The 144,179-nt window shown below is 46.1% G+C and overlaps 1 protein-coding gene across 5 annotated transcripts; it reads right to left on the minus strand.

Moving 5' to 3' along the window:
* Positions 1 to 15,356: 15,356 nt before the first annotated feature.
* crebrf (creb3 regulatory factor) lies at positions 15,357 to 108,023 on the minus strand. 5 transcript variants are annotated; one of them, XM_072512089.1, is made up of 9 exons: positions 107,869 to 108,023; positions 83,706 to 83,895; positions 71,066 to 71,191; positions 69,320 to 70,382; positions 60,959 to 61,156; positions 57,841 to 58,030; positions 35,290 to 35,363; positions 27,244 to 27,366; positions 15,357 to 19,650 (listed from the first exon to the last, which is right to left on the minus strand). In XM_072512089.1, the coding sequence occupies exons 2-9, from the start codon at positions 83,712 to 83,714 to the stop codon at positions 19,535 to 19,537; spliced, it is 1,899 nt and encodes a 632-aa protein (XP_072368190.1). In that variant the 5' UTR covers positions 83,715 to 83,895; positions 107,869 to 108,023; the 3' UTR covers positions 15,357 to 19,534. The 5 variants fall into 5 exon arrangements, 4 of the variants coding, with proteins under 4 accessions (XP_072368190.1, XP_072368188.1, XP_072368189.1 ...); XM_072512087.1 differs by having other exon boundaries at positions 107,806 to 107,997; XM_072512088.1 differs by lacking the exon at positions 107,869 to 108,023 and adding an exon at positions 107,369 to 107,604.
* Positions 108,024 to 144,179: the final 36,156 nt, after the last annotated feature.

The raw sequence follows: 144,179 nt of genomic DNA on the forward strand, positions 1-144,179 counted from the left end.
TTTCGGGGGGTTTCCAAAAATACCCATGTCTGGAACTTGCTTTAGCCAGTGCGTCGGCTTTTACATTTCCGGCGCGGGGGGGGGGGGGGGGGGGGGGGGAGGAACGATGGTGGCTGCGGACTTTTATGATCCCAAAAGTCCTGTTCTGGGCTTTTTCTAAAATATGGCGGAGTAATGGGGCTGAGGGGAGGGGTTTCCCATCTGCAGAAACAAATCCTCTTGCTTCCCACAGGGGCAGAAATTCCGTGAGGCTGTTACAGACATAGAGGCTGTCCGAGTATATGTCTGCTGGGCTGGGGAAGGAATCTGGGTGCTCAACTATGTATGCAATGGCCGCAAGCTCTGCTGCCTGCGCGCCTAAGTGTCCAGGTAATTTCAACGATATTTCCTCGAGGGCGCGTCCCTGCGCGTCCTCGACATAGATCCCACAACCTGTTATGCGCTTCCCATCTAAGACTGTGGAAGATCCATCCACATAAATCTTAATGGGCTCACACGTGTCTGTGTGCGGGGGGCTCTGAGATGAAGTTCCTATCTTTCTGGGGGGTGTTTTAGCAATAAAGGGGCCTGTATTGTGGTGTGGAGAGATAATCTCACATTCATAGGGGGTTCCGGAGTACTGTAAATTGTCGGCTAAGTAGGTGTGTGTCTTTGTCCTTTTAACAGTGATGTCCCATCCCTGCAAGAGAAGGGTCCATCTGGCTGCTCTTATTTGGCTTACTGTACCGTCCTGGAGTCGCCCGTCCAGTAAAAATTGGGTGGGGGGTGTGTTCAGTCAGAATTGTGATGGGGTTCAGTCCGATAATATATGAAAAGTACTGGACTGCCCAGAAAACTGTGAGCAGGTGCCTCTCACAGGCTGAAAATCCCTGCTCCACAGCATCTAAAAGTCGGGAGGCGTAAGCCATGGGTCTTAACTGGTCGTGGCGTTCCTGGAGGAGCACGGCTGAAAGGGTACGGTCTGTGGTCGCTACCTCTATGGCGTAAGGGGAAAGCGGGTCTGGAACTTGTAGTGCGGGGGCTGCTGTGAGTGCCTGTTTTAAAGAGTCCACAGCATTCGTATGCTGCGGAAGCCATTCCCAGGGGGCTCCTTTCATTAGGAGGTCTGAGAGGGGTGCTGCCTTGCTGGCGAAACCGTCAATGTGGTTTCGGCAGTAGCCAACCAGACCTAAAAATGACCGGAGGGCTGAAACGTTCTGGGGAAGGGGCAATTTAGCGATCGAGTCAATTCTTTTATGCTCGATCTCGCGTTTACCGTGCGTGATAATTGTTCCCAAATATACCACTTTTTCTTCCAAAATCTGGGCCTTTTTGGGGTTGACTTTACAACCAATTGAATGTAAGTTCCAGGAGTTCGGACAGAAGCTCAATGTGCTCTTCCTTGGTGTCTGTCTGTAGTAGTAGATCGTCTACGTACTGGACCAGACATTCGGGGCGAGAAAATTTTGCAAATCCATTTGCCAGCTGTCGGTGGAAATTGGAGGGGGAGTTGTGGAATCCTTGTGGCAGGCATGTCCACGTGTACTGCTGTGCTTTAAAGGTGAAGGCAAATTTGTACTGGCACGCCTTTGCCAATGGAATGGACCTACGGCGCTAATTTTGTTCATATATTCGCCTATGTTGAGCGTTGCGGGGGCTCTTGCGGATTTCGCCATCTTCCAGCCACACTGGTTGACTGGATCGAATGATAAGTTGTGGGAATTGATGAAATCAATTCCCAGAATGTGTTCTGCTGTGTGGGGCAGGGCTACTAAAACCACGGGGTGTTTGGTGGTGATGGTTCCGATTTGAATGGGTACAGGGGCTGTGATGTGTCCCTGCTGTGAGTGGCCTGTAAAGCCGCTGAGGGTGATAGTGGCTGTAGTGGGCCACGTGTCTTTTTGAAATAGGGTGGAGGAATTTATGGTGGTGCGGGACCCTCCTGTGTCCCAAAGAAATTCGATAGGTTGTCCCCGAATTTTCACTGCAACTACGGGTCGTCCTGACCTATCCCAAAGGGTGTCGCAGACCCAACTGGGGGAGCCCGTACACCGTCAGTCCATTCCGGTCAAGTCCGTCTGATCCGAACGGGCGCTAACGCTATGGCTGGGCTGTCTTTTTCTTAATCAGAGTGCCTGTCTGTTGGGCTCTCTGTGGCTTTATAGGGGCATTGCACTCTTTTGCGAAATGTCCCAACTGTCCGCAGTTGTAACACTCTAGTGACTTGGGTGGGGGGGCTGTTCTTTCCCTCATTCACCCATGCGGGGTTGTGATGTGTTGCTTTTACTGCCTGCATATCTGCGGCGGCTTGCTTTTCTTCGGTGTTTTTAACTGTGGGTTTACTCTGAACAGATTGCTCCCAAACGCGGGACAATCTTTTAACTACCCACTTCTCGTTATGGGCCTCCTCTGAGGGATCATAACTAGTACAGGCTTTCTGTCCTGCATCTGTGGCATGGGAGATAAGGGTGCCGGTTCATTTGGCCATGTTGTCTGGGGACAAATGGGCACGGTCTACGTCTCCAAAGACTGCTGCGAAGTGAATCCACAGGCGTCCAGCGAACGCTGTGGGGTGCTCAGATTTTTCTGCCTACATTTATTGAGGCCATCTACGGGGTCACCCTGGTTATACCCGATCGCATCCAGGATCGCGGTATGCATTTTTGCAAGGGTGCCTCCTCCTACATTCTGTGGGTCGGGAAGGGCTGCTGCTACCGACGGACGGATCTAAACTTAAAACCATGAGCTTTACATGCTCTCTCTCATCCAGGCCGTACATGTTCGCCTGATGTCTAACTGTGGCAAAGAAATGGTGGGGGTCTGAGGCGGGGAGGAACGGTGTGATCTTCTCGCACGCGTCCCGTAGTTGGGTCACTGTTAAGGGAGTGGAATATAGATATTCCGCATCGTCCGATGTGGCTGTGCAGTGGGTGGTTACAGGGTTCATTGGAGCCTGAACTATCTGCTGTGTGGGGGGTTGGGGTGCTTTTCTCTTTTGGGGCTTTCCCTGCGCACATGTTGCCTGAACATATCTCTGCGCTGTTTCGTGTAACTCTTCCCAATCAGGGCCGTCTTCCTGGTCTAACTTTTCCCAAAAAGTTTCCTGAAAACCTTTCTGAACAGAAAGCAGTGATTGCAGCTCTGCACTCTGCTTCCGGCACTTTGCATGATCTATGGTGCTCTGTCTTTGTTCTGTGGTGGCAGCATGGAGTGCTCTCAAGGCTGCCTTGAGATCACTACACTATTTCTGTCGCATCTCTACCTGTTTTTCTGTCTCTTTTCTTACCAGAACTGCACGTTGTGTGTCCCGATAGGCCTTTTCATACTGTGACTGGAAACTGCTTAAATGCGCCAGACAAGACTGGTGACCCCGTTTGGCGTCAGCCACCTCTTCATCCTTTGCTGCCAATTTCCTCCTTAATTCTAAATTTTCTTTTTCAACTTCGCTTACATCGACTTTACTCATCCGATGTATGCCCTCAACCTCTTTGCGGAGCGTCTTGACGACCTCCTCTGTGCCTCGCAATTGTGCCAAACAGGACACGATTGTCATTGGCTTGCGAGCTTTTCCCAAGCTCTTTTTGTGTATCTCGCTCAGGTTCTCCCACCAAGTATGCCCTATACTTCCGGGAACTGATTCCTTATTATCGCAGAAATCATTCCACAGGGGCCATCCTTTGCCCTTGAGATATCTCCGGATTTCCTCCTCCCAAATGGGACACTGTCCCACTCTACTGCTGCTGGTCGCTGCGACCGCAAATTCCTCAGGGTTCATGAGGCGCTGCATTGCCTGCATGGCCAGCTCTCCTGTCCGACTGCTTCTTTTAAATTTGGAACAGGGGGCTAAGGCGGTGTTGTAGATGCGGGTACAACTTTCGCTATTTTCCGAAAATACAGACTTCCGACAGTTTTGATGCAACAAAAATCTATCAGTTTTACCTTATAGTCCTGTTAGTTACGCATGCATACACACACTTCCGAATTAGGATTATTGATCAGAACTACTTGAACACTTGTGGTTTTCTGTTTCCAATTGGGTTTCTAATTCAAATTTCTTGGGTTCTCCCGGAGTGGTTTTCCACTTCTAGATCGGGTCCCGTCAGGATGTCGCCAAAATGTTGCTCATTTTAGCCTTAGTTTAATTGCTTTTGTTCTGTCACCTTTGCTCTTGAGTCGCCAGGTATCTTTCTGATACTGCCACGTGGTTCAAGTCCGAGTAATGATTAATAATCCAACACACCGCTTAGTAAGAGTTAAATCAACGCTCATTTATTATATACAGCAATTAATACTTATACATTAATTCTACTTCTAAGCTACTTCCTACAACTAACAGGCCAATACTTAACTTTGTAAATGGCCCACCAGGTCAGGGAAACGAATGGCCTTTCGTATGGGTTCTGAGCCTGCGGGATTCAAAGCTGGTACAGGTCGATAGGCAGGAGTGTCTATCTTGTAGCGATCGTTGGAGTAAGACTTACGATTCTAGCGGCTGTTGTGGAAGATCAGCAGAAGGGTCTCGAAGGGTGCGGAGATGAGAAGAAGGGTCGATTTGAACTTGGCCCCTATTCTTATAGTCCCCAGGGGCTTCCCACCTCTCGGGGCGGACCTTGTACCTGGTTCCAAGTGATTGGACTTGGTCCCAATCACTTGGTTCGATATTCTCCAATACTGGAGCGATTCCTTGATCGAGGGGTGGTCGTTTACCTCTCTTTGTGTCAGCTCCTGCTGGCGCCGAAAGGTCTGGGTCGGCTTTGTTACTAATTTGTAGCATATTGTTCCCGGGATTGCTACTTTATATGCAGATGGCTGGGGTGTTGTTATGTTGATGGCTGCAGGTATCGATTCGGTCTGGCTTCCCCAGAGGCGAATACACTGTTTTACCTGCAGCTGTCTGTTTGAGTCCTGTTGGCTGATTTTCCCATCAGCCTCTTCCGTTCGCCATTTTAAATCGGGGTTTGGCCATTCTAATCGGGAGTTAGCCATTTTAAGCGGCTACAGACCCTGCTTCCACCACCTCCTCTGGCAGCGAGTTCCAGGCACCCACTACCTTCTTGTGTAAAAAAAAACTTGCCCTGTACATCTCCTCTAAACCTTGCCCCTCGCACCTTAAACCTATGACCCCTAGTAATTGACCCCTCTACCCTGGGAAAAAGTCTCTCACTATCCACTCTGTCTATGCCCCTCATAATTTTGTAGACCTCTTATCAGGTTGCCCCTCAACCTCCTTCATTCCAGTGAGAACAAACCAAGTTTATTCAACCTCTCCTCAGAGCTAATGCCATCCATACCAGGCAACATCCTGGTAAATCTCTTGTGCACCCTCTCGAAAGCCTCCACATCCTTCTGGTAGTGGGGCGACCAGAATTGAACACTATGCTCCAAGTGTGGCCTAACTAAGGTTCTTTCCAGCTGCAACATGACTTGCCAATTTCTATACTGGACCCGCTGAAAGAACACCCTACCTAGCACCCCCCCCGCCCTATCCCCATAACCCCACCTAACCTATACATCTTTGGACTGTGGGAGGAAACCAGAGCATCCAAGGAAATGCATGCCGACACGGGGAGAAAGTGCAAACTTCACAGTCACCCAAGGCTGCAATTGAACCCAGGTTCCTGGCACTGTCAGGCAGCAGTGCTAGATTGGGCTGCCCCAAAACCACCTCTGGTAGCGGTGGGATACGAATCCTCACCCCTGCAGACACTAGAGACTTACTCCAGTGCCTTAGAACGCTTGACCGCGCTACCATCAGGCAGATCTTGAAAATTATGTTCCAAACTGGTGAAGCACCAGCCCAGGATGAGACCGCATGCATGCTACGCAATGGAAACAGCATGCTGTAGATAGAAATAGGCAATTCCACAATCAATGGATGAAAGCTCTGCAGTCCTGCCATATCCAGTCACAAGAGGAGGTGGCTCTATGAATACCCACCACCTCAACGTTGTCTGAACTTAGCATAAAAGTGCAAAAAGTCAAGGCTGAATGTTCGCAAGCATCTTCAGAGGTCCCGAGTTTATAATAATAATCTTTATTTTCACAAGTAAGCTTACATTAATACTGCAATGAATTTACTGTGAAAAGCCCCTAGTTGCCACATTCCAGCGCCTTTTCGGGTACACAGAGGGAGAATTCAGAATGTCCAAATTACCTAACAGCATGTCTTTCGGGACTTGTAGGAGAAAGCCGGAGCACCCGGAGGAAACCCACACAGACATGGAGAGAACAGGCAGACTCCACACAGACAGGAATCGAACCCGAGACCCTGAAGCTGTGAAGCAACAGTACTACCCACTGTGCTGCCCATGATCCATCTCGACCTTCTCCTGAGATCCCCAGCATCACAGATGTGAATCTCCCAATAATTTGATTAATTATTGAGAGCGGTTTGCTAGGACCTCTCAGCTCCAGATCTCATTACAACCATGGTCCAAACATGGACAAGTGCTAAATTCCAGAGGTGGCGAGTGACTGCCCTAGATATCAAGGCAACATCTGACCAAATATGACATCAAGAAGTTCCAGCACTTCCCAGATAATGAAGCACTCCATGCGCAGCAAGACCTTGATAATATTCATGCTTGTGCTGATAAGTAGCAAATAATTTGTCATATAGCACTTTTCAATCCCACAACCTGGAGAGGAAACACAGGAACCACATCAGGACACCATCACCTGCAAGTTCCCCATCCAGTCACACACCATCCTGACTTGAACCTAGTGCCATTCCTTGTCATTGGGTAGAAGACCTGAAACTCCCTAACAGAATTGTGGGTGTCCCTATACCATTCTGACTGCAATAGAGCATTATCTTCTGATGGGCAACAAATGCTGGCCCTAGTAACACTATTTGTCACATTTTGACAAATAAATAACAAAGCCTTTAAACTTACTCTATCCCCAACGTCCCAGCCAATTAGAGATCCATATTACATTACCGACTACCAATTCTAAGCATTCTTATTTTTACGAATAATCTCTTGTGCAAAATCTTATCAGGTGCCTTCTGAAAGTCCTTATGGACAACATACATAAAATTTCTTCTCTCTGCTATGTTAGAGACCTCCTTAAGAAATAAGTCAGACATGACCTACCATTTACAAATCCATTCTGTCTTGTCAACTGCTGTCAATCATGTGCAGTTCTTCCATAAACTGGATAAAACAGCATCACAGTGTCTGGCTTTCCATTCAGCTGCATTGAAAGCAGTGACGTTCCTCTACTGACTGCATCAATATGGAGTAAACTTGCCACAAATAAGTTTTATCCACAACAGACCAAGTACCTTTTAACAATGTGGTAGACTAGCAAACCATCTCTCTAGCGTGAAAATTATCTTTTCCAAGCAAGTCTCTTTCATTCAGATTGTAATTGTTTTTGGGAGTTTGTTTTTTGAAAATCTCAATTGTTCTTACTTTTTGCCTTCTACCGCTCCTTATTCCAATGCTCATTTCCCTCTCGTATTTTGCCCTCTTTTGACATTTGAATTCACTATTTTCACACTGTGTTCTAGACTTTGCATTGGAGATTAATGATTTTTTAACCTGATTTGTTGAGGACACAGTTCTTTGCTCTGTTCACACAAGTCCCAGATGGCTTTTAGAGAGTGTTACATCTTTCAGATGTCCCATTCAGAGCAACTTGCCATACAATACCCAGTCACTCAAAATCCCACCCAATACTCTTCCACCTCTGACAACTATTCCAAATGATGGACAGAACTTAAACACTAGCCATGACAAAAATAAATTTATATAAATTGCACAAATTTAAAGTTAATGCTGCATTCAAATTCCAAACTTTTCCAACATTTTTACTCACTTGCGTTTGATCCCAATAAACTAATTCATGGAGCAGCAAACATCCCACATGCTACCCACTTTTATCAAATATAAAAGTCATGATATCAATTTTTATGCCTTAGTTCTCACCTTAAAAGGATTAATGAAATAGCTAGAACATACTCAGAATATTCTTCAATTGGAAAGACATTGCCTTGAAATTGCAACATCACCCTTGTACACATTGAACAGGAAAGACACATTGTAATTTTCAATAAATGCATGATTAAATATGCCAGTATAATTTTTAAAATAAAAGCGACACCTTATAAAAGTACCAAAATAATTTTTTTTAAAAATGAACTTGTGTTTTATTGTTGGAATCCAATAAATGATTATTCTGTCAACTAATTGAGTATTCAAACCTGTAATTCAAGCAAAACATCATTAAATTGCTTTGAATTTAATACAATAACATTCAAACACGTTCCATTCTGGAGTTTAGTTACTTTATTATAATCTCTGCAAAACAATATGAAATTCAGACTGTGATTACAAGAAGCTGTAGTATCAACACCTGGCTGATACATTGCAATAAGAAAACTGTTAAAGGGGCACAATCGCTAAAACACAACACAACCTCGTTCATAAAAATCTGTTTCACCATTTTCTGTACAGTCAGCAAATGCACACAAATTAAAACCCCTTCACTAGCATAAACCTACAGAGAGGTTTAAACAAAATGCCTCCAGGTTGTCATTGGCAAACATATATAGCATCACTGGTAACTAGTTGCCAACCTTTATAAACTCCCTTAAAATCTCCCATTTCCTAGTTGCAAACGATGAATAAGAAACCCACTTCTATGAGTCTGCTTATATTATTCTTGAGCCATGTATTCAAAACTCAGAATAATTTGTGCTCCAACTTTCCATCTCTTGTGGACATGTCCCTGACCTCTGGCTGATTTAAATCCATGTTCTACCACTTGATGGCACAGTACATCTGTATAAACATACTATCTTTAACCACGTTTTTTAATGAGTACAAAATCAATTGCAATACAAGGCTCTGCCATGTATCTGCATCAATCCCATTCATACTGTACAAGTTACAAACACACTAAGACATTAAAGAATTTTCTTTTGTTACACTTATGTTTCTATGTGACTTTTAGCTGTATCCATGAATAATCATTTGAAAGTGGTAATCACTATCAGTAACCAAGACTATTCGCAATAGTTACTGACAATTTGGAGTGAGGGTCCTTTCGCCAGAAATTATCTGCATTTTGTTAATATTTAGTAAAACAATAAGCAGTGAATTCTGGATTGCTCAAAAGGAACTATTCCATACACTAACGATAATAGAGTTAATGTACATGTGCTGGAAAGTCTCTCGTGCTGTGGACGGTTTAATCAACTGGAAGAAAGTTAACGTGGAATGAAAAAGAGGGGGATGCTTAGACGGTTTCCATCTAAAATGAAAAACTACCAATATTGTATTTATCAAAAATGATTAACAGGCACATTTATTGACTCGGAGATTGGGCACTGATAATACTTTTAGCCAATATATTTTTGCAGGGAGAGTAGGCATTGGTATTCCACTAAAATACATAAAACAAAGCACGCAGCATTTTGTACAGTACTTAGAGCAATACGGAGACAAAATGTGCTCCCTTCTGCTAAATCAGAAATACAAGAAATGTGCTTTTATTTCAATGCGATGTAAAATTGTTGCTTGGTGGGACTACCGGTTGCGGCTATGTGGAGCTAAGCCACACGATTCGGCAGCTCCCGCTATCACGGACTTTCGGGCTCTTTAGAGGAGCCCCAACGGAAATTTTTTTGAAGACGACCCATGGGGAAGGGAAGAGTGAGGTCCCCCTTAACTTTTATGGACCGGACCAGAAGTGAAACGGCCAAAAAAGCAGCATTGGAGCAGCGGGAGAAACGAGGGAAGAAAAGCAAAATGGCGGCGGCCGGGGACAAAGCGGAGTGTGGGCCGGAGCTGCAGGAGTTCATCCAGCGCTGCTTCGAGGAGCTGCGGAAGGAGATGCTGGCGCCTATGTTGTCGGCGATTGAAGGACTAGGGATGACCCAGAAGGCCCACGAGGTAAAGATCCAGGAGGTGCAGAAAAGAGTCAGTGAGAATGAGGACGAGATCTTGGGCCTGGCGGTGAGAGTGGAGGAGCACGAGGCGCTGCACAAGAGGTGGGCGGGAAGATTCGAAGACCTGGAGAACAGGTCGAGGAGTAAGAACCTGCGGATCCTGGGTCTCCCTGAAGGAATGGAGGGGCCGATGCCGGGGCATACGCGAGCACGATACTCGAGGCGATGATGGGCGCGGAGGCCCCTTCGAGGCCGCTGGAGCTGGATGGGGCACACCGAGTGCTGGCGAGGAGGCCCATGGCAAACGAGCCGCCAAGGGCGATGGTGGTGAGATTTCACCGTTTCACGGACAGAGAGAGGGTCCTGAAATGGGCCACGAAGGAGCGGAGCAGCAAGTGGGACAATGCGGAGATCCAAATATACCCAGACTGGAGCACGGAGGTTGCAAAGAGGAGAGCGGGCCAAAGCGGTGTTGCACCGGAAAGGAGTGAGATTTGGAATGCAGCAGCCAGCGCGACTGTGGGTCACACACAAGGATCAGCACCATTATTTTGAAATGCTTGAAGCGTGGACCTTTATTCAAACCGAAAAGTTGGGACTCAAACTGAGGGTTTGTGAGGGGGGGGGGGGTGTTTGATGTCCGATGGTTGTTGTATATAGGGGGTCAATCACGAGCAGGAAATGTTACATGGGCTGGGGGAGAGACAAGGCCGCGACAGGAGCTGCGCCAGAGGGGGCGGGGTAGGCTTAGGAAAGAGCGGTTTTTTTCCCGCGCTAGGGAAGAAAGGCGGGAGGGGGAATGGAGGAACGCACACTGATTGGGAGATTCCCACACGGGGAGGTCAATGGGACGGCGGGGGAAGCCGGGGTCAGCAGGTGTCAGCTGACTTCCGGGAGTGACATGGGGGGAGCAAAAAAGCTAGACACGGGTCTAGCGGGGGGGAGGGGAGGGGGGGGGAGGAAAAGGGTTGCTGCTGCACTGGCTGAAGGGGAATGGGACACAGAAGAGGTGGTCGGGGATCTCCCGGCTGGGGGACTGGAGAATGAGGGCGGTACGGACACGGGACTGGCCTAGAAAAAGGAGATGGCTAGTTGGCGGGGGGGGGTTGCCCCTCCAATCCGGCTGATAACGTGGAACGGGAGGGGCCTGAACGGGCCAGGGAAGAGGGCCCGAGTGTTCGCGCACTTAAAGGGACTGAAGGCAGACGTGGTCATGCTCCAAGAGACACATCTGAAGGTGGCGGACCAGGTCAGGTTAAGAAAGGGATGGGTAGGACAGGTATTCCATTTGGGGTTGGACGCGAAGAATAGAGGGGTGGCAAAATTGGTGGGGAAGCGGGTGTCATTTGAGGCCAAGAATATTGTAGTGGATAACGGAGGGCGATATGTGATGGTGAGCGTCAAGTTGCAGGGGACGTGGGTGGTGTTGGTAAATGTATACGCCCCGAACTGGGATGATGCCGGATTCATGAAGCGCATGTTGGGGCGCATTCCGGACCTGGACGTAGGAGGCCTGATAATGGGTGGGGACTTCAATACAGTGTTGGACCCAGCACTGGACCGCTTCAGATCGAGGACTGGAAAGAGGCCAGCGGCGGCCAGGGTGCTTAGGGGGTTTATGGATCAGATGGGGGGAGTGGACCCGTGGAGGTTTGCCAGGCCGCAGGCCAGGGGATTTTCTTTTTTCGCCCACGTGCACAAAGCCTTCTCCCGGATAGATTTTTTTTAGTTCTGGGCAGGGCGCTCATCCCGAAAGTGGAGGGAACGGAGTATTCGGCCATAGCCGTTTCGGATCACGCCCCGCACTGGGTGGAACTGGAGCTGGGAGAGGAGAGGGACCAACGTCCGCTGTGGCGGCTGGATGTGGGACTGCTGGCAGATGAGGTGGTGTGTGGAAAGGTGAGGGGGTGCATCGAAAGGTACTTGGAGGCAAACGACAACGGGGAGGTGCGGGTGGGGGTGGTATGGGAGGCGCTGAAGGCGGTGATCAGGGGAGAGCTAATCTCCATCAGGGCTCATAGGGAGAAGACGGAGGGCATGGAAAGGGAGAGGTTAGTGGGGGAGATTTTAAGAGTGGACAGGAGATACGCAGAGGCCCCTGAGGAGGGATTACTTGGGGAAAGACGACGTCTCCAGACGGAGTTTGATCTGTTGACCACAGGGAAGGCAGAGGCACAGTGAAGGAAGGAGCAGGGGGCGACCTACGAGTATGGGGAGAAGGCGAGTCGGATGCTGGCACACCAGCTCCGTAAGAGGATGGCAGCGAGGGAAATAGGGGGAGTCAAGGATGGAAGGGGAGCCACGGTGCGGAGTGAGACGAAAATAAACGAGGCATTCAAGGCCTTCTATGAGGAGCTGTACAGATCCCAGCCCCCAGCGGGGGAAGAGGGGATGAGACGATTCCTAGACCAACTGAGATTCCTGAGAGTGGAGGAGCAAGAGGTTGCTGGTTTGGGGGCACCAATTGGGTTGGAGGAGCTGAGCAAGGGTTTGGGGAGCATGCAGGCGGGGAAGGCCCCGGGACCGGACGGGTTCCCGGTGGAGTTCTACAGGAAGTACGTAGACCTGTTGGCACCGCTACTAGTGAGGGCCTTTAATGAGGCAAGGGAGGAAGGGACCCTGCCGCCGACAATGTCGGAGGCGACGATTTCTTTGATCCTAAAGCGGGACAAGAACCCACTGCAATGTGGATCGTACAGGCCGATCTCGCTCCTCAACGTGGATGCTAAGTTGCTGGCAAAAGTGCTGGCTACGAGGATCGAGGACTATGTCCCGGGGGTGATTCACGAGGACAGACGGGATTTGTAAAGGGCAGGCAATTAAACATCAATGTGAGGCGGCTCTTAAACGTGATAATGATGCCATCGGAGGAGGGAAAGGCGGAGATAGTGGCAGCTATGGACGCGGAGGCCTTTGACCGAGTAGAGTGGGAGTACATCTGGGAAGTGCTGCGTAGGTTTGGGTTCGGGGGAGGGTTTATTAGTTGGGTTAAGCTCCTTTACAGAGCCCCGGTGGCGAGTGTGGTGACGAACCGGCGGAGGTCAGAGTACTTTCGGCTGTACCGAGGGACGAGGCAGGGGTGCCCCCTGTCCCCACTTTTGTTTGCATTGGCGATCGAACCCTTGGCCATGTCATTGAGGGAGTCTAGGAAATGGAGGGTGGTGATCCGAGGGGGAGAAGAGCATCGGGTGTCGCTTTATGCGGATGACCTGTTGCTCTATGTGGCGGATCCACTGGAGGGGATGGTGGAGGTCATGCAGACTCTAAGGGAGTTTGGGGATTTTTCGGGCTATAAGCTCAATGTAGGGAAGAGTGAGCTTTTTGTAGTACAGGCAGGGGACCAAGAAAGGGGGATAGGGGATCTACTGCTGAGGAGGGCGGAGGGGAGCTTTCGGTAACTGGGGATCCAGATAGCCAGGAGTTGGGGGGCCCTACATAAACTGACGAGGTTGGTGGAGCAGATGGAGGACTTCAAAAGATGGGACATGTTACCGCTCTCGCTAGCGGGTAGAGTGCAGTCGGTCATAATGGTGGTCCTTCCGAGGTTTCTTTTTGTGTTTGTGCCTTCCCATCGTGATCACCAAGGCCTTTTTTAAGAGAGTAGGTAGGAGTATTATGGGTTTGTGTGGGTGAACAGGACCCCGAGGGTAAGGAGAGGGTTTCTGGAACGCAGTAGGGACCGAGGAGGGTTGGCGCTGCCGAACCTAGGGAGCTACTACTGGGCAGCAAATGTGGCGATGATCCGCAAGTGGGTGATGGAGGGGGAGGGGGCGGCATGGAAGAGGGTGGAGATGGCGTCCTGTAAAGGAACGAGCCTGGGGGCGTTGGTGACGGCACCACTGCCGCTCTCGCCGTCAAAGTATACTCCGAGCCCAGTGGTGGCGGCAACGCTAAGGATCTGGGGCCAGTGGAGGTGACACAGGGTGAAATGGGAGCTTCGGTGTGGTCCCCGATCAGGGGTAACCACCGGTTTGTCCCGGGGAGGATGGACGGGGGGGGGGGGGGTTTCAGAGCTGGCATCGGGCGGGGATTAGAAGAATGGGGGACCTGTTCATTGATGGGACGTTTGCAAGCCTATGGCACTAGAGGAGAAGTTTGAGATACCCACGGAAAATGCTTTTAGATATATGCAGGTGAGGGCGTTTGTGGGGCGGCAGGTGAGGGAGTTCCCGTTGCTCCCGGCACGGAAATTCAAGACAGGGTGATCTCGGGTGTATGGGTCGAGGAAGGCAAGGTGTCGGCAATATACCAGGAGATGAGAGGAGAAAGCACTGGTAGAGGAGCTGAAGGGTAAATGGGAGGAGGAGCTGGGGGAGGAGATTGAGGAGGGCTTATGGGCTGATGCCCTAGGTAGGGTTAATTACTCCTCCTCGTGTACCAGGCTCAGCCTGATACAATTTAAGGTGGTTCACAGAGCGCACTTGACGGGGGTGAGGTTGAGTAGGTTCTTTGGGGAAGAGGACAGATGTGGAAGATGCTCAGGGAATCCGGCGAACCATGTCCATATGTTTTGGGCATGCCCGGCACTGGAGGGGTTCTGGAGAGGAGTGGCGGGAGCAATATCTCAGGTGGTGAAAGTCCGGGTCAAGCCAAGCTGGGGGCTAGCAATATTTGGAGTAGTGGACGAGCTGGGAGTGCAGGTGGCGAAAGAGGCCGGTATTCTGGCCTTTGCGTCCCTAGTAGCCCGGCGAAGGATCTTGCTAATGTGGAAGGAGGCAAAGCCCCCCCAGCGTGGAGGCCTGGATAAACGACATGGCTGGGTTCATTAAGCTGGAGAGGATAAAGTTTGCCTTGAGAGGGTCTGCGCAGGGGTTCTACAGGCGGTGGCAACCGTTCCTAGACTATCTCGTGGAGCATTAGAGGAAGGCCGTCAGCAGCAGCAGCAACCCGGGGGGTGACGTCCTGTGAGAGGGGGGGGGCTTGCCTGGGGGGTGGTTGAGCAAGAGAACACATGAAGGATTTGGGAAACTGGCACGTACGGGAGAGAGCCAGTGTACAAAGCTATGTAACATATCGTTTTACCATGTATATATCTTGCTATGTGCGATTTCTTGCTATTTTGTTACGAGGGGGGGGGGGGGGGGTTATTGTTTGTAAGGGTGAAAAATTGTGTTTAAAAACTTTAATATATTTTTTTAAAAAATTGTTGCTTGGTGAAATGACAATCATAACCTCTTTGAATAAGTGCAGGTGTCAAACACACCTATTTAAAGCAAAAATAGGATAGGATCTCCTCCATGGAAAAATACTTGGGTAAAATTATACCGTACATGCTATTATTAAAATGTATGCAAATTCATACAACTTCTAAGTACAACACAGACCCACACAAAGTTTTCACTGAGATATAACTGGAGTAAACAGTGAACATATCCAAATATTGAATTGAAGTTATTTTCTTTAAAAGGCAATAACCACTTTACAAATAATTTTTCACCAAGTCTTGCTTTCTTCAGTATGCAGAGAAGAGCGTTAAAGATTTATTTAATACATACATTTATTTTTAAACTTATTGGGTCCCATAAATGACTGAATACACAAAGTAAGATCCAGGATTGTTTTGGTACAAATACAACATTCTACATGACAAGTTTTTAATTAACTCATTCTCTGGATATTAACAATGATGCCATACACAACATCCGTTATCCAATCTCTCAGAAAGACTCCACATGGTTGTGTTGCAGAGATGGAGAGGGTAAAAGTAGGAATGAAATCAAATAGTATGACTGCAGTAAATTTGTCAACAGCTCAAGAGCTTTAATTTTCTTATCTCAAGATTAATTGTAATACCAATTCAAAGAAAGCAGACAGAAGTTCAAAATGTCTTGTAAAGTGAGCACTTATTTCATGTAATTTGAGGATGGAAGAAGACTGCATAGATGGTCAGGATTTCAAATGAATAGTAATGCCAGTATTAGTGCCACTAGCAAATATACATTGTGTGTCAAACACAATTTTTCTTAAAGTACATAAGTATATCTATTTTGGAAACAACAGACCTGTCAACTTTAAGTGTTAGTTCATGCTGAATTTATGGTAGAGCTTTAATTTTAAGCTACATAGAAAACAACCTTTAACCATTTTGTAGCACTTAAAACTCAAACTTGCATAACTGACAAAAATGCACTGTGAATTTGGACAGATTTCAATGAAAATGTCAAATAATAAAAGCGATTTGGAGAGAATAAATTTAGCATTACTTTTTTTTTTTTTTAGGAGAGATTTATGAACACAGATCCTTTCAGAAATAAAACTAGAATCAGAACTGAACTTGCTTGAAGAATGGTACAATTAATTACTCAAGACACTTGTGAAAATGTAAAGTTTGTCATTTATTACACTTTTATTTTAATATAAACCAAACACTCAGTAATTTTTTGCCATTTCTTATGGATGTTTATAGGCTTGTCAAATTTACAATAGACAGGAAAGGTGCTAAAATCTGAATAAGTTGGCCAATATTAGGAATGTTATTTTTCACAACAAAATCTCCGGTTTAATTATGAAATCATAGAATCACCACAGTGCAGATGGAGGCCATTCAGCCCATGAAGTCTGCACCGACCCTCTGAAAGAGCACCCTACCTCAGCCCAATCCCCTACCCTATCCCCGTAACCCCATCTAACCGTTGGACACTGAGGGGCAATTTGGCATGGCCAATCCACCTAACCTGCATATCTTTGGACTGTAGAAGGAAATCGGAGCACCCGGAGGAAACCCACAAAGACACAGGAAGAATGTGCAAACTCCACACAGACAATTACCCCACACAGACAATCACCCAAGGTCAGAATCAAACCCAGGTCCCTGGCATTGTGAGGCAGCAGGGCTAACCACTGTGTCACCCATATTGGAAAGGATCAGTAATGAATAAGCTTGGGTGCAATCACAATTAAATGTATAGTACTGCATGAAGAATATACCTGCAGAGTACTGATAATTTGGATTATCTATATTTAATTAAAAGGTACCATTCACAAAGCTGAGTGATACTGGCAAATATTGCAAAGTTTCAAACTTGTTCGCTATTCTAATCTAATATAGCACCTCATTGATCGTCAGTAGTTTCCAACAAAATTGAATCTCACACCATTCTGCAAGCGCTTGATCTAAAATAGTACATGGCATCAATTTACATTCGAGGATCCTTTTTATTAAGGCATAAACATTCCTGTCACTTCTTGAACTTTTCATGCATTGTTTCTGGGTTTGTACTTTCTGAATGGATCATCTTAACTTAGATTACGCATTTTCGCCACACATTTTAAAATCTGATTGAGACCTACATTTTTTCAATACACAAAAATAAATCTTAAAAGAAAAAGGTCATCTTTTTGATTTATCCAAATTGGTGGTTTTGGGTAAAGTAGCGAGTCTAGGTAAGAGCTGCATTGTAAAAATTTTTGCGATTGTGCCAGAAAATTATTACTGTTGAACAAAGGTCTGAAAATAGAACTAGACATATTCAAACTTAAAAAACATAGCTTTCCAGTGCTACAAAGTACTTTCTGACAGGAGACAGTTTTACAGATCTGTTGTTGGCAAAGATAAATCAATCATTCCAAGAATACTTAACATGCTCAGTATGTCAAAATTCCAAATAGAACATTATACATTTCTCTTTTTATAAGGTTATTTTATATATTAGCATACATCAAAATATTTCATGAAAAAAGCAAGATATTACTGGCATCAAATTACAACCATTTCTAGGCTATTTAATGCCACAGAGTCCCCTGGTAAAATGTAAAGCTGCACAGCTTGCTTTCATCTTGTTACTCAAGAGTGACTATACATTTTACTAACAGGTATAAATCAAGTATCACTGTAGCATTCTTACAGGTCAGGAGTAGCAGCAAATGGCAGGAATACAAACGCAATGGTGACAAAGTGCAATTCTAATATCCATAAAATAAAGTGTTATCAATTAAAGAGCTCTTTCCTTTATTTACAGAGAAACAAGATCAAACTGCACTTCTACAGTAGTATATAGGATGGACACTAGACACTGACATCCAACAATATCACTCAGCTATCAGCAATTCACTATTAATGAAGTCATTAATATGTGACATCCAACAATATCACTCAGCTATCAGCAATTCACTATTAATGAAGTCATTAATATGTGAGGCATTTTCAAATCTATATCCTAACCAAAGTGATATAACCTTTCAATCCAGTTAAAACTAAGAAATATACAAAATAAAAGCTAAAACCTATGTTGGTCTATTTATAATGTCCTAATTGAAAAGCTACACCAATTGAGCAAATAAGATCAACAGAATTCAGATATTTACCTTTTACAATATCTATTTTGGTTACCTAATTGAGAATACAAAAATATATAGCTTTAGAAGTACCTTTTTTTTTTACATCCTATCAAGTAACATGGAGAAATCTGACATGCACATTACTACATTAAATGCAAACGGTGGCAACTTAGGAATTTTAGTACTGGTAGGCAATATACATTTATACAATTGTACAAATAGTTAAAATTTAATTTTGGTTATTTGCCTTCATTTCAAGAGTGTACCACATGCGTGCTTTTTTTTCTTTTTTAATGTAACAATTGCAAGCCACTATATTACACTGAAATGTTAAGACAAAACTACATATAAATTACATTCTTTTGCTATGCATCTACATCTGCAGAAGACAAGAGCCAATAAACTCTCAATATCTGATTTTCTAGAAGCTTAACAATAGAGTAATAGGATCAAAATCTATAAAGTGTACTTGCATCCTCTTTCTCTGGATATTTGGACCCACACAACATATTTCACAGTTCGAGTAAAACCCTAACCCCAACCCTGACTACATTCAATTTTGTATCAGTGTAAGCTGTGCAAAACCTTACTTCACTGGCATTATGCCATATAGTTGCATTTGTCTTTGGTACAAAATAGTGTGCAAATATTCTGAAAAGTACCGAAACCCATGTTTCAATAACCATCGTTATACAATACAGACTCTGTGGCATATATCTACATTGTTGAAATATTCCTATATACATTCATAATGGTTTAAACAGCCAAAGAGTGAAAATAAACAAATACTTTTTTAAATCCATAAAATTTACCCACTGTACATCCATTACACCTTTACTTTCATTTTAAATACAAGGCACAAAGAATATTACTCCTTTCTCAATCTCAAACTCGCGCAATGTCAGGAAAAGGCCATGTAATTTACTATATGAACTATTTAACGCAAACTGATACAAGAATATATAGTATATACAAAAGGGATATATTGTAATGGTATTAATGGAAAAAATCAGCAACAGCTGTGAACGTTAAAAATAACTACAAAAACTTAATTATTTGATTTCTTGATTCAACCACTGCATCCATGTTTCTATGGAAACTTAACATAAGTTTCTACCAACATCTTAGAACACATCAATCCCTAGGTCATTTTACAGGTAAGTGAAATTTACCTCATAGTACCTGAGCACATTCAACCATACTTATCTCAATGAGCTTTCCTTTTATAGAACTCTAATGTCAGCATGAGTTTTCGCTCTTTTTAAAGCAGGTCTAACACAACTAACAAAATGCTACTTGCTATAATGAATCGAACGTTTATCACAGAAATGGCAAACATGTAACTATAGGATGAAGTTGTTTCTGACAGAAGGTGGCACTTTACACTTTTGATGTAGGTACTCGAAGACCTTCAAGACCACCTGTTGGGTCTCCTTCCCCGGTTTTTTCCAACACTTGATTGACAAAGTCAGATGTTTGTCCAGCTACTGTTGTCCCTATCAAAAAGGGAAAAATAAAACATTTTGCTACTTATTAAAAATCAAAAAATTTATGATCTTAACTATTACCTTCATTACTTTTACTACTGCACGTAAATATAGGCCCTTAGAATATGAGACTGGGGAAATAATAATGGGGAACTAGGAAATGGCAGAGGAGTTAAATAGCAATGCTAACCAATATGCCTTGTGCCATCCCAACTATAGGCTCAGTTAGATTAACATGTCATTGGGGAGGCTTCCGGTTGCGGCGATGATCAGCTAAGCCGCACGTTTCGGCGGCTCCAGCTCGAATGGACCTTCGGGCTCTTTTAAGAGCCCCAACGGGGAATTTTTTCGGGACGAAACCCGGTGTGGGGTGAGGCAACAGGGAGTCCCCCCAACGAAAAAGAAAAATATCGGCACCGGCGGCCAGATCGCGAAGAATCCTCGAGGACAGGGGCAGAAAGAAAAAGGAGCAAGATGGCGGCGGAGGGAGCCCAGGCGACATGGGGGCCGGACCAAGACGAATTTTTGAGACAGTGTGTGGAGCTGCTTAAGAAGGAGGTGCTGGCCCCGATGCTACAAGCAATTGAGGGGCTTAAGGAGACACAAAAGACCCAGGAGATGGAGCTCCGCGTGGTGGAGCAGAAGGTGACGGATAAGGAGGACGAGATCCTGGGCCTGGCGGCCAAAACGCAGACGCACGAGGCGCTCCACAAAAAGTGCATTGAAAGGATTGAAGTCCTAGAAAACAGATCACGGAGAAAGAACCTTCGGATCCTGGGTCTCCCCGAGGGAGTGGAAGGAGCGGACGGCAGGGCTTACGTGAGCACGATGCTACGCTCGCTAATGGGAGCTGAGGCCCCTTCGGGCCCCTTGGAAGTGGAAGGGGCCCATCGGGTCCCTGCGAGGAGACCAAAGGCGGGATAACCACCTAGGGCGACGATCGTGCGATTTCATCGCTTCAATGACAGAGAGGTGGTTCTGAGATGGGCCAATAAGGTACGAAGTAGTAGATGGGAGAATGCGGTGGTACGGGTGTACCAGGATTGGAGTGCGGAGGTGGCAAGAAGGAGGGCGAGTTTTAATCGAGCCAAGGAGGTGCTACACAAGGTGAAGTTCGGGATGTTGCAGCCGGCGCGGCTGTGGGTCACGCACCAGGAGAGGCATCACTACTTCGAAACGGCGGAAGAAGCATGGACCTTAATTAAAAACGAGAAACTGGATCAGAACTGAGGGACTGATGTTGATGGGGAAACGACAATGCTGCTGTATATAGAGATGTAAATGGGGGAGGGGGGGACACCGAGAAATGTGGGCGCCGGTGGGGGGGAAGAGACATAGGCGGGGGATGGGGAATGGGAGTGGGGCGGCAGAGGGAGCTGCGCCACAAGGGGCGGGATGGCTCTAGAGAACACGGGGCTTATTGTTCTTGTTCCCGCGCCAGAAAGATGATGGCGGGAAGATAGGCGCAAGGTAGATGGGAGTTCCCCACACGGGGGGGTCAAGGAGAGAGCGGGAGAAGCCGGGGTCAGTTGAAGTCAGCTGACTTTCGGAAGCAATATGGGGGGAGTAATCATGCTAGATGGGGATCTAGCGGGGGGGGGGGGGGGGGGGAAAGAGAGGACAACTGGGTTGCTGCTGCAGAGATCGAAGAGGAACTGGTAAAAGAAAAGGTGGTCGGGGCGGGAATGCGCCGCCTGGGGAACGGGTGGGTGCGCGGAACCGGGATGTGGGACTGGCCTAGAGAGGGTGATGGCTAGTCGACAGGGGAGGGGGGCAGGCAGCCCCCCAGTTCGGCTGATCACGTGGAACGTGAGAGGCCTAAATGGACCGATTAAAAGGGCCCGAGTGTTCGCGCACTTGAAAGGACTGAGGGCAGATGTGGCCATGCTTCAGGAGAAGCACCTGAAGGTGGCGGTCCAAGTTAGGTTAAGGAAAGGATGGGTGGGACAGGTGTTCCACTCAGGGCTGGATGCAAAGAACAGAGGGGTGGCCATACTGGTGGGGAAACGGGTGTCATTCGAAGCTAGGAACATTGTAGCAGACAGCGGAGGCAGATATGTGATGGTGAGTGGCAGACTGCAGGGAATGGAGGTCGTGTTGGTTAACGTATATGCCCCGAATTGGGATGATGCGGGATTTATGAAGCGGATGCTGGGACGTATCCCGGACCTGGAGGTAGGAAACCTGATAATGGGGGGGGGACTTCAACACAGTGTTGGACCCAGGGTTAGATAGATCTAGATCTAGGACTGGAAGAAGGCCGGCAGCGGCCAAGGTGCTTAGGGGGTTTATGGACCAAATGGGGGGAGTGGATCCGTGGCGATTTGTTAGGCCGATGGCCAAAGAGTTCTCCTTCTTCTCCCATGTTCACAAGGTGTACTCCCGGATAGATTTTTTTGTTTTGGGAAGGTCACTGATCTCGAGGGTGGAAGGAACAGAGTACTCAGCCATAGCTGTTTCAGATCATGCCCCACACTGGGTGGACCTGGAACTAGGAGAGGAGAGGGAGCAGCGTTCACTCTGGCGACTAGATGTGGGATTACTGGCGGATGAGGGAGTCTGCGGAAGGGTGCGGGGTTGTATCGAAAGGTACCTGGAGGCCAATGACGACGGGGAGGTCCGAGTGGGAGTAGTATGGGAAGCACTAAAGGCGGTGGTCAGAGGAGAGCTGATCTCCATCAGGGCCCATAAGAGGAAAATAGAGGCCAAGGAAAGGGAAAGACTACTGGGGGAGATTTTGAGGGTAGATAAAGTATATGCGGAGGCCCCGGATGAAGGACTATACAGGGAGAGGCGACGACTCCAGACGGAGTTCGACCTGTTGACCACAGGGAGGGCGGAGGCACAGTGGAGGAAGGCACAGGGGATGAGATATGAATATGGGGAAAAGGCGAGTCGCCTGTTGGCCCATCAGTTGCGAAAGAGGACAGCGGCGAGGGAGATCGGGGGAATTAGGGATGAAATGGGAGCTACGGTGCGGAGAGCAGGGAAGATAAATGAGGTGTTTAAGACCTTTTACGAGAGACTATATAGGTCCCAACCCCCGGAGGGAAAAGAGGAGATGCGGCAGTTTTTGGACCAATTAAGGTTGCCGAGGGTGGAGGAGCAGGAGGTGGAAGGCCTGGGGGCACCAATTGGGGTGGACGAGGTTACCAAGGGGCTGGGGAACATTCAGGCAGGGAAGGCCCCGGGACCAGATGGGTTCCCGGTGGAATTTTATAGAAAATACGTGGACCTGCTGGCCCCGCTGTTGGTGAGGACTTTTAACGAGGCCAGGGAAGGGGGACTCTACCCCCGACAATGTCGGAGGCGACGATATCGCTAATTTTGAAGCGGGATAAAGATCCGCTGCAGTGCGGGTCCTATAGGCCTATCTCACTGCTAAATGTGGACGCCAAGTTGCTAGCAAAGGTGCTGGCAACGAGGATAGAGGATTGTGTCCCGGGGGTGGTGCACGAAGACCAGACAGGGTTCGTAAAGGGGAGACAACTAAATGTCAACGTGCGACGGCTATGAGGGGTGATAATGATACCCCCAGCAGAGGGGGAGGCAGAGATAGTGGCGGCAATGGATGCAGAGAAGGCATTTGATAGGGTGGAGTGGGAGTATCTATGGGAGGTGCTGAGGAGGTTCGGGTTCGGGGACGGGTTTGGCCACAGGTCAGCAAAGGTCGTAGTATTTTCGACTACACAGGGGAACAAGTCAGGGATGCCCGTTGTCCCCATTACTGTTCGCGCTGGCAATTGAACCACTGGCCATAGCGCTTAGAGACTCCAGAAAATGGAGAGGGGTGATTAGAGGGGGAGAGGAACACTGAGTGTCACTCTACGCGGATGACCTACTGCTGTATGTGACGGACCCAGTGGGGGGGGATGACAGAGGTCATGCAGATATTGAGGGAGTTTGGAGATTTCTCCGGATATAGGCTTAACATGGGAAAGAGTGAGCTTTTTGTGATACACCCTGGGGACCAGAGTAGAGGGATAGATGGCCTACCGCTAAGGAGAGTGGAAAGAAACTTCCGATACCTGGGGATTCAGATAGCCAGGAGTTGGGGAACCTTACACAGACTCAATCTGACACGGCTGGTGGAACAAATGGAAGAGGATTTCAAAAGGTGGGACATGCAGCCGCTGTCACTGGCGGGCAGAGTGCAGGCAATTAAGATGATGGTCCTCTCGAGGTTCCTATTTGTGTTCCAATGTCTCCCTATACTGATCACTAAGGCCTTCTTTAAAAAAATAGATAGGAGCATCACGAGTTTCGTGTGGGCAGGGAAGGCCCCGAGGGTAAGGAGGGGGTTCCTACAACGTAGCAGAGACAGAGGGGGACTGGCGTTGCCGAATTTGAGCGACTACTACTGGGCCGCCAACGTGGCGATGATTCGTAAATGGATGATAGAGGGAGAGGGAGCGGCGTGGAAAAGGTTGGAGATGAAGTCCTGCAAAGGGACAAGTTTAAAAGCGCTGGTGACGGCGCCACTACCGCTCTCCCCAAAAAAATTTACCACAAACCCAGTGGTGGCGGCAACATTAAGTATCTGGGGGCAATGGAGGCGACAGAGGGGTGTGCTGGGAGCCTCGGTGTGGTCCCCGATCAGGAACAACCATAGGTTTGCCCCAGGGAAGCTAGACGGAGGATTCCAGAGCTGGCACCGGGTAGGAATCAGGAGAGTGGGAGATTTATTTATAGACGGGACATTTGCGAGCTTGGGAGCGCTTGAGGAAAAGTATGAGCTGCCCCGGGGAAATTTCTTTAGATATATGCAGGTGAGAGCGTTCACAAAACAACTGGTGAGGGAATTTCTGCTGCTCCCGACACAAGGGATCCAGGACAGGGTGCTTTCGGGGGTGTGGGTCGGGGAGGGCAAAGTGTCAGAGATATACCGGGAGATGAGAGAAGAGGGGGAGGAGTTGGTGGGCGAACTGAAGGGAAAATGGAAAGAAGAGCTCGGGGAGGAGATTGAGGAGGGTTTGTGGGCTGATGCCCTAAGCAGGGTAAATTCCTCTTCCTCGTGTGCCAGGCTTAGCCTGATCCAATTTAAGGAGCTGCATAGAGCACACATAACAGGAGCAAGGCTGAGCAGGTTCTTTGGAGTGGAGGACAAGTGTGGGAGGTGCGGGGGAAGCCCGGCGAACCACACACATATGTTTTGGTTGTGTCCAGCACTGGAGGGGTATTGGAGGGGAGTGACCTCGAAGGTGGTGAAGGTCCGGGTCAAGCCAGGCTGGGGGTTAGCTATATTTGGAGTAGCGGATGAGCCGGGAGTGCAGGAGGCGAAAGAGGCCGATGTCGTGGCCTTTGCGTCCCTACTAGCCCAGCATAGGATTTTACTCATGTGGAAGGAAGCGAAACCCCCTGGACTGGAGGCCTGGATAAACGATATGGCGGGGTTCGTAAAACGAGAGCAGATGAAGTTTGCGCTGAGAGGATCGGCTCAAGGGTTCACCAGACGGTGGCAACCGTTCCTCGACTACCTAGCGGAACGTTAGAGGGAAGATAGATCGCCAGCAGCAGCAACCCAGGGGGAGGGGGGGAGGGGGTAAATTGTTTGGGTTTTTGGAGGGGGAGAGGGGGCGGGGGGGAGTATTACTTAGTGTTATTTGGTTAGTTTACCATGTTAGTTAAACAATGTTATATCGCAGCTATCATGTTACCTTTTTTTGTTGTTGTTTGATTTGTAAGGGAAAAAAATTGTGTTTGAAAACTTTAATAAAATATATATTTTTTAAAAACATGTCATTGGGGAAATATTAACAGTCCATTATAACGGATGTAATCACAGAGCCGTTAGAAATGCAGAGTATAATTAAGTAGAGTCAGAATGTTTTCCTGTCATGAAGGAGAAATCATGTCTGACAAATTTATTATTTCTTTGATGTGGTAACGAGCAGGATAGATAAAAGGAAACCAGTAGATGTAATATACTTGGATTTCCAAAAAGTATTTGATAAGAAACTGCACAAAAGGCTACTTAATAAGATAAATGCTCATGGTGTTGGGGGTAGGATTGTCATGTGAGAGTACCTTTAAGAAATGGATGTTTAAGCAATGTACCTTTAAGAAATGGAGCTGATCATATTACTGAAGTGATGACAGAGGGTGGGGGGAGCAGAGTTCACTTCTGCTTTTTTGAGTTTCAGTTTGAGAAGGCAGCTGGGAGTGTCTGTGTGTTTTGCTGAGAGCTGCAGGAAGAAACACAGAGCTGGTCTGTTGATTTCTGAAATCCAAAGATTATAAATATATTGAATGTAACCTGGTGTGTTCTTATTTTTGAAGGTTTGAAGTCTTTTGGATGTTTAAAGGAACAGTTTGAAGGATTATTTAGTGTTGTAGTCTTTTGGGGTTATCTTTGAAGTAATGGGTGTTAAGATATTCAATGTTTGTTTTTAAAAGGTTAACCTGAGTTCATAGAATAAACATTGTTTTGTTTTAAAAACCATTTGTCCATCTCTGCTGTATCACACCTGAAGAGTACGCCGTGTGCTTCCCACACCACAATCTATTCAAAGTTGTGGGTCAGTTGAACTCCATGAAACACTTTGGGGTTCTGTAAACCCGGACCCATAACAGTATATTTTCATGGATAAAGGATTGGCTAAACCGACATAGGGAATAATTTTCTCACCGCTTCGCCCTGGCACCGATCCAGTAACCCCACACAACCTTTTTGGACATTAAGTGCAATTTAGCATGTCCAATCCACCTAGCCTGCACATCTTTGGACAGTGGGAGGAAACTGGAGCACCCGGGGGAAACCCACACAGACACGGAGAGAAAGTGAAAACTCCACGCCGACAGTCACCCGAGGCCGGAATTGAACCTGGGGCCCTGGAATTGTGAGGCAGCAGTGCGAACCGTGCCGTGGTTTAGAACACCGTGGAGTTTAGAAAAATGAGAGCTATAGAATTCTCAGGAGGCTTGACAGGTTAGATGCTGAGAGGTTGTTTCCCTTGTGGGAGAGTCTCGGACCAGAGGGCATAATCTCAGGGTAAGGGATTACCCATTTAAGGCAGAGATGAGGAGGAATCTGTGGAATTCTTTACCACAGATAGCTGTGGAGGCTGGATAGTTAAGATCGAGGCTGACATAGACAAGATTTGTAATCAGCAAAAGAATTAAGGGTTATGGAGTAAAGCGGGAAAGTGGAGTTGAGGATTATCATATCAGATCAGCCATGATCTCACTGAATGGTGGAGCAGACTCAATAGGTCGAATGGTTTATGATTTTATGTGATTTCCCCTTCTTGAAGGTTCTTAAAGGTTCTTAAAGGTAGGTTAGATGGCTTTTGTTTCGGTGCAACATCGTGGGCCGAAGGGCCTCTACTGCGCTGTGTCGTTCTATGTTCTAAATAATGATTTATGTATATTAAGTCTTTGGCACAACAGATAAATATTGTTACACTTAATTTACTGCTGTTTCCATTTAGGTTAATATTTCAGAAATACATATATGGTTCATTTAAAACAAATTTGGTGAATCATTCTAGTAGAGTACCTCATCAAAGTAATTTTGTTTTTATAGTCTTGAGGTAAACTACTGTGAGGAAATTGGGGGTGTTTAAGCAAAGAATGCTCAGTAAATAGAATGTAATTTCTTACCAAGTGTTTCATTGAAGAGATTTTCAAGTTTTTCTAACATGCTGTTGCGTCCTTTTCCACTCTGACTCTGTACTCTATTTACTATTTCCTGTTTTATTGAATTAATCACATAAAGCAGATGATCTGCAACGGACAACATATTATGAAAATTAGAAAATTCCAATGTAGATAAAAAAATAATACAACAAGCCTTAAACATCTGCTGCTCTGTCGTTCATTAATAGATACAGAAAAAGGACTTCCGGTGGCGGCTATGGAGGAGTAAGTCGCACATTTGGTGGCTCCCGCTCTGGTCAATCTTTTGGACCTTTCCCCCATTTTTCTACCGGACTTGAATTGTAAAACGGATGTTAGTGGCGATTGTTTGCTGAATTCTCACTTTGGTGCATGGAGAGAAGGACTAGAAGTGTTCGTAAGGGCAGAAACAAAAAGATAAGAGAAGGCTTGGGCTGTAGCTGCTACAGAAGACAGCATGGCAGAGGTTCAGACCTCTGGCTTGTCGACCCAGCAGTCTATGGAGCAGCTGATGCAAATCATTTAGGAAGGCTTTGCTATGCAGAAACGGGACTGCTTGGACCCGATAAAAGAGTCGTTTGAGCGGTTGGAGCATAGATTGGATGCCCAGGATCGGGCGATCCAGAAGGTGGAGAAGGCGCTGGCTGAGCAGGAGGAACATCAGACTGTGGTGGAGCTGGAGGTGGGGATGCTGAGGGACCAGCAGAAGAAGCTCTTGGAGAAGGTGGAGGACCTGGAAAATAGGTCCCACCGGCAGAACCTAAGAATCGTCGGGCTCCCGGAGGGGTCCGAAGGAACGGACGCTGGGGCATACATCGCAGACATGTTTGTGAAGCTGCTGGGGGATGGGGCATTATCCTGGCCCTTGGAGGTGGCTAGGGCTCACAGAGCACTCGCTAAGAAGCCTCGAATGGGCTCCATGGAGGTTTGGGCAGCTGAGGGTGAAGGAGTTCTCCTTCTACTCACACGTGCATAAAGTGTATTCCCGGATTGATTTCTTTATTTTGAGTAGGGCCTTGCTGGCTGGGGCGGTGGACACGGGGTACTCGGCGATTACACTCTCGGACCATGCTCCGCACTGGGTTGACCTGCAGGTTAGTAATGAAATGAAATGAAAATCGCTTATTGTCACAAGTAGGCTTCAAATGAAGTTACTGTGAAAAGCCCCTAGTCGCCACATTCCGGCGCTTGTTCGGGGAGGCTGTAACGGGAATTGAACCGTGCTGCTGGCCTGCCTTGGTCTGCTTTCAAAGCCAACGATTTAGCCCTGTGCTAAGATAGTAACCAGTACCCGCACTGGAGGTTGGATGTGGGACTTTTGGCGGATGAAGGGGTGTGCGAGTGGCTGAGGAAATGTATTCAGAGATACCTGAGGGCAATGACACGGGGGAAATTTCAGCAGCGGTGGTGTGGGAAGCACTGAAGGCGAGAGCTGATCTCGATCTGGGCCCATAGGGTGAAGGTGGACAGGGCAGAGACGGACCGATTGGTAAAGGAGATACTACAGATTGATAGGTGTGCGGAGACCCCAGAGGCAGGGCTTTTAAGGGAACGGCGGAGGTTACAGGCGGAGTTTAGCTTGCTGACCACAGGGAGGGCGATGGAGCAGCTGAGAAAGGAGAGGGGGCGATCTATGAACATGGAGAGAAGGCCAGCAGAATGCTTGCACAGCAGCTTAGGAAAAGAGTGGCAGCTAGGGAGATAGGGAAAATAAAGGACGGAGATGGGAACCTGGTTGGTGATTCAGTAGGGGTGAATAATGCATTTAGGGATTTCTACAGCAGGCTGTACAGGTCGGAACGCCCTACGGGGCCGGAGGGGATGAGGCACTTAATGGATGGGCTGAATTTCCCAAAGGTGGACGGGGAGTGGGTAGAAGGACTGGGGGCCCAATCGGGCTGGAAGAGTTAGCGGAGAGCTTGAAGGCCATGCAGGCGGGTAAGGCGCCAGGTCCGGATGGGTACCCAGGGGAGTTTTATAAAACGTTCTCAGGGATATTGGGGCCAGTGTTGTTGAGGATGTTCAATGAGGCAAGGGAAAGAGGGGTGTTGCCCCCGACGATGCCACAGGCAACAATTTCGCTGATTCTTAAGCGGGTCACAGGGTTTCGCTCTATGTGGATGACCTGCTTCTGTACGTTTCGGACCCAATAGAGGGGATGGAAGCAATCATGAGGACTCTAGGGGAATTTGGCCGGTTTTCGGTGTATTAAGCTTAATATGGGAAAGAGTGAGATGTTTGTGGTCCAGGCGAGGGGACAGGAGAGGCGACTGGGAGAGCTGCCATTTAGGTTAGTAGAGGGAAGCTTTAGGTACCTAGGTATCCAAGTGGCGCGGGAATGGGACCGGCTGCATAAATTGAATCTGGTGGTCCAAATGAAGGATGGATTTTGGAGATGGGACACGCTTCCGTCGTCTCTGGCTGGGTGGGTGCAAACGGTGAAGATGACGGTCCTCCCGAGATTCCTATTTGTATTTCAGTGTCTCCCCATCTTTATTCCATGGTCCATTTTTAAGTGGGTCAACAGAGTGATCACGGGCTTCGTCTGGGCGGGCAAGACCCCGCGAGCAAGGAAGGTAATGATTGAGCGGAGTCAGGGAGAGGGCGGGCTGACGCTGCCAAATTTTAACAACCATTACTGGGCGGCTAATATAGCCATGATCAGGTAGTGGGTGGTGGGGGAAGGGTCGGCATGGGTGCATAAGGAGGCGGCTTCATGCAAGGGCACCAGTTTGGGGGCGTTGGTAATTGCGCCTCTGCCATCCCCGCCGGCACGGTACTCCACCAGTCCAGTGGTGGTGACAGCCTTGAGAGTTTGGGGCCAGTGGAGGCAGCATGTGGGAGCATTGGTCTGGGCCCCAATCTGTGATAATCACCGGTTTGCCCCGGGGAGAATGGACGGGGGGGGGGGGGTTCCGGTTATGGCGGAGAGCGGGGATTGAGAGGATGAGGGATATGTTCATAGAGGGGAGCTTTCCGAGTATGAGGGCTTTGGAGGAAAAGTTTGGGTTGACGGGGGGAAACAAATTCAGGTATCTATCTGCAGGTGCGGGACTTTCTTCATATACAGGTATCAACCTTCCTGCTCCTACCGCTAAGGGGGATTCAGGACAGGGTAGTTTCCAGAGGGTGGTGAGGAGAAGGGAGCGTCTCGGACATTTATAAGGAGCTTATGGGGTCGGAGGAGACGCAAACTGAGGAGCTGAAGCTCAATTGGGAGGAGGAGCTGGGAGGTGAGATAGAGGATGGTCTATGGGCAGACGCGTTGAGTCGAGTCAACACGTCCGCAACATGTGCCAGGCTCAGCCTGATACAATTTAAGGTTGTTCACCGGGCTCACATGACAGTGGCCCGGATGAGCAGATTCTTTGGTGTGGAGGACAGGTGCGCAAAATGTGCGAGAGGACCGGCGAACCATGTCCACATGTTCTGGACATGTCCGAAGCTTAGGGGATTTTGGTGGGGGTTTGCGGCCGTCATGTCCACGGTGTTAAAAACAAGGGTGGCACTGAGTCCAGAGTTGGCGATTTTCGGGGTGTCAGAGGACCCAGGAATCCAGGAGGAGAAAGAAGAAGCCTTTGCTTCCCTGGTAGCCCAGAGACGGATACAATTAGCATGGAGGGACTCAAAGCCCGTGAAGTCGGAGACCTGGCTATCGGACATGGCTAGCTTTCTCTGTCTGGAGAAAATCAAGTTCGCCTTGATCGGGTCACTGTTAGGGTTCACCCGGAGGAGGCAACCGTTCGTCAACTTCTTTGCGGGAAATTAATCGTCAGCAGGCCGGGCGGGGGAGGGGGTTGTTTATATTAGAGTAGGCGGTCGATAAGGGTGGGACCTGTACGAGAGGTAAACGGCTTTTGCACTATGTTTATGGTTTCATGTATATTGTTTATTTTGTTGTTATTGTACAAAAAATGTTTATTAAAACATAATAGATACATAAAAAACATGGCAAATTAGTAAATTTTACCACAAAAACAAGTGTACAGAAATACAAACAATTTTGTAGATTGACAAAATTCAGTAATGTTTGTTCTTTTAGAGTCTCCACCCAAAGCATTTTGAAGCCAGTGCTGACAACATTTTCAATGATGGGAAGAAAAACAAAAATGCATTCACATCTCAATTACCAATACCTTTAATCAATTTATATAGTTAACCTTTCAATTATAAATTGTTTCTAGCTGTAATAATTTAGGTATTACTACAGAACTGGTCAAGATGTAATGTTCTATGTTCTATGACATTTTATCAATTTATTGCTTCTTTTGCTTATCAAGGACAGTCATTGGAATAAGTTTTTGGGATATTTCAAAGGCGTGGTACAGACCTTTGTCAACACTATAGTCCAATCTTATTTATTGTTAGGATGATCGTGAAGTGGGGCGGGGGAGAAAGAGAAGGGGAGGCGGGGCAGTTTTATGGGATGTGCATTATTACGCATTATTGCACTGATACCTGTGTTTGCAGAAGAATGGGTGCAATCATATCCATGGTTTTTTTGAAGTTGCCAGAATAAAGTTAAATAACTTTACAGGTGATTACACCTCCTCAGAAAATTTGGAACACCTATTTTAACACATCATTTGATAAAACATCCTTGGGAGAGAACAGGGCAAAGTTGCAGGAGTGAACTGAATTATGGTCTTTGCATTTGAAAATGTAACATATACTTCCTAGAAACATCTGCTTTCGGAGGATTGAACCTGTCAAAAGAAGCTATGCCAAGATAAAACACAGCTTGAACAAATAGTTCAAACAAGATTTACAATGGATCTCAAACTCGTTGTACTCTGCACTATTATAGCATTTTGTTTTCCCTCCAGGGCTATATCCATCTATTCTTTTAGTGGAGACAGAAAGTGCTGGCCAGCAGGTCTGGCATCATCTGTGGAAAAAGGAACAGAGTTAACACTGATTCCATATGACTTCTTCGGGAAGCTCCAAAGAAGTCATACGGACTCAAAATGTTAACCGTTTCTCTCTCCACAGATGTTGCCAGGCCTGCTGAGTTTATCCAGCATTTTCTATTTTTGTTTCAAATTTCCAGCATCTGCAATATTTTGCTTTAACTTTTAAGTTGAACCAGGCGAGATTCTGCAACATCTCCACAAATGGCCTGTGACTAAATTAACGACTTGTTTGGAGCTTGAGCAGAGGGAAACATCTGTAACAACTAAAGAACATACTAGTTCCATCAACTACCTCAACACTGAGCAATCATTCTATAGAATTAGCGCAAAGCCCCACAACAATTGCAGATCCTTTTCTCTCCAGAGAAGGAGCATTGTTGGCTACTCTGCCATTAAAAAAAATGATTTGACATGTTATATTGCTCCAAACATCTCAGAATCTATAAATATACAATGAACTATTAATACATACTGGTGAATCTTCTTTGGCCTTACAAACAGTTAGTTTGGGCTAACAGTATGCTTTCGCCTTTTTAGTTATATCAAGTTGAGAGGTTACAGAGTCAAATTTGGTGCACATTAAAAACAAGCAATACAGTTACTGTTACAACATACCAAACTAATTTCAGTGGACTGGGTAAATGGTACAACCAACTTAAGGATGTTAATCAATTATAGAATTATCCAGCCAAAAAGTGTGCATGATGGAATTAATTTTTTTTTTTTTTAAATACATAGGATGGGACTTCCAGTGACGACCATGGAGTGAGTGGTCACACATTTGGTGGGTCCAGGTCGAGGTGGAATTTCTTGGTTCTTTCCCACCCGATTTAGGGGGTGTTTGCTGGTGTGAGGTGCATGAGGACTGAGGAGGTGAAGTACTGCATCGGTGGGGCCAGTTTATGGCTTACCAGACGAGGAGTGTTACAAGTAAGAGGCAGCAGCCCGGATGAGAGCTTATTCGAGGTGTGACACAGGAAAAGATGGCAGGGGTTGCTGGGGCGTCATTGCCCGCCCAGTGGTTTACTGAGCAACTTGTGGAATTTTTCAACACAAAGTTTCAGCAGCAGAGGCAGGAGGCCTCAGAGGACCTGGCAATGGTGGTGGGACCGCTTAAGGCGACTATCCAGAGAGTGGAGCAGAAAGCGATGCAGGGTCTGACACTCCAGAAGGTGGAGGAGTCAATGGCAGAGCATGAAGACCAGCTGGCCTCACTGAAGGCAGGGATGGCGCATGTGGGGGAGAACCATAAGAGGTTGAGGGAGAAGGTGAAGGACCTAGAGCACTGTCCCAGGAGGCAGAATCTCCGAATCATGGGGCTGCCTGAGGGGATCGAGGGAACGCAGGCTGCAAGTATGTGACGTGTATGCTGGAGAAGTTGGTGAGGGAGGGGGTCTTTGACCATCCCCTCTGAGGTGGATCGGGTGCACAGGTTGCTGGGGAGGAGGCGGAAGGCAGTGGAGCCGCAGAGGACGATGGTGGTGTGGCTGCATCATTTTCTTGATAAGGAGAGATATTGAAGTGGACAAAGCAAACTAAAAAGTGAACCTGGGAAGGAAATGTGCTGAGGATCTAAAAGGTGCGGAGTTGGCGAAGCGGCGGGCCAGTTATAATGGGATCAAGGCTGCCCTCTACAAGGGGTGAAGCTTGGTGTGTTGTATCCTGCTCGTCTGCAGGTCACACGCCAGAATCAAGAGTTATATTTTGATACTCCGGAGGAGGCAAATTAATTTATGCGAGACCATGGACTGGGAGGCGTGTGAGGGCACTGAACTTTGGAGGTGCTAAAGTGTGGAATGTGGGTTTACATGATGGACGGATTGCTGTATTTAATGAATATGGGTGCGGAGTGGGTGAGTGTGTTTTCTTGGTTTTAAAAAAAATGTGTTTGGGGGATTTGCGAGTGAAGGGCAGTTGTGGGGAAGGGGGATAGACGGAGGCCTCGAGTGTAGCCATCTTGCTAGCTGGCTGGCTAGTTAATGGGAGTGAAATGGGGGTTTACCTGTGGAAAGTGTGGGGGATGGGTGGTTGGGTTTTCTTTTTCTTTAGTTTATGGGGGGTGGGATGTTGTTGTGGCGCAGTTGGTTAAGAGGAAATGGTGGCGGACATCTTCGGGAGGGCCAGAAGGTGAGCAAGGTGGACCTGGGAGATCTGACAAACAAGGGGTTATGGCTGATTGCCAGGGGGGTGGGGGTGGTTTGGCAACAGCGAGGGATTTGTTGAGGTTTATGTAGAGGCTGAGGGCAAAGGATTTTCGTATTTCTTGCACATGCACCGGGTATACTACTGGACTGATTTTATTTGTTTAGACAAAGAATTGTTGGAAGGAGTGGTTGGATTGGAGTATTCACCGGTTGTGGTCTCTGACCACATGCTACCCTGGGTGGATATTTGGGTGGTGGAGGCTCAAGAGGCCGCAGTGGAAGTTGGATATGTGGTTACTGGCGGACAAGGGGGTCTGAGAGGCCGAGGGTGGGTATCCAAAATAATGTGGAGCTGAATAATAATGTCTCAACACTGTGGGAAGCGCTGAAAGTTGTGCTAAGAGGGGAATTTATACCGATTCGGGCGCACAGAGAGAGAGTAGAGCGGACTGAGGTTGGTGGAGGACATTCTGAGGGTGGACTAAAGATATTTGGTAGCTCCTGAGAAGACATTACTAAAGGAGGTAGAGGCTCCAGATGGAGTTTGGGATGGTGTCCACTGGAAAGTCGATGGGACAATTACGTAGAGCCAGAGGGTGGTTTATGAGTGTGGGGAGAAAGCGAGTAGGATGCTTGGGCATCAGTTAAGGAATCAGAGAGAGGGGGGCTGGAAGGGTGGGATGAGAGGGGCACGGGTGGTATTGGAGCCGGAGAGGTGCATGCGGTTTCTGAGGCTTATCGGAGGTTGTATAACTCAGAGCCACCTGTGGGGGATGAAGTGATGAGGCGGTTTTTGGATGGGTCGGAGTTCCCGAGGGTTGAGGAGGCGGAGGTGCAAGGATTGGGTAGTGTCACTGGCTAAATCATGAGTTGTTTTTCTCTCTCTCTACAGATGCTGCTGGATCTGTTAAGTATTTCCAGCATTTATTTTGTTTTATTGTGAAACAAAACAATGTACAAAGCTATTATCTTACCATATTCAGTGTTGAGACCCCATAGCTTGACTTTATTAGCCTCATATTGAGCCTTTTTCTTGAGACGGCATGCCCTGCAGATAAAAGTATACAATCAGGAGACACTTCGATCACAAATGGTTATTACTAGAAATTAAGTTTGTTATTTGGGAAATTAAGGTGAACGATATCAGTCATAACAAATGAAACCGATTTCCATTTTGAGCATTTTCAAAGACAGCTTTGAGTACTCCAAATTCAGGTATAGCCAGCTAATCAAAGACAGCATTTAAATTGCCAGGAGTAAATACAGCCATTAACATTTTATACATATATTAAACTGTACTAAAATATATATAGATATTTTTGTCAATGGAAAAATCAGTCAAGTTCTTCCTATTGCTGTACCAGGCCTGCCTTGTTGGAATGTCAACATGAGAAGCTCACTCTGCACAGACGTTAATCTATAATTTAATTCTTCTCCATTCCTTGTAATGTGCTACTCAGAGCTAGGCAATTAGTTCACTATTTCTTCCATATATAACCCTGACTTGAATGGACTAGCAAGCTACATTGCACATGAAGCTGCCAATAGCAAGTTTCCTTTTGGAGAGATTTGAATAATAATGTATTTAAATCTCAATCCAATGCATGCAAATCAATAGAGATCTATAAAAATGAAGAATTTTCTTGCTGAATGTTCAATGGCTTAAAAGAATAAATAGCAATAGCTTATAAGCCAGACGCTTGCCAGGTTTGATTCCCAGTCTAAGCGAAGTTAACTGATCTCATCCACAGCAGGCCTTTACAGCCAACATGGATTTGTAATGGGTTGTGGATTTCCAATTAAACTATTTTTGTTTTGAGCAGTAACCAAAGATGGAAACAAAAGAATATCTATGGATATGGGTTATCCAGAAGACAGTCAATAAAGTTCCACCACTATGTAAGCTAAAATTAAAGCACACAGGCATGAAGGCAAATCATTGACCTGGTTAGGAAATTGGTTAGGAGATAGTAGGCAGAGAATAGGCATAATAGCTATGTACTCGAATTGGAAGGAAGTGGCTGTGGCGGCCCACGAGGATCGGTTTTGAGCCCTCAACTATTCTCTAAATTTGGTAATGACTTAGATAATGCAATGGAGAGCCATATATCCAGCTTTCCTAATGAAACAAAGATTGGTGCCAAAGCAAGTTGTGTAGGTGGAAACATAAAATTACAAGTAACATGGATAGGCTAAAGGAATCAGGAAAACTGTGGTGGATGGATTTTAGTGAAAGCCAATTGTGATGTTATCACTTTTGGACCAAAAGTGCTCGTCTCAGTTGGCGCACAGCCTTCCTGGTAGATAGTCGGTCAAAGCTCGCCTGTAGTTCCTTCCTCTTTTCCAGCTTCTCTGGGTCCCCATCTTCTGCATAACTCCTAGCTACCTCCAACATCTCATCTATTACCCTCTGCCGCTCCAACCTCTCCTCTTTGTCCATGCTGGCCTTAAACAAAATCACCTCACCACCGCCTTTAGAGCCTCCCAAACAACTGCCTTCGACACCTCACCTGCACAGTTGAAACCTACATAATTCCTCAATTTTGTCACAGAACCCTTGGTTCCCCCAAAAGTCCCACATCTAATTTCCACCCCGGCCTCTGCGCTACGCCCTTCTCCAGTACCATATCCACCCAATGCGGAGCATGATCTGACACTGCAATTGCCGAGTATTCCGACCTCTTAGCCCCAGCCAGCAAAGCCTTCCCCACCACGAAAAAGTCGATCCGTGAGTATACCTTATGGCTTATGGACTGCTGAGAAAAACGAGTACTCCTGTTCCCTCGGGTGCAGAAACCTCCACAGGCCCACCCCTCCCATTTCCACCATTAGCCCATCCAACGCCTTTGCCCCCCCCTGATGGGACCAGCGAGCGCGGCCATGACCTGTCCAACCTTGGCTCCTGCACCAAGTCCCAGTCCCCCCCCCACTATCAGTTTGTGTGTGTCCAAGTCGGGGATGGCCCTAAACACCTTCTTTGCAAATCCCACATCGTCACAATTGGGACCCGTATACACTTAACAGTACCACTAACCTCACCTCCAGCGCCCCTGTTACAATCCCATATCTACCCCACTGATCTGCCACCACCTTCTCCATCTGGAAACGTACTCTTTTGCTGACCATTACCGCTATCCCTGGAGCCCTTCCGTCAAATTCGGAGTGAAACACCTGACTAACCAAGCCCTTTTAAAGTCTCACCTGGTCCTGCACCCTCAAGTGAGTCTCCTGCAGCATTACTACATCGGCTTTCAAACTTTTATGATGCGCAAGCACCCTTGACCTCTTGACCGGACCTCCTAACCCCTCACGTTCCACGTAACTATCCTAACTGGGGGTCTCTCACCAACCCCCCCCACCCTTCTTATCCACCGTCATCATACTACCAGGGCCTGCCCCATGAGCCCGCCCCCATCCATTATTAACATCGAACCCCTCCCCCCCTCTCCCAAACCCCCCCCCCCATATTTCCTCTCGAAAAAACATCTCCTAGCATCAATCTCCCCCCGCCCCCCCCCCCCACCTTTGCTCGCCTTGCAGGCCCATCGAAACCTACTAACCGGGCTCCAATGGCCGCAGCCCTCCTCTCACCTCACCTCCGTTCACTAGCCGACTTTAGTCAGCTAGCGCGGGTGGCTCCCCCCGCCAAGTTATACCGTCCACTCCCACCCAGTCCCAGAGAAACAAAAACAACAATCCAACCCATACAATTCACGAAAATAAGATATGACCGTTACAACACAGAATACCAATCAACTCAACCAATAACTTGAACTCTGTAACAATGTGGAGAGAAGTAAATTACAATACACGTCAGTAAAAATGTTATAGCATTTTTTTTTAATAAACAATTTATAGAGGTATTTTTGGTATTATAACAACAAAATAAACAATGTACATGAAACCATAAACATAGTGCAAAAGCCGTCTCCCTCCCACCTATATTAACCCCCTACTCCAAGCTAAACTAACCCTCTCCCTCCCCCCACCCCCCCGTTCTGCTGACGATTAATTTTCTGCGAAGAAGTCGACGAACGGTTGCCACCTCTGGGCGAACCATAACTGTGACCCTCTCAAAGCAAACTTGATTTTCTCCAAACAAAGAAAGCTAGCCATGTCCGATAGCCAGGTTTCCGACTTCGGGGGCTTTGAGTCCCTCCAAGCTCATAGTATCCGTCTCCGGGCTACCAGGGAAGCAAAGGCCAGAATGCCTGCCCCTCTTTCTCCTCCTGGATTCCCGGGTCTTCCGACACCCCGAAAATCGCCACCTCTGGACTCAGTGCCACCCTTGTTTTTAACACCGTGGACATGACATCCGCAAACCCCTGCCAAAATCCCCTAAGCTTCGGGCATGTCCAGAATACGTGGACATGGTTCACTGGTCCTCCCGCACATTTTGCACACCTGTCTTCCATCCCAAAGAATCTGCTCATCAGGGCCACTGCCATGTGAGCACGGTGAACGACCTTAAATTGTATCAGGCTGAGCCTGGCACATGTTGCGGACGCGTTGACTCGACTCAACGCGTCCGCCCATAGACCATCCTGTCTCTCCTCCCAGCTCCTCCTCCCACTTGCGTTTCAGCTCCACAGTCTGCGTCTCCTCTGACCCCATAAGTTCCTTGTAAATGTCAGAGACGCTCCCTCCTCCTACCCACCCTCTGGAAACTATCCTGTCCTGAATCCCCCTCAGCGGTAGGAGCGGGAAGGTTGCCGCCTGTTTACGTAGGAAGCCCCGCACCGCAGATATCTGAATTTGTTTCCCCTCGACAACCCAAACGTCTCCTCCAGCACCGTCGTACTCGGAAAGCTCCCCTCTATAAACATATCCCCCATCCTCTCAATCCCTGCTCTCCGCCATATCTGGAATCCCCCATACATATTTTCCTGGGCAAACTGGTGATTATTAAAGATTGGGGACCAGACCAATGCTCCCTCTGCTCCCACAAGTCTCCTCCATTGCCCCCAGACTCTCAGGGCCGCCACCACCACGGGGTTGGTGGAGTACCATGCTGGGGGGAACAGCAGAGGCGCAGTTCCCTACACCCCCAGACTGATGCCCTTGCATGAAGCAGCCTCCACACGATCCCATGCCAACCCCTCCCCCACCACCCACATCCTGATCATGGCTATATTCGCTGCCCAGTATTAGTTACTAAAATTTGGCAGCGCCAGCCGCCCTCTCCCCGACTCCGCTCAAGCATTAACTTCCTTCCTCGCGGGGTCTTGCCCGCCCAAACAAAGCCAGTGATCACTTTGTGGACTCGTTTAAAAAAGGACTGCGGAATAAAGATGGGGAGACATTGAAACACGAACAGGAATTTCGGGAGGACCGTCATCTTCACCGTCTGCACCCTCCCAGCCAGTGACAACGGAAGCGCGTCACATCTCCGAAAATAGTCCTTCATTTGGTCTACTAGTAGGCCAGATTTAATTTAGGCAGCCGGTCCCATTCCCACGCCACTTGAATGCCGAGGTACCTAAAGCTTCCTCCTACTAATCTAAACGGCAGCTTCCCCAATTGCCTCTCCTGTACCACAAATATCTCACTTTTCCCCATATTTAGCTTAGACCCCGAAAACCTGCCAAATTCCCCTTGAATCCTCATGATTTCTTCTATCCCCTCTATTGGGTCCGATACATACAGAAGCAGGTCGTCTGCATATAGCGAGACTCTGTGCTCCCAACGCCCCCCCCCCCCCCCCCAACCCAGCCCAGCCCCTTGAGGCTCTCAGAGCAATTGCCAACGGCTCCATAGCTAGTGTGAACAACAGTGGGGAGAGGGGGCATCCCTGTCTCGTCCCTCCGGTGCAGTCTAAAATAGTCCAATGTTGTCCTATACGTCCATACGCTTGCCACAGGAGCCTGATACAGCAACCTGATCCAGTCAATAAATCCTAACCAGTCAATAAATCCTAATCGCCCAAATCCTAACCGTCCCAGTACCTCCCACAGATAATCCCATTCTACCCGATGAAAAGCCTTTTCTGCATCCACTGCGATCACTACCTCCACCTCCCTACCTTCTGGGGGCATCATGATCACGTTTAACAACGTTCTTACATTGGCCACCAACTGCCTACCCTTAACAAACCCAGTCTGGTCTTCCCCAATAACGTTCGGAACGCAATCCTCAATCCTGGAGAACAAAATTTGGCATCCACATTCAACAGAGATATTGGCCTGTAGGACCCACACAGCTCCGGGTTCTTGTCCCGCTTCAGAATCAGCGAAATAGTGGCCTGTGACATCGTCGGGGGCAGCACCCCTCTTTCCCTTGCCTCATTGAACATCCTCATCAACACCAGCCCCAATATCGCAAAGAACCTTTTACAAAACGCCACTGGGTACCCGTCCGGCCCCGGGGCTTTACCCGACTGCAGACCATCAGACCCTCCACTATCTCTTCCAACCCGATCGGGGCCCCCAGCCCTTCTACCAGCTCCCCGTCAATCTTTGGGAAATTCAGCCGCCCCAAGAAGTGCCTCATCCCCTCCGGCCCCGTAGGGGGTTCCGACCTATACAGCCCACTGTAGAAATCCCTAAACGGCTTATTCACCCCTGCTGAATCTCCAACCAGGTTCCCATCTCCATCATTTACTTTCCCCATCTCCCTGGTTGCCTCCCTCTTTCTAAGCTGCTGTGCAGCATTCTGCTGGCCTTCTCTCCATACGCATAGATCGCCCCCCTCGCCTTTCTCAGCTGCTCCACCGCCCTCCCTGTGGTTAGCAAGCTGAACTCCGCCTGTAGCCTCCACCGTTCCCTTAAAAGCCCTGCCTCTGGGGTCTCCGCATACCTCCTATTAATCTGTAGTATCTCCTTTACCGGTCGGTCCGTCTCTGCCCTGTCCACCTTCTCCCTATGGACCCGTATTGAGATCAGCTCCCCTCTGACCACCGCCTTCAGTGCTTCCCAGACCACCGCTGCTGAAATTCCCCCCGTGCCTTTGACCTGCAGGTAGTTCTGAATAAATTTCCTCAACCGCTCACACCCCCCTTCGTCAGCCAAAAGTCCCACATCTAACCTTCAGTGCGGGCGCTGGTTACTGTCTTTACTAACCTGCGGGTCAACCCAGTGCGGAGCATTGTCTGAGATTGTGATCGCCGAGTACCCAGTGTCCACCACCCCTGCCAGTAAGGACCTGCTCAAAATAAAGAAATCAATCCGGGAGTACACTTTATGCACGTGTGAGTAGAAGAAGAACTCCTTCACCCTCGGCTGCCCAAATCTCCATGGATCCACCCCCCCCCCCCCCCACCCCCATCTGTTCCATGAACCCTTTTAGTTCCTTTCCCATTGCTGGCACCCAACTCGTTTTCGAGCTTGACCGGTCCAAGCCAGGGTCAATAACTGTGTTGAAATCCCCTCCCATGACCAACCTGTGCGAGTCCAGGTCCGGTATCTTCCCCGGCATCCTCTTTATAAACTCCACACCATCCCAATAAGGTGCATACACATTTACTAATACCACCTGCAGCCCCTCCAGCTTCCCACTGACCATAATGTACCAACCTCCCACATCCAAGAGTATTCTACCCGCCTCAAACACCACCCGCTTATTGATCAGGATCCCGACCCCTCTAGTCTTTGAATCTAGTCCCAAGTGAAAGACCTGACTGACCGAGCCTTTCCTCAATCTAATCTGGTCAGTTACTCTAAGGTGCATCTCCTGCAACAGTACCACGTCCACCTTCAGATCCCTGAGATGCGCGAATACACATGCCATCTTGGCCGGCCCATTTATCCCATGAACATTCCAGGTGATCAACCTAGTTGGGGGGCTCATTGCCGCCCCCCGCCGCCGATCAGCCATCACCTTTTTTGGACCCGCCTCCAGCCCATGCTCCGTGCCTTCACCAGCCCACCCCCAGGCAGCCTCCGCCCCCAACCTCCACTCTGTCACTTAGCCCAAGTCCCTCCCTCGTCAGCAGAACATTTACCCCCCCCCCCCCATCCCTCCCAGTAACAACCCTCTGTAACCCAACCCCGTTAACAAACCGAACATATGCACCCACCCCACTGCGCTTCCGTGAGCTAGCCCGCCCAGCTAGCATGGTGGCCCCCATCCCTGGTGCCGGATAGTCTCCCACCTATTGTCGTTCCCCCCCCCCCCCATTCAAACATACTCTGACATCAAACAATCCCCACACAATTGCCCGACAGAAAAACACCAAATTCTAAACAAGCACACTTCCGTCCCCCAACAGCGCAAATGAAAACCTTAACTCACTCATCTCTGCCGCTGGTCCCAAATCAATGCAAAAGGCATTACAAACAGCTTCCACAAAACAAAAAAAAACGAGAAACTTTTTTTTTAAAAACTGATAAACAAAGAAAAATAACATGAACATTGCGGCAAAGTTCAAAAGTTATCAGTCCACCACCAGTCCTTTCCTTTTTGCGAATTCCAGCGTGTCCTCAGGCGACTCAAAATAAAAGTGCTGTTCCTCGTGCGTGACCCAAAGACGGGTTGGATACAACATTCCGGACTTCCCCTTTTTCTTAAAAAGGATCGACCTAATCTGGTTGAAGCCTGCTCTTCTCCTGGCCACCTCCACACTCAGGTCTTGGTAAGCCCGCAGGATACTGTTGTCCCACTTACAGCTCAGTGTCTGCTTGGCCCATTGTAGAATACGCTCCTTATCCAAGTACCTGTGGAATCTCACCATCATTGCCCTTGGGGGGGGTCTCCCATTCGCGGTTTCCTCGCGAGTGCTCTGTGAGCCCTGTCAACCTCCAAGGGCCAGGAAAATGCCCCATCTCCCAGCAGCTTCTCAAACATCTCTGCGATGTATGCCCCAGTGTCCGCTCCTTTGGACCCCTCTGGGAGCCCAATGATTCTCAAGTGCTGCCGGCAGGACCTTATCTCTGGTCCTCCACCTTCTCCAGGAGCTTCTTCTGCTGGTCCCTCAGCATCCCCACCTCCAACTCCACCGCAGTTTGATGTTCCTCCTGCTCAGCCAGTGCCTTCTCTACCTTCTGGATCGCACGATCTTGGCTTTCCAATCTAAGCTCCAGCCACTCAATAGACTCTTTTAATCGGGTCCAAGCATCCCCGTTTCTGCTTAGCAAAGCCTTCCTGAATAACTTGCATCAGCTGCTCTGTTGACCGCTGGGTCGACAAACCAGAGGTCCGGTCCTCGCCATGCTGTCTCCTGTTACAGCTCCAGCCCAAGCCTTCTCTGTCTTTCTGTTTCTGCCTTAATGAGCACTTCTAGTCCTTCTCTCCCTGCACCTATATGGGAATTCAGTACACAATTGCCTCTGTCATCAGTTTTACAATTCAAGTCCGGTAGAAAATCAGGGGAAAAGGTCCAAAAGTCCGACCCGAGCAGAAGCCACCAAATGTGCGACTTACTCCTTTATAGCCGCCACCGGAAGTCCCCCAAGTTATAGCATTTATACATTTTCCAGCTCCCTAATCACAGTCCACAATCTCTCTTCCAGCTCTGCTCATCACGTCTGTCCCAAGCCTTCTGCCTTCATGAACGCCTCAGCAGCCTGCGCTGTCTCGAAGTAAAAGCCTTTGGCATCATACATTACCCTCAGGTTCACCAGGTATACCATACCAAATCGCACCCCCTTTTTGTACAGTGCTGCCTTCACTCGCCCGAACGCCGCTCGTCTTTTTGCCAACTCCACCGTCAAGCCCTGGTAGATCCGAACTCCAGCACCATCCCACTGCACCTCGCGCTTCTGCTTCGCCCAGCTTAACACTTTCTCCTTCATGCAGTACTTATGGAAGCAGATAATTACTGCTCTTGGTGGCTCATTCACTTTGGGCTTCAGCTTTAATGACCGATGAGCTCGGTCCAGCTCGCACCGGGAGGGGTTCTCCCCCTCCCCCATCAGCTCCGCCAACTTCTTAACAAAGTACTCTGTTGGCCTTGGGCCCTCGGTCCCTTCGTGCAAGCCCGCAATTCTCAGATTGTGCCACCTCGAGCGGTTCTCCAAGTCCTCAAGCTTTGCTCGTAGTCCTCTGTTGACCTCCACCACCCTCCGCAGCTCGTCCCCATCGAGGTGAACTGGTCGCTGTGCTGCGACACGGCCTCCTCCACCTTCTCGCCATGCTCTCTCACCTCGGCCGATGTCTTTGCCACAGCTACCCTCACCGGGGCGATTGCCTCCTCCACCAATGACTTCAATGTGACGGCCATCTCCTTCCTCAAAGCCTCCATGTGCCTCGCAAAGTGCTTTTCCAGCTCCATCGCCATCATCTCGGTCATCTTCACCACCGTAAGTAGTGCAGCCCCACCATGCGGTCCGGCATCTGCCATCTTGTCAGCACTTTTGCTGGTCCGCTCATTCAACGGCGATCCCGCGCTTCCTCCCTTCTTCGACGCTGCTTTTCGCATCCTTTAACGACTTATTATTTTTCCTTTTTATTTCCGCCCTTCATCAATCTTTCTTTTTTTATTATAGAAAAACAAAAATTTCTTCCTTCAAAAAAAGAAGAAAAAAAAAACTTTCACCAAGTTTCTTTAAAACTTTTTTTTCTTTTTTGTATTCCTCCAGAATTTCCCTGGGACCGGACTTCAGCCTTCCAACATTCTAAGCGGGAGCCAACCGATGTGGGACATCTCACCTACATTGCGCCCTGGCTTCGGGCCTGCCGCCTCGACCTCCGTTTGGCTCCGCCGCCGCTGCTCCGACCTCCGCCCACGCTGGGCGTTACGCCTCAGCACCAGCCGCCCAACACCCGCGTGGGGTTCCTCGCCGGTTTTCAAACCGGCCTCGCTTGATGCCCGGGACGGCCCCAAAGGCTGACAATAATCCGGGGGGGGGGGGGGGGGGGGGGGAGAATCGGGGAAACCCCCGAAAGCAAATAGTGGCCACCAGTGGGAGCTCCACTCGATGTGGCCGACCCGTTGCAAATGCCACCGGAAGTCCATTGGTATATAGAGTTGTGTGGTGATTTGGATAGAGTAAAATAATAGGTAGTGACAGAGTATTTAACAGTAAAAGTGCTCCAGTGGATAGTCAAATCATGGAAAATGGTAAAGAGCTAAAATTAATAGCGCATTATCTCAATGCATGAAGCACTCTCAACAAGACAGACAAAGAGAGGGACTTCCGGGTGCGGCGATGACCAGCTAAGTCGCACGTTTCGCAGCTCCCGGTGGAACGGACTTTTGGGCTCTTAATAGGAGCCCCAGCGGCAATTTTAACAGCTAAAAACACTGTGCGGTAAACCAGAAGGGAATCCCCCCGGACACGGATGGAAAAAGGAGAGGAAAGCGGCCGGATTGCGGAGGATCCTCTAGAGCAGCGGCAAGGAAGGCAAGCTCAAAGCAAGCTGGCGTCGGAAGGTGGCCGTTTGGTATGGGGCCTGGACCAACAAGAGTTCCTGTGGCGCTGTGTGGAAGAACTGAAAAAGGAGATGAAGAAGGAGCTGCTAGCCCCGATATTACAGGCGATTGAAGGGCTAAAGGAGGAGCAAAAGACCCAGGAGCAGGAGCTTCAGGTCGTGAAGGCAAAGGCCGCTGAAAATGAAGACAAAATACAGGGCCTGGTGGTGAAGACAGAGATGCACGAGGCACAACACAAAAGGTGTGTGGAAAGGCTGGAGGTGCTGGAGAATAATTCGAGGAGGAAGAATTTAAGGATTCTAGGTCTACCCGAAGGCGCAGAAGGGGCGGACGTCGGGGCATATGTGAGCACGATGCTGCACTCGTTAATGGGATCGGAGGCCCCGACGGGCCCTTTGGAGGTGGAGGGAGCTTATCGAGTTATGGCGCGAAGACCGAGGGCTGGAGAAATACCTCGAGCCATAGTGGTGAGGTTTCTCCGCTATAATGACAGAGAGATGGTCCTCAGATGGGTGAAGAAAACGCGGAGCAGTAGGTGGGAGAACGCGGTGATCCGCGTATACCAAGATTGGAGTGCGGAGGTGGCAAGAAGGAGGGCACGTTTTAATCGGGCTAAGGCGGTGCTTCACAAAAGGTCAAATTCGGAATGTTGCAGCCGGCAAGATTGTGGGTCACACACCAAGGGAAGCACCACTACTTTGAGATGGCAGAAGAGGCGTGGACATTTATTGTGGACGAGAAGCTGGAATAGGCGGGCAAGAAAAAGAACGTTTGGGACAAAGTGATGGGGTGATTATGTGGGGCATGGGGGGGGGGAAAAGGGGGAGGGGATGATTTTTCAAGTTGTTAATCTTGCGACCCTGTAACTTTTCTCTCTTCCCCATGTTGTGGGGGGGGGGGGGGGGGAAAGGGAGGATGAGGAACTGTGGGCGCCGGTCATTAGGGGTGGGGCCAAGTGGGAAACGCGGGCTTTGTTCCCGCGCTATGGTAATTATGGCGGGAACAGGGAAGCAGGAAGGAGGGGGCCTCGCACAGTGGGGGCCGAGGTCACGGGGGGAAGCCGAGGTCAGCCAGAGTTTGCTGACTTCTGGGAGCAACATGGGGGGTGCAACTACGCTAGAAAGGGATCTAGCGGAGGGGGGGGGGTTAACTGGGTTGCTGCTGCTGGGGAAAAGGGGGAGCTGGTACGGGGTGGGGTGGTCGAGGTGGGAGGGCGCCGTCGGGGGGATATACGGGTACGTGGGAACCGGGTGAGGAGCTGGATTAAAAAAGGGGATGGCTAGTCGACAAGGGGGGGGGGGGGGGGGTAAAGAGCCCCCCAACCCGGCTGATCACGTGGAACGTGAGAGGGCTGAACGGGCCGATTAAAAGGGCACGGGTACTCACATACCTAAAGAAATTAAAGGCAGATGTGGTTATGTTGCAGGAGACGTATTTGAAACTGACAGACCAGGTCAGACTACGCAAAGGATGGGTGGGGCAGGTGTTTCATTCGGGTTTAGATGCAAAGAACAGGGGGAGGCTATTTTAGTGGGGAAACGGGTACTGTTTGAGGCAAAGACCATAGTGGCGGATAGTGGGGGCAGATACATGATGGTGAGTGGCAGATTGCAAGGGGAGGGGGTGGTTCTAGTGAACGTATATGCCCCGAACTGGGATGATGCAAATTTTATGAGGCGTATGTTGGGACATATCCCGGACCTGGAGGCGGGAAAGTTGGTAATGGGGGGAGACTTTCATACGGTGCTGGACCCAGGGCTGGACAGATCGAGGTCCAGGACCGGGAGGAGGCCGGCTGCAGCTAGGGTGCTCAAGGACTTCATGGAGCAGATGGGAGTAGACCCCTGGAGATTTAGTAGGCCTAGGAGTAAGGAGTTCTCGTTTTTCTCCTATGTCCACAAAGTATACTCACGGATAGACTTTTTTGTTTTGGGAAGGGCATTGATCCCGAAGGTGACAGGGACGGAGTATACGGCCATAGCTATCTCGGACCACGCTCCACATTGGGTGGACCTGGAGGTAGGAGAGGAAAAAGAACAGCACCCACTCTGGAGAATGGATATGGGATTATTGGCGGATGAGGGGGTATGTTTAAGGGTGAGAGGGTGTATTGAAAGGTACTTGGAGCTTAATGACAATGGGGAGGTTCAGGTGGGAGTGGTCTGGGAGGCGTTGAAGGCAGTGGTTAGAGGGGAACTGATATCCATCAGGGCACATAAGGAAAGCAGGAGGGTAGGGAAAGGGAGCGGTTGCTGAAAGAACTTTTGAGGGTGGGCAGGCAATATGCGGAGGCACTGGAGGAGGGACTGTACAGGGAAAGACAAAGGCTACACGTAGAATTTGACCTGTTGACCACGGGTAATGCAGAGGCACAATAGAGGAGGGCACAGGGTGTACAGTACGAATATGGAGAGAAGGCGAGCCGGTTGCTGGCCCACCAACTGAGGAAGAGGGGAGCAGCGAGGGAGATAGGGGGGGTGAGAGATGAGGAGGGAGAGATGGAGCGGGGAGAGTGAATGGGGTGTGCAAGGCATTCTATGAAAGGTTATACAAAGCTCAGCCCCAGGAAGGGAAGGAGAGAATGATGTGCTTTCTGGATCAGCTGGAATTCCCTAAGGTGGAGGAGCAGGAGAGGGCGGGACTGGGAGCAGATTGAGATGGAGGAGGTAGTGAAAGGGATTGGGAGCATGCAGGCGGGGAAGGCCCCGGGACCAGACGGATTCCCAGTGGAATTTTATAGGAAGTATATGGACTTGCTGGCCCCACTTTTGACGAGAACCTTTCATGAGGCTAGGGAAAGGGGGCAGCTGCCCCCGACTATGTCAGAGGCAACGATATCGCTCCTTTTAAAGAAGGAAAAAGACCCGCTGCAATGCGGGTCCTACAGGCCCATTTCCCTTTTAAACGTAGATGCTAAGATTCTGGCCAAGGTGATGGCGACGAGGATAGCGGACTGTGCCCCGGGGGCGGTCCACGAGGACCAAACCGGGTTCGTGAAGGGGAGACAGCTGAACACGAACATACGGAGGTTGCTAGGGGTAATGATGATGCCCCCGCCAGAGGGGGAGGCGGAGATAGTGGTGGCGATGGATGCCGAGAAAGCATTCGACAGAGTGGAGTGGGATTATCTGTGGGAGGTGCTGAGGAGATTTGGCTTTGGAGATGGGTATATCGGATGGGTACAGGTGCTGTATAGGGCCCCGGTGGCGAGTGTGGTCACGAATAGACAGAGGTCTGATTATTTCCGTCTTCACAGAGGGACGAGGCAGGGGTGCCCCCTGTCTCCGCTACTGTTTGCATTGGCGATTGAGTCCCTGGCCATAGCACTGAGGGGTTCCAGGAAGTGGAGGGGAGTGCTTAGGGGAGGAGAAGAACACCGGGTATCTTTGTATGCAGATGATTTGTTGTTGTATGTTGCGGACCCGGTGGAGGGGATGCCAGAGATAATGCGGATACTTAGGGAGTTTGGGGATTTATCGGGGTACAAATTGAACATGGGGAAAAGTGAGTTGTTTGTGGTGCATCCGGGGGAGCAGAGCAGGGGAATAGATGATTTACCGCTGAGGAAGGTAACAAGAGATTTCCGGTACTTAGGGATTCAGATAGCCAGGAATTGGGGAACCTTACACCAGCTTAATTTAACACGATTGGTGGAACAGATGGAGGAGGATTTCAAGAGATGGGACATGGTGTCCCTGTCACTGGCAGGTAGGGTGCAGGCGGTTAAAACGGTGGTCCTAGCGAGATTCCTCTTTGTGTTTCAGTGCCTCCCGGTGATGGTCACGAAGGCTTTTTTTAAGAGAATTGAGAAAGGTGTTATGAGTTTTGTGTGGGCCGGGAAGACCCCGAGAGTGAGGAGGGGGTTCCTGCAGCGTAGTAGGGATAGGAGGGGGCTGGCACTACCGAGCCTAAGCGATTATTACTGGGCCGCCAATATCTCAATGGTGTGTAAGTGGATGGGAGAAGGGGAGGGAGCGGCGTGGAAGAGATTGGAGATGGCGCCCTGCAAGGGGACCAGCCTACAAGCAATGGTGACGGCACCGTATTTCACCGAAGAAATACACCACAAGCCCAGTGGTGGTGGCAACACTAAAAATTTGGGGGCAGTGGAGATGGCATAGGGGAAAGACGGGCGCCTCGGTGCAGTCCCCGATAAGAAATAACCATAGGTTTGTTCCGGGGAGAATGAATGGGGGATTTGGAGCATGGCAAAGAGCTGGGGTAGTACAACTGTGAGATCTGTTCCTAGATGGGACGTTTGCGAGTCTGGGAGCGCTGACGGAAAAATATGGGTTGCCCCAAGGGAATGCATTTCGGTATATGCAACTGAGGGCTTTTGCGAGGCAACAGGTGAGGGAATTCCCGCAGCTTCCGATGCAGGAGGTGCAGGATAGAGTGATCTCAGAGACATGGGTGGGGGATGGTAGGGTGTCGGATATATACAGGGAAATGAGGGGCGAGGGGGAGATCACGATAGATGAGCTGAAAGGGAAATGGGAAGAAGAGCTGGGGGAAGAGATCGAAGAGGGGCTGTGGGCTGATGCCCTACGTAGGGTAAACTCGTCGTCCTCATGTGCCAGGCTAAGCTTGATACAATTCAAGGTTCTACACAGGGCGCATATGACTGGAGAACGGCTCAGTAAATTTTTCGGGGTAGAGGATAGGTGTGGGAGATGCTCGAGAAGCCCAGCGAATCACACCCACATGTTCTGGTCATGTCCGGCACTGCAGGGGTTCTGGGTGGGGGTGGCGAAGGTGCTTTCGAAGGTGGTGGGGGTCCGGGTCGAGCCAAGCTGGGGGTTAGCTATATTCGGGGTTGCAGAAGAGCCGGGAGTGCAGGAGGACAGAGAGGCTGATGTTTTGGCCTTTGCGTCCCTAGTAGCCGGCGCAGGATATTGCTTATGTGGAAGGAAGCCAAACCCCCGGGCGTGGAGACCTGGATAAATGACATGGTAGGGTTTATAAAGCTAGAACGGATTAAGTTCGTATTAAGGGGTTCGGCTCAAGGGTTCACCAGGCGGTGGCAACCGTTCGTTAACTACCTCACAGAACGATAGAGGGAATGGAAAGAAAGAAGGCTACAGCAGCAACCCAGGGGGGTGGGGGGGGGGGGGGGGGGGGGGGGGGGGGGAAGGACCCGGGCGGGCTCTCAGGGATGTCACTGTATATGTATAGGTATTTGTATTAGGTAATGTATATTGGACTGTTGGATTGTACTTTTGGAGAGTAACTATTTTTGATAAGGCAGTTGCCATTTAGTTTTTTGTTTATATATTATTTATTTATTTGTTTAAAACTGGCCACTGTTATTTATATTGCTACATTGTTGTTAAAAAGAAAAACTTTGTACTGTTATGTTTGGCCAAAACATTTTGAATAAAATATATATTTTTTAAAAAACAAGACAGACAAAGTAATGGACCAATTAGAGATAAGATGGGTTTGATCTAATAGGGGATGCTGAAATGTATTTGCAGGGTGACCAAAGCTGTGATTCAATATCCCATACTGCTTGATGTATTAAAAAAAAAATTGAAAAGGCGTAGCAATAATCATAAATAGTGGTAAAGTGGCAATACTGCGGAAGGATCTTGGCTCAGAAGATCACAAATGATCATAGAATTATTGCATGATTAGTGCTGGGGACACCTTTCTTTCAAATCTAAATCAATGATTTTGATGCAGGGACCAACAATATAAAGCTAGCTGTGTAAGTAAAATGTGAAGACAACACAAGAAATCTGTAAGGGGATTATAGACAGATTAAGTGAGTGGGCCATAAGATAGTAGGCTGTGTATTGGCAGTCATTCACTGTCGTTGGAAGAATAGAAAAAAAAATGTTTTAAACGGTAAGAAAATGTTATTCAGGGGACTTAGGAGTCCTTATGCACAAAACACAAATTTAAAAAAAAATTTAATTAAGGAGCAATTTAGCATGGCCAATCCACCTACCTTGCACATCTTTGGGTTTTGGGGGTAAGACCCAAGCAGACGCGGGGAGAATGTGCAAACTCCACACAGACAGTGACCCGGGGCCAGGATAGAACCCAGGTCCTCGGCGCTGTGAGGCAGCAGTGCTAACCTCTGCGCCACCATGCGGCCCGTTCAAACACAATTAGCATGCAGGTACTGCAAATATTAGGAAGCCAAATGGTGTGTTGGCCTTTATTGCAAGGGGGTTGAGGTACAAAATTAAGGAAATCCTGCTGAATTGTACTGGGCTTTGGTGAGGCCACATACAAGTGTAGTATATGGTTTTGATTTCTGTACCTAAGGAAGGATATACTGGCCATATGACATGATGCAACAAAGATTCATAATGATGATTCCTGATGAGAAGATTGTCCATGAGAACAGATTGAGCAGAATGATCATGTACTCTCAGAATGTGAGGTGATCCCATTGAAACACGAGTCTTTTCGAGGGCTTGACAGGATACAAGAGTTGGGACTGTTGTCCTTGGTTGGAGTCTAGAACTCGGAGGGATGTTAAGATTAAAGGGGTTGACTATTTAGGATTGATGGGCCGAATGTCCTCCTTCTGTACTGGAGGAATTCTATGATTCTATGGAGGAAATTTCCAGGGTTGTGAATTTTTGGAATTCTCTACCCCAGACTTGACTGGTTAGTCATTGAATATATTTTTGAAAGGGAATCAAGGGATATGGGAATTGGGAGAAAAACTGGAGGTCAAAGATCAGTCCAGACCCTTCTGAATTGCAAAGCAGGTTCAAGGGGTTATATGGTCTACTTCTGCTTTTATTTCTTATCTTGTGCATCTTATTAGTCAGGAAATAAAAAATACTAATTTTTATTTCTTTAAAACAGTGCCTTGCGGTCTTTTACATCCACCCAATTGGACAGATCAGGCCTTGGTTTAATGCCTTATCTAGCACCTACAAGAGTGGAACACTCCTTCAGTTCTACATTATCAGCTTTGACATTTGTGTTCAAGGGTTATGGAGACAAGGTGGTTGGGTGGATTCTGATACAGTCATGGTTTCAATGAATGGCGGGGCAGGCTTGAGCGGCTAATTGGCCTACACTTGTTCTCAAATTTGTCTCAATTGTGATTTCAGTTGGTAGAGGCTCACCTCTGAGCCACAAGGTTCCAGATTCAAGTCCCACACAGGGTTTAAAAAAAAAAAAAATCAAGTTTGACATTGTGATGTAGAACTGAGGGAGCGTTACACGTGCTGCCTTTTGGATTAAACCAAGGCCCATCTATCAGCTTGGGAATGCAAAAGATCGCATGGCACTGCTTAAAGAAGAGCAGGGGAGTATTCACAGTTGCTTTGGCCAATTTTTATCTTTCAATCATTAACATTTTTTTTTAAGAATACCCAATTCATTTTTCCAAGGGGCAATTTAGCCTGCCCAATCCACCTACCCTGCACATATTTTGGGTTGTGGGGGCAAAACCCACGCAAACACGGGGAGAATGTGCAAATTCCACACGGACAGTGACCCAGAACCGGGATTGAACCTGCGACCTCGGCGCCGTGAGGCTGCAGTTCTACCCACTGCGCCACCGTGCTGCCCTATCTTTCAAACATTATCAGATTGCCGCTTGATGGAGTTTGCTGCACGCAAAGTCTACTACATTTCCTGTGTTAAAACAATTACTACATTCAGAAGTACATCATTGTTTTAAAAATATTTTGAGATCTCCAGTTGTCATGAAAAGCCCCATGTGTTTGCTGAATAGGTAGAGGGAAATCACCATGGTTCCCATTCCTGCTTCCTATCTGGCAATCTGAATTCAAAGTATGCTTGTATGTAATCATGGACAAGAACAGAATTAGTAACAGCTGACATAATCCTTCTCTCACTTGAATAGCTTGTTGAAACTCACTGCCTAGGTTCACACAAAAAGCACGCACAAACTCTAGTACTCCAGGAAGAAGATCAATGTCCTCAGGGAGAAGAAATGAGGAGAAAATTAGAAGAAAAATAAAATGAGATCTATACTTTTTAGATGCATACTTTACATGTATTATACAGCACTGAACTGAAGTGTGGCGACAAATCAAAATGTCTAAAACAATCATAATTTTATGTTGGGTGAACGTTTATCTCCTCAATGGTTTCAACAAAGTCAGCTTCAAAATGGTTGTTCAGCCAACCAAAAGGAGCTTCTATTTTTCTATTTATTATACAGTTTAACGACGAGAACTTTTATCAATGCAAGTCAAATATAGCATGCAAACTTACAAAATGAAAGATAGTTTAAAAATACTACAGCATCAAAACTGAATCGCCTTGGTATAAAGATCATTACTCACCTTTAGAACAATGTAGTCATCATTTTCTGAAAAGGTACACTCCACATCCCAAGGGTAGGTAGCCTATTCAACTGGGGGGGAAAAAAAATAAAAAAAAAATTACAGGGCTGTGCCTCCGCTACTACTGCGTGAAGTTCACCAACACTCCTGGCAGAGAACAGAGTTAGGAACAAAGTCCTTTGACAGCAGCTTTAAATCTACAGTAGCCTTTGGCTCAAAAGGGGCTGGGTTGGGATTTTGGGGTTGCATCAGGTTATACATCATGAAGATCCCATGCTTGGACTAAGCACTTAGTTGAGATCTTAATGTGGGGAGAAGATTCAAGGAATGACTTTGCGAAAAGTTTCCTTCTACTGGGGAAAGGCAGGTAGAGATAGCTTAGGCTGAGATTTCCACGGAGTTGTGCTGAAGTCCCTCATGTCGCAATTCCAAGACATAAATGAACATCCAGGCTATCACTAGAAAAGGACCAAATCTAAAGATGAGAGGTAAATAGTTAATAGCCTAGACAGATTGCAAGTGTTAAATGTTGAAAGGTATTACAGCAATATTCTGTCGTTGACAATTTAAGTTTCTTGGAAGAAGAGTCTTCGAAAATAAGTTTTAGCCCATTTATTATTGACAAAGAAAAGCTAAAGTGGATTTACATGATGGTCATCGCAGCTTAGGCTTTGATGTACAACTATTTGAAAGACAAAATGGTGAGCCAAAGATAGCTCCGAAATGTCAAAATAGTGCAGCGGCATTCTTATGGCCCTTCATCAACATTTTGGGCAGGATGGAGGGTGCAGGAGAGTGAGGAGGCGTTGATGAGATGGTGGAGAAAGAAACAAACTTGGAGGCTTTCCTGGTCAAGTTTGATTGCCACCGACAGAACATTATGAAAGAACAATCCCTAATTTAACTGTAATCGCGATTTCTTTTTAAAACTCAAAGTTTGAGTTTAACTATTTATGCTCTCACGCTGCATGACGTGGTAAGAGCGCATTATCAACATCATGTGTAACGTCATGAAACTGTAATAAGCAAGTTGGCTTCTTGTGATTTCAATCCTCGTGTACAAAACAAGACATTTGAGTTAAGTTGCTTTCTTCAGAGAGCTCTCGAGGCAGGCCTAGCTACATGCTCTGTAAAGCAAAATGGTTGTATGACACGGAGCCAGTTCGGTATTAACCAATTTGACTCTCGATAAACTGCTCAGTCTGTCCAGCATTTTATCCAAATGCAGTAACAAAAATGAGGGTGCATTGTGCTCCAAGAAAGAAGGATGGTAAGCTGCAAAGATGCCCCCCTTCCCCATTACAGAATTATTTTAATTATATTTCAGATGTTCAGCAATCACCATTTTTTCAAAAAATCTCCAATTATAAAGCTTTAAGAGGATTATGAGAAATAATAATGATCTACGATGGGTGGGTTTTTCCCCAAAGACATCAGATTATCCATAGCTAACTGGTTAGGGATAGCTTTCAGGCGATTCTCCTTTCCGTAATAAGAAATTTGCTTTGCTATGGAGCCAGAAGCTGAAGTTCCAAGTAGAAGACACGCCCAGAATGCCAGAGATTCAGAACAGCATGGTGCTAAGCATTACTTTACGAATCACAAAAATGGAACACAGAAAGAACATGGATTGTAATTTCTCTACTGAGGTAAAGTAAAACAATAGAGTGCCAAGTTATTGGCAAGGGAAGGATTCCAAAGTAGGAAAAGTCTTCACCATCTGAGAGAATGCCTCAGTTAAATTCCAGGATTTTGTTTTGAGTGAACGTTGATAAACCTCTGGCGAAGGCGAAATGTGTACATTATCCAGAACCTGACAAATCCTACAGGTGTTAAATATTTGAAAATAAAAGTAGTTTCTGTAGCAATCCATGATGCCTTGTGGAAGAATGCATCTCAGGAGGTTGATGGTTGCACATCAGCGCGCATTTTGAATAATGGCAAATGTAGTAACACAATTTATGAAGGAACCTCTCCTGGCTTAAGGCATCACAAATAGGTTTGAGCACCTGTACTTGTGGAAAATAGGTGAGAAAAGTTGTGGAATTTATTGTTGCTTAATAATCTGTAGAGGTTTGCCTTTGGCCCCAAGTGCGTTAAAGCATCTCGTCAATTGCTGAGAGCAGGAGTTGTGTCATATCCTTTCCACTTTAGTGTCCAATTTAACATTATTATTATTGCCCTTTGAAAAGGGCAGAAAGAAACCTTTCGTTTTCCAGAAATTGTTATTAGTGAACCTGCCCCAGTCTGAAATGGATCAAGTCAGGAGATGTGATAGATTCAGGGCCCTGACATCACTAGACATGAAAAGCAATGAAACCAACTGTGACTTTTTTCTTCTTGTGAAGATTGTAGACGTGATGTATTTTACAGCTCACTGAAAACTGAAGCGTTCAAAATATTTATTTTTGCTCAATTTTCTGTACAGAATTGCCTTTGGCCCTAAAGCCAGAGTGTGGCTTTAATAACTTACCTGCTGTGTCCAGGCTTCGTGACTTACTTCTGTTTGATTTACAGAATATTTCAGTTGGTTAACAGTGCCAAACTTGGAATGTCCATGAGTCTTGAGAGCGCGCACCAGCACAAGACAACACCTTCAGCATTAGAATAGACCAACATACAGGTAAAACAAATTCCAAACTCATAGTGAAAGATAAGGCGTCCTATAACCAGCCTTCTGCAGTGACATGGGATAGCATCAGATGCATTGCCTTACGGCAACTCTCTATGGTCAATTCTTACAATGTTTTCTGCACTGATTTAAAGCAGTACAGGCTCTTTTTAGTGACTGCATGAACAGTACAAGTGTATTATACATTAATACATTTGTCATCCTACAATCCAAGTCTGGAACTGGCACACTGAGAAAATTCAGCTCGAATAATATTGGGATTAGTTTAGCTAATGACCTAGGAGTAGCATTTTTCACAGAAACTGGCAGATCCAAAATGAAGTTCCCGTTCCTCGGTTGAATGCCATTTTTCTCCTCTCCGAAGATATGTTAAAGGAGAAGATGTGTTGAATGAGAAGATCTCGGATGTAGTCAAACTGAATGATAGAACTTCTTTGATACCTTCTGTATTTTGGATGAATAATGCTGTAAACTCTTTGGTTTACCCTACTATAAAAATACAAGAGTTCACACATTGTGTGGTCAAGAAAGTATTTGATGCCGCATATATACTGCTTGGTGATGAGAGAAGAACTTTCTGTAGCTGACTCAATTTTAAATGCAGCTAAACAAGATACTTTACTAATGAAAGAAAATTCAGTATAGGCAAGAAATGTGGGTTATCAGCAGTAAAAACAAACTGTTGATTGAGAAGATTCCTTATGCGATGCAACAAACATAATGCAACGGGTGTCAATGGTGGGAGGAAAATAACTGAAGATGGATGCCTGGAGGTGCCCCTGTATTTTGCAAGGATCACAGTTACATTAAAATCTAAAGGGACAAATGTCCCTCTTATTTTCCCAGTTGGATAGGCCACCTATGTGTAACGTATGTGGAGTAGTCAATGAAGATCATACAAAAAAAAGTGAGTTTCATCTTTCAATTATGTTAGAAAAACTGTTTTTATTAACACGTCCAAAACAAATCCTTTTTCAAATATCCAACTTTCATGTAAAGAAAGGTGGGTTAATTTTGCATGTGGATAGAATGAATATGTGGTGTGCTGTATTTAAATTGCAGCATTTCACCATTTTTTGTATAGAAAGTGGTAATGGGTAGATATGGAACAGGTAATTAGAGCTTTACCCACCCTTCTATAGGATGGATAGAAATTAATTTGAGGGGACGTGGATAGATATCCATTTTTTGTTAAGATTGAAACATATTTCTTGTAATAACAAAATTTCAAAAGAATTGGTTTCAATTATTACAGGACTAACACTGTATACACAGTGCTATTTAGAATTCTCCTTATTACCTGGATGCTAGTTTGTTCTTCTCTTTTCTGGATCTTGGTCTGGCAGTTAATGGCAGTTCACTTACAGGTGTCAGATCACTAATCACCTTGTTTAGTTTTCTAAGTTCATTTCCAATCTGTAGTAGTTTTCTTGGATTTGGCGTCAAGTCTTCCACATCTGTTCTGCGAGACTTCTTCACTAAATATTTTCCTATTTTGACAAGAATACATACCATTAGTTTATTCACATTCACCATAATTCTATGAAACAAATAACATTTTGTGATTCTGTGTACGAGGAGCATGACATGAAGCTTGAAAGGAACAGGACTTTGGACCCATGGCTCTCAAAACTCTCCACCACTGGGATGCCTTATTTCACTTGTGAGTGCAAACATTTGAACAAGGAACAGGAGTAAGTCATTAGGCCCCTCGAGCCTGCTTCGCCATTTAATAAGACTACAGCTGATCCGATAGCAACCTCAAATAATCATCCTGCCTACTCCCATCACCCACCCTGCTTACCAAGGATCTATCTACCTCTGCCTTAAAAATATTCAAAGACTCTGCTTCCACCACCAATTCCAAAGACTGACAGCCTTCTGGGTGAAAACACTTCACCTCATCTAGGTGTTGAGAGAAAGACAGAGGGAGAGACCGAGAACGAGAGAGGCCGAGACCAAGACCAAGAGAGACCTTCCGAGGCATCTTGAAAGAGAGGGGGCAGGGCTCTAGCTCAATATTTAGGATCACCGGGGCAGGATTCTAGCTCAATATTTAGGATCACCGACATGGTATCAAAAAAGGACCTCCAAATATACCTGTGGGTGCAGGTTGCACGGGAGTGGGGGGGGCTTCGCAGGTACAACATTTCTAGTTTGGTGGTGAGAGTGAAAGCTGATCTGGCAAGGTGGGATGGTCTCCCTCAGTCACTGACAGGTCGGTAACAGGCGATTAAAATGAACTTGTTGCCGCGATTTCGATTTATTTTCCAATGCCTGCCGATTTTCCTGCCAAAGGCATTTTTCAGAGAGATTGAAAGAATGGTTACCTCGTTCATATGGGGGGGGGGGGGGGGGCGAGGAGAGAGAGAGAGAGAGAGAGAGAGAGAGAGAGAGAGAGAGAGAGAGGTTTGGGTCTTCCGAACCTGATGTATTATTACTGGGTGGCGAATGTGGAGAAGGTGCGGAGCTGGGTCAGAGGGGTTGATTTCCAGTGGGTCAGAATGAAGGAGATTTTATTCAGTCGGGATTGAAGGGGCTAGGAACAGCGCCGCTCCCGATGGCCCCGGGGAAATACTCAGGGAGTCGGGTAATAATAGCTTCATTGAGAATTTGGAGCAGTTTCGCCAATACTTCGGGTTGGGGGCAGGGTCAAGGCAAATGCCGATTCGGGGGAACCACAGATTTGAGACAGGGAAGTGGGATGGAAACTTTTGGAAATGGGAGAAGGGGATTAAGACACTAAAAGGTTTGTTTCTAGGGGGTCGGTTTGCAGGATTGAAGGAGATGGAAGCAAAGCATGGGCTGGAGCAGGGGGAAATGTTTAGATGCATGCAGGTTCGAGATTTTGCCAGAAAGGAGATACAGAGCTTCCCGATGGAGCCGGCCTCCAAATTGCTGGAGGAGGTGCTGACGACAGGGGGACGGGAGAAGGGGGTAGATTCGACGGTTTACAGAGCTATTTTGGAAGAGGAGAAGGCACCACTGGAAGGGATCAAAGCAAAGTGGGAGGAAGAGTTGGGAGAGGGTATGGAGGAGGGGTTCTGGTGTGAGGTGCTCCTGAGAGTGAACGTCTCCACCTCGTACGCGAGGTTGGGGCTGATACAGCTGAAGGTGGTATATAGAGCACACCTCACAAGGGCGAGGATGAGCCGATTCTTTGAAGGGGTAGAAGATGTGTGCGATCGTTGCGGGGGGGGGGGGGGGGGGGGGGGGGGGGGGGGTCACGTTCTAAAGTAGTGCACGTGAAACTGGGCCCGGGCCGTCGGGAGGCCATATTTGGGGTGCCGGACCAGCCGGGGTTGGAAACGTGTGCGGAGGCAGATGTTGTAGCCTTCGCCTCGTTGATCACCGAAGGCGGATCCTGATGGGTTGGAGAGCAGCCTCTCCACTCTGTGCCATGGCGTGGCGGGGGGACCTATTGGAATTCTTGACTCTTGAGAAGGTTAAGTTTGAACTCAGGGGAAGGATGGAGGGGTTCTACAATTCATGGGCATTATTCATTATGCACTTTCAAGAACTGGATAACATCGAACATTAGTTTGGGGGGGGGGGGGGGGGGGGGGGGGGGTTGGGGGAGGGAGACTGTGTGTTAATGGTGACTATGGGAGATGAAATGAAATGAAAATCGCTTATTGTCACAAGTAGGCGTCAAATGAAGTTACTGTGAAAAGCCCCTAGTCGCCACATTCCGGCGCCTGTTCGGGGCGGCTGTTACAGGAATTGAACCGTGCTGCTGGCCTGCCTTATAGATTTCATAGAATTTACAGTGCAGAAGGAGGCCATTCGGCCCATCGAGTCTGCACCGGCTCTTGGAAAGAGCACCCTACCCAAGGTCCACACCTCCACCCTATCCCCATAACCCAGTATCCCCACCCAACACTAAGGGAAATTTTGGACACTAAGGGCAATTTATCATGGTCAATCCACCTAACCTGCACATCTTTCGACTGTGGGAGGAAACCGGAGCACCCGGAGGAAACCCACGCACACACAGGGAGGATGTGCAGACTCCGCACAGACAGCGACCAAAGCCGGAATCGAACCTGGGACCCTGGAGCTGTGAAGCAATTGTGCTATCCACAATGCTACCATGCTGCCTTGGTCTGCTTTCAAAGCCAGTGATTTAGCCCTGTGCTAAACTCCTGATTCCTTTCAGTCATTTGTTTATGTTAACATGCGGGCTAATGTTTGGGGTTTGGTGGGAGGATGGGATCGTTGTTATTGAAATAGGGATTGACGTTATATTCATTACTTATTATTGTTTATTGTTGGTGGGTGCAAATCTGGTTGAAAATGTGAAAAGAGAATAAAAACATTTTTTGAAAAAAAGATTGCCAGAGAATGCAGTTCAAATATTGGGTTTCAAAAGTTCAGAAAGCAAAGGCTGAATTAACTTTTAACTTTCTTCAGCTTACCATGGTGTAAACCATTTTTTTGATACATATTACTGGGCAAAGTATCTCTATCCCATTCAGAAGGCTTTAACATTCGATCTTGCTTGGTTGGTGGAATCAGCTGTTCACTGTACTCCCAAAAATATCTTCTTTTGCTTCTTTTTCTGGAAACACCTGTTACTGCATCTTTCACATCTTCTGTTGTGTCATTTTCAAATCCTGTTTACAAGAAAAAAAACATAACATTGATGACATTCTGAAACTAGCACCATGCGAAAACAACATCAACGCATTGCAGACAAAGAACATAGATAAGAAGTTATTTTAGAAAGTTATTTTCATCACACTGATGAACTTAAATTCTTGACAACTAGACATTGCCTCATTAATAATAATAATCGCTCAATGAAGTTACTGTGAAATGCCCCTAGTCGCCACTTCCGGCGCCTGTTCAGGGAGACTGGTATGGGAATTGAACCCGCGCTGTTGCTTTGTTCTGCATTACAAACAAGCTATTTAGCCGAGTATGCTAAACCAGACCCTTTCCTTTGGCAGTTCTCCACCAACGCCTTTGTCATTTAACCTTTCCTGCCTTCCACCCTGTCACAGATCTTTTATGTACTTTTTCACTTGTTGAAAACCTATTTCGCTAACTTTCCCAGTTCTGATGATATGTCATCGGATCTTTTCCCCGGCTAACGGGTGGATGTATTGATCAAAAAAAGGTGAAGGAGGGGTGCAAGGAGAGAGTGTCCCACTGGTGGATAGATTTGTGGACCAGAAGTGGTCTAAAAGAAAGGAACAGTTGGAGATAGCTGGAGTTGTGCCTGCAACACAGGAGATGACGGAGACTCAGGGATCAGCCCTGCGCTCTCAATGGTTGAAATAGCAGCTGGTGGGCTTCCTGAACGATAAGTTCACCCAAAAGGAGAATTGAGGACCTGGCTAGTGTGGTGGACACGATAAATGCGGGGATTGACTGCCTGGAAATGAGCCAGGCTACCCAGAAGGTGGAGCAGACAGTGGGGAGCACGAGGAGCATTTGCCTCGAATGGAGTGATGCAGAATCATCAGTGGCGGCTGCAGGAGAAAGTGGAGGACCTGGAGAACCGGTCTCGCAGGCAAAATCTGAGGATCGTGGTGTTGCCAGAGGGTGGCGAGGGAGCAGATGCCGGCGCCTATGTGACTCAGATGTTCGAGAAGCTGTTGGGTGAGAGGACATTTGAACGATCTTTAGAAGTGGACCGGATGCACAGGGCACAGATGAGGAAACCGTAGGAGAACGAGCCGCCGAGGACGATGATGGTGCGCCTGCGCCGGTCACTGGACAAGGAGCGGATCCCGAGGTTGGCCAGGGAAAGGAGGCGCTGTTCCTGGGAGGGCAATGAGCTGAGAGTGTACCAGGACCTGGGTGCGGAGCTCAACAAGGTGAAGGTGGGACTCTTTAAGAAGGGGGTGAAATTTGGTATGCTGCACCTGTGGGTGACCTGTAAGGATCGGGAGCTGTACTTTGGAACGCCGGAGGAAGCAATGGAATTTGGCAGAGACAATAAGCTGGCAGGAGAAGGAGGACATTGAACTTTTGAGAAGAAGGAACTTTCTGTTCCTTTGGGTTTGTTTCTGTATTTTGTTTGCGACTATTGCTCTGTTTTTTCTTGGTGGGGGATGATGGGTTGCTCTTTTCTTTGTGTTGGGTGGGTGTTGTTAAGTTTGCACCGGGATAATGTTTGAGCGGGGCGGGTAGGATGCGAGGCCCCATGGGCGGGGGTTTCCAGGCTAGCTGGGCAGACTAGTTCGTGGAAACGCAGCGGGTGGGGTGGGGGGGGGGGGGGGGGGGGGGGGGGGGGGGGGGAAGTGTCTTGATGTGGATTGGGGCTGTTACTTTGTGGTGGAGGGGGAGGAAACTACTGAGAGAGGGGGTTCTTAGAACGTGGTATGGAGAGGGTTGATGATGGTGGGCGCTCGAGGAGGTGCGGGACGCGGGCTGGAAGCTGGCCCAGGAGGAGTTATGGTTGATCACTAGCGGCGGCGGTGGGTGGGTGGGTGGGCAACAGGCTAATCACATGGAATGTAAGAGGGTTGAATGGGCGGTCATGAGGGCCCGTGTGTTCGCACATTTAAAGAGTTTAAAGGCAGACATAGCTCTATTACAGGAAACACAAAAGTAGTGGATCAGACTAGGCTGAGGTAAGGATGGGTATGGTAGGTATTCCATTCAGGATTGGATTCCAAAACGAGGGGGGTGGCAATTTTATTCACAAACGGGTGGCGTTTGAAGTTGGATTCCGGATCTGGACTCGCATCGGTTGACAATGGAGGGCGGGGTAATTTTAATACGGTCTTGGATCCAAGTTTGGATCGGTGGAGCTCGAGGTCGGGGAGGATATTGGCGGTAGCGAAGGAGCCGGGGGGGGCGGGGGGGTGAACCGTGGAGGTTTGGGAGGCCGAGGGCGAGGGAATTTCCGTTCTTTTCGCATGTACACAGGGTGTACTCCCAAATTGACTTCTTCATTCTGGACAAGACCCTGTTGGTGGGGGTGGTCGACATGGTGTATTCAGTGATTGTCGGATCATGCTCCGCGTTGGGTGGACTTGCGGGTGAATAAGGGCGGGGTCCAGCGCCCGCAGTGGAGGCTAGATGTGGGGCTTTTGTCGGACGAGGAGGTTTGTGAGCGGGTGAGGGCGACCATTCGAGGGTATGTCGAGCTGAACGGCACAGGGGAGGTGTTGGCGGCCACACTGTGGGAAGCATTGAAGGCAGTGGTGAGAGGGGAGCTTATCTCGATACGGGCGCGCAGGCGGAGTGGGTGGAGATAGAAAGGTTAGTGGAGGAGATCTTGCAGGTGGCCAGGGGGTATTTGGAGGCCCTGGAGGCTGTTGAAGGAGTTTGGGTTGTTATCCACAGAGAAAGCAGTTGAGCAGCTGAGGAGGGCGAGAGTGATGGTTTATGAATATGGGTAGAAGGCTCTGGGCAGCACGGTAGCATTGTGGATAGCACAATTGCTTCACAGCTCCAGGGTCCCAGGTTCGATTCTGGCTTGGGTCACTGTCTGTGCGGAGTCTGCACAGCCTCCCATTGTGTGCGTGGGTTTCCTCCGGTTTCCTCCCACAGTCGAAAGATGTGCAGGTTAGGTGGATTGGCCATGATAAATTGCCCTTAGTGTCCAAAATTGCCCTTAGTGTTGGGTGGTTACTGGGTTATGGGGATAGGGTGGAGGTGTTGACCTTGGGTGGGGTGCTCTTTCCAAGAGCCGGTGCAGACTCGATGGGCCGAATGGCCTCCTTCTGCACTGTAAATTCTATGATAATCTAAGGCGAGCAGGATGTTGGCGCACCAATTGAGGAAGCAGGAAGCAGCGAGGGAGATCGGGAAAATGAAGGACGGGGGTACACGCGCGGTTTTAGACTGGTGGAGGTGAATGCGGTGTTTAGGGATTTTTACAGTAAGCTGTATGAGTTGGAACCCCCGGCCGGGGTGGAGGGGATGAGGCAGTTTTTGGAGGGGATGGAGGATGGAGTTCCCAAGGGTGGAAGAGGAGCTGGGTGCCCCCATCGGGCTGGTAGAAGTGGCAGAGGGACTGGAGGCGATGCAGCTGGGCAAGGCCCCAGGCCCAGATGGATATCCAGTGGAGTTTTTCATAGATTTCATAGAATTTACAGTGCAGAAGGAGTCCATTCGGCCCATCGAGTCTGCACCGGCTCTTGGAAAGAGCACCCCACCCAAGGCCAACACCTCCACCCCATCCCCACAACCCAGCAACCCCACCCAACACCAAGGGCAATTTTGGACACTAAGGGCAATTTATCATGGCCAATCCACCTAACCTGCACATCTTTGGACTGTGGGAGGAAACCGGAGCACCCGGAGGAAACCCACGCACACACGGGGAGAAAGTGCAAACTCCACACAGACAGTGACCCAAGCCGGAATCGAACCTGGGACCCTGAAGCTGTGAAGCAATTGTGCTAACCACCATGCTGCCCCAGTTCTATAAAAGGTTTTTGGGAATCCTGGGGTCCTTGTTTAACAAGGCGAGGGAGCGAGGGGTGCTCCCCCCGAAGCTATCGCAAGCCTCGATCACCCTGATTTTGAAGCAGGACAAAGATCCGGAGCAGTGTGGGTCATATAGGTCGATCTCAATGTTAATGTGGATGCAAAGCTATTGACCAAGATCTTGGCCTCAAGAATTGAGGACTACATGCCAGGGGAGGATCAGACGGGGGTTGTGAAGGAGTGGCATCTGGCAGCTAATATTAGGAGGTTATTAAATGCGATAACAGTGCCCCCTGAGGGATGGGAGGTAGAGGTGGTGGTCACAATGGATGCGGAAAAGGCCTCCGATTGGTGGAGTGAGCGTATCTGTGGGAGAGTTTGGGTTTGGGAATTGGGTTAGGTTGCTTTACCAGGCACTGGTAGCGAGCGTGTGGACGAACCGGATGAGCTCGGACTATTTTAGGCTGCACCGGGGGACGAGGCAGGGTGTCCACTCTCCCCAATGCCCTTTGCCTTGGCTATAGAGCACTTGCAATGGCGTTAAGGTGTCAAGGGACTGGCAGGTGGAAGTTCGGGGGGGGGGGGGGGGGGGTGGAACACAGGGTCTCGCTTGTTACTGTATATTTCAGACTCGTTGGGTGGTATTGTGGGGGGTGGGGGAATCATGGGGATCACAGAGGAATTTGGCTGGTTTTCGGGGGTCACTATCTGTGTGGAATCTGCACTTCTCCCAGTGTCTGCTCCAGTTTCCTCCGACTGCTCCAGTTTCCTCCCACATGTCCCGAAAAACGTGCTGTTAGGTCATTTGGACATGCTGAATTCTCTCTGTGTAACCGAACAGGCGCCGGAATGTGGCGACCAGGGGCTTTTCACAGTAACTTCATTGCAGTGTTAATGTAAGCCTACTTGTGACAATAAAGGATTATCATGATAAATTGAACATGGGGAAGAGTGAAGTCTTCCTGATCCAAGGCAAGGGGCAGAAGAGATTGGGGGAGATGCCGTTCAAGGTGGTGGTGGTGGGGGTTTTGGTACTTGGGCGTTCAGGTGGCGCTGGGGTGGGAGCAGTTGCATAAGTTAAATTTGGCTTGGTTGGTAGTTCAGATGAAGGGGGACGTTAGGAGATGGGATGCGCTCCAGTTGTCATTGGCGGGGAGGGTTCAGATAGTGAAGATGACAGTTCTCCCGAGGCTCTTGTTCGTATTTCAGAGCCTCCCAATCTTCATTCCCAAGGCGTTTTTTTTTTAGGAAGGTGAACATGGTGATTTCAGGGTTTATGTGGGCGGGTAAAGCCCCGCAGGTGAAGGTGTTGTTGCTGGAGTGGGGTCGTGAGTTTGGGGGGGGGGGGATAGAAGGGGCTGCCTCTCTCGAAATTTATAAATTACTACTGGGAGGCGAATAGAGCGATGGTCAGGAAAGGGGTAGTGGGGGAGGAGTTGGTATGGGAGCGGATGGAGGCGGCCTCATGCAAGGACACTGGTTTGGGCGGGCACTGTTAACGGCGCCTCTGCTGTTTTCGCCAGCCAAGTACTCCACAAGTCTGGTAGTGGTGGCGGTCCTGAGGGTGTGGGGACAGTGGCGACAGCACATGGGGCTGGAGAGGGCTTTGGTTTGGGTACCGATATGTGACAACCACAGGTTTGCTCCAGGGGGGCTAGATGGGGGATTTCAGGGGTGGCAGCGGGTGGGGATCGAGCGGTTTGGGGACCTGCTAGATGGGGGCTTTCCCTGCTTGGAAGAGTTGGAGGAGGAATTTGAGCTTCCCAGTCAGAATGGGTTCCGTTACTTGCAGGTGAGGGACTTTTGGTGGAGTCAGGTATCGACCTTTCGGCACCTGCCGTCTCCAGGGTCTACAGGACAAGATTGTGTTGAAAACTGGAGTAGGGGAGGGGGAGGGGAAGGTATCGGAAATATTAAGAAGCTGATGGATTGGGAGGGAGCCCCGATAGGGGAGGTGACGTGGCAGTGGGGGAAGAGTTGGTTAGGGAATTGGAGGCTGGGTTATGGGAGGGCGCCCTGAGGAGAATCAATGCAACCTCATCGTGTGCCAGGCTTGGCCTTATACACATGACTGTGGCCCAGATGAGCAAGTTTTTTTGAAGGGATGGAGGATAGGGGTGGGCGGTGTGCCCACGAATCATGTCCATATGCTTTGGGCATGTACGAGGCTTGGGGGATTCTGGCAAGGGTTTGCCGACGTCACACCGGAGGTTCTGAAAGTAAGGGTGATCCTAAGTCCAGAGGTGGCAATTTTTTGTGTCAGAAGACCTGGGAGTCCAGGGTCGAGAGAGGCCGATGTCTTGGCCTTTGCCTCCCTGGTAGCCCAGAGACGGATCTTGTTAGCATGGAGTCACTCGGAACTCCCAAAGTCAGGGGTGTGGGTTAGTGACATGGTTGGGTTCCTCAGGCTTGAGAAAATTAAGTTCGCCCTAAGGGGCTCGATGCTAGGGTTTGCCCGGAGGTGGCAGCCGTTTATTGACTTATTTGGAAAGGATTAAGCTGTCAGCAAGGGGGGGGGGGGGGGGAAGAGAGTTGGGCATGGTGGGGGTAGGTTGGTGAGGAATTGTTGTTGGGGTGTTGTTTATGTAAGCCATGTTGGCTGAGGTATTTTTCCTTGGTGTGCGGTTGTTTATTGTGTTAAAATTTATAATATGCTTCAATAAAATATATATTTTTAAAAACCTCTCTCCACAGATGCTGCATGACCCACTGAGTATTTCCAGCATATTTTGCTTTTATTTCAGATTAACAGCATCTGCAATATTTTGTTTTGTTTGCTAGATTCTTGGCTTTATGAATAGATGGATCGAATACAAATGTAAGGAAGTTATGCTGTTTAGTCCTTTGCGGAATTCAATTCTGAGCACCGCACTTTCGGAAGGATGCTAGAATGGTACTTTGGATAAGAGACTTTTGTTATGTGCTCAGAGTATAGAATTTGGGCTATTCATCTTCCAGCAGACAGGTTTAGGGAGAGGTTCGGTATAGGTTTTCAAAATCATGAATCCTTTTAACAGAATAAATAAAGAAAACCTGTTTCCAGTGACTGTTTCTGTTCCAGAAGGTTCGATAACCAGAGGATAGGAATTTAAGATGACTGGTAAAAGAGCAAGAAGTAACAGAAGGAAACTTTATGAAAAAGCACTGATCTGGAATACACTGTCTGAAAAGGTGGTAGAAACAGATTCTATAGTAATATGCAAAAGGGAACTGGATATATACTTGAAGGGAAAATATTATCAGAGCTATCGAGAAAGAACAAGATGGGTCAAGTAGATTTCTTTTGTGCTGCAATCTTTCTATTTTTAAAAAATAAATTTAGAGTACCCAATTCATTTTTTCCAATTAAGGGACAATCTAGCGTGGCCAAACACTGAACATCTTTGGGTTGTGGGGGCAAAACCACACAAACACAGGGAGAATGTGCAAACTCCACACGGACAGTGACCCAGAGCCAGGATCGAACCTGGGACCTTGGCTTGGCTAACCACTGTGCCACCGTGATTTGAGCTGCAATCTTTATGATATACGAAAATACAACCAACCTCATTTTATTTGTACTCATTTTGTATTTCATTTGCATTTTTAAAAAATTGTGCCAATCATTTCTTGTGCCAGTACCTTCTGATCAAACCTGTATGTGCCATATAATATACGTCTCTATTTTAGTTACTTGCTCCAATACTTTGTGTTACTGTTTCTTATATAGAACCACATATGCTGCTTATTGGTCCTGTTATCATAAAAATATAAATCTTATTGAATCTGACTGCATTGCTCTCCATTACTTCCTTTGCATTTCAGCGAAATGAATAACCGCCTCCCAGTTATGAATTTATTTATTTATTTCTTTAAAAAACTAAAAAAAAAAAAATTTTTAATTTAGAATACCCAATTATTTCTTTTCCAATTAAGGGGAAATTTAGTGTGGCCAATCCACCTAACCCACGCACCTTTGGGTCGTGGGAGTGAAACCCACGCAGATACGGGGAGAATGTGCAAACTCCGCAGAGTGTGACCTGGGGCCGAACCCAGGTCCTCAGCACCATAGGCAGCAGTGCTAACCACTGCACTACCATGCCGTGCCACCCTCCTGTTATGAATTTATATTGGAAATAGCAATATATATGAAACAGGATGCCAAGACCAAATATAAGAGGAAACTCTGTAATTTGACAATAACATGAATCCAAAGCTGTAAAACTTTTATAAATACATGCATTCTGATGTTAGATCAAGCAAGGTGGGAGGAAGCTGGTGTGGAGTACAAAACACCAGCATTGACCAATTGAGCCAAATGGCCATCTTTCATGCTGCAAATTCTATGTACTTTAGTTAGTGAAGGGTTAAACATTACATTCAGTTTTAACACAATAAATCTCAAGTACCCGGTTCAGAGAAGGTGTCACTGACATCATCATCCTTGTCATCTTCCTCATCATCATCATCGTCATCATCATCTTCCTCATTATCACTGTACTCATGCTCACTACCAAATCCTTCATCATGGTCCTCATCATCCTCCTCATCTTCATCATCTTCTGCTTCCTGCTCAATACTAGGAGACTGTTCATTCAAACCGTCAGAAACAAATAAAGAATAATTGTGCTCTTCCTTTTTCTGAGTGTGACCAGAAACAGGTGGTGATAACATTTCCACTGCTTCAGTTTGAGTATTTGGGTCATTAGCTTCTTTGACTACTGTAGGCGTTTTATTGGAGTAAATACTTTCTGCATTCTTTTTCTCTAGTTTCCGGGCTGCAGGTCCAATTGCACTACAACAGGAATCATCTGGTAAGTCACTGTGCACCTGGGTAGCACCCAAAGTTGATTTACCAAGTGGTGCTGGATTGATCCACAATTTAGCCTTTTTAACAAAATCTTTGCTATCCACAAGAACAGACCCTATTTTGGCATTAAGGGGCTCAAGTTTGTTGCTGATGTCCACAGTTGCACTTGAAGAAACAGATTTGGCTACCATTTGGGTAGTCTCAGGTAAGCATGCATCTATACAGGGACTTCTGACAGATGACACTGGTGGTGCCACCCTGTTTGGGAGCTTTTTACCAGCCAGAGAAGAGGTGAATGAATTTTGATTTAAACTCTTTAGTAGATCAGGATGATATAATGAATCCAAAACAGGCTGCGAATCTTCACAGTTTAGCTGGGCCAAAGTTGGGGTCCTGCTGATGACCTCTTCGTTTTGATAAGGACTGGAAAAGTCATCTAGCCCAAGGAAATCCACTTCCTTAGTTCCCCAAATGTCATAGCTCGTTAATTTGGTGTATTTTGTCAAGTCTTCCCAGCATGTGTCCCACTGTTCCCAGTTTGAATTATAGGAAGGATCCGAATCTAGTAGTTCATTTAAAGGCTCGAAAATTTCAATGTCTTTACAATCTCCCAAAATAAGAGGATCATCTCTTGAGCTGTGAGTGTAAGTCATCTCTCTACCCTGAAATAAATGAAAACATTCTATTAAAAACAAGACATTATGTACAAAAAATTCTCAAAACAAATTTTCCCCTCCCACCCCGACGACAGAAAAAAAGTTTTATAATTAAATCAGGATATTATTTAATTACAATTGGAAGATTTGGTAGATTCAATTCTGCACAGTACTCTTGGACTGTGGCTCGGTTTGTTCCCAGTGGGTAAACAAACCTTGGCTTATAGACGGATTTAAAAAATACATTGCAGATTTAATTCACATTCTGTTTTAAATTCCTTGATTTCAGTTGGGCTACTAGAAGGATCATGACATTTTGTACTGGTACCCCACAATCACGTGAACAAAGATATCAAAGTTCCCACTCCCATTGTTGTTCAATGATCCCTACTAGAAAATACTGGTATGTGGACTCTGAAATAGACAGAATCAGACCTTAACAGTGATCTTGCCCAAAGGGTTAATAGCCAGAAAACACACCATCCAGAACTAAATATGAAAAATGGCCAGCTGTGCAAGAGTGTGGCTGAAATTGATGGAACTTTGGAAAAAAGCTTGTGCCTTCAAGACAAATGGGGAGACAATTGGCAAAAAAATACAGGTAACTACAAAAACTAAAATTAGCACGCAGCAAGTGAAACATCTAGAGCAAACAAGTTGCTGATTTGCTTGTATACTACAAATCTTACCAGTTCGTACATGAAATCAGGATCTGAATTATTCCCCAACAGATCTGTACTGGTTAAGGCCTGGTCTGGAAATGGGCGGTTACAAAAGGCATCCCCAAATGGAGGATCCATTCCGCTAACATTGGGCTATAAAATAAATAGACACCCAAAGCATTAATATCGTTTATTAAAAATATATTTTTCTGTACAGATTTAATTGCAGCAATCAAGCAGTTGTGCTAACTGTTGTGAATGATGGCATGTTGTACCTCATTCTTGTTCCCCTGATTATTAAATTTCCTACTCTGATTTTTGAAATAACCTCCCATATTAAAAACATCATTTTGCACCACTCCAAATTCTTAATCATAATATAATTGTTAAGTTCCACACATTACAAAATTAGGTACGTTATGGAATCAAACCCATTGACGTTTAAGATGAAACTGCCAAAATTCAATTTACCCGTGAGCACTTAACAGCTTTCTGAAAGCAAGAGTGAAAGATCTTGAGATGGAAAGCAGGTACTGGAATCAGCATTTTTGCCAATTCACAAAATCAGCATAGAAACCTGGTTGGAAGAGACTTCCGGTGATGGCGGGTGGGAGGCAGCCGCACACTGGAGGGCTCCCGCTTGGGAATAGAAATTTTGGGGTTTTAACGCCCGGTCTCAGGGGCAACAGAGGATGAAAAAGCTGTAAGAAGGCACAGTGAGGAGAAATGTCCAAGTTTTGGGAAAAAAAACGCCCGCAAAAAAGGGGATTAATGAAAGTCCGCCGGTGAGTGGAAAAGTCAGCGCAGGAACTGTAAGGAAAGCGGAGGCTGGGGCACCAGGGGAGGCCGCATTGCTCACAGCAGAAGAAATGACCAAGGTGATGGCTGTGCAACTTGAAAAACAGTTCACAAAACACATGGAAGCGATGAAGAAGGAGATGGGGGCGGTATTGAAAGTGCTGGTAGAGGAGGCGATTGCCCCAGTGAGGGTGGTGGTATCAAGCGCAACGGCGGAGGTGCGGGAGCAAGGTGAGACACTGAAGGAAGTGGAAGAGGCATTATCGTAGCACAGTGATCAACTCACGGATGGGAAAGGAGTTGCAGAAGGTGATAGAAACCAACAAGAGTCTGCGATCCAAAATGGAAGACCTGGAAAACAGACTCAGGCGGCAGAATCTAAGGATCATGGGTCTGCCCAAAGGGATGGAAGGCCTGGGGCCGACAGAGTATTTTGCCACGACGTTGGCGGAGCTATTGGGGGAGGGGGAAGATCCCTCCCGATATTAACTGGATCGGGCTAATCGGTCGTGGAGGCCTATACCAAAGGCGAGTGAGCCGCCAAGAGTAGTAACTGTGTGATTCCGTAGGTACAGCGTGAAGGAGAAGGTCCTGTGCTGAGCAAAGCAGAAGCGGGTGGTGCAGTGGGCTGGAGCTGGTATACGCATATACCAGGAATTTACAGTGGAGCTGGCGAGGAGGCAGGCAGCCTTCAGCTGCACTGTACATCAGCAAGGTGCAGTGCGGTATAGTATATCCAGCTAAGTTGAGGGTGACCTACAAATACAAGGACTTTTATTTTGGGACGGCGGAAGAGTTTGTGAAGGCAGAAGGACTGTGGCAGAATTGAGAAATGGGACTGAGAGCAGGTCGTGTACCGATGTAGCCTCATGTAACTTTATTTTTTTCACTGCGTGTTGGTGTATGTACTAAATGAATCAACGCTGTATATTTGGACAAGGGAAGAGTTGGGACTTTCATTTGCAATGATGGTTCTTTGAGGCTTGGGTGTGTGTATGCTGGGGTTGTGTGCTAAAGGGGAATTCTTGGGTTTCCTGGGACCGGGCCAGGGGGAAAGAGACCCGGGCAGAGGCTTCCACGCTGGCTGGCTTAAGTGGTTTGGGGGGGGGTCGTTTCATTTGATGCCTATATTGTCAGACGGGCCGTTGTTTGGGGGGGGTTGGGGGGGGGGGGGGGGGGGGGAATTGTTGTTGTTAATAAGGGGATTGTCATTGTATTCGTTACTGTTTGTTGGTGGGGTGTAAATTTTGAAGAAAATGTGAAAATGGAGAATAAAAATATTTTTTAAAAAAGAAACCTGGTTGGAAGGTTGCACATATTTGTTTTATCATCCCAATAGTCCTAAAACTAGGTAGTTGGGAAGAAGGAAGGAAAGGAAATAAAACGAAACGGTGGTGGTATGGTGTAGAATATGTTGCAGTGTTACTGTGCTTATTCTGTTGTGCGTTATTTGAGGGCGGTGAATAGATATCATTTTGTTCTTCCACAGCATATCTAACCCTAGATATAATGAGCCTATGCAAAATGAAAGCATGTTGCTTTTTCTGGCAATAGGGATATTTAGCTTGTTTTGTGAAAATATAAATGAAGTTGCAACCAACAGTCCAGGAGGATGTGTTGCCTAACTAGCATAAAGGTAAAAGATATTTCAGAGTAACTGGAAAGGAATGCAGAATGAGAGTGAGAGCAATCCTGTTATCATGATCCCATCTTGGCATGGTCCATGCTGGGACCAAAGGCATAGAGAGAAGGAAGGAGATTAGTTTTTTTTAAATTAAAAAGAGATCCATATATGGCATTTTCAGGATTACTACCCGAGCCACATGCTAAATGGCATAGGCATAGGCAGATCATGAATGCGAATGTGTGGCTGAAAGACTGGGACAGGAAAGAGATGCAGTTTTGGGACCTTGTGAAATTTATGTGAGTCTGAAGGTGAAACAAATAGGAGATAAGAATACAGGCTAGGCCACGGTAAGGAACAAGGATAACATACATGACCAGGGAATAAATATGGTTTATTAAAAAAACCATGAAATGACCGTTAAAAATAGAGAAAGAACTATGATTAGACTAATTAAACTGCCTGTAAAACAGTATACACAGCTTCAAAAATAAAATTAGGGACTGGAGGCATAATCTATAATCAAGAACCAGATGTAGCACGGATAACTGAAACTTGGCTAAAAAACAGGACTGCTACCAAGGGTTAAAGCATATACAGAAAGGGTAGGAAAGAAGGACGGGATGGGGAGTATCACTAATTCAAGATAACAATGGCAGTAGAAAAGAGATAGTTGACAGAAGATTCGAAACAGAATTCATATGGTTTAACAAATATATAAAGAGGGTTCAATCACACTGATAGGAGCATACGTGTCTTCATATTATATAAAGGATATAGGGGCACTGGTGTAGGTACAAACAAAGTTTACTAGAATGGTACCCGAAAGATTATACCTAGTAGGAATGATTAAACAGGCTTGTGCTCCTTTTTTCCAGAAAATAAAATCTGATAACGGTCTTCAAGACTATGAAAGAGCTTAATAAGGTAGGTATACAAAATATTTTCCATTGTGAAGAGACCAGAACTGCAGGCATGATGGTCATCAATAAACCCAATAGAGAACTGAAAATACATTGTTTTGCCCAGTGTGCGTGAAGGTGGAATTCACTACCTCAAGGAATATTTCAGGTGCATAACATAGATGCCTACAAGAGAAAACCATATAAACACATGAAAGGGATAGAAGAATATATTAATGGGATGAGATGAAGTACAGTGAGGAGGAAGCTCATGTGTACCATAAACAGTGATATGGATCAGTTGGATTGAATGGCATGTTCCTTGGCTGTAAATACTAATCAATATTATGCACATATAATTTTAAAGTAAAATTTGCTGGAAAACAAAATACTGTATCATAGCCTTCAAACATACTTCCACCCATAATACAAGTAATTATAATTGTGATGAGAATTGCAACATTTAACTAATTTATCCTCTGGATTATAAACCAAGTTTCAAATTCATCTGCACAGCAGCACTGATAAGACGTTAATATACCTGCATTAATTATCTCCCTTTATCAATAGTGCAGATTTCATTCTTACCAATACTGTATTCATTCAAAAGCAGGTGGCATTGGATAAGGAGTGTGTTCTCCAGTGGGCCAAGCATACTAGGAGCTGCAAGTGGGACAATAGCATATTGCGTGTCTACCAGGACCTGAGTGTGGAGGTGGCCAGAAGGAGGGCAGGCTTCGACAAGTGAAGGAGATCCTGTTTAAGAAGGTGGTGAAATTTGGGCTCCTCTATCCGGCGCGTCTTTGGGTCACGTACGAGAACCAGCACCATTATTTCGAGTTGCCCGAAGACGCGATGGACTTTGCCAAGAAGAAGGGACTGGCGCAGAACTGAACTTTTTGGACTTAAGTGGCAGCTTTTTTTTTTGAGCGAAGTATATATGTTTTGATTGTCGTTATTCTTCTGCTTTTTAAGTTTGGGCGAAGAAGGGAGAGTAAAAGTTATTCGGTTTTTGTGGGTTTGCGGTGTTTTGATGGGGGTGGCTTTATACTTTTTATTACTTTGATTTGCACTATTGGAGGGGTTCTTTGTGGGGGGTTTTGTCTGTTTTGGGTTGTCTCCTATGGTGATTGGGAGATTGTTCGGTCTCGGTTTGATGAGGGAAGTGGTTTCGATGGGCGGGTGGGAGGGGAGTAGGGAACAATAGGTGGGAGACTTCTTGGCACCAGGAGGCGAGGGTCACCCGGCTAGCTGGATGAGCTAGTTTACAGAAGCACAGTGTGGGGTGTGTATAGGTTCAATATAGGGCACAGGTTACAAGGTGGTGTTGCTGGAAGGGGGGGGGGTTAGTCTGCTGACGAGGGAGGGACTTAGGTTTTGGGACAGAGGGGAGGTCGGGGGCTGCCTGGAGGCGGGCCGAAGGAGGCACGGTGCATGGGCTGGGGGCAGGCCTAGGAAGGGGGATGGCTGATCGGCAGGGGGGGGGGGGCGCGGTGCCCCCCCAACCAGGCTGATCACCTGGAATGTTAGAGGGTTGAATGGGCCTGTCAAGAGGGCTCGTGTGTTCGCGCATCTGAGGGCCCTGAAGGCGGACGTGGTGATGTTGCAGGAGACACACCTGAAAGTAGCGAATCAAGTTAGGCTAAGGTCAGTCAGGTCTTTCATTCGGGGCTGGACACCAAGACGAGGGGTGACGATTTTAATAAATAAGCGGGTGCAATTCCAGATGCAGTATAGTCTCAGACCGGGGGGGGGGGGGGGGGGGGGGGGGGGGGGGGCGTTATGTCATGGTGAGCGGTAAGCTGGAGGGGAGGAAGGTAGTCTTGGTCAACGTGTACATGCCGAATTGGGACGATGTTGAATTCATAAAGAGTATACTGGGGAACATACCGGATCTGGACTCGCCCAAGCTGGTGATGGGAGGGGATTTTAATACGGTCGTCAACCCCGGTCTAGACCGGTCGTGTTCGAAAACGGGAAGGGTGCCGGCAATGGCAAAGGAACGGATAGGGTTCATGGAGAAGATGTGGGAGGAGGGGGGGGGGGGATTTGACCCATGGAGGTTTAGGCAGCCGACGGGGAGGGAGTTTTCTTTCTATTCGCATGTGCACAAAGTGTACTCCCGGATTGATTTTTTCATTTTGAGCAGGGATCTGCTGGCGGGGATGGTGGACACGGGTATTCGGCCATCACTATTTCGGATCATGCCCCACATTGCGTGGAACTGCAGGTTAGTGAGGAGAGCTTCCAGCGCCCACAATGGCGATTGGACGTGGGTTTGTTGGCGGACGAGGCGGTGTGCGAGAGAGCAAGGAAGTGCATGCAGAACTACTTGCAGGTCAACGACACGGGGGAAGTCTCAGCAGCGGCGGTCTGGGAGGCGTTGATGGCAGTGGTGAGAGGGGAGCTGATTTCGGTCCGAGCTCATAGGGACAGAACGGATAGGTTAGAGATGGACCGACTGATTAAGGAGATTCTACAGATAGATAGGAGGTATGCGGTGGCCCTGGGGGTGGAACTGTTAAGGGAACGTTGGCGGCTGCAGGCTGAGTTCGGGGTGCTGTCCACAGGCAAGGCAGTGGAGCAGCTTAGAATAGAGCAGCTGGCTCTGAGAGCTTCAAGGGGTTGGAAGGGGCTGGTTAGGGTGTGTGTGGAACATAGGGTTTCGCTGTACGTGGATGACCTGCTCTTAGATGTAGCAGATCCAGGGGCAAGGATGAGGGAGATCATAGCGATTCTGGGGGAATTTGGCTGGTTTTCGGGATACAAACTGAATATGACAAAGAGTGAGATGTTTGTAGTCCAGGCAAGAGGGTCGGCTGGGGGAGTTACCGTTTAGGTTAGTGGGGGACAATTTTAGATATCTACGGATACAAGTGGCGCGCGACTGGGGCTGGTTGCATAAGTTGAACTTGTCCCGGTTGGTCGAGCAGATGAGGGGCGAGTTCCGGAGATGGGATGCGCTACCGCTGTCGCTGACTGGGAGGGTGCAGACAGTTAAGGTGGCGGTCCTACCCAGATTTTTATTTGTGTTCCAATGCCTCCCAATTTTCATCCCGCGGTCCTTTTTTAAGAGGATTAACAAAATTATTTTGGGCTTTGTCTGAACAAACAAAGAACAAAGAACAAAGAAATGTACAGCACAGGAACAGGCCCTTCGGCCCTCCAAGCCCGTGCCGACCATACTGCCCGACTAAGCTACAATCTTCTACCCTTCCTGGGTCCGTATCCTTCTATTCCCATCCTATTCATATATTTGTCAAGATGCCCCTTAAATGTCCCTATCGTCCCTGCCTCCACTACCTCCTCCGGTAGTGAGTTCCAGGCACCCACTACCCTCTGCGTAAAAAACTTGCCTCGTACATCTACTCTAAACTTTGCCCCTCTCACCTTAAACCTATGCCCCCTAGTAATTGACCCCTCTACCCTGGGGAAAAGCCTCTGACTATCCACTCTGTCTATGCCCCTCATAATTTTGTATACCTCTATCAGGTCGCCCCTCAACCTCCTTCGTTCCAGTGAGAACAAACCGAGTTTATTCAATCGCTCCTCATAGCTTATGCCCTCCATACCAGGCAACATTCTGGTAAATCTCTTCTGCACCCTCTCTAAAGCCTCCACATCCTTCTGGTAGTGTGGCGACCAGAATTGAACACTATACTCCAAGTGTGGCCTAACTAAGGTTCTATACAGCTGCAACATGACTTGCCAATTCTTATACTCAATGCCCCGGCCAATGAAGGCAAGCATGCCGTATGCCTTCTTGACTACCTTCTCCACCTGTGTAGCCCCTTTCAGTGATCTGTGGACCTGTACTCCTAGATCTCTTTGACTTTCAATACTCTTGAGGGTTCTACCATTCACTGTATATTCCCTACCTGCATTAGCCCTTCCAAAATGCATTACCTCACATTTGTCCAGGTTAAACTCCATCTGCCATCTCTCCGCCCAAGTCTCCAGACAATCTAAATCCTGCTGTATCCTCAGACAGTCCTCATCGCTATCCGCAATTCCACCAACCTTTGTGTCGTCTGCAAACTTACTAATCAGACCAGTTACATTTTCCTCCAAATCATTTATATATACTACAAAGAGCAAAGGTCCCAGCACTGATCCCTGTGGATCTGGGTGATGCTCGAGAGGAAGCGGGGGGGGGGGGGGCTCGAGAGGAAGCGGGGGGGGGGGGGGGGGGGGGGGGTGCCCTGCCAAATTTCAGTAATTACTACTGGGCGGCCAATATTGCTATAAGGAAGTGGGAGGTGGGGACGGGGTCGGTTTGGGAGTGGATGGAGGCAGCTTCATGTAGGAGCACCTGCTTGGAGGCGTTGATAAAGGCATCTCCGGGATTTATGAGACGGATGCTGGGGCGTATACCGGACCTGGAGGTAGGAAACTTGATTTTAGGAGGGGACTTTAATACGGTGCTGGACCCGAGGCTAGATAGATCCAGCTCAAGGACCGGAAGAAGGCCGGCAGCGGCCAAGGTACTTAAGGGGTTTATGGACCAAATGGGGGGAGTGGATCCATGGCGATTTCTTAGACCTAGGGCTAGGGAGTTTTCCTTCTTCTCCCATGTCCATAAAGTGTACTCCCGGATAGATGTTTTTGTTTTGGGAAGGTCGTTGATCTCTAGGGTGGAAGAAGCTGAGTACTCAGCCATAGCGGTTTCGGATCATGCCCCACATTGGGTGGACCTGGAATTAGGAGAGGAAAGGGAGCAGAGAACACTCTGGCGATTAGATGTGGGACTGATGGCGGATGAGGGAGTGTGTGCAAGAGTGCGGGGGTGGATGGAGAGATACCTGGAGGTCAATGACGACGGCGAGGTCCCTGTGGGAGTGGTATGGGAAGCACTAAAAGCGGTGGTCAGAGGAGAGCTGATCTCCATTGGGGCCCACAAAAGGAAAACAGGCCAAGGAAAGGGAAAGATTACTGGGGGAGATTTTAAGGGTGGATAGGGAATTTGCAGAGACCCCGGAGGAGGAATTGTACAGGGAGAGGAGACGACTCCAGACGGAATTTGACCTTCTGACCACCAGAAAGGCGGAGGTACTGTGGAGGAAGGCACATGGGAGGAGGTATGAATATGGGGAAAAGGCTAGTCGCCTGTTGGCTCATCAATTGCGAAAGAGGGCAGCAGCGAGGGAGATAGGAGGAACTAGAGACAAAAGGGGAGACACGGTGCGAAGGGCAGGAAAGATAAATGAGGTGTTCAAGACCTTCTATGAGGAACTGTATAGGTCTCAACCCCCAGAGGGAGAGGAGGGGATGCGGCAGTTCCTGGACCAATTGAGGTTCCCGAAAGTGGAGGAGCGGGGGGTGGTAGGCCTGGGGGCACCGATTGGGGTGGACGAGGTTATTAAGAGACTGGGAAGCATGCAAGCAGGGAAGGCCCCGGGACCAGGCGGGTTCCCGGTGGAATATTACAGAAAATATGTGGACTTGTTGGCCACGTTGATGGTGAGGGCGTTCAATGAGGCCAGGGAAGGGGGGACTCTAACCCCGACGATGTCGGAGGCGACGATATCGTTAATTTTGAAGAGGGATAAAGATCCGTTGCAGTGCGGGTCCTATAGACGCATTTCATTATTGAATGTGGACGCCAAATTGTTGGCAAAGGTACTGGCATCGAGGATAGAGGACTGTGTCCCGGGGGTGGTGCACGAAGACCAGACAGGGTTCGTAAAAGGGAGACAACTGAATGTTAACGTGCGACGACTATTAGGGGTGATAATGATGCCCCCAGTGGAGGGGGAGGCAGAGATAGTGGCGGCAATGGACGCAGAGAAGGCATTTGATAGGGTGGAGTGGGAGTATTTATGGGAAGTGTTAAGGAGGTTTGGGTTTGGGAACGGGTTTATTAGCTGGGTCAGACTTCTTTATGGGGCTCCAACGGCAAGCGTAGTTACAGGTCGACATAGATCGGAGTATTTCCGACTATATAGGGGAACAAGACAGGGATGCCCGCTGTCTCCATTGTTGTTCGCGTTGGCAATTGAACCCCTGGCCATGGCGTTGAGAGACTCCAGGAAATGGAGAGGGGTGATTAGAGGGGGAGAAGAACACAGAGTCTCGTTATACGCGGATGACCTATTGTTATACGTGTCGGACCCAGCGGGGGGGGAATGATAGAGGTTATGCGAATTTTGAGGTGGTTCGGGGATTTCTCGGGGTATAGGCTAAACATGGGGAAGAGTGAATTATTTGTGATACATCCAGGGGACCAGAGTAGAGAGATAGAAGGCTTGCCTCTAAGGAAAGTGGAAAGAAACTTCCGATACCTGGGGATTCAGATCGCTAGGAGCTGGGGAACCTTGCACAGACTTAATCTGACACGGTTGGTAGAACAAATGGAGGAGGACTTCAAGAGGTGGGACCTGCAGCCTCTATCGCTGGCAGGCAGGGTGCAAGCAATTAAGATGATGGTCCTCCCGAGGTTCTTATTTGTATTTCAATGTCTCCCTATACTAATCACCAAGACCTTTTTTAATAAAATAGACAGGAGCATCACGAGCTTCGTGTGGGCAGGGAAAGTGCCGAGAGTAAGGAGGGGGTTCCTTCAGCGTAGTAGGGACAGAGGAGGATTGGCACTACCGAACTTGGGCGATTACTATTGGGCCGCCAATGTGGCAATGATACGTAAATGGATGATGGAGGGTGAGGGAGCGGCGTGGAAAAGACTGGAGAGAAAGTCCTGTAAAGGGACGAGTTTAGAGGCGCTGGTGACGGCGCCGCTACCGATCTCACCGAAAAAGTTTACCACGAACCCGGTGGTGGCGGCAACATTGAATATCTGGGGACAGTGGAGGCGACAGAGAGGGGTGCGGGGAGCCCTGGTGGGGTCCTCAATCAGGAACAACCATAGGTTCGCCCCAGGAAGAATGGATGGAGGATTTCAGAGCTGGTACCAGTTGGGAATTAGGTGGGTGGGAGATTTATTTATAGATGGGACTTTTGCGAGCTTGGGAGCATTGGAGGAAAAGTATAAGTTGCCCCGGGGAAATTTCTTGAGATATATGCAGGTGAGGGCGTTTACTAGACAACAGGTGAGGGAATTTCCGTTGCTCCCAACACAGGGGATACAGGACAGGGTGCTTTCAGGGGTGTGGGTCGGAGAGGGCAAGGTGTCAGAGATTTACCGAGAGATGAGGGAAGAGGGGGAGGAGTCGGTGGGCGAACTAAAAGGAAAGTGGGAAGAAGAACTAGGGGAGGAGATAGAGGAGGGTTTGTGAGTAAGCAGGGTAAAATCCTCTTCCTCATGCGCCAGGCTTAGCCTGATTCAATTTAAGGTGCTACATAGAGCACACATAACGGGAGCAAGATTGAGCAGGTTCTTTGGAGTGGAGGACAAATGTGGGAGGTGTGGCGGGAGCCCGGCAAACCACGCACATATGTTTTGGGCGTGCCCGGCACTGGAAGGATATTGGAAGGGAGTGACGGGAGTGATTTCGCGGGTGGTGAAGGCCCGGGTCAAACCAGGCTGGGGGTTAGCTCTATTTGGAGTTGCGCAAGAGCCGGGAGTGCAGGAGGCGAAAGAGGCTGACGTTGTGGCCTTTGCGTCCCTAGTAGCCCGACACAGGATCCTACTCATGTGGAAGGAGGCGAAACCCCCCGGACTGGAGGCCTGGGTAAATGATATGGCGGGGTTCATTAAACTGGAGCAGATAAAGTTTGCCCTGAGAGGATCGGCTCAAGGGTTCACCAAGCGGTGGCAGCCATTTCTCGACTACCTAGGGGAACGTTAGAGGGAGGACAGATGACCAGCAGCAGCAACCCAGGGGGAAGGGGGGGGGGGGGGTTTAGTTTAGGTCAAAGATAATGGGGTTTTGTTACTTGTGTATTGTTAAAAATTTCTGTATTGTTATTGTTGCGTTTGCTTTCTAAGAGGGGAAAAATTGTTGTTTGGGAAAAAAATTTCAATAAAACATTTTTAAAAAAAAAGATAAAGGCATCTCTGCCGTTCCCGCCGGCAAGATATTCCACCAGACCCATAGTGGTGGCAGCCCTGAGGATTTGGGGTCAGTGGAGGAGGTGCGTTGGAGCAGTGGGTGCATCGGTTTGGTCCCCAATATGTGACAACCACCAGTTTATTCCGGGGAGCTTAGATGGAGGGTTTCGGGTGTGGTATAGGGCTGGAATTGAGAAGATGGGGGACCTGTTCCTTGAAGAGAGCTTCCCTAGCTTGAGGGCGCTCGAGGAAAAGTTTGGGTTGGCAACAGGGAACGACTGCAGATATTTACAGATACGGGACTTTCTGCGCAGGCAGGTATCATCCTTCCCACTCCTGCCACTAAGGGGGCTCCAGGATAGGCTAGTGTCCAGGGGATGGGTGGGGGAGGGGAGCGTCTCGGACATCTACAAAGAACTAATGGGAACGGAGGAGACGCAGATCGAAGAGCTGAAGCGTAAGTGGGAGGAGGAACTGGGGGGGGCGTGAGATAGAGGACGGCCTATAGGCGGACACGTTGAGCAGAGTCAACGTGACCGCTACATGCGCAAGGCTTAGCTTGATCCAATTCAAGGTGGTACACTGACCGGGCTCACATGACAGTGGTCCGGATGAGCAGATTCTTTGTGGTGGAAGACAGGAGTTTAAAATGTGCAGGTGGACCAGTGAACCATGTCCACATGTTCTGAGCATGTCCAAAACTTAGGGGATACTGGCAGGGGTTTGCAGACGTCATGTCCAGAGTATTGAAGACAAGGGTGGAAATGAGTCCAGGGGTGGAGATTTTTGGGGTGTCGGAAGATCCGGGAGTCCAGGAGGAGAAAGAGGCAGATGTTCTGGCCTTTGCCTCCCTGGTAGCCCGGAGACGGATATTACTAGCTTGGGAGGGACCCAAAGTCTCCGAAGTCGGAGGCCTGGTTAACTGACATGGCAAGCTTTCTTGGCCTGGAGAAGATTAAGTTCGCCTTGAGAGGGTCAGTGTTAGGGTTCGCCCGGAGGTGGCAATCATTCATCGACTTCTTTGTGGAGAATTAATCGGGGGGGGGGGGGGGGGGGCTAGGGTAGCATAGAGTAGGGGGTTAAATAGGCGGGCCTTGGATGGACGGGTGTCGGTGTTTGCACTATGATTTTGTTCTTTGTACATTATTTTTATACTGTTGTTGTTTGTAATGCCAAAAACACCTCATTAAAATGGTTTGTTAAAAAAAAAAGCAGGTGACAAAATCATAACCATTCTAATGTAGTACGAAAAGCAAATATTAGTCCATGGACGCTAATAGCAATGTTGTTTTTTTTTTAATTGTGAACTGTGACTCAAATACCTTCCCATTGCAAACAAACAGTTACAGGAATGCTTCAAGTCAGGATCTGTACTGTAAAAGGTTACAAACCTACCTGCGGCATTGCCAAGCACACATCTGCTTTATCTGAGATAATTTTTTTCTGCTGTTTCGGTTGAGTCGATTCCAGTTTTATTAAATGGTTGGAGTGATGCACAAGAGTGTCAATAATAAGATTGACTGTCAGAACGCAAGTCACTGCATTGAAGTTCTTCCTGGTCAGATGTTCCTTTTAATTCACAAGCCTTACAGGAAATAAAGTTATATATATATATATAATTAGAACAAAGTCCAACATACTGTATCATATTACTTAAATCACAAGATTAAATTCTGCACTTTTATTTCTTTATATCAATTTTTTTGCCTTCTCTTCTGAAGACCCTAATCCTGTTGAGATGCTCACAAATAAACTTATGTAAATTTGACTATTATAGTTCTAAAAAGATTTAAATTCTAATGTGCGATCTTAAGATCAACTTGCAGGAAAGATAGAACAATAGAGTGCCAACTGTTAGCAACATTTAACAGTAACAATTAGCGAAGATTTGGATATTAGAATCAGAGTTTTACAGCACAGAAAGAGGCCTGTCCATTGCGCCCATGCAAACCATCAAGCACCTAACTATTGTAATCCCATTTTCCAGCACTTGGTCCATAGTCTTGTATGCAATGACATTTCAAGTGTTCATCTTAATACTTAAACACAGAGGGTTCCTGCCTCTACCACCCTTTCAGGCAATGAGTTCCCGATTCCAACCACCTCTGGGTGAAAAAGTTTTACATCACATCTCCTCTAAACCTCCTGCCCGTTATCTTAAATCTATGTCCCCTGGTTATTGACCCCTCCACTAAAGGGGAAAATTACCTTCCTATCCACTCTATCTATCCACCCTACCCATGTCCCTCATATTATACATCTCAATCAGGTTCCCCTGCCTCAGCCTTCTCTGCTCCAGGGAAAACAACCCTACCCTATACAGCCTCGCTTGATAGCTGAAACAATCCAACCCAGGTTATATCCTGGTAAATCTCCTTTTCACCTTCTCTAGTGCAATCACTTCCTTTCTATAGAGTGGTGACCAGAACTGTACACAGTACTCTAGCTGGGGCCTAACCAGCATTTTGTATAACTCTAGCATAACCTAGCTGCTCTTATTTTCAATGCCTCCGCTATTAAAGGCAAGAATCCCATAGGCCTTCTTAACCACCTCATCTACATGTCCTGTTGCCTTCAGGCATCTGTGAACCTGCACACCAAGATCAATTTGATCCCCTGTACTTCCGAGGGTCCAACCATTCATTGTATATTCCCTTGCCTTGTTCGTCCTCCAAAATACATTACTTCACACTTTTCATGGTTAAATTCCATTTGCCACTCTTCTGCCCATCTATATCGTCCTGTAATCTAAGACCTTGCTCCTCACTATTTACCACACCACCAATTTTTGTGTCATCTGCGAGCTTACTTATCACACCTGCTACATTTACATCCAGATCATTAATGTACATTACAAAAAACAAGAACCCAGCACTGATCTCTGCAGAAAACCACGGGACACTGGCTTCCAGTCACAAAAACAACCTTCCTCCATCACCCTCTGCCTCCTATCACTAAGTCAAATTTGGATCCAGTTTGCCAAATTGCCCTGGATCCCATTGGCTCTTCCTTCATCAGCCTCCCACGTGGGACCTTGTCAAAAGCCTTACTAAAGTCTATGTAGACTACATCAGCCGCATTACCGTCATCTGCACACATCGCCTCCCCAAAAAGTTCTATGAAATTGATAAAACCATGCCGACTATCCTTGATTAATCTTTGCCTCTCCAAGTGGAGATTAATGTTGTCCCTCAGAATTTTTTCCAGTAGTTTCCCTACCACTGAAGCTAGATTAACTGGCCTGTAATTTCCTGGTTCGTCCCTACTTCCACTCGTGAATAATGGCACCACATTAACTGTCCTCATTAACCAGGAAGGGATCAGCCATTATCTGATTGAATGGCAGAGCAGACTCCAAGGGCTGAATTGCCTACTTCTGCTCCTAATTACTATGTTCCTTTGTCCTCCAGTCCTCTGGTACCTCTCCAGTGGCCAGATAAGATTTGATTTTCTTTGTCAGAGCTTCTGCAATCTTACCACCCACAGCAACCTGGGTTACATCTCAACTGGCCCCGGGGAATGAGTCACATTTAGACCCATTAAAACTGTTAATACGGACTTCCGGTTGCGGCTCTGCCTAGGTAGGTCACACGGTCGGCAGCTCCCGCCGATAACGGACTTTTGGGCCCTTTTAAGGAGCTCCAGCGGCATTTGGAAGACGATTCCCGGTGTGGGAAGGAAACAATGAGGGTCCCCCAGCACTGTATGGAGTGGACCAGGAGTGGAGCGGTGAAAAAAGTGGCTTTAGAGAAGAGAGGAGAACAGGCACGAAAAAACAAGATGGCAGCCGAGGGGGAAAAAAAATCAGGCAGCGTGGGCCCAGTGGGCCCGGGAGTAGCAGGAGTTTTTAAGAAGCTGCTTTGCTGACTTGAAGGTGGAGATGTTGGCCCCTATGAAGGCGTCGATTGAAAGGCTGGTGGAGACCCAGAAGATGCAGGGGACGGCGATCAAGGAGGTGCAGCAGAAGGCCTCTGATAATGAGGACGCGAGTCTGAGGCCTGGTGGTCAGAGTGGAAGCGCACGAGGCGCTGCACAAAAAATGGTAAGAGAAGCTGGAGGAACTAGAGAATAAGTCGAGGAGGCAGAACTTGTGGATTCTGGGACTCCCTGAAGGTGTGGAGGGGTCGGATGTTGGGGCGTATGTGACCACGATGCTGAGTACTCTGATGGGCGCGGGGGCCATCCTGAGGCCCCTGGAGCTGGATGGGACGCACAGAGTCCTGGCAAGGAGGCCGAGGGCGAACAAGCCGCCGAGGGCTATGGTGATAAGGTTCCACTGCTTCGCCGACAAGGAGTGTGTCCTGCGATGGGCGAAGGAGCAGCGGAGTAGCAGGTGGGAGAACACTGAGATCCGGATTTATCAGGACTGGAGTGCAGAGCTGGCCACGAAGCGTGCAGGATTCAATTGGGCTGAGGCGGTCCTCCGCGGAAAGGGGCTGAAGTTCGGGCTGCTACAGCCGGCGAGGCTGTGGGTCACATACCAGGACCAACACCATTATTTTGATACGCCGGATGAGGTGTGGACTTTCATCAAGAATGAGAAGTTGGACTCGAGTTAATGGATTGCAGTAGGTTATGGGGGCTGTTGGTGAGGGAGATGGGGTGATGTTTGGGTGGGGTTTTTCTCCATGTTTTCTTGGGTCTGGGTGGCCCCGTGGCCTGGGGCCCTCGGGGATTTGGGGGAGGTCGCAGTTGAGAGGAGCTGCGTCACAGGGGGTGGGGTCGGCCCAGAAGGGAGCGCGGTTTTTCCCGCGAAATGGTGGGGCAGTACCTGAAACGGGGGGACAGTACGGTGTTCGATGTCCGCATTGGTTCATACGGGGTGGGGGGGGGACTTTCTCTACCCCACTTAGGTGGGGGGGGGGGGGGGTTGGAGATTTGGATGGGGAATCCACAGGGGGATTGGGGGTAGAGGCGGGAGCGGCCGGGGTCAGCATGAGTCAGCTGACTTACGGGAGTGCAATGGGGAAGGGGCAGGGGGATTAAGCAGTTGCTTGGCCGGTGTTATTGAAAATATGGAAAGATGTGTCATTTGAAACATGGAAGTCTGGCAATATCGGGTCTGAGAGAAACATGAGAGGATACAGGGAAAGATCCCACAAAGGGTTAACAGCAGCTGCCAGATCAGGATTGTAAACTGCAGATATCCTTGGTCAAGCAGGCTTAGCAAACAAGACAAACAGGATTTTGAATGAAGCCAAAAACAATGGCTCACACCTTCATTGAAATTAACTATCTTAGTTAGCAGCTGGAAAAAAGGATGAGGTTCAGTTGAATTCTAGGTGTGAAATGTTGCTAATACCAGGTAAATTAAAGAAAACTGGAGACTATCAGTCAACGAGAAACATAATTCAGAGCCAAAATCAAAGTCAAAATTATGAGCTGAGGACACAATTGGAAAATAAAACTATAGAAATGACAGGAACTAAAATTCACACCTCTATTGAAACCAAAGCATTTCGAACATCACAAAGGAAACAATGTAATCAGATCTATGAGATGAAGTCATGTCAAAATGAATACTTAGTTGGATTAGAAGGTTTAGATCAAAGATACTTTTTACAATCAAAGTGAAATAAGTTACTTTACAATAAAGTCATAAAAACTAGATAACTGTTCGAAAAATATACAAACCCGAAGAAAGGGAACAGCAGGCAGAACCAGAACTCAGAGAGAGGCGGAGAAGCAGCTCAGAGTCAGATTACAGTCAGCTCGGCCATGGGAAAGTGACAGTGCAAAGCAGCCGAGCTAAAACAGCTAATACACCTAAGGAAGACTCCAATTTAAAGAGTAGGCAGATTCAGCTCAGAGTTAGCCAGCAGAGTCAGCTCTCATAGCTCGGTACATGGGAAAGATAGGACACAGCAACCGAGCTCATCAGCGAATACATCTAAAGAAGACCAGATTTTACAATGATTAATTGTCAAGGTGGGCTTGAAGGTCCCTTCAACCAACCAGAAGGATCCAGAAGCAAGATCTTTTTCCTTTCTGTAAAGAAAGTATTTGCAGCTTTTAAAAGAAAAAATATAATAATAAAATAACTTAATTTAACCTGAAATAGTGGTTATTCCAAAATCTACTTTACTTACTTAGCAATGCGGGACCCAGGACTATCCCCGTAAGGCTACTAAGGGACAATTTAGCATAGCCTATCCACCTAACCTACACATCTTGGGAGTGTGGGAGGAAACTGGAGAACCCAAAGGAAATCCATGGAGTGGCGGGAAGAGCATGCAAACTCCACACAGCCAAGTCACCCAAGGTCAGAATTGAATCCGGCTCCCAGATGCTGTGAGACAGCAGTGCTAACCACTGTGCCACCCTTTATTTTACCCACCAATGCTTTTTTCAGGCCCCCTCTTCACTCTCCTAATTTCTTTCTTAAGTAACCCAGTACACTTTCTAGATTCCTCTAGGGCTTCCACTGTTTTGCACCCTCCCTTTTTTTCCTTACCCAAGCCTGCATATCCCTTCACATCCAGGGTTCTCTGGACCTATTGCTCCCGCCCTTCACGGGTCATGGGAACATGTTGGCCCTGTACGCTCTCTTTTTCCTTTGTGAATGAATCCCATTGTTCTGATATAGATTTTCCTACAAGTAACTGCTCCCAGTTAACTTTGGTCGGATCCTGTCTTATTTCATCAAAATTGGCCCTCCTCCAATTAAGAACTTTAATTTCTGGTGTATCTTTGACCCTTTCCATAACTACCTTAAGTACTACTGAGTTATGGTTACTGTTTCCAAAATACTTCCCCACTTGCCAGGCTTGATTCCTTAAAGATAGATCCAGCACCACCCCCTCCCTTGCCAGGACTTTCTACGTATTGGCATAAAAAACTCTTTTGGATCCATTTTAAGAATTGCGCCCCCTCTAAGCCACATTGACTATCCCAGTTAATATTGAGGAAGTTGAAATCCCCTGTTATTACCGATTTTTCTTACAATTCTCAGATATATGCCTACATATCTGCCCTCTATCTCTCTGACTGTTTGGGGGCCTATAGTACACTCCCAGCAATGTGTTAGCCCTCTTTTTGTTCGAAATTTCTACCCATATGGCTTCATTTGAGGAGCCTACTAAGATATCATCCGTGAGCACTGCGCTCCCTAATCAATAATGTAATTCCTTCTCCTCTTTTACCTCCCTCTCTATCACGTCTGAAACATCTATAACCGGGGACATTCGGCTGCCAGCCCTGCCCTTCTTTCATCCAAATTTCTGTGGTTGCAATAATGTCATAGTTCCATGTGCTGGTCAACATTCAATTCATCAGACTTACCCATCAGGCTCCTTGCATTGAAATAAATGCAGTTTAGCTTACCCATCCTCTCATGTGCCTCATCATACCACCCTGATCTGTCCACTGAACTTGCCTGGTTTTGACTATTTGTCTCCATCTTCTCACGTACTTTGGATCCCATCCCCTCTTTCCAATTAGTTTAACCCTGCCTAGTAGCATGAACAAACTTCCCTGCTAAGATACGTCTCCCTCCAATTCAGGTGCAACCCATCCTGTTTATACAGGTTCCATTTTACCAAGAAGCGATCCCAATGATCCAAATATCTAAAGCTCTCCCTTCCTGCGTCAACCCTCTCGCCACACATTTATTTGACCTATCCTCCTATTTGCTGTGGCACAGGGAGTAATCCCGATATCACAATATTAGGAGGTCCTGTTTTGTAACCTTCTGCCTAACTCCCTAAAGTCACGTTGCAGGACCTCATCCCTCTTAATCTCATCACTCTTTCTAACTATATAATTTGTACCAATGTGTACTATAACCTCTGTCTGATCACCCTCCCGTTTCAGAATGCCCTGTAGCCGCTCTGCAACATCATTGACCCTGGCACCAGAGAGACGGCACCCCCTGGCTTGTCCCCCACCCCAGCCAACGTGGTGCAATGGAATGGAACTGCATGAGTATTTAGTATACAAATAATTATCTGATATAACAACAATCCTTAGCACTCATCGGGCGGTGTGGAGTTTGCACATTCTCCCCGTGTCTGTGTGGGTGGGTCTCACCCTCACAACCCAAAAAGATGTGCAGGCTTGGTGGATTGGTCATGCTAAATTGTCCCTCAATGGAAAAAAAAGAATTGGGTACTATAAATTATTTTTTTTTTTTAAAAGCACTATCAAGAAAGGATTCGAAAAATCCACAATCAAAACTTGCAACCAACTGGATGACATATGCAAGAAAAGGTGAGACACAATAAGCTTCTGATACAAGTGAATCCTGAAGTATTTCGAAGCAGAAATTTGGACAATAATAATGTCGGCTTGAAAGCCCCAAATTGTACAATGCACTGTTCTGAGCCTGAAACTAAACACATAATCACCTCAATTGTCAGTAAATAATTTTGTTCCAAAACCATAGTTATTTACGTACATTTGTCTGTTGTTGTAAGACTTCTTACTATAGTCATTTACAGCAAGGAAGACAATCCTGCTATTCAGTCAGCTGGTAACACTGGTGCCTTGAAGTCAGAAGCCTCGAGGTGCAAGCCCCATTGCAAATTTTAAAGTATGATCTAGACCAGCCTTGTCCAAAGCCCCTCTGTTCCACCTCTGGAGCAGATTTTCACAATGTCAGTCAAACAGATAAGTTGCTATGGAAAACTGTTCAAGGGGAAGCTTCTCCAAACACAGACTGTTTTTCTCCCACGTTTGCTACTGATACGTGAAAGAGACCAATCTGTGTTTTGTGGACTGAAAAGGAGTGATTTTTTTTGGGGGGGAAAAGAGAGAAGAGGGTGAGCAATGGGGGTGGGGGAGAAAGAGGGGGCAAGCAAGGGGGGGGGGGGTGGAAGAAGAGAGGGCGAGCTAGGAGGGGGAAGAAAAGAGGGCGAGCGGGGAAAGAAAGAGGGAGAGAGGCAGCGGGAGAGGCAGCGAGAGAGGCAGCGATCTGATCAATTTTATTACTTACTCTTAAAAATCCATAGTTTATTGCTGTTGCATTGCCTATCTTTTGCTCAGCAGTCATTTTCTTTACTCAAAACCCCAATGTTTTTGAAATTCAGTTTGTTCTGCTAAACCTTATCTTTCAGAAATTCTTTGATCGGCTGCTTGAGTGAGGAGAAAATGCAAATGCACCCATCCCCTTCACCGAGTGAAAAGGTGATCAAGCCTGATTTAGACAGAAACTATCACTGAGTGCTGCACTGTCGAAGGTACTCTCCTTCAAGTAGGAGATAAACGATTTGCACATTCCACTGGATCTTGTGGATAATAATTTAATAATCTTTATTATTGTCACAAGTAGGCTTACATTAACACTGCAATTAAGTTACTGTGAAAAGCCCCTAGTCGCCACACTCCGGTGCCTTTTCGGGTACACAGAGGGAGAATTCAGATGTCCAATTCACCCAAGTCTTTCGGGACTTGTGGGAGGAAACCGGAGCACCGGGAGGAAACCCACGCAGACACAGGGAAAATGTGCAGACTCCACACAGGCCGTGACCCAAGCCGGGAATCGAACCTGTGACCCTGAAGCTGCGAAGCAACAGCGCTAAGCACTGTGCTACCATGCCGATAGAAATATATTGCACGCTTCACAGAAATTGCTGGCCAACATCTGTTTGCTATCATCACGACAAAAATACTGACAGTCTAATCATGTTCACTTTATTGTCTACGAGACCTTATATCCAGGTAACCAAAGCTAGTACATTTCAAATAAAAAGTAATTAATTGGATGCGAAGTAATCTGGGACACCCTGAGAGGCATAATTGGGCATTTTTAAAATTTGTTAATGGATGTGGGCATCACTGGCAATTCCAGCATTTATTGCCCATCCCTAATAGCCCTTGAAAATGTGGTGGCGAGCCACCTTCTTGAATAGTGCAGCCCATATGTGAAGATATTCCTACAGGCAGTTAGGAAGGGATTCCAGGACTTTTAGACACAGCTACAATGCAGGAACAGCGATTTATTGACAAATCAGGTTACTGTGTGGGAGGAGAAATTACAGGTTGTGGTGTTCTCTGAGCACCTGCTGCCCTTGTTCTTCTAGGTGGTAGAGATTTTAGGAATGGAAAGTCCTGTCAAAATACGGTATCTTTTCTTTTTTTTAAAAAAACTACCCAACTATCCAGCCTCCAAGGAGTGCTGCAAAGTCGAAATTTAGCAAAACAAACACAAATAAGAATAAAAGTAGGGTATTTAACAAGCACCAACTTTATTTCTCAGGCACCCGAGCGCTGTGTAGTCAGTGGAACACTCGTGAGCATCAGGGGGTTGGTTAGAAGCAAGAGGAAACTGGGGGAAAGAAAAGTATGGTTTTAAGATGCTTAATCAGAGCAAAGTTTGTGGGGCAAACAGCCAAGAAAATCAAGAACAGATTTAGCCCAACATGTTTATTAGCAAGCTAGGACCAGTCATAAGCTAGCAGACAACGAAAGTCAAAAATTAACGCCATTCACATCAGTGACTGCAGCACAAATATTAAAAACAGAAACATCACGCACACAAATATTGAAATTATTTTGAACGAAGTTGAGAAATTCAAAGGCAAATTACAAAGATGTCGAAGTTACCACAGATAGGAAGGTTTTGAAGTTTATGCAGGCTGAGCAATGGAAAAAGGAAGCACCACAGTGCCATCTACTGGCAGAAGGTCTACAACTACATTGTAAAGAAAACACTAAATAAAATTCCAATCTTAAATGCGCATAATCATAGAATCTCTATAGTGCAGGATGCCATTTGGCCCACTGAGTCTGCACCAATCATTTGTAAGTGTATCCTACCTAGGTCCACTCCCCTTCCCTATCTTCGCAACCCCACCTAACCTACACATCTTTGGAGACCAAGGGGCAATTTAGCATGGCCAATTCAGCAAAGTACGGAGGAAGCCCACACAGACACATGGAGAACGTGAAAACTCCACACAGTCGTCCAAGCCAGAATTGAACCTGGGCCCCTGGCGCTGTGAGGCAGCAGTGCTAACCACTGTGCCACTTTGCTGCCCTAATGTTGACATACATAGACAGTTTCCACCATACACAGATAGATAAAGCATTATATCTAATTGTTATACAGGAAGAAAGATTTGTGGACACCAAGTGCTCGCAATATATCAAGCTATATTTTGTCTATGCAACAGTGAAAACACTTCATGGAGATATTCCAAGCATTTCACAACATGTTGAGAGCTGTGATAAGGTAAAATGCTTTCCTAATAAGATACTTTAGCCAGCAATTTTAAAGCGAATTGTTCATTACCATGATTTTAATCTGTCTGGAAGCACTACAATAGCCAACTGCAAATGTAGCATTCAAGCATCAATGAGAAGCAATTTTCTTGTAGTGGTATATGTAGCCACTTCCACTGAAGGTGTGAGTAAGTTGACCGACACACAACGTGGTTGGCCAAGGACCAACAAAGAGAGTGCACAGGTTCTCAGTCATGACACTAGAGGTCTTGGTGGAGATATCCTAAAACATATGTGATAGGAGATAGGCCAGTTAAGGCTGATCCTCACAGGGAGATGCACCAGGCACTATTGGACAGCAGCCAATTGGGTGGGACACCTCAGGTGCCACATTGTCTGAAAGGGAGAGGGCAATGCTTCACATCTCTTCCATTGTAGAAGTCAGATGAGGACCTTGCAAGGCCAAGCTTCAGAAGATGGCCAATGAGTTTGACCTCGGTGTTAAGATCTTTTACCGTACCGGAACAATACAGAATGTTGATTTTAAGAGGATGGAACAAGAGATGCAGAGAAAAGTGCCAGGCCAAGGTGTGATCTTATTGCCACACCACCATGGGTGAGTGTTGGAAGATGCAGCCAGGTGGTGAGGTTTCATTAAAGGAAAGATCTCACCACACCTCAACCAGGTTGCCATTAAGCCCATGACTTTGATGCAAGCATCCACAATAAGCTCATGGGTGGTGGGGGGGGCTTGTTCACAAGTGAATGGACATTTTGGAGATGGGTGCGTAGAGGGTTGGAGTGAGGGCTGAACTGCTGGCAGAGTCAATAAGATCAACAATGGTGGGGTGGGTTGGATACAGACAACTGGTAACCATATGCCACGTTTATCAGATTGTTTAAAAGACTGAAAATTCCAATTTTGGGATTGTTGAATCAGTAGCATTGCTAGATTGTGCTAAGTTGCAGATACCATTACAGTGGAAGGTTTAAAGAATGAGGATGAAAATACCATTAGTAGATCTGGCTTTTACAGCAAAAGATAGAATATAGAATTATAACAGCAACAACTGGCAAATGAATCCCAGTAATGTTCAAGGACCAGTTAATAGGTGCTTCAGCTGCGTCATCTACTATTCTTGATATGTTAATGTACGAGTAGACTTCTCTGAAGACCCTGGGGTTGACTGTGCCTCCTATAGATTGCCCTCCAGAAGCTGCTTGTGCTGCTCTGACTGACCTCATCGCCTCCAGGTCAAGGCAGTTCCAACCTGGCAAGATTCATATGGTCAAGCACACCCTTTTTCATGGCGACTCCTATAAGGCCTGCAATATTACAGTAGCACAGCACGCATTCTCTTTCAGTGAAGTCCTCAGATAATTTCTGGGGAAATTGTTGGAGTAATGGTAAAGTCTTGACCGCATCCTAGAAAGTCTCAAATGTCTTTTGACTTTTGCAAACCTCGTGCAATCAGTTGATTTCCAACAACCAACTTAATTACCAAACTGTACCTTAGCAATACTTGAAGTTCCAAGTGTGTACTTTACCTACTCCTTTACCAGGATGGTATCTTGTGCTAAATGAGGGTTAAACTTGCATTGCAGCTCAAGATCCATCTTGACCTGCATGGAAGCTCTTTAATGCCTGAAGTATGCAAAAATAAACACCCCTTTTATCTGAATATGCACTATATAGGTTGTGTAGATCTGTACCTGACAAGAGCAAAGCACGTAGTCAACAACTTCAGAATATCATTTCAAAATTTTAAACCATCATAATGTCTGCATAAATGATTTCAAACTCTTATTCATGCCAACTTTTGATTCCATATCAGAATCAACATTTTTTAAATTTGCAATGTATCAACTTTCTTTTAAATAAAAATCTTATTTGTTCTAGCATAAACACAAACCATGAAAAGTGTGTGAAAATAGAAACCCTAATAAGCAATTTAAATCAACTATCAAAATCATGTGTAAGGAGGGCGTAATGGCAAATTTTGTGGCAACTATGGCCAGTCTATACAATTTATCTAGTGAATGTTCGGATATAGGGGGCGTTAATTCTTGCATACTTCAGGCATTAAAGAACCTCCAAGCAAGTCAAGATGGGATCTTGAGCTGCAATGCAAGTTTAATCCTTATTTAGCCCATCTGTCTATGAAAACAGATTAACTGAATTACTAGCAACCAACCATAAGTCACATGTTGATTTCTTACTTTAACAGTCAAGCTTTTGGGCCTCATTATTTCAAGCTATTGGGTGAATAGGTGTCAGATTACTGTAATAACTAGACTAGTGTCAAAACTTTGAAGGTTTATCCCGCTTTGATCTTCTGCATCTCATATGTAAAATATATGTTATTATGTTTGTTATTATATCTCATTCTAGAATGAAAATTATTTGCACATTAGTATCAAAACATTGTAATATTTCAGAAATAAAACTCAAGTCATCCTTAAAAATATGGACAATCTTTGATATCAAATTTTATTTACTGTTCAATTTTAAGCAGAACAATTTCAACCGAAAATGCTCAAAACACTCAGTAAATCAGGCAGTATCTATGGAATGAACAGAGGGTTTTAGCTCCACAGTCCTTCACCTCAGGATTTCTTGCATTTCTGTCTTAATTTCAGATTTCCACCATCTGCAGTGTTGAAAATCAAAAATAAGAACAAGAAAATGCTGGAAATGCTCAGCAGGCAAGGCAGCAACGGTGGAAATAAACAGAATTAATGTTTCAGGTTCAGATAATGGACAGGGTGGCAGGCTGCTGAGGTGGCAGGTAGGTAGGTTAGGCACATCGAGTTGGTGGGGGTTATTTGGTATTTGGCTTGGTAGGTCAGGTCAGGAGGAGAGGTGGTGGGGTAGTCAAAGGGTCAGTTGGAAAGTTACCCGGGGTTAGAGTACGATTTTTCTAACATTTCCTGGGTAATTATTCAGGCAAGTCCCATGGAACTGTTCAAAGTCTCTAAATCAAAATAGTCAGTTTGCAGGGGCCGGGGAAGAAGTGGAATGGTCCACTGGAATCAGCACGTCGGGACTGCCGCAGAAATGTATAACTATTTTGTCTAGCTAAATAGTAAAAAGTGGAATTAAGGGCTATTTTCTCTTGAACAGGTGTTTTTAGGGTGGCATATCAATACATGCCCCAACTCCTCCTCACCTGGGTGCAGTTCTATTTCTGAGACTATATTGTGCTGTTTAAAACAGTGAAATCTTGAAACAAAGTGTGTCATCAAAATCATGCGCTTTAAGTTTTATATCTGAATGTGAAAAGCACAAGCTAATGGCCTCTCGTTAATCATCATGTTAATGTTAATCCCAACAGTTTTGTGATTTAAAGCAGTGTTACTTCTCTTCATTACAGACCCAAATACATGATCCTCATTGACCATATATTGCATTAAGTCAGCTTTTTGACCCTCTAACAGACACATTTATTTTTCCTTTGTACTTTGACTCATTATGATCAAAGCACAGGAAGTATCACCATGTAACAAGAACATACATTCAATAGTCCTTTAACCTAATGAATGAACTGTCCCAAGACATTACACTGGAGTGGGACACAAAGCCACATTAGTAAATATTGGATAAGATAAAATGTTGGTCAAAGAAATAGGTTTTAAGGAGTGGCTTAACAGATGAAAACGAGGGAGGGGCACAGAATTTCAGACCTTAAGTGCCCAGGCAACTGAATGCACATCTGTCAATGGTGGAGTAATTATAATTGGGAATTATTATGACCCCCAACAGTGGCTAGGATACTGGTCCTAAACCCCAATATTTTAGTTTATTAAGACTATGCTGAAAGAATACTTCACTCCAGGATTGGAAAGAATACTTCACTCCAGGAGTAATTGCACGAATAAATAGGGATTTGGTATTAAAACTTTATTAACACGGTAAACTCACACCTGAAAATAGTTCACAATTACCCCCTCAATAATACTACTAAATGCAGTAAATACAATACCCTTAATTATTAGCTCTAATTAAACAACAAGAAAGGAAAAACATACCATTCTCAATCCATTTTACATCTCAATGGTAGAGCGATTATACATGCTTTCCAGAACAGATTTGGCTCCTGTTAGAACCCCTGCAGACTCTGGCTGGATGTTGTCTAAAAGCTATTTCAACTGGTTTGCTTCAGCTTCTCACTTGTGCTCAGAAAAGTGTGCACTGCCTCAAATACTATTAATCTTTTTTTTTTTTAAACTATCCTGAGAGCAAAAGACCTTACTTGTTGGTCTAGGTATTTGCCAGATTAGAACACAACTCCCCAGGCTGAAAACACACCAACCCACACCCTTGCCTCTCAGGCTAAAAACACACAACTCTACCCCCCTCCAGGCTGAAAACACACCAACTCTATCGCGCCCCCCACCCCCCCCAGGTAGAAAACACACCAACTCTTCCCCTCCCCGCTCCAGGCTGAAAATACACAAACTCCCCCCCCATCCCTTCCAGGCTGCAAATACACCAATTCCCTGCCCCCTTCCAGGCTGAAAACACACCAACCCCCAGGCTGAAAACATATCACCCCTCCAGAGGCATCCATCCCCCATGTCAAACAGTGCATTAGCCCAGGCTCTTAGGATGAGCCAATTTAACCTCTGGCTCCTAAAACTTTATGGTGTTGCAAAACAAGATTCTTTTAAAATCTTGACTACTGCAGTCAAACACACTAACCAAGGCTTTTAACCCTCAAATTGCCAAATGCTTATCATCCAATATATCTAAAATCCTGTATTGATCACAGAATGCACAAGAGGCTAGAATTAGAAGAGTGTACATATCGCAGAGGGTTGGGGTTGGAAAAGATTGCAGAGATGGGAGTGGCTAGCCAAGAATGAATTTGAGAACAAGGTTGAGAAGGTTAAAATCAAGGCGCTGCTTGGCCAGGGACCAATGAGGTTAGTGATCATAGGATGATGGGGTATTGGAACATGCTGCAAGTTAAGACATGGACAACAGAAGTTTACAGAGGGAGCATGTGGGAGAACCAATGGCGCATTAGAATAGTCAAGTCTAGAGGTAACTAAGCCATGAATGAGAGCTTCAGCAGCAGATGAGGCAGAGCAGGGTCAGGCAATCTTATGGGAATGGAAATAAGCAGTTTTAGTAATGGCACAAATATGAGGGTGGGAACTCATCTTGGGGTCAAATGTGACATCAAAGTTGCAAATAGACTGGCTTAAGTTCTGTTGCCAGGCAGTGGGCTGGTGCCGTTAACTAGGGAATAAAGTTTGGAGGGAGGACTGAAAACAATTACTTTAGTCTTCCCAATACAAAAAACAGAACAAAAACTGATAATTTAAAATTACGCTCAAGTCTAGATATGCATTTTCATCCACACTGTTCTAAATTGGTGAAAACACAAATAGCAACAGTGAAGCCTCTTGCGCGTTCCCATCCATTTCCCTATATCCCTCTCTGCTGGGAAGGCATTGTTCTGCCCTACAAAAACGAAGGAAACAAGTGTGCAGTAACTAGTACAATGAAGGGGTGGTAGTAGTCCGAGAGACACTGGCAGAAACTCTAACCTTCTAAAGGGAGAAGCTCTACACCGGGTCTCTTCTCCTCCCCTCTCAGATTTGATCCAATTCTTACTTTTAGGCTTCACCCATATCTAGTGGATTAATAAAAACACAATCTGTTTAAGATTCTTCCCTTTTAATGACCTCCTCTTCTGGACTGAAAATGCAGTGAGCTTCCATTGCACCAGAAGCCCACAAAGTTTCTGTAATTAGCCCCAACCCAAGAGGAGGACACTGAATAGAGTCCCTCCCAGACCCGCTTCAGGTCAGTGGAGGTAAATTCAGACCAAGTCAACAAAACTTATCACGTGAGGTTTGGGAGGTATCAAACAAAAGCTTGTACCCATCTTTACTCAACTCCCAGCTCGTATTAAGCTCCACCCAGCTTAATATCACATCATGCCTCACAGTATGGGTCAGGTTGAAAAGCAAAGAAATTATTTTGATAGAGAAGGAAAGAAATTAAAAAATGAAATGAAAATCGTTTATTGTCACAAGTAGGCTTCAAATGAAGTTACTGTGAAAAGCCCCCAGTCGCCACATTCCGGCGCCTGTTCGGGGAGGCTGGTACGGGAATTGAACCATGCTGCTGGCCTGCCTTGGTCTGCTTTCAAAGCCAGCGATTTAGCCCTGTGCCCCATAAGGAGGAAGTATTAGTCGTTGTAACTCAGGGAGAAATGGAGATGAGATAAATCCAGACAATTCTGAATTTGACATTCCTCAAATTATATTGGACAAATGAGGAAACATTCACAAACTGGGATAATTAATTGAGTTACCTTCGAGTGGAAAATCAAAATGACCAGAAAGGGCCATTAGTCACATAGAGCCGAGGGGGAGGGAAAGACGGGGAATAACGTGGGACGTACAAAATTAATTAAGCAAGATGTAGCTATCAGGAATGCTGTCCCATGCAAGCCCTATCCACTAACAACAGCACAGGTACAAATGGTGATGGCTGAAGTACGTAAACGCAAAACAGAATACCTTGACAGAATTAATGAAGGACGACAGGCTAAGAAGCCCCAGCATGGGAACTTCATCCAGCAGGAAGAATCCTGACATGGAAAAGAAAGATAGTGTGGAAAGGCAGATTCGGAAGAAAGCAGAGATCCCGAGACCAAAGAGGGGAGCAACCCCAACAAGGGAGAGAGCCACTCACAAGGCAGCAGATGGTAATGAAAGAAACTGCAGGAACTCGTGGAGTTCCAAAAGGGTCAAATTCCTATTACAATGGTGACACAGGAAGTGACGACAATCAGATCTGGTCAGGAGGAACAGATGAAGGACTGAAGCTGATTTGCCATTTCACAGAGAGCATCATCCATGGTGGAATACAAAATCTGGAGGCTGAAGTGCTGGTACAAATGTAGTCAGAATAGTCAGTAAACTTTTCAACATGCAATGACTGGTATTTGACACTGTCCAAATGCACCAGCTGTTACCAATTATTTTCAGCTATCCTCAACAGGCAGCAAAAGCAGGACACTAAAACATTGATAAATATACCAAACTGAAGAATGCTGCAAAAACAATCAACAACAACAATCTGTCTTACGATCAAGTGAAAACAAAACACTGCTGGTAAAGCCAGACAACTGCATATAACTTGGGCAGCACTGTAGCACAAGTGGATAGCACTGTGGCTTCACAGCGCCAGGGTCCCAGGTTCGATTCCCAGCTGGGTCACTGTCTGTGCGGAGTCTGCACGTTCTCCCCGTGTCTGCGTGGGTTTCCTCCGGGTGCTCCGGTTTCCTCCCAGTCCAAAGACGTGCAGGTTAGGTGGATTGACCATGCTAAATTGCCCTTAGTGTCCAAAAAGGTTAGGAGGGGTTATTGGGTTACGGAGATAGGATGGAAGTGAGGGCTTAAATGGGTCGGTGCAGACTCGATGGGCCGAATGGCCCCCTTCTGCACAGCATGTTCTATGTGAATCTATGTGAAGTATTGATGAAGTTTTGTTATGTAAAAGTATGGAGACCATGTTTCAGCCTGATAATACCAGGACTACTTGGACAGAACTAATGCAAAGGTTTTCAAAAGAAAAGGTGATTGCTGATGCCCAATGACATGGGAAAAGACTACAACAGACTATATTCATGTCATAGAACATAGAAAAATACGGCACAGAACAGGCCCTTCGGCCCACGATATTGTGCCGAACCTTCATCCTAGATTAATCATAGATTATCATTGAATTTACAGTGCAGAAGGAGGCCATTTGGCCCATTGTGTCTGCACCGGCTCTTGGAAAGAGCACCCTACCCAAAGTCAACACCTCCACCCAACACTAAGGGCAATTTTGGACACTAAGGGCAATTTATCATGGCCAATCCACCTAACCGGCACATCTTTGGACTGTGGGAGGAAACCGGAGCACCCGGAGGAAACCCACGCAGACACGGGGAGGATGTGCAGACTCCGCACAGACAGTGACCCAAGCCGGAATCGAACCTGGGACCCTGGAGCTGTGAAGCAATTGTGCTATCCACAATGCTACCGTGCTGCCCTTAAGAACAAATAAATCTACACTATATCATTTTACCGTAATCCATGTACCTATCCAATAGCTGCTTGAAGGTCCCTAATGTTTCCGACTCAACTACTTCCACAGGCAGTGCATTCCATGCCCCCACTACTCTCTGGGTAAAGAACCTACCTCTGACATCCCCCCCTATATCTTCCACCATTCACCTTAAATTTATGTCCCCTTGTAATGGTTTGTTCCACCCGGGGAAAAAGTCTCTGACTGTCTACTCTATATATACCCCTGATCATCTTATAAACCTCTATCAAGTCGCCCCTCATCCTTCTCCGTTCTAATGAGAAAAGGCTTAGCACCCTCAACCTTTCCTCATAAGACCAACTCTCCATTCCAGGCAATATTCTGGTATATCTCCTTTGCACCTTTTCCAAAGCTTCCACATCCTTCCTAAAATGAGGTGACCAAAGTTTTGTACAGCTGCATCATCACCTCACGGCTCTTAAATTCAATCCCTCTGTTAATGAACGCTAGAACACCATAGGCCTTCTTCACAGCTCTATCCACTTGAGTGGCAACTTTCAAAGATGTATGAACATAGACCCCAAGATCTCTCTGCTCCTCCACATTGCCAAGAACTCTACCGTTAACCCTGTATTCCGCATTCATATTTGTCCTTCCAAAATGGACAACCTCACACTTTTCAGGGTTAAACTCCATCTGCCACTTCTCAGCCCAGTTCTGCATCCTATCTATGTTTCTTTGCAGCCGACAACAGCCCTCCTCACTATCCACAACTCCACCAATCTTCGTATCATCTGCAAATTTACTGACCCACCCTTCAACTCCCTCATCCAAGTCATTAATGAAAATCACAAACAGCAGAGGACCCAGAACTGATCCCTGCGGTATGCCACTGGTAACTGGGATCCAGGCTGAATATTTGCCTTCCACCACCACTCTCTGACTTCTATCGGTTAGCCAGTTCGTTATCCAACTGGCCAAATTTCCCACGATCCCATGCCTCCTTACTTTCTGCAGAAGCCTACCATGGGGAACCTTATCAAATGCCTTACTAAAATCCATGTACACTACATCCACTGCTTTATCTTCATCCACATGCTTGGTCACCTCCTCAAAGAATTCAATAAGACTTGTAAGGCAAGACCTACCCCTCACAAATCCGTGCTGACTATCCCTAATCAAGCAGTGTCTTTCCAGATGCTCAGAAATCCTATCCTTCCGTATCCTTTCCATGACTTTGCCTACCACCGAAGTAAGACTAACTGGCCTGTAATTCCCAGGGTTATCCCTAGTCCCTTTTTTGAACAGGGGCACGACATTCGCCACTCTCCAATCCCCTGGTACCATCCCTTTTGACAGTGAGGACGAAAAGATCATTGTCAACGGCTCTGCAATTTCATCTCTTGCTTCCCATAGAATCCTTGGATATATCCCGTCAGGCCCGGGGGACTTTTCTATCCTCAAGTTTTTCAAAATGCCCAACACATCTTCCTTCCTAACAAGTATCTCCTCGAGCTTACCAGTCTGTTTCACACTGTCCTCTCCAACAATATCGCCCCTCTCATTTGTAAATACAGAAGAAAAGTACTCGTTCAAGACCTCTCCTATCTCTTCAGACTCAATACACAATCTCCCGCTACTGTCCTTGATCGGACCTACCCTCGCTCTAGCCATTCTCATATTTCTCACATATGTGTAAAAGGCCTTGGGGGTTTTCCTTGATCCTACCCGCCAAAGATTGTTCACGCCCTCACTTAGCACTCCTAATCCCTTTCTTCAGTTCCCTCCTGGCTATCTTGTATCCCTCCAACGCCCTGTCTGAACCTTGTTTCCTCAGCCTTACACAAGTCTCCTTTTTCCTCTTAACAAGACATTCAACCTCTCTTGTCAACCATGGTTCCCTCACTCAACCATCTCTTCCCTGCCTGACAGGGACATACGTATCAAGGACACGTAGTACCTGTTCCTTGAACAAGTTCCACATTTCACTTGTGTCCTTCCCTGACAGCCTATGTTCCCAACTTATGCACTTCAATTCTTGTCTGACAACATCGTATTTACCCTTCCCCCAATTGTAAACCTTGCCCTGTTGCACGCACCTATCCCTCTCCATTACTAAAGTGAAAGTCACAGAATTGTGGTCATTATCTCCAAAATGCTTCCCCACTAACAAATCTATCACTTGCCCTGGTTCATTACCAAGTACGAAATCCAATATTGCCCCTCCTCTGGTCATGACATGTTTGCTTGTTTTTTTAAAAATGAACAAAAATGTTTTGTATAGAATGTAAATTGTCTGTAATCGTAAGAAACATCTAGAACGAAAAAGGTTCAGGAAAGAGCACTCTGCCCACCTTTTGGATACAAAATCGCATTTTAGTGAGAGAGTGAGTGTGAATGCGAGTGAGTGTGAGAGAGAGGGTGTGTGTGTGAGAGAGAGAAATCCTTTTGGGAACAAAGGCAGAAGCAGATGGGCAGCTACGGAGAGAGGTCAGGAAACCTGGAAGTGCAAAACTGTGGCGAGCAGCCAGTCAGGTCATAAGCCTGCTAGCTTAATGATGTAAGCAGCCATGGAACAGGTCATGGAAAATGCCACAGCGAGAGAAGGCTTTGAAAAAGGATTCTGAAAGAGATGTCCTAACAGAAGAATGATTGCTTCTGAAACAAAAGTGCTGCCTTTGCCTGAATGTGTAAACGGAACGTGAGCTGTAATTTTAATGCTCAAGTGCTGCTTCATGGGACCTTGTGTGTTAAAGTTAAGAAACTACATATAATCTGTTAGTGTTAGAACTGTGAAGTTTGAAAGTTTAAATATTTGTTATTTTAATAAAGTTTTGTTTATAAAATAAAAAATATATCACATCATGCATCAAATTTACTGACAGAAAATACTGGATGTCTAGCTTTTTAATAGAGGAATAAAATATTATCTAATAAAAGCCAAATACTGCAGATTCTGGAAATCTGAAATATAAATAGATGCTGGATAAACTCAGTAGGTCTGGGAGCATCTGTGGAGTGAGAAACACACAAGACATATGACCCTTTTACAGAACTGGTTTTGTACAGATCTACAATTCTGTAGAATATGGAATTGAAACATTAACTGTGTTTCTCCCTCCACAAATATCATCCAATGGTGCTCTTAAATAAACATAGGAATGAGAAATAGGCAATTTAGCCTCTAGCCTGCTCTGCTATTCAAACAGATCATGTTCCTGGTCTCAAATCCACCTCCCTACCTGTTCCCCATATCCCTTTAACCAGTTTTTAAAATCAGAAATATATCTATCTCCTTCGCAGCACGGTAGCATAGTGGTTAGCACAAATGCTTCACAGCTCGTGTCCCAGGTTCGATTCCCGGCTTGGGTCACTGTCTGTGCGGAGTCTGCACGTTCTCCCGTGTCTGCGTGGGTTTCCTCCGGGTGCTCCGGTTTCCTCCCACAGTCCAAAGATGTGCAGGCTAGGTGGATTGGCCATGCTAAATTGCCCTTGGGTGGGGTTACTGGGTTATGGGGATAGGGTGGAGGTGTGGACTTGGGTAGGGTGCTCTTTCAAAGAGCCGGTGCAGACTCGATGGGCCGAATGGCCTCCTTCTGCACTGTAAATTCTATGATTCCTTCTTGAAACCATTTAATGACTCAGACTCCACCGCGCTATGGGACAGTGAGTTCCACAAATTCTCCACCCTGTCTGCTGGAAGTAGTTCCTCCTCATCTCAGTTTTGAATCTACTGCCACTCAAGCTATATCTGTGACCTCTCATTCTAGATTGCCCCACAAGGGGAAACATGAAACACAGATTAAGATTTTTTAAAATAGGCTTCTCAGCAGCACTGTCATAATAATCTTTTATGGAATCATAGAAACTTTGTGCACATGTCGGGTTACTGACATTTACACCAAGATCTCCAGAGCATAGTTTTGCTTTACATATTTATTTCAGGTAAAATATTGACTATAAAACAACAACATTTCATATTGACACACTACTGACTTGTCAATACTGGCCATAGCAAAGTGGTGTGCTAAATTTGCTGCGCTCTCAAAAGATGACAACACATTGGGCAGCACAGCTGCCTCACGGCGCTGAGGTCCCAGGTTCGATCCCGTCTCTGGGTCACTGTCCGTGTGCAGTTTGCATATTCTCCCCGTGTTTGCGTGGGTTTCACCCCCACAACCCAAAAATGTGCAGATTAGGTGGATTGGCCACACTAAATTGCCCTTTAATTGGAAAAAATAATTGGGTAATCTAAATTTTTTTTTAAAATGACAACATATTTGCAATAAATGAACCCAATTGTGTGACTATAATAATAGTCTTTATTATTGTCACAAGTAGGCTTATATTAACACTGCAATGAAGTCACTGTGAAAAGCCCCTAGTCGCCACACTCTGACGCCTGTTCGGGTACACTGAGGAAGAATTCAGAATGTCCAATTCACCAAACAAGCATGCCTCTCAGGACATGTGGGAGGAAACCGGAGCATCAGGAGGAAACCCACGCAGAGAATGTGCAGACTCCGCACAGATGGTGACCCAAGCGGAAATCGAACCCTGGACCCTGTGAAGCGACAGCGCTAACCATTGTGCTACCGTGCCGTACCGCAAGAGTCAAGAATAAAGATTACCCTTTAAATCTCAATTTTCGGCCTGAATGAGCTTTGTCACATTTAATTCTTGCAGTATTATATCGCCTCTAATATATACTAGCCGATTATAAACACCACCCTATGCAGGATGGTGCTAAGCATTACAAGCTTTAAGATGCCAGATTCGATTTTTAGTCTTTGCTGAGTTGGCTGATAACGGCCAGGACAGCAGTGTGAGTGCTAGATATGTCTTCAATAACCCAAGCTGGATTTACAAGTCCATTGGCAATTCGTACCCACAAACAATTTCTGAGAAACATACATTGGTACATATACGAATTGAAAAGTGCCATTGGCTGAGCTCTGATATCAAACTGTTAGGATCTAGGTTGACCCAGAAGCAAGAGAAGCAGTGTCCTCTTAATGAAACATATCCATGTCACTTTACTCGTCAATATCATAGAATGCCTACAGTGCAGAAGGAAGCATTCAGCCCATCGTATCTGCCTCGGCCCTTGGATAGCGCATCCTACTGAAGCACACAACTCCATCCCATCGCCATAACCCAGTAACCCTTCTTAATCTTTTGGACACAAAGGAGCAATTTATCATGGCCAATCCACCTAACCTACACATCTTTGGGCATTACACTAAGGTAGCATTCTGATATAACACAACTTACCAATTTAAATGCTTTCCCCTTCCCAAAATGGTTTGAGAATAAAATATTTTAAACATCACTTTGGAAGTTTAATTTCAAAACATTTGTATTTGTGCTACCAAGTAATTTCTTCAAAATGGACTAAAACAACATACAAATTTCTAATCAGGTGCCTTCAACATTTATGCAGAAAACAGGAGGCAAGCTCCAACAAGTAAGTTTTTCAGAAAAAAGGGGCATGGTCCAAATAATTGCAATCTTACGAAAATTATGATTAATCTCAGCAAGTATCTATTCACATGGGTTAAATACGGTTCGCAAGAATGACAATATTCATATAGCCACCGCCAAGTACACATCACATCAAATTACCAAGCAACCTTAAAACTAGCTTATGCCATACCAACTTGTAAACACACAGCACGTGTAAACATTAGACATTCTTCCCATGGTAGGATAGGACGAGCACAGTAAAGCCGTCGTTTGACCTGGCTACACTTTAAATTAAAGGTTAAGCGGATTTCCCCTCCACTGTTAACCCTTTTAAACATCAGCTGCAGAGACAAACAAAATGCTGCCATGTGTTTACATAAAGGTTGGTGGGCGGGTTCGCTGATCCATCCGACATCACGAAAAACAGCCACAAGTTATCGCTTCTTCTCTCTTACTCCAGGATCTGATCAGCGGAGCTGCCAGCGAGGATCCTTTGGCCTTCCAGCGGCGGCCCTGGCCTCACTCACATTATATTGTTTTGAAGCCCTGGTTTCTAACATGGCGACCAACACAAACAAACCCGCCGTGGGCGGGGCGAGAGTTCGGCCGGACCCGCCCACCGGCAGCGCCCATTGGCTAACCCGCTTCTGTATACGGAGGACTTGTCCCCCGGAGCCGTTACCAATTGGCTGACCGAGGGTATCAATCATATGACATCAAAGGAGGCTCCAGTTTCTTTCCTCTTCCCTCATCCTCCATCTCTCTCCCTCTCGGTGACTTTTCAAGCTGCTGGGTTGTGGGGAGAACAATTACCTTGCCATCGCCGCTGCTTCGACAAACAACTTCTCAGATGTCAAGAGTTTCCCCCATACCCACCTCCAGAGGGGTCGAGGGCGTGTTGCCAAGCTGATTTACTGCCGATGGCTCCCCGCTCCGGGAGGCTGTAAGGAGGTGGGGGGGAAGCAGCGAGACGCACGTTTGTTTTGTTGAAGTCTTCCTGACGGGTTCCTGGAAAGCGCGTGACTGCGCTCACCGGGCCGGGGGGGGGGGGGGGGGCACAAACCAGCCAATACCGGCAGCGCCTGCCCGCCAGCCAATCGGGGGCGTGCTTGGGACCTTTCTCCCCTCCCCCCACCCCAGATCCAGCAACAGAAACCAAAATGCTCCAAGGCTCATTTCTCTCTGAGGTTGCTAAGCATGGGGATGCATTGGAAATATTTATTATGCAATGCACCCAAAAAAACGATTTCCTCCCCTATGAATGTAAATAATGCATAGGCACCTCAAACATATGTTCAATCTATGATTATATGAATGTGAAATCATTTTGGTGCACCTCAGCCCTCACAATTCCATGTTTCAATAGAGCAAGCTATCAGTCATCACACGTTTCGCCGATCTTAACAGCTAGGAAAATATTCATGCCACATAATTGTCATAACAGTACAAATGTTATTGTTATGCATCCCATTGGAAGTATTAAAAACATTTGCTTTGTATGAAATAGGAAATGTGGAAATACTCAGCAAGTCAGGCAGCATCTGTGGAGAAAGAAAGAGTTAATGTTTCAGGTCAATGCATTCAGGTTGCAGAATTGTATTTCAGGTTTTCAGCATCTGCCGATATTTTGTCTTTGCAGTTGTATGCATTAGATATGGGGCTGTCGAGGATCATACATGCTACTCATCCATCAAATCATATGGACTGTTCTTTGATTGGGCTGATGTTGAATCTTGATATTGTAGTGTGAACAAAGAACATTAGACTTTGCTTTATAAACAAAGTTATTTATTACTTACACTACACTAACAAATTACTAAAATGTCTATGACAATACAGTTGTGTCCGGTTTGAGGTTTGTGCTGGTTTGATTAATTATGAGCGGAATCGTCCAATTATCCAAGTGGTTTGCTATTTCTTCTACTTTTGTGTTTCGTTGTTCAGCACCTTCATTGATCATGTCCACGAAAAAATAACCTTCCAGGCTACCTGGTGCATCATTAAACTCAGCTTGCTTGTTCAGGGCTGCACTTTGCATGATTGACAAATCACAATTTTTTTTAGCCTCGGTTATTACATTAACATGCTTAGGTTGCTGTGTTCTTGCAATCAACAGGCATTGCTGGGCAAAATGGTTTCTCTTGGAGCATCTGACGCATGTTTTGCCAGACACAGAGCATTTTCTCGGGCCGTGCGTTCTGCCGCACCACCGACGTAAAAGGGCGTTCTCTGAACATTTCTGTAAATGGCCACCGCCCAGACCACATTTCTGATCCCGCTGCGACACAACAAAGATGGCATCGGTCGCGCCTTCTTTTTTTCCCGCCACTTTCTTGTGTCTGGATCTCAGTGATTTGCTTTTGTGCAATCTCACTGGCCTTGCATATTTTTATGGCATCTGCTAGTTTTAAATCATTTTCTCTCAGCAATTGCTTGCGTAATTTAGCATATTGCAGACAATTTGGTCTTTTATCAATGAATCATGGAGGTCTGCAAAATTGCAGAATTGCACTTTGAATCGTAGACCTGTGACAAAGCAGTCAAAGGTTTCGTCTGATTTTTGCAGTCTCACCCTGAACGCATAACGCTCGAAAGTTTATTTTTTTGCGGATGGGAATAGTTATCGAATTGCTCGATTATTTTTGAGTACCTCTACTTGTCTTCCTGCGAAGCGAACTGAAAAGTGTTATACAGTTCAATTACTTGGGGACCGGCTACCATCATTTCTCATGTCTGAAGCTTCTTGGAGACCAAGAGCTTGCACGTAAAAAGTGAACTGTTGCTTGAAAGCACACCAGTTCACATCTACATTACCAGTCGTGAAAAGTTGGCTGGGAGTCTTCAATGCTTCCATATCGTTTTGACGATCCTGGTAGTATTTTGTTTTACAGCCGATTTTCTCTGAGTCTCCGATTGTTCTCTTGTGTCTCCTCGACGTACCTAACTTTCTGTAACTGTTCTCTTTTGACATCCACTCCTAGGTACCATGTAATGTTCTTTGATTGGGCTGATGTTGAAATTTGATATTGTAGTGTGAACAAAGAACATTAGACTTTGCTTTATAAACAAAGTTATTTATTATATAAACAAAGTTATTTATTACTAACACTAAACTAACATATTACTAAAATGTCTAAGATCAATACAGTTGGAAATTATGGTCTAACACTAACTTACACTAAGGTACGACAGAGCTACTCTAATATGTGACTGCTATCAACTTCTTACTAACACCTTGTACTGGAACACATGGTGCGTCCAGGTCACGTGCCTGCATACTCGCACCACCTGCTGGTTGGATGCTAGAACTACAACAGTAAAACATATAACTTATAATACACGTACAGATGATTCTGATCTACTCATATTATATACAGATGATAGTCTACCTATCATCACATCATCGAATCCCTCCAATGCAGAAGGAGGCCATTTGCCCATGATGTCTGCACCAACCCTCTGAAAGAGTACCCACTCTCTTGAACCCATCCCTGTAACCCCACCTAACCTGCACATCTTTGACTGTGGGAGGAAACCAGAGCATCTGGAGGAAACCCAAGCAAACAAGGGGCGAACATGCAAACTCCACACAGTCACCCAAGGTCCATGACATCTGAAGCTGAGGAGATAATTCTGATCTGGCTCCACAATGGCTTCACTTATCACTCATTAGTTTGGTTATCAGCACCCCATTATTGAAATTGTGGATCCGAGGCTACTTGCAGGCGAGCGACACGCTATCTGATGATTCAGTTGGTGGGGCCTGCATGTTGGAGTGCACACACCGTGGCCAGAGAGCTTGATCTCTGCATAAATTAAAGCCCTCGGTGTATCCATTCCTCTTACCAATTGGAACCAACCCCGCTGTCATATAATTTATAAAGACAAAGAAACTAATACTTGAGAATTACTTGAGAACAACTGGAGTGCCACAATTTTACTGCTACATTGCCTTCATGTGCTGAATCACAAGGCATAATTTCAGCAACAATGTTGAGAGCAGCAAGAAATACACTTGATGAAGCTCCAACAAAGTGTAATTATTTCTAACTTGTGAGAACTAGAAGATGTAATACCCACCACCCAATCCTGCCTGCAACTTCTTCCAGTTCCTTGAGAATGAGGATGAGTTACTTCCAGTCCAGTTCAATGGGTTCTGAGATGGCTGTTGAGGCCTATGTTCAATCTGCAGACACTGCCACACATGTAGCTGGTAGTAGTTGGAGTCAGGTACTTGAGTTGTTGGATCAAAAATCAGAGATTAGAGTAGTGGTCCAGACATGATTCCTGTGCTCCGGCATGCTTCGGAGACTTGGACAACCTACAGTAGGCACCTCAAAAAACACTGGAATACCACCACCAGTGGTGCCTTCACAAGATGCTCCAAATCCAATGTCAAGAAAGGTAGTCCAACAGCAGCACCCTCTCCCATGTCAACAATCCTAGCATGTGGTTAGGCACTAATCATTCAAAACAAACTCCGCTGCTGTTTGTGTGTCTGGCATTAGAACCTTGAAGCAACTGTTCTACTTAGAAGTCAGTCACAGCAGGAGACTCTAAGGAGGACAGTGGAAATGCTTTGGGGATACCCTCAAATAATCTGTGAAGTGGTCAAATATTCCCACTGAGTCCTGGTTTGTGACCAACCAAAATGGGGAAGGTTCATTTGGGGAGGACAATGAGCACATTTAAAGACTTTATCGGGAACATGCCCTGCCAACATTTTACTGACCACTGGGCAGCTTGGGAGTCACATGGTTCCGGAGATGAGCCTGTACGGTCAATATTAGAATTTTTATTGGGGGATAAGTTTGGTGAACCAGAGGCATTGTTTGCCGAGGCATATAGTGCCTTATCCAGATCTGCCGCTGTAGGAGCAGTTTCAAGGCCTGTGTATTGAGTCGGCTTCCACATGGGCTTTTCGCCTGTGGCTCAACTCAGTACAAAGAGCAGCAGACACATCAACAATCTGAAGACGGTTTTATTTTCTATAAGCTTGCATTCATGTACATGAGCTATAAGTCCTGGAAAGCTGCCAAGATCCTTCTACAGAACAAAGACACAAATTCAGCACATATACAACTTTCAAAAATCAATAGCCATTCCCAGTTGGACGCAATCCAATCCCTGAAGCTGCTATGTTTAAACTTATCCAATAGAATCGCAAGCAATGTTAAAACTTCACCCAATAGAATTGCAAGCAAGCCATGATTAATCCTCATCCTGACAGCTATGTACAATCTCAGCAGCCTGTGCTGATTGTTCGTGAGAAACAGAACAACAGAACCAGCACCCTGGATTGTTTCACAAAGACAGGATGTCAGAAGTAAAGTCCTTTTGGTCAAGTTAGCTATCCTAAATCCCATTTGATTACTTATTACTGTTATGTCCTAAAAATACATGTTTAATGGTTAATAATGATTACTCAGTACTCTTCCTATAATTCATCTCAATCCTTAATAAAGTAATTTATGTAAAACTACTCTAGTGTCATGCTAACTATTCAGTTTTAAGAGGTATCATTGCTGAATTCCCCCTTCAGCCATCTGTAAATGGGGGCCTTTGGTCACCCTACACAAAATGTACTAGCAGGTCTTCTGTAATGTTGTTCACAGTGAGTGAAGGAACAATATAAATGTTGAAATAAGAAAAATACTGCTGATGCTGGAATCTGAAACAAGAACAGAATTTTCGGGAAATGCAGCAAATCTTGCAGCATCTGTAGGGAGAGAAAGCAGAATTACTGATTTGAGTCCATTTGGCTCTTCATCAGAACTGAAGATAAGGTGAAATGTTTGAGATATTAAACTGTAGCTGTGCGAGATTGAAACTTATGTAGCAACGTTAAGAACAAAACTTGGATGGCCTGGTGTGGGAGGGGGAAGGGGTTGTTTGCATTGAGGCAATACATGGAATTACCCAACAGAAGCTGGAGAAGCAGCATCTCACCTTGCGATTAAGCATGTTACTGCCCACAGGACTCGACATTGGGTTCAACAACTTTAGACTTTGGCCTTTCTCCTCTGGCTTAAACCCTTTATAAAAAAATATCCCACAAATGTATTGCCTCATTGCAATTACCCCCACTCCCCAAACCAGGCCATCAGTCGTTTCTTCTTAAAGTTGCTACATCTTGTTGCAATCCCTCACAGCTACAATATACATGTTGAGCACAATATATGATTGTGGTCATTGATTTCAAGTGGTTCAATAAGAAATTTATGTTTTTTTTAAATCAGAATATTATTTACCTCAGATGTGTCAAAATACACACTTACATGAATTAGAAAGAGGAGGAGGCCATTCAAGTAGATCATGGCTGATCTGATTGTAACCTCAACCCCACATTCCTGCCTATTCCAGATACCCTTTCGCCACCTTGTTAATCAAGAATCTATTTAGTTCTGCCTTAAAAATATTCAAAAACTATCTTCACCGCCTTTTAAGGAAGAGAGTTCCAGAGGCTCACAACCGCTGAAGGAAAAAAACTCCTCATCTCTGTCTTACATGAGCGACCCCTTATTTTTAAACAGTGATCCTTGGTTTTAGATTCTCTGACAAGAGAAAACACCGTCTCCATATCCACCCTGTCAAGACAAGACCCCTCAGGATCATAAAAGGTTTGATAAGTCACCTCTTACTCTTCTAAACTCCAATGGTACAAACCTACCTTGTCCAACCTATCCTCATAAAACAACCCGCCCATTCCTGATATTAGTTGAGTAAATGTTCTCTGAACTGCTTCTATCACATTTACATCTTTCCTTAAATAAGGCGACCAACACTGTACACAATATTCCAGATTTGGTCTAATCAATATCCTGTAAACTGAAGCATAACCACCCTACTTTTGTAATCAATTCCCCTCACAATAAATTCGAGCATTCTATTAGCTTTCCTAATAATTTGCTGTACATTTACACTCGTTTTTTGAGATTCTTGCACTGTGACACTCAGATCCCTCTGAATCTAGACCTCTGCAATCTTTCACCTTCTAGATAATAAGCTTTTTCTATTCTTCCTGCCAAAATGGATAATTTTACATTTGCCCACATTATACTCTGCCCACTTGCTTAACCGATATCCCTTTGTAGCTTCCTCGCGTCCTCTTCACGATTTACTTTCCTACCACTCTTTCAGCAGTGGTTGTCAGCAAATTTAGTAACCCTACCTTTAGTTCCTTTATCCAAGCCATTTAAATAAATTGTAAAAAGTTGAGACCCCAGCACTGATCCTTGTGGCACACCACTCGTCACATCTTGCTAACCAGAAAAAGCCCCTTTTATGCCAACTCTATTTCCTGTTAGCTAACAAGTCTTCAATATGTTACCCCTTACACCATGTCATTTTATTTTTCACAATAATCTTTGATGTGGCACCTTATCAAATTCCCTCTGGAAATCTAAGTACAGTACATGCACTCATTCCCCTTTACCCACAGCACATGTGACGCCTTCAAACAACTCTAATAAATTGGTTAAACATGATTTTCCTTTCACTAAACCATGTAGACTGCCTGACTGCCTTGACTTTTTCAAAGTACCCTGCTATAACATCTTTAATAATAGCGTCTAACAATTTCCCTCTGGCAGATGTTAGGCTAACTGGCCTATCGTTCCGGCTTACTATCTCCCTCCTTTGTTGAATAAAGGAGTTATATTTACTATCTTCCAATCTAATGGAACCATCCCCAAATCTAGGGAAATTAAAACCAATGCATCTATTATCTCATTAGCCAATTTTTTCAAGATCCTAGGGTGAAGTCCATGTGGACCCGGGGATCTGTCAGCCCTTCGACCCAACAATTTGCTCAATATCACTTCCCTGGTGATTATAATTTTCCTTAGTTCCTCCCTCCCTTTCCTTCAATTTCTTGATTTACAGACATTTCTGGGGTGTTACTTGTGTTCTCTACATTGAAAACCAATACAAAATACCTATTTAGTTCATTCACCATCTCCCTACTTTCCATTATCAATTCCCCAGACACACATTTTATAATGTAAGGGCCCTTCCGGTTGATTCCCATATTTCCAATTTCTTTTACTTTGTCTTCATCACTTTGATCCATGAATATTTAATGACCAGATACCTTTAAGTCGAGCAGAGGAAGTGAGGTACTCAAAAATTGCAAAACAGTATACTGTGCTATTGAGGATTTAGCTTTTAAAAAGCAGAACTCAGACTTTCTGGCACCCAAGAGATCTGAGGCATTTGGTTCAATTGGTTGGGTGGTGGCCGATAAATTAGCCAAAGGCCGAATTTTGCCTGACGACAGGCAGTGGCGATTGGTTCCTACTCGTGTGGGATGGTTTTCAGAGAGCCCAGGAATGACAGTCAGGTCCTAGATGTGGAGAGAAGAAGCTGTGTGCTGTTGTCTATCTTTTTCCAGAAATGTTACCTATCTGCTGTTTTCTGAACCTGCAGAGAAGTTTTTTTTAGACCTTAATGAATCTACAGTGAACACTGTTACAGACTGAAAGCAAAAACCTCCAACCGAAGGTCTCGTCTGAGGAAAGGTGTACTGGAAGACATCCATCTGAAACAGAGAATTTTATCCTTTTTATTTTTTTTCACACCTCTCTTTCCCCTCTGTGTTTTTCAGTCTTGTGTGTGTGTAGAGGGTGGGGAGTTAAAGGGGGGAAAGAGTTACAAATTTGATAATACTTAACCAATTGTATTTGCTGCATATTTACTCATACCTATTGCTATTAATAAACATTAATTGTGTTTAAATTTACAAACCTGGTGACTGTAGCTATCGGGCAGCCAGAGACCAAAGACTTTGGGTATTTTCTAACAATGAATTTGTTAATTTCAATTATATTGTAAATCTGGGTAAAACAGGGCTGGAATTGATCGCGCACTAGCCTCGGGTGCCGTAACAATAGGCCCAATGCTCACTTTGCTAACTCTTATTTAAATATCTATAGAAACTCTTACTATCCATCTGCCTTTGCTAGACTCTAAATATTCCCTCATCAATTTTTTTGTCATTCTTGGCTGTTCTTTATATTATTTCCAATCTTCTGACCTTCCCCTATATTTGCAGAACTGTCTTTACCTGTTTTAGTTAATCATGGATAGGGCGTCTTCCCCTTGGAATTTTTCTTCCTCATTGGAATATGCGTATTTTGTGTATTCTGAACTCTCCCTTTAATTTAACCTCTATTGACCTATCCCTTAAGCCCACTTGTCAATTCACTTTAGCTAGCTCCACTCTCATGCCCCCATAATTTCCCTTATTTAAGTTTCAAACACTAGTCTTTGACACACTCTTCTCTCCCTCAAACTGAATGTACAATTCAATCACCTTATGATCACTGCTACCTAGGGGTGCCTTCACTATGAGGTTATCTATTAATCCTATCTCATTGCATAAATCAAGTCTAATATAGTTCGTCCTCTGGTTGGCTCTAGAAAGTGCGAAGAAACTATCCCGAAAACATGCTATGAACTCCTCATTTACACTAACTTTGCCCATCTGATTTTTCCAATCTATATGTAGATTAAAATCCCCCATAATTATCATCTACCTTTCTGACAAGCTCCCATTATGTCTTCATAGAATCATAGAATTTACAGTGCAGAAGGAGGCCATTTGGCCCATCGAGTCTGCACCGGCTCTTGGAAAGAGCACCCTACCCAAGCCCATACCCCCACCCTATCCCCATAACCCAGTAACCCCACCCAACACTAAGGGCAATTTTGGACACTCAGGGCAATTTAGCATGGCCAATCCACCTAACCCGCACATCTTTGGACTGTGGGAGGAAACCGGAGCACCCGGAGGAAACTCATGCACACATGGGGAGAACGTGCAGACTCCGCACAGACAGCGACCCAAGCCGGGAATCGAACCTGGGACCCTGGAGCTGTGAAGCAATTGTGCTAACCACTATGCTACCGTGCTGCCCTTTTATATTTTGTCCTACCGTGTTGTTACAATAGGGGGCTTGTACACCACTCTCACAAATGACTTCTTGCCTTTATCACTTCTCATCTTAACCCAAATCGCTTCTACATCCTGGTTTCCTGACTTTCGGTCATTCCTCTCTATTTTTTTAAATAAACTTAAGAGTGCATAATTCTTTTTTTTCCCAATTAAGGGCAATTTAGCATGGCCAATTCACCGACCAGGCACATCTATGGGTTGTGCGGGTAAGACCTATGCAGGCACAGGCAGAATGTGCAAACTCCACATGGACAGTGACCAGGGCTGGGATCAAACCTGGGTCCTCGGCGCCATGAGGCAGTAGTGCTAACCACTACATCACCGTTCTGCCTAAAGGTCATTCCTCTCTAATGTGTCAATACCATCATTAATTAACATGGCCACTCTTCCATCTTTTTCTAACTTTCTGACCTTCCTAAATGTCCTCTTCAATATTCAGGTCCCAATCTATGTCACTCAGTAGCCATAGCTCTGTATTGACTATCAGATGGTACTTATTAATTTCTATGTGCACGATTATTTCATTGGTTTTGTTTCAAATGCAATGTCTTTAGAGACAGAGCCTTTAGTTTTTCTTTTAATTATTTTTGTCGCGTCTATTCTTATCGGTTGATTCAGTCTTAGATTGTACTCTCTCTTCCTTTCTGTGAGAGTCTGATTATCATTTTCCAAATTAGTATCTTTCTCTCTTGCTTTGTCTCTACTTTTTAGTTTACCACACCTTACCAAATTTGATCCTTTGCCCCACAATTCAGTTTAAAATTATCTTTTCTTTTCAATGCGGCCTCTGCACGATTCAGGTCTAGACTGCCACATGGTCCAGATCCCAATGTCCCGTACTGGTGCCAGTGCCCCATGAACGGAACCCATTTACCCACACCAATCTATCACCAAGCATTCATTTTTCTAATCTTATTTGTCTTATGCCAATTCACATGTGGCTCAGGTAATAAACCAGAAATTATATTTAAGGCTCTGTTTCTTAATTTGGTGTCAAAATACTCATGCTGACTCTGCAGAACGTCCTTTGTCCTGCCCATGTCATTGGTACCTACATGGACCACAACCACTGGATCCTTCCCCTCCCACTGCAAGTTCTTCTCCTGCCCTCAGCAGATGTCCTGAAGAAGGGCAATCGACGGACTCTCAATCTTTTCTGCAGAGAACAGCGCCAATCCCCCTCATTATTGTATTTCTTGGATAATGATTAATATTGAGTTTATATTAAATTCTTCCTAGAATTTGCATATTTTTCTTTCCAAAGTAATTAATTATTATTTTCACTCAACCACAACAGCTACAGTAATAATTTCCCAATAATAGAAGGAAACATACAATTATCTATCAGCTTGATATTCTTTCTACAGTTTTTTATTTTATTTATTTATTTTAAAAAATAAATTTAGAGTACACAATTCTTTTTTTTCCAATTAAGGGGCAATTTAGCGTGGCCAATCCACCTACCTACACATCTTTGGGTTATGGGGGTGAGACCCACGCAGACATGGGGAGATTGTGCAAACTCCACATGGACAGTGACTCAGGGCCGGGTACAGTTAGACAAAGTTAGAACACACAAGAAATAAGAGGAGTAGGCCAATGGGCCCCTCAAGCTCGCGCCTCAATTTGACAATATTGTGGCTGATCGGATTGTGGCCTCAACTCCACTTTCCTGTCCGCCCCATTATCCATGATTCCCTTGCTGATCAAAAATCTCAATCTTTATTGCTCACTAGGGAAAAGAATTCCACAGCCTAATTATCCTCAGAAGAAAACCTCTTTACCAGTCTTAAATTAACTTTTATTTAAAACATTAGTTGAAAATTATGTCAGTCATCATCCAGTGCATACTCAAAATACAGCAACATAATTTATCTTTTCCATTGGATTGTTTGAATTCAGGAAAACTCAAATCAGGAAAGATATGTTGTTAGTACTGTGCACAATTTTTATTACATATCTTATTTTGAACACGCAAAATTTCAGTCACTGACAAAAAAATTAAGACTGTTTTTCAAGATCTGTTTTGATGACTAAATTATTCCGTCTGCTCCTTTCTTTCATTGATAAGTTCTCTTGATGGGTTCTTTCCATACAAATTAAGAAGTTTCTCATTGGCAATTTAATAATTAACTTATTTTTGATTTGAACATTTTCTCTCTCTTCAGATTTATTTCTTACCAGTTTACTTTGTGGGGAATCAACAACATGCAAGGGGTGAATTCTACTCATCTGGTGCCACATCCAAAGGTTAAGAAATGGCAGTAACACTTCCTTCTTGCTAACATTAATAACAACCAGATTTAATGGGTTGGCTCATTTACATCATTGGACATCATAGAATTTACAGTGCAGAAGGAGGCCATTTGGCCCATCGAGTCTGCACTGGCCCTTGGAAAGAGCATCCCACCCAAGCCCACACCTCCACCCTACCCCTGTAACCCAGTAACCCCACCCCATCTTTTTTGGTAGAGAAAGTGAAACTTTAAAATATAGGGATAATTAAAGTCAAGTGTGTCGAGGCAAAATTTGGGAAATCCTTTAGACAAACTTGAACGATCTCTCAAACCATAGCAGTAACCGGTAGAATTGAAGGGAAAAGAAGACATGAGCCAGATTCAATAACTGGCAGCATGAGTCTAACAATTTATGTTCTAACGTGACACACTTATTAGAAGGGTAAAACATCATGTCAGTAGCAGGCATTAAAAAGGATATTGAAAGAAAGACAAGTGATGTGACTAGTTGTTTTTACTAAATTCTTAGTTTGTCAATGATAGCTTTCAAGCCAGTTTCTTCACTGTTAGTTTGTACATGTCTTACCTTTTCAGTTCTAATTTGTTGCTGTTTAACTTTGAGCCAAACAACACCGTGTGGCATGAAATTGATAGGAGAAGTGCTGTTCCGTGTGTATTGCTGCAAACTTAAGAGTTGCAGAAGTAAGTGCATGACATCTTAGGGCAGCACAGTAGCAAAGTGGTTAGCCCTGTTCCTTCACAGCTCCAGGAACCCTGGTCGATTACCATCTTGGGTCAGCGTCTGCACGTTCTCCCCGTATCTGGGTGGGTTTCCTCCAGGTGCCTCTGGTTTCCTTCCCAAGTCCCGAAAGACATGCTTGTTTGGTGAATTGGACATTCTGAATTCTCCCTCAGTGTACCTGAACAGGCGCTGGAGTGTGACGACTAGGGGATTTTCACAGTAACTTCATTGCAGTGTTAATGTAAGCCTACTTGTGACACTAATATAGATTATTATCTACTTGCCACCTTCATGTCCCTTCAAAGTTATTTATAATCTCGTCAAAGCTGACTCCTCTAACCTCTGTGATCCCTTCTCATTTCTCTTGCATGTTTGCTAGCCCTCTTAAAGAGCTAACTTCTCACCTTCAACTCCAACTTCATTGATCTTGGAAAAAAACGTAAGAAATAGGAGCAAATGTAGGTCGTTTGGCCCCCCAAGCCTGCTCCATCATTCAATGAGATAATGGTTGATTTGATTGTTGCCTTTTCTCCACTTTCCTGTCTGCCACCCACCCCATAACCTTGACTCCCTTGTTGATAAAGAATCTATCTAACTCAGTTTTTAATATATCTTCAACAGTTCCCACCATTCTCTGGGGTACAAACCTTCAAAGATTAACCATCCCGAGAGAAGCCCCTCATCTCCATGTGAAATTGGAGACCTCTTATTTATGTTAAGGTTTATCCTGTTTCTTCTTGTGTATTCCCTGTATGTCCTCTTGTTTCCCCTTTCTTGTTTTTTTGATCCATGGGTGTTTAATGGACCTGTGACTTTAAGGCAAAGCAGCCAGCAAGACGGCTGTCGCTTTAATTCCAACAACATGATCCAGAAGGCTGTGTACTTTTAGACTGGTGATTGGAGATTGGCTAGCCTCAGTGATGACTCAGTTTGATTGATGTGGCTGGTTGCCAATGATTGGCCCAAAAGGCTGTGCTCTGCCCAGTTACAAATGGTGGTTGGATATTATCTCACTGGAATGCTTTTCACAGCCACCAGGTCCCATTTTAGTTTCACTTTTGATTCTGGTAGCGGAGGTAAAAGATCCAGCAAAATCCTCTCCAGAAAACTGCTGCTAAGCCTCTTCAAAAAAGATCCAGCCAACTCTCGCTCTCCAATAAGCCTGTGGGTGTTGGATTCCTCTAAACAGGGCCTGAAAGCGGGCCATGAACTGAGAGCAAAGTCGGATGAAACAGGGACTCTGTCTCACTAGGAAAATTGAGAGTACAGGATGCACATCAAGGACTTTGATTCCAAAGCTTACTGTGGAGAAAGCCTGCAAGGACCCATCATCTAAAACAAAGACTCCTTTCTCTTTGAATCCACTTCTATGTGTGTCTGTGCGTAGAGTTGGGGGGGGGGGGGGGAGGTTGTGGGGGCGGGGGTTGGCAAGTTACAGTAGGAGTTAGGTATTTGTTAATATTTAACCAACTGTAATTGCTGCATATTTCACCATTAATCTTGTTGTAAATAAACAGTAATTGTGTGTCAACTTAAATCTGGTGACTGTGAATAATAGACAGCCAAGGGCCAAAGAGTTCAGGAAATGTTATAAGAATTATTGGTTAACTCACTCGTGTTGTGACACCGAGGCAGGTCGGGCTGGAATTGACCACACACTTGCCCAGGGTGGTGTAACACTTTGAAACTGCACCCCTTAGTCCTAGATTTCCCAACAAGGGCAAATGTCCTCTAGCATCTACCCTTGCAAGCGTTATGAGAATCTATGTTTCAATAAGATCATCTCTCATTCTTCTAAACTCCAATTAGTATAAGGCTCAACCTTCCCTCATTCGAAAAGCCCTTCATCCCAACAATCAACCTAGTGAACCTTCTTTGAACTGCCATCAATGCAAATATATCCCACCTTCGAAACGATATAGTGGTCTAGATGTAGTATCCTCAATGCTCTGTACAATTGTAACATGACTTCCCTTTATATTCCATCCACCTTCCAATATATGCAGTAGCCCATTTGCCTTCCTAATTCTACCTGTACATGCATGCTAACGTTTTGAAATTCATGTACAAGGACACCCAGATTGCTCTGTACTACAGAATTCTGCAGTCTCTCCATTTAAATAATATTCCACATTTCTATTCTTCCTGCCAAAGTGGACTACCTCTTATTTTCCCCACATCTGCTAAATATTTGCCCACTCACTTAACCTATCTTTCTCCCTTTGCAGATGCCTTGTGTTGTCAATTTGCTTTTCTATCTATCTTTGCACTGTCAGAAAATTTGGTTCTAAAACACCCAGTCTCTTCATCCAAGTCATTAATATAGATTATAAATAGCAGAGGCCCTAGCACTGATCTCTAGCCAGTTTGCCAACTTTACCCCGATTGTTTCCCATATTGCCCCAACCATGAGCTCTCATCTTTTATATGGTAACTTATTGAATGCATTTTGCAAATCTAAATGCTCTCTATAAGCAGTGGTTTCCCTTTATGTATTGTTTGTTACATCCTCAAAAAACTAATGTCAAACATGATTTTCCTTACATAAAACCATATTGACAGTTTTTGATTGCATTATGATTTTTGAAATATCCTGCTATTTTCTTAATAATGGATTCCAGCATTTTCCCAATGACAAAATATAGGCTAACTGGCCTGTTGTTTCCAGCTTTTTGTCTCCCTCTTTTCTTGAATAGAGGTGTTACATTGGCAGTCTTTCAGCCTGCTGCGATCTTTCCAAAACTCTTGGGAAATTTGAAGATAACAACAGATGCATCCACTATCTCTGCAGCCACTTTTTTAAAAGACCCATGATGCAAATCATCAGGCCCAGGGAGCTTGTCAGCTCTTATTCCTGTTGTTTACCCAGTACTTTTCACCATTGATAGTTCCTCCCTCCCTTTTGAGCCTTGATTTTTTTTTTACTAATCTTCAGTTTTTCTTTGTGCCTTCCTCTGTGAAGACAGATATAAAATATTTGTTCATTTCTCTGCCATTTCCTTGTTTCCTATTATTAATTGACCAGTCTCATCTTTAAAGGGACTGACATTTACATTAGCTACTCTCTTGTAAAAGCTCTTACAACTTTTATATTTCTCCCCATACAATATTTTTAGTCAACCTTTGATGGTTTCTAAAATCTTGCCCATCTCCTGGCCTATTGGAGTCTTCACAGCATTGTACGCATTTTCATTCAATTTGATACCATCTTTAACTTCCTTAGTTAGCCACAGATTGTGCATCCTTATCTTACCTATTGCATCCAACCATCATGACCAACATCAGTTTTACTGTTTCAAACCTTATTCCCTTATTGCCCCTTATTCCCTGCTTCAAACACGACTCACCCTTCATTAAGAGATTTGCAGCCAAAGTTTTCCCTTCCTTTTACTCTTTCAATTCAGAACAATTTTCCTTTATCAGCAGAAATTTGCTTCTGTTCAGCCAATCATGGGGAGATGATCCCACCTGTCCATTAAACAACCATGCTCGAGCAGCATAGTGGTCAGCACTGCTGCCTAGGGCGCTGAGGACCCAAGTTCGATCCTGGCCCTGGGTCACTCTGTGAAGTTTGCATATTCTCCCCGGGTCTGCGTGGGCCCCCACAACCCAAAGATATGCAGGGTGGGTGGATTGGCCACACAAAATTGCCCTTTAATTGAAAAAAACCCACTATGGCACCTTGAGATAATTTTCAGTAATAGAACATAGAACAATACAGCGCAGTACAGGCCCTTCGGCCCACGATGTTGCACCGAAACAAAAGCCATCTAACCTACACTATGCCATTATCATCCATATGTTTATCCAATAAACTTTTAAATGCCCTCAATGTTGGCGAGTTCACTACTGTAGCAGGTAGGGCATTCCACGGCCTCACTACTCTTTGCGTAAAGAACCTACCTCTGACCTCTGTCCTATATCTATTACCCCTCAGTTTAAAGTTATGTCCCCTTGTGCCAGCCATATCCATCCGCGGGAGGAGGCTCTCACTGTCCACCCTATCCAACCCCCTGATCATTTTGTATGCCTCTATTAAGTCTCCTCTTCAATGAAATGAAAGGTGTTATTATAATTCCCAAATTATCCATCACCTAAAATGCTAATACCTGAAATATTCAGTGACCTTGTTAACCATGTTATACATCGCGAACATTTTCTGACACTAATTTTCACCTTTAAAACCTTTGGCAGGGTCCTAGCAAATCTATATCGATTTCAATCTGTGTTGATGGCTTATCTCTTGACTTCATTGCCCCTCAGGGCTTTCACTTATCCCTCCCAGCTATAACCTTATTCATTCTTTAAAATGGATAAAAGCAAATTACTGCGGATGCTGGAATCTGAAACCAAAGAGAAAATGCTGGAAAATCTCAGCAGGTCTGGCAGCATCTGTAGAGAGAGAAAAGGGCTAACTTTTCGAGTCCAGATGACCCTTTGTCAAAGCTATAGTCAAGAATGCTGTGGGAGTCAGTGAGCTTGCAGTGGATATTAGTAGATAGTCTATTGCCAGAAAGGTCAAGGAAGGGAGGAAAAGTGTCTGAGATGGACCAGGTGAAAGTGATGGAGGGGTGGAAACTGGAAGCGAAGTTGATGAATTTTTCCAGGTTCGGACGAGAACATGAAGCAGCACCAAATTGTCATCAATTTATCGATGAAGGAGTTGTGGGAGGGGACATGGGTAGGCCTGGAACAAGGAATGTTCCACATACCCCATGAAAAGACAAGCGTAGCTAGGACCCATGCAGGTACCCATTGCTACAGTTAAAGGAGAAGTTGTTGAGAGATAGAACCAGTTCAGCCAAGCAGAGGAGAGTGGTGGTGGATGGGAATTGTCCAGGCCTCCTTTTGAGAAAGAAGTGAAGAGCTCTCAGGCCATCATGCTGTGGGATGGAGGTGTAGAGAGATTGCACATCCATGGTGAACAGGAGGCGGTTAGGGCCCGCGAACTGGAAGCTGTCAATATGACACAGGGCATCAGAGGAATCAGGGGATGAACCAGAGGAGTGAGGATGGAGTCAAGATAAGAGGAAATATGTTCGGTGGGGCAGGAGCATACTGATACAATGGGCCTGCCAGGACTGTCCTTTTTGTGGATTTTGGGAAGTAGGTAAAAGCAGGTTGTCCGGGGCTGGGAGACTATGAGGTTGGAAGCCGTAGGGGGAAGGCATGCGGAGGAAATGGGGTCGCTAACGGTGTTGGAGATAATGGCTTGATGTTCAGTGGTCTGGTCATGGTCCAGGGGGACGTAGGAGGAAGTATCTGAGAGTTGGCGCTCAGCCTCTGCGAGGTAGAGGTCAGTGCGCCAGACGACAACAGCACCCCCTTTGTCGCAGGTTTGATGACAAAGTCAGGGTTGGACCTGACGGAGTGAAGAGCAGAAAGTTCGGAAGGAGAGAGGTTGGAATGGGTGAGGGAGGCTGAAAAATTAAGACGGCCAATGTCCCGTCGACAGTTCTCAATGAAGAGATCGAGGGCAGGTTATTGTCCCAGTGGGGGCAGCCAATTGGAGGCAGAATGTTGGAGGCACATGAAAGGATCTGTGGAACGGGGGGAGGACTCTTGCCCAAAGAAGTAGGCATGGAATGAAATGAAATGAAAATCGCTTGTCACGAGTAGGCTTCAATGAAGTTACTGTGAAAAGGCCCTAGTCACCACATTCCAGCACCTGTTCGGGGAGGCTGTTACGGGAATCGAACCGTGCTGCTGGCCTGCCTTGGTCTGCTTTCAAAGCCAGCGATTTAGCCCTGTCAACGAAAGAAGAGTTCAACATCATGTCGAATCCCTTGACAAAGGGACTCGAAACATTAGCTCTTTTCTGTCCCTACAGATGCTGCTAGATTTGCTGCGATTTTCCAGCATTTTCTTTTTGGCGCCTTCATTCTTTTGTTGATTCCACTCTCCTTTAATCTACTTCATTGCGATCTCACAGCCTCAATATTGTTTGTAGTTCTCTTGCACTGCAACCAACAGCAGAGTCACGATCTGTTATCAAATACATTTGCCATACATTACTTGTGAACCCATACGTGGATAATTACATATTTGATTAGCAACTAAAAAAAATTGTGCACGTGATCATATATACAACATATCATGGGGTTGTAAAATATCAAGCTAAATAGCATTGTGTGCAATTGTGTTTAACTGTTCTGGGTGCTTTATCTTGTTTGCTGCTTGTTTAGCTCCTAAAATGTATTGTGACATGGATGAAAATGCCAGACATCTGCAACAAACACCATCGAGGCATGGTGGCGCAGTGGTTAGCACTGCTGCCTGCGGCGCCGAGGACCGGGTTTGTGTGGAGTCACTGTCTGTGTGGAGTTTGCACATTCTCCCCGTGTCTGCGTGGGTTTCACCCCCACAACCCAAAGATGTGCAGGTTAGGTGGATTGGCCACACTAAATTCCCCCTTATTTGGAAAACAACATAATTGGGTACTCTAAATTTATTTTTAAAATAGAAAAAAAAAGTCAAACAAGATCAATATTACTGCCCTGCTAGCAGAAAAAAGCAGCCCAGCTAATAAGGAGTAGGGCACGTTGCAGCAAAGAGTAAGTCGCATCCAGCCATGTTTTGGATGAAAAGCCGAGGAGTTGTAGTGCCTGGCTCATGTTGCGGAGAATGTTGACTTAGAGAATGCGCCATCCAGAGATTGAGTGTCAAAAAATCCTGGAAACTACATTAAAGAAGTGCTGCTTCTACTTCGACAAATACTCCAAAGTTTCAGAATGATGATAGATGTTTATTGAGTAAATATGTGAAGTACATTCAACTGTGTTATCTACAAGGTGCTTTGCACGTGCCATAAGTTTAGCAGAAAATTCTGTCGATGCAGCCATTCAGGAATTTCTACTGGAACACTGCTATATATAAATGGGGCAATGAAAACCAAAACATCAGTTTTTATGTTTCTTGCAAGTCCCACTTGGTGCCTTTGAAGGTTTCAACTTTTGACCATTTATTAGTGTTTGCCTCATACCTCCTCTGACCTCATTAACTACCACATTTCCTTCATTCAGTTGAGAGACTATACACTTCTTGAATATTGCTGAAAAGGGATATATTGCTGAAAAGGGAGACATGTTGCTCAAGCTTTTCATCTTGCACTCATCAGGACAAACATAGAATGCCAAATTTTGAATGAACTCAACAATTTATGTTACAGGAGAAAGGATGCTGATTGGTTGACAAGTTAACTCTGATCGGCCAGGGCATGTAGCTAAGCTTGCAAAACAAACTGTCTCTTGTTAGATGTGAATCTGCGACTGGGCATCGCTCACTGGACAATCCTGAGTGTGCAATAACTATACTAACAACCAATTTAAGATAATCAATGGTGCTTGTAAAGTGGCTTGTTTATACTTGCTAGAAGCAAAATACATAAAATACACAAAATACATAAGCAGGGATCCGTTCTCTGCAAAGAAAAGGAAAATGTTCAAACCTTGCGCCTTTTTTGAATTACCCAGGAGCTTGGAAAGCCTAAAGCTCCCTGTTGCTTCCATGACAATGCCTTCACCAGGGTCGACTTGTCACCAGTCACCCTTTTCTCCTCGAGAATAAATTTTTGTGACCATTTGAAATCTAGCATTCATGCATTTGTCCTGATGAGTGCAAGGTGAAAAGCTTCGGGAATATGCCTCATTATTAAAATTGTCACAAATAAGACAATTTTCCTTTTTGTTCAAAACACTTCACGCCAACAACTGCCAGTTCACTCTCCGGAGCACCTCACACCAGAACCCCTCCTCCATATCCTCTCCCAACTCTTCCTCCCACTTTGCTTTGATCAAGTTTCTGATCTGATGACCAATCTCTCCTCTTATCATAATATTTCATTTTCTTTATTTTGTCAGGGCTACGGTTAGTGTACCTCCAAACATGTCTCTCAACACTAAGCTGCAAATATGGCTTCCTGCATTTTATTCCTCTTCCCTACTGTAAGGGTCCTTCCTGATGATTTTCCTTTCTTTCTTTTTTTGCTGTTATCATTTTGATCCGTGGATGCTTAATGGACAATTATATTTAAGCATCAGAGAGAATGAGCAATTCAAAAAGTCCCAACATAGTACATACAGTGCTAGTTTTAGAGCAACATAACTCAGACTTTATGGCACCCGAGAGATGGGGTGGGACTCAGTTCGATTGGTTGGCTGGTGGCCAATGAATTGGCCAAAAGGTCGTATTCTGACCAGTAACAGGTGGTGGTTGGGTCCTACCCGAGTGAGATGATTTCTAGAGACTCAAGGAAAGCAGAATTGGGTCTGCACGCTAAAGGAAGGGGGTGTGAGTGCCTGCTGCCCCTCTCTTCTTTCTCTCCCTCTCTCCATGAATGCTGTGAGCTGTTGTTTTTCTGGACCTACAGAGAACCTGAATTAATGCATCTACAGTGAAAACCACTACAGACTGAAAACCAAGTTCGAGACCTGAAGCTAAAGTGTGCTTAAAGACCACCATCTGAAACAAAGACTCTTTTATCCTTTTACTTATTATTTTCTTCTCTTTTCGGCTCTTATGTTGGTTTGTCTTGTATGTGTGTGTGTAAGGATGGGGCCAAGTTAGAGTGGGGGATTAGTAATTAGACAATAGTTAACCAGTTGTATTCGCTGCATATTTGATTATAGCTCTTGTTACAAATAAACAAAGTAATTGTGTTTAAATTTACAAACCTGATGACTGTAATTATTGGGCAGCCAAGGACCAAAGATATTTTTCTAAGAATTATTGGTTAATTCAATTGTGTTGCGACTTCGGGTCAAGGGGGACTAGAATTGACCTTGGGTCAAGGGGGGCTAGAATTAAGCCCAGGTGTCATAAAACCACATTACCCACCTCGTTGAATCTACAATACAGTCTTTCACTTTAATTTTTCCTCAAAACGGTGGAATTCCTCTGTGCGTTAGTTTTATTTCCACTTTTGCAATGTTTTGCCATGACTTTCTTTCAGTTCTGCTCTTGATACGCTTAACATTTACTGATCATTACAGGTCCGTGAAATAAATGCACAAATCACTCTTCTGGCAGGAAAATAGAGTTCATGTTACATAGGGTCAACAGCACAGATGCAGACCATTTGTCTCAATTCATCTATACTGGCATCTGTCCGCTGCAAGGATTTTCACATCCCTCTTCAGCAAACACCATCAGCATATCCTGTTATTTATTTCCCCTTCATCCATTTACCGAGCTTCTTAAACGCACCTATGCTATTGGCCTCGACCAGTTCTTGTAGTAGTATATTTCAATTTTTACCACTCTGACCAATCCTTTTATGATTCAAAATTCAGTTATTTGCTTAAATATTACAGGCGATCATGAAACTCAGAACAGCCTGCAAGGTGAAAAATGAGAACTGTCCATTATTACACATAACATGGATATCTTACTGTTCGTTTCTCACAGAGATAAGTCTACCTGCAACTGTAGCTGTCAAACTGCATGTGTTCCTTCACAATGCTTTCTGGTGTAGATATTGTTCAAGGAAATTGTACTGCAGATATTTTGGGACTGTCCGCCACGAGAAAACTATTATGCTTCATGACTATTATACTGCCCAAGTACTAAATTGCAAAATTGTCAAATTGTTGTGAAAACCCATCTGGTTCACAACACGAAGCTCATAGTAAAGCAAAATGTCAATCTAGCTTTTGACAGTTCGGCTAATAATAGTCATACTAACTAAAAGGAAGGAAATTTGCCATCCTTATTCAGTCTGGCCTACACATGTCTGCAGACTCTCAGCAATATGTTTGACTCTTAACTGCCCTCCGAACTGGTTTAGCAATCTACTATGAAAATGTCTAATAACAAGATCCAAGAAGCAGATACAACAAAGGCAAACCAAGTCCAATTGAGTTTAAAAGTCCTCCCCACTAATATCTGGGACATGTGCCTAAATTGGAAGAACTGCCCCATAGATTAATCAAACAACAGCCTGACAGTCAGACACAAAGCCCTTTAAAATAACGTCTTGGATGCCTCCATCATCACCCATGCACAGGCCCTGTCCCCTTACCTAAACACATTAAAGAAGCCATCCCCTATGGACAAGCTCTCCGTATACACAGGATCTGCTCAGATGAGGAGTAGCGTAACAGACATCTACAGACACTGAAAGATGCCCTCATACGAACGGGATATGGCGCTCGACTCATCGATCGACAGTTCCAACGCGCCACAGCAAAAAACCCACCGACCTCCTCAGAAGACAAACACGGGACACAACCGACAGAGTACCCTTCATCGTCCAGTACTTTCCCGGAGCGGAGAAACTACAACATCTTCTTCACAGCCTTCAACACGTCATCGATGAAGATGAACATCTTGCCAAGGTCATCCCCACTACTTGCCTTCAAACAACCGCGCAACCTCAAACAACACCACACAACCCTGCCATGGCAATCTCTACAAGACGTGCCAGATCATTGACATGGATACCACCATTACACGTGAGAACACCACCCACCAGGTATGCGGTACATACTCATGCGACTCTGCCAACGTTGTCTACCTCATACGCTGCAGGAAAGGATGTCCCGAAGGGTGGTACATTGGCGAGACCATGAAGACGCTGCGACAACGAATGAACGGACATCGCGCAACAATCACCAGGCAGGAATGTTCCCTTTCAGTCGGGGAACACTTCTGCAGTCAAGGGCATTCAGCCTTTGATCTCCGGGTAAGCGTTCTCCAAGGCGGCCTTCAGGACGCGCGACAACGCAGAATCGCCGAGCAGAAACTTATAGCCAAGTTCCGCACACATGATTGCGGCCTCAACCGGGACCTGGGATTCATGTCGCATTACATTCACCCCCCACCATCTGGCCTGGGCTTGCGAAATCCTACCAACTGTCCTGGCTTGAGACAATTCACACCTCTTTAACCTGGGGTTACCCCTCTCTCTGGATCTGTAAACACTTAATTAACTGCAAATGCTCGCATTTCAAGCATGGTCTTGCATCTTTGAATTTGTCTATATATATGTTTCTGGAATATACCTCTTCATTCACCTGAGGAAGGAGCAGTGCTCTGAAAGCTAATGTTTGAAACAAACCTGTTGGACTTTAACCTGGTGTTGTAAGACCTCTTACTGTGCTCACCCCAGTCCAACGCCGGCATCTCCACATCCTGCCCCATTGGGCAGAGAATGTGCTCTGAGTGAGAGACCCGTGACCATCACCAAGACATGCTCAGTAATACGACTACTGACCGAGTTGGCAGATCTCAGTAGAAAACAGCTGCCAGAAGGGGTCTGCAATGCCCTCCTTGACCAATACCTTCCCCTCCCCCCCGCCACCTCCTCCTTTCATATCTTTTCTGAATACCTTGTTCTGCCCTTCCTTGAGCCAGGCCTCTTATCATCACATCATATTTCCACAACACAATCTGTGCCTGTAACTCCCCAATCTTATGCACTATACTCACATACATGCACAGTAATCCTGATTTAGATGTCATTACTTTCTCCCTTACTCCAACTTCATCTATAAACTTACTGTTCTCCATACTAGTGCTTTCTGCGCCTCCCAGTATTTTGTGCATCCTGGTATTCCTCTCTAATATTTTGTCTTGGTTCCCGCACCCCATGGAGATAGTTTCAAGCCCTCCCAATAGCAAGCAGAGCACCCCGCAAGGAACACAATCCCAGCTCTGTTCAGGTGCTATCTTCCCCAGAGCCAGTCCCAGGAATTTCGGCAGCACGATAGCATTGTGGATAGCACAATTGCTTCACAGCTCCAGGGTCCCAGGTTCGATTCCAGCTTGGGTCACTGTCTGTGCGGAATCTGCACATTCTCCCCGTGTGTGCGTGGGTTTCCTCCGGGTGCTCCGGTTTCCTCCCACAATCCAAAGATGTGCAGGTTAGGTGGATTGGCAATGCTAAATTGCCCATATTGTCCAAAAGTGCCCTTAATGTTGGGTGGGGTTGCTGGGTTATGGGGGATTAGGTGGGGTTACAGGGTTATGGGGATAGGGTGGAGGTGTGGAGCTTGGGTAGGGTGCTCTTTCCAAGAGCCGGTGCAGACTCTATGGGCCGAATGGTCTCCTTCTGCACTGTAATGTCTATGTCTATGAATCTAAAGCCCTCCCTCCTACATCGTCTTTCCAGCCACACATTCATCTGTTTGTCCTCCTATTTCTGTAATCACTTGCAATCAATGGCACTAGGAGTACTCCCATCAGTAATCTATCCATGGGGCTTCCGGGTGCGGCGATGACCAGCTGAGTCGCACGTTTCGGCAGCTCCCGGTGGAACGGACTTTTGGGCTCTTAATAAGAGCCCCAACGGCAATTTTAACGGCTAAAAGTACTGTGCGGTGAACCAGAAGGGAATCCCCCCTGGATACGGATGAAAAAAGGAGAGGAAGGTGGCCGGATTGCGGTGGATCCTTTAGAGCAGCGGCAAGGAAGGCAAGCAAAAACCAAGATGGCGTCGGAAGGTGGCAGTTTAATATGGGGCCCTGAACAACATGAGTTTTTGAAACCCTGCGTGGAAGAACTCAAAAAGGAATTGAAGAAGGAGCTGTTGGCCCCGACATTACAGGCGATCGAAGGGCTAAAGGAGGAGCAAAAGACCCAGGAGCGGGAGCTTCGGGTCGTGAAGGCAAAGGCTGCCGAGAATGAGGACGACATACAGGGCCTGGTGGTGAAGACGGAGATGTACGAGGCACACCATAAACGATGTGTGGAAAGGCTGGAGGCGCTGGAGAACAACGCGAGGAGGAACAACCTAAGGATTCTTGGTCTTCCTGAAGGTGCGGAGGGAGCGGACGTCGGGGCATATGTGAGCACGATGCTGCACTCGTTAATGGGAGCGGAGGCCCCGGCGGGTCCGCTGGAGGTGGAGGGAGCATACCGAGTGATGGCACGAGGACCGAGAGCAGGAGAAATTCCTAGAGCCATAGTGGTGAGATTCCTCCGTTTTAAGGACAGAGAGATGGTCCTTAGATGGGCAAAGAAAACTCGGAGCAGTAAGTGGGAGAACGCGGTGATCCGCGTATACCAAGACTGGAGTGCGGAGGTGGCGAGAAGGAGGGCGAGCTTTAATCGGGCCAAGGCGGTGCTTCACAAAAAGAAGATAAAATTCGGAATGCTGCAGCCGGCAAGACGGTGGGTCACATATCAAGGGAGGCACCACTACTTTGAGACGGCGGATGAGGCGTGGACTTTTATCGTGGAAGAAAAATTGGAATGAGCGGGTTATTAAAAAAAAGAACGTTTGAAACAAAGTGGTGGGACGAGTATGGGGGGCGAAGAGGGGGAAAGAGGAGTTTTATGTTATTAATCCTGCGATGTGGTAACTTTTCTCTCTTCCACAGGTGGTGGGGGGAGGAAAGGAGGTGGAAGAGATGGGGCGTTGGCCATTGGGGGCGGGGCCAAGGGGGAAGCGCGGGCTCGGCTCCCGCGCTATGATAATCATGGCGGGAATAGGGAAGCAGGAAGGAGGGGGCGTCGCACGGTGCGAGCCGAGGTCACGGGGGGAAGCCGAGGTCGGCCAGAGTTTGCTGACTTCTGGGAGCAATATGGGGGGTGTACCTACGCTAGTGGGGGATCTAGCGGGGGGTGGGGGTGGGGTGGGGGGGGGAATTATTGGGCTGCTGCTGCTGGGGAGAGGGGGGAGCTGGTATGTTGTGGGATGGGCGGGGGGGCACCGCCTGGGGGGGACACAGCTGCGTGGGAACCGGGTGAGGAGCTGGAAAAAGGGGATGGCTAATCGACAAGGGGGGGGGGGGTAAAAAGCCCCCCAACCCGGCTGATCACGTGGAACGTGAGAGGGCTGAACGGGCCGATAAAGAGGGCACGGGTACTCGCACACCTTAAGAAACTTAAGGCAGACGTGGTAATGTTACAGGAAACGCACTTGAAACTGATAGACCAGGTGAGACTACGCAAAGGTTGGGTGGGGCAGGTGTTCCATTCGGGGCTAGATGCGAAAAACAGGGGGGTGGCTATATTAGTGGGGAAGCGGGTAATGTTTGAGGCAAAGACTATAGTGGCGGATAGCGGGGGCAGATACGTGATGGTGAGTGGCAAACTACAGGGGGAGACGGTGGTTTTGGTAAACGTATATGCCTCGAACTGGGATGATGCCAATTTTATGAGGCGTATGCTAGGACGCATCCCGGACCTAGAGGTGGGAAAGTTGGTAATGGGGGGAGATTTCAATACGGTGTTGGAACCAGGGCTGGACAGGTCGAGGTCCAGGACTGGAAGGAGGCCGGCAGCAGCCAAGGTGCTTAAAGATTTTATGGAGCAGATGGGAGGAGTAGACCCGTGGAGATTTAGCAGACCTAGGAGTAAGGAGTTTTCGTTTTTCTCCTATGTCCACAAAGTCTATTCGCGAATAGACTTTTTTGTTTTGGGAAGGGCGTTGATCCCGAAGGTGAGGGGAACGGAGTATACGGCTATAGCCATTTCGGATCACGCTCCACATTGGGTGGACTTGGAGATAGGGGAGGAAACAGAAGGGCGCCCACCCTGGAGAATGGACATGGGACTAATGGCAGATGAGGGGGTGTGTCTAAGGGCGAGGGGGTGCATTGAAAAGTACTTGGAACTCAATGATAATGGGGAGGTCCAGGTGGGAGTGGTCTGGGAGGCGCTGAAGGCAGTGGTTAGAGGGGAGCTGATATCAATAAGGGCACATAAAGGAAAGCAGGAGAGTAGGGAACGGGAGCGGTTGCTGCAAGAACTTCTGAGGGTGGACAGGCAATATGCGGAGGCACCGGAGGAGGGACTGTATAGGGAAAGGCAAAGGCTACATGTAGAATTTGACTTGCTGACAACGGGTACTGCAGAGGCACAGTGGAGGAAGGCACAGGGTGTACAGTACGAATATGGGGAGAAGGCGAGCAGGTTGCTGGCACACCAATTGAGGAAGAGGGGAGCAGCGAGGGAAATAGGGGGAGTGAGGGATGAGGAAGGAGAGATGGAGCGGAGAGCGGAGAGAGTGAATGGAGTGTTCAAGACATTTTATAAAAAATTATACGAAGCTCAACCCCCGGATGGGAGGGAGAGAATGATGGGCTTTATGGACCGGCTGGAATTTCCCAAAGTGGAGGAGCAGGAAAGGGTGGGACTGGGAGCACAGATTGAAATAGAGGAGGTAGTGAAAGGAATTAGGAGCATGCAGGCGGGGAAGGCTCCGGGACCGGATGGATTCCCAGTTGAATTTTACAGGAAATATGTGGACTTGCTCGCCCGCTCTACTGATGAGGACCTTTAATGAGGCAAAGGAAAGGGGACAGCTGCCCCCGACTATGTCTGAGGCAACGATATCGCTTCTCCTAAAGAAGGAAAAGGACCCGCTGCAATGCGGGTCCTATAGACCTATTTCCCTCCTAAATGTAGACGCTAAGTTTCTGGCCAAGGTAATGGCAATGAGGATAGAGGATTGTGTCCCGAGGGTGGTCCATGAGGACCAAACCGGGTTTGTGAAGGGGAGACAGCTGAATACGAATATACGGAGGCTGCTAGGGGTAATGATGATGCCCCCTCCAGAGGGGGAAGCGGAGATAGTGGTGGCGATGGATGCCGAGAAAGCATTTAATAGAGTGGAGTGGGACTATTTGTGGGAGGTGCTGAGGAGATTTGGTTTTGGAGATGAGTATGTTGGATGGGTGCAGCTGTTGTATCGGGCCCCAGTGGCGAGTGTGGTCACGAATGGACGGGGATCTGCATACTTTCGGCTCCATAGAGGGACAAGGCAGGGATGCCCTCTGTCCCCATTATTGTTTGCACTGGCGATTGAGCCCCTGGCAACAGCATTGAGGGGTTCCAAGAAGTGGAGGGGAATACTTAGAGGAGGAGAAGAACACCGGATATCTCTGTATGCGGATGATTTGTTGTTATATGTAGCGGACCCAGCGGAGGGGATGCCAGAGATAATGCGGACACTTCGGGAGTTTGGAGAATTCTCAGGATATAAACTGAACATGGGGAAAAGTGAGTTGTTTGTGGTGCATCCAGGGGAGCAGAGCAGAGAAATAGAGGACTTTCCGCTGAGGAAGGTAACAAGGGACTTTTGTTACTTGGGGATCCAGATAGCTAAGAATTGGGGTACATTGCATAGGTTAAATTTAACGCGATTGGTGGAACAAATGGAGGAGGACTTCAAAAGATGGGACATGGTATCCCTGTCACTGGCAGGGAGGGTGCAGGCGGTTAAAATGGTAGTCCTCCCGAGATTCCTCTTTGTGTTTCAGTGCCTCCCGGTGGTGATCACGAAGGCTTTTTTCAAAAGGATCGAAAAGAGTATCATGAGTTTTGTGTGGGCCGGGAAGACCCCGAGAGTGAGGAAGGGATTCTTACAGCGTAGTAGGGATAGGGGGGGGCTGGCACTACCGAGCCTAAGTGAGTACTACTGGGCCGCCAATATCTCAATGGTGAGTAAGTGGATGGGAGAAGAGGAGGGAGCGGCGTGGAAGAGATTGGAGAGGGCGTCCTGTAGGGGGACTAGCCTACAAGCTATGGTGACGGCCCCATTGCCGTTCTCACCGAAGAAATACACCACAAGCCCGGTGGTGGTGGCGACTTTGAAAATTTGGGGACAGTGGAGACGGCATAGGGGAAAGACGGGAGCCTTGGTGGGGTCCCCGATAAGAAATAACCACAGGTTTGCCCCGGGGAGAATGGATGGGGGATTTGGAATATGGCAAAGAGCAGGAGTAACGCAACTGCAAGATCTGTTAGTAGATGGGAAGTTCGCAAGTCTGGGAGCGTTGACCGAGAAATATGGGTTGCCCCAAGGGAATGCATTCCGATATATGCAACTGAGGGCTTTTGCGAGGCAGCAGGTGAGGGAATTCCCGCAGCTCCCGACGCATGAGGTGCAGGACAGAGTAATCTCAAAGACATGGGTGGGGGACGGTAAGGTGTCAGATATATATAGGGAAATGAGGGACGAGGGGGAGATTATGGTAGATGAGCTGAAAGGGAAATGGGAAGAAGAGCTGGGGGAGGAGATTGAGGAGGGGCTGTGGGCGGATGCCCTAAGTAGGGTAAACTCATCGTCCTCGTGTGCCAGGCTAAGCCTGATTCAATTTAAGGTGTTACACAGGGCGCATATGACTGGAGCACGGCTCAGTAAATTTTTTGGGGTAGAGGATAGGTGTGCGAGATGCTCGAGAAGCCCAGCGAATCACACCCACATGTTCTGGTCATGTCCGGCACTACAGGGGTTCTGGGTGGGGGTGACAAAGGTGCTTTCGAAAGTAGTGGGGGTCCAGGTCGAACCAAGCTGGGGGTTGGCTATATTTGGGGTTGCACAAGAGCCGGGAGTGCAGGAGGCGAGAGAGGCCGATGTTTTGGCCTTTGCGTCCCGAGTAGCCCGGCGCAGGATACTGTTGATGTGGAAGGAAGCCAAGCCCCCGGGGGTGGAGACCTGGATAAATGACATGGCAGGGTTTATAAAGCTGGAACGGATTAAGTTCGTCCTAAGGGGATCGGCTCAAGGGTTCACCAGGCGGTGGCAACCGTTCGTCGAATACCTCACAGAAAGATAGAGGGAATGGAAAAGAAGAAGGCAGCAGCAGCAGCCCGGGGGGGGGGGGGAGGGAGGCGGGGGGGGGGGGGCGGCGGGGGGAGGAGCGGGGGGAGGAACCAGAAGGAGTCTCAGGGTTATTAATATATATGTATAATATGTATAGGTCGTTGCTATAAATAATTGTATATTGGACTGTTAAATCATATTTTTGGAGAGTGTTTATCTGAGACAAGGCAGTTGCCATTTAGTTTTAGTTTTTGTTTTTGTTATATATAATTTATTCTTTGTTTATAAAACAGGTCATTGTTACTTATACTGTTATATTATTGTGTGAAGGATACACAATGTACTGTGATGGTTGACCAAAAATTTTCAATAAAATATTTTTTAAAAAAAAGTAATCTATCCATGTATCTTAGATTACTGCATTTTAAAAATCTTCAATATTAAATTCTTCATAGCATACTATACATTTCATATCAAAAAATAGACAATATATTGTAACATCCATCTCATCTTACTGCATTTTTAAAACCTTCATTACTTTTTTTTTTGCAATATATCATGTTTTTTCAAAGTCATGGTCACGACTCGAGGGTGCATCGCAGGCGGATATCGGGCGGGGGGGGGGGGGGGGGGTGACGCGGAATGATCGGGAGTGCCGTTCCTGTGGTGGTCTCGTTCACAGGAGGAGCGCCCATCTTTAATTTGAGAATGGCGGCCAAGTTGGAAAATGCCCACGGTCCGGCAGAGAGAGCGAGTCAGCAATGGGGTGTGGTCATCAGGTGGAGAGAGAAACTTAAGTGTCTGCAGGTTGGGGCTCACCGCCAGTTTGTGGGGTGACATCAGAGTGTCGGCTGGTATCTGGGAGGTTTTGTGCCGGGTGCTTGGGGTGAGTGCATTTTTTGTAAAGATGAGATGGCACAAAGGAACTGGTTGAAGTCTGCACCTGATATGCGCATTGTCCTCTCCTCCTTTGCACTGGATTCAAGTGAGGTCCTGAGGACCAAGCAGGCTCCCCTTTCCCATTAAAAGGTAAGCAAATGTGGCGTTTGTCGTGAAGGTTAGCTGGTTGGTAAAAATCCCAGGAAAAAAGTTTGAAAAACACCGCTATACATTTCATTGGATTTTGCTAACATGTGAGCTTCAGCTGGATAAAACAAGATACAATGATTTGCTATTTTCAGACAATCTAGTCAAATTCACTTTGAATCATGAAAGACAATTTGTGCTTAATATCCGAGGTTTGCTGCAGAAGCAGGCCATCTCTCAGTCTCTGTTGCAGCTTTGACGTGACATTTCAAGAGGAGAACAACTTTAGATCGCAAGCGTACTTAGTGATCATGAAGTTCAATGCAATATTTAAGGGAAAAACGCATTAAAAATCCAAAATACAATACAAAAATTCTTCATGGTCATGTAGAGTCCAGCTCCAGGGACTCATTGACGATTATATGTACTAGATTGCTCCGGAATCCCAAATAAGGCACAAAAGGAGTATATTGGGAGATGTTGGGGGACTATTTGGAAGTGCTAATTCAGTAGTCAACTTAGTACAACTATCCAAATTAAACAGCTACGCCTCTTGGGGTCTCTAGAGAAGTCAGAATAGGGTTACAGTATGGAGCTTATGGGACAGAGTACGCATAGATTTACAGGGTGAAGGGTTCTTACAAACACTTAACCAAACATCGATGGGAGTAGAACATAGGACCATACAACACAGGAACAGGCCCTTTGGCCCTCCAAACCTGTAACAGTCATGATACCAACCTTTGCCAAAAACCTCAGTACTTCCTTGTGCCGTATCCCTCTACACCCATCCTATCCAAATGTTTGTCAAGATGCCTTCTGAATGCCATTAATGTATCTCCTTCCACAACCTCCCCTGGCAACGTGTTCCAGGCACTCACCACCTTCTGCGTAAAAAACCTGCCTCGCACATCTCCTCTAAACTTTGCCCACAGACTTTAAACCTATGCCCCGTGGTGACTGATCCCTCTACCCTAGGAAAGAATGCCTGACCATCCACCTCGATCCATGCCCCTCATAATCTTGTAGACCTCTATCAGGTCACCCCTTAACCTCCGTCTTTCTAATGAAAACAGTCAGAGTCTATTCAGCCTCTTCACATCGCTAACACCCTCCAGACCAGGCAACACCCTGGTAATCCTTATCTAAACCCTCTCCAAAGCCTCCACATCCTTTCTGGTAGTGTGGCAACCAGAATTGTGTGCAATATTCCAAGTGCAGCCATACCAAAGTTCTAAACAACTGTAGCATGATTTACCAGTTTTTATACCCTATGCTTGTCCAATAAGGCAAGCATTCCGTATGCTTTCTTGATTACCTTGACCACTTATGTTGCCACTTTCAAAGATCTGTGGACCTGCATGCCCTGATCCCTGGCTTTCTATATTCAGAAGAATTCTGCCATTTTTGGTATATTTCCCCTCTCTGTTAGACCTACCAAAATGCATTACCTCACATTTGTCTGGATTAAACTCCATTTGCCATTTCTCAGCCCAAGTCTCACACCTATGTTCTGCTGCATCCTCTGACAATCCTCAACACTATCTGCCACTCCACCAAGCTTGGTGTCATCCGCTAACTTACTAATCAGACCAGCTACATTTTCTTCCAAATCGTTTATGTATATTACAAACAAGAGGCTCCAGCAGATCCCTGTGGAACACCACTAGTCACAACCTTCCATTTAGAAAAACACCCTTCTACTGCTACCCTTTGCCTTCTGTGACCGAGCTAGTTCTGTATCCATCTTACCACCTCACCTCTGATCCCATGTGACTTCACCTTTTGTACCAGTCTGCCATGACGCACCTTATCAAAGAATTTACTGAAGTCCATGTAAACAACACCCACCACCATCCCCATATCAATCACCTTTGTCACCTCCTCAAAAAACTCGATCAACTTAGTGAGGCATGACCTCCCCTTCACAAAACCATGCTGTCTACCGCTAATGAGTCCATTTGTTTCCAAATGGATATAAATCCTGTCCCTGAGAATTCTCTCCAATAATTTATCTACTACTGATGTGAGGCTCACCGACTTATCTGTTCCAGGATTATCCCTGCTACCTTTCTTAAATAGCTGTACCACATTAAAAGCTACGGATGTACAGGCCAAAGGAAGGATGTGCGATAACCTGACCCGAGCCATAATAGTGGGTGTCCGTTCAGATATTGAAATTTAAGATTTGGAACTACTCTCTGACATTTATTTGTCTCCCTGTACAAATTAAATTTTCTTAACATGCACTGAGTCAGATATGAATTGGTAGTCACTCGAACAGGTGGGGCACAGAGCAAGGACCGATGAAATTTATCATAGCCATTCCACAGGCGAGCACAGCTAATGGAATCTTTGAGGACAGTTATAGATTTGAATCACTGGGGGCAGAAAAAGGAGGCTGGGTTCACCGAGCTGGGACTAAAGGATTATATAACCCAAAAAGAGGGCCTGACACATGTAAGCACTGCAGAATGCTGCTCAAAATCAGCACATTATGTAGTGTGCGCTTGTAGGCTTGATCCTCTAGACAAGAACAGCAAAAGTAACCATCGACATCTTACCAATAAAGGAGGCATTTAAAGCGGTGCAGGTGGACCCCACCCAGCGGTGCATAGTTACACCAGAGAGAGTTAATCTCTGGGGTGCTTACTTTGTGAAAGCAATCACATTTTTGTCTACCAGTTACAGATTGACTGACTGTGGGGGAATTCCACTTGTCCTGGAAAACTCCAGGCTCCTTGTTTGGATTAACGGCTGACATTTACAGCAGGGTAGTTTAAGATGCCTCCTGGTACCTGAAGGACTGGCCATCCAAAGGATTCGAAGAGGTATTCTCAACACCGAATTAGTGTGTTCAGGTAAATCCAAACACAATTTGGGTATCTTTAGACATTACACTGCAAAGAGATTTAAAAACTCTAGTTCTAATATTTAGGCTTGGGTCACTGTCTGTGCCGAGTCTGCACTTTCTTCCCGTGTCTACGTGGGTATCTTCCGGGTGCTCGGGTTTCCTCCCACAAGTCCCGAAAGATGTGCTATTCGGTGAGATTTGGACATTCTGAATTCTCCCTCAGTGTACCTGAACAGGCGTCGGAGTGTGGCGACTCGAGATTTTCACAGTAACTTCACGGCAGTGTTAATATAAGCCTACTTGTGACACTAATAAAAATTATTATTATTCACTGGAGAGGTTAAAACCTTCAATTCTGACTGCGAGAGACAAGCTGCCAATTTGCGAAAAGGCACCACAAGGACAATCTGCAAGTTGGAGCCAGCTTCGACAGAGTCATCGGACTCGAAACGTTAGCTCTTTTCTCTCCATACAGATGCTGCCAGGCCTGCTGAGATTTTCCAGCATTTTCTCTTTCGTTCCAGTCAGGGAACTCCGCGGGTGTTAAAACTCAAGGTCTGTATAACAATATGGAACAGTTACCATTTTGCTTTGGCTCCAGGGTGTTTGCTGATAATGATAGGGAGGGTTGACGGATAGCATCCATACTTCGAGAAGAGTCATGAAACAGCAGGGAGGAAGGTTATTGATAGTTACATCCCAGATATCGGACCACCGATATCACCAATTGAAAGACACCATGCGTGCTTTTGTAATGGTTGGATAGTTAATTAATCATGCAGACCTTTAATTTGATTAGTCAGTTATGCTCATACTTTGCATGACGTAACCTTAATCGATAGGCATGATTGGACATAGATAACCAGTAACAAATGATTGGTATTTGCTCATTTTTGTAATCGCATCTCTAAGTATAACGGTCTGTACTATCCTTGAATCAGTGCTCGCTGGCATCCCAATTTGGAATGCCCAAAGCGCCAGCTAATTTGGAATGCCCAAAGCGCCAGCTAATTTGGAATGCCCAAAGCATACTCCAAGAGTCTTTGTCTGGCTTCTTACAAGTGGAAGAATGAAGTGCACAATAGCTGTACTTTTCTCCGCAACACCATGACACTCTTCATCTCTATAACCTCTGCTGGCCACAACTCCAGCCATATTTGCATTCCAAACCTTTCCTTCAAGATTAAGGGCTGTATAACTTTCTGAAACTTCTTTTCTTTATTCCTGCACCCCGCTTTGCTCGAAGGTTATCCTTAAAATCCACCCTTGACCACTACTTGCGTCTCCTTATTTGGGTTAGCACCTATTTTGTGCCTGGCTATACCTCAATGGAGCACCATGGGAAAATTGAAATGCATGAAATACAAGCTGTTATTTGTGGATGGGCAGATCCACTTGTGTCCCCCATGGAATCAAATAATTGTTAATGTCGCAATTCCGAGTGCCATGTAGAAATCTAAACATCAATATTTACTTTTTAAAAAATAAGTTACATAAAACTTAAAACAAGTGAAATTAAAAAGCATCTATCAATGTTAACACAAATGGGGTTTCCAGCTAATCCATTTACATGTCAAACACCATCATTTTTGACATGTGACCCTTTATCCCAAAATAGGAATAGTGCAACTGTTAACTGTTAAGGAACAAGGATACATAACATTACACTGATGGTTCAAACACAATAACACTTTGTGGAGAAACAAATTCAAATCCAGAAGGCAACTATCAAAAGGATGAGGTGTTCGTCAAATGGAATTGCACCCAAATCACAGATCGCTGTAAGAGAAGCTCTCAATGACAGTAAGCACCTTCAAGTGTACCCATATAGACAACTGCTGCAAAGAATAGGCACAGGTGGTCACCACAGGACCCACTGCAATCATAACTTTGGTAGTTCTAAAAATAGGATTAATTGATTCCAATTCATTCTCATATTCTTGGTCCTCCGTTTCCAAATTATCAACTCTACTTAAAATCTTAACTTGTTCCCACCCATTCATCTCAGCAATCTTCAGTCTATTTTCTTATTATCAATGCAATTAAACAATGGAAATTTTTTCAGTCTTTTACCCATTCAAAACCAGCGGGTAGCACTGTTGCTTCATAGCTCCAGGGTCCCAGGTTCGATTCCTGCTTGGGTCACTGCCTGTGCGGAGTCTGCACGTTCTCAGTGTCTGCGTGGGTTTCCTCCGGGTGCTCCGGTTTCCTCCCACAAGTCCCGAAAGATGTGCTTGTTAGGTGAATTGGACATTCTGAATTCTCCCTGTGTACCCGAACAAACGCCGAGTGTGGCGACCAAGGGCTTGTCACAGTAACTTAATTGCAGTGTTAATGTAAGCCTACTTGGGACAATAATACTAAAGAAAGAAATGCCTTCAAATTCCAATTAACCTTTTCTGTTCTCATGAAGAAAGGCTTTTCTCATAACCATGATCTCTTATTTCTAGTGTTATTCCTGTGCCCTTTTCCAGAGCTCCAATACCCTCCTGGAAGAGAATTACTTCAATATTTCAACTGTAGTCAATGCTTTGAACAAATTGAATAAGTTATATTCAATGTTTCCATATATTTATTTTCTTATTTGCATGTTCTCACTACTGCATTCACTCCTTTAAAGATCTAAGTATTGCAGCTTTGTCCTATTCGGAAGATTACCACTTAAGGAACATTTTCTTTGACTATCCTTTTGGCTCTCTGAATACAATAATACCATTCCCTTCATGTGTTGCACATCGTAGATTTAACATTTACTCACAACCGAATACTCTCTGGCCAAAATTTCCTGGTTCATTCTGTTCCCCTTTCTTGAATAGGGCCATAACATTTGCTGCTATCCAAGCCTATTGTCAAAGATTATTGGAAAATTGGATTGTTCCTCC

This window comes from Scyliorhinus torazame, chromosome 7 (assembly GCF_047496885.1).
Source record: "Scyliorhinus torazame isolate Kashiwa2021f chromosome 7, sScyTor2.1, whole genome shotgun sequence".
Classification (NCBI taxonomy): Eukaryota; Metazoa; Chordata; class Chondrichthyes; order Carcharhiniformes; family Scyliorhinidae; genus Scyliorhinus; species Scyliorhinus torazame.

What these genes read in the sequence shown, in the direction of transcription:
- crebrf (XM_072512089.1), bottom strand. An exon ending in CTGATTTCATGTACGAACTG is followed by an intron (nt 70,383 to 71,065) that starts GTAAGATTTGTA and finishes CATTTATTTCAG; the next exon opens with GGTAGAGAGATGACTTACAC. An exon ending in AAGAACAAACTAGCATCCAG is followed by an intron (nt 35,364 to 57,840) that starts GTAATAAGGAGA and finishes TTTTATCTGCAG; the next exon opens with GGCATGCCGTCTCAAGAAAA.